The following is a 144,179-nucleotide window of genomic DNA, read 5'->3' as shown; positions in this document are numbered from 1 at the left end:
CCACATAGCCTTCCATGTCATGGTTCCCAATGGCAAGGGAACGTAAGAAACATATAAGTAACGAACGAGCTCTCGGGTGATGGAAACTCGAGTTGACCGTGAGCTAAATCTACCACACAACTAACAGTAGCCAGGGAGCATACCTACGGCTTCCTATATGCCACGCGCCAGCCGGAGGACTAACTACGCCTGGTAGAGGAAGAAACAGACCTGGCTTACCTCTAGGGAAATACCCCAAAAGATGATAGCAGCCCCCCACATGTAATAACGGTGAATTAAGAGGAAAAGACATACACAGTATGAAAGTAGATTTAGCAAAGAGAGGTCCACTTACTAGATAGCAGAAGGATACAAAAGAGGACTTCACGGTCAACTGAAAACCCTTTCAAAAACCATCCTGAAATTACTTTAAGACTCCTGTGTCAACTCATGACACAGGAGTGGCAATTTCAGCCCGCAAGAGCTTCCAGCTACAGAGAATTACAAAAACTGCAAACTGGACAAAAGGTACAAAACAAAAGGACAATGTCCACTTAGCTGATCAGCAGACTAGTAGCAGGAACATGCAACCGAAGGCTCTGGTTACAATGATGACCGGCAAGGAAATGACTGGAGAGCAAGGCTAAATAGGAAACTCCCAAACACTGATGGAAGCAGGTGAACAGAAGAAGCAAAGTGCAAACAAGTCACCAGCAACCACCAGGGGAGCCCAAAAAGCGGATACACAACAGTACCCTCCCCTTAAGGAGGGGGCACCGAACCCTCACAAGAACCGCCAGGGCGATCTGGATGAGCCCTATGAAAGGCACGAACCAAATCCGAGGCATGAACATCAGAGGCAGTTACCCAAGAATTATCTTCCTGACCATAGCCTTTCCATTTAACCAGATATTGAAGTCTCCGTCTGGAAATACGGGAGTCCAAGATCTTCTCTACGACGTACTCCAATTCACCCTCCACCAGCACAGGAGCAGGAGGTTCAGTAGAAGGAACCACAGGTACCTCATATCTCCGCAACAACGACCGATGGAACACATTATGGATAGCGAAAGATGCCGGGAGGTCCAAACGAAAGGAAACAGGGTTAAGAATCTCCAAAATCCTATAAGGACCGATGAACCGAGGCTTAAATTTGGGAGAAGAAACCCTCATAGGGACAAAACGGGAAGACAACCACACCAAGTCCCCAACGCGAAGGTGGGGACCAACACGACGACGACGGTTAGCAAACTGCTGAGTCCTCTCCTGGGACAATTCCAAATTATCCACCACTTGTCCCCAAATCCGATGCAACCGATCCACCACCGCATCCACTCCAGGACAATCCGAAGATTCAACCTGACCAGATGAAAAACGCGGATGAAACCCTGAATTGCAAAAGAAAGGAGAAACCAAAGTGGCAGAACTAGCCCGATTATTAAGAGCAAACTCCGCCAACGGCAGAAAGGCAACCCAATCATCCTGATCCGCAGACACAAAACACCTCAAATAAGTCTCCAAAGTTTGATTAGTTCGCTCCGTCTGGCCATTGGTCTGAGGATGGAATGCAGACGAAAAGGACAAATCAATGCCCAACCTGGCACAGACTGCCCGCCAAAATCTAGACACGAACTGGGTACCCCTGTCAGAAACGATGTTTTCCGGAATACCATGCAAGCGAACCACATTTTGAAAAAACAGAGGGACCAACTCAGATGAGGAAGGCAACTTAGGCAATGGCACCAAATGAACCATTTTAGAAAAACGGTCAAACACCACCCAGATGACAGACATCTTCTGAGAAACAGGGAGATCCGAGATAAAGTCCATAGAGATGTGCGTCCAAGGCCTCTTCGGAATAGGCAAGGGCAACAACAACCCACTAGCCCTAGAACAACAAGGCTTGGCCCGAGCACACACATCACAAGACTGCACAAAAACACGCACATCTCGAGACAGGGAAGGCCACCAGAAGGATCTAGCCACCAAATCTCTGGTGCCAAAAATTCCCGGATGACCTGCCAGAGTAGAAGAATGAACTTCCGAGATGACTCTAGTGGTCCACTCGTCAGGAACAAACAGTCTACCAGACGGACAACGATCAGGTCTATCCGCCTGAAATTCTTGCAAAGCACGTCGCAAATCTGGAGAGACAGCAGACAAAACCACTCCATCCTTAAGGACACCAGCAGGTTCAGAATTCCCAGGAGAGTCAGGCTCAAAACTCCTAGAAAGAGCATCTGCTTTCACATTCCTAGAACCCGGTAAGTACGAGACCACAAAATTAAACCGGGAAAAGAACAACGACCAACGTGCCTGTCTAGGATTCAGGCGCCTGGCAGACTCCAAATAAATTAAATTCTTGTGATCAGTCAAAACTACCACCTGATGTCTGGCACCCTCAAGCCAATGACGCCACTCCTCAAATGCCCACTTCATGGCCAAAAGCTCCCGATTACCAACATCATAGTTTCGCTCGGCGGCCGAAAATTTTCGCGAAAAGAACGCACAAGGTCTCATCACTGAGCAGTCGGAACTTTTCTGCGACAAAACCGCCCCCGCTCCGATCTCGGAAGCATCGACCTCAACCTGAAAGGGAAGAGAAACATCAGGCTGGCGCAACACAGGGGCAGACAAAAAGCGGCGCTTAAGCTCCCGAAAGGCCTCCACGGCAGCAGGGGACCAATTGGCAACATCAGCACCCTTTTTAGTCAAATCCGTCAGAGGTTTAGCAACGCCAGAAAAACCAGCTACTGTATAAATCGACAATAAAAATTAGCAAAGCCCAAGAATTTCTGGAGACTCTTCAGAGAAGTAGGCTGCGTCCAGTCGTAAATAGCCCGAACCTTGACAGGGTCCATCTCAATAGAAGAAGGGGAAAAAATATACCCCAAAAATGAAATTTTTTGAACCCCAAAAACACACTTTGAACCCTTTACACACAAAGAATTCTCCCGCAAAACCTGAAAAACCCTCCTGACCTGCTGAACATGAGACTCCCAGTCATCAGAAAAAATCAAAATATCATCCAAGTACACAATCATAAATTTATCCAAATATTCACGGAAAATATCATACATTAAGGACTGAAAGACAGAAGGTGCATTAGAAAGGCCGAAAGGCATTACCAAATACTCAAAATGGCCCTCAGGCGTATTAAATGCGGTCTTCCACTCATCCCCCTGCTTAATTCGCACCAAATTATACGCCCCACGAAGATCAATCTTAGAGAACCACTTAGCCCCCCTTATGCGAGCAAACAAATCAGTCAGCAAAGGCAACGGATACTGATATTTGACTGTAATTTTATTCAGGAGACGATAATCAATACAAGGCCTCAGAGAGCCATCCTTTTTAGAGACAAAGAAAAAACCGGCTCCTAAAGGTGATGAAGAAGGACGAATATGTCCCTTTTCCAGGGACTCCTTAATATACTCGCGCATAGCAGCATGTTCAGGTACAGATAGGTTAAACAAACGACCCTTTGGAAATTTACTGCCAGGAATCAGATCTATGGCGCAATCACAATCCCTGTGAGGAGGGAGTGAACCAATCTTAGGCTCTTCAAAAATATCACGATAATCAGACAAAAATGCCGGAATCTCAGATGGAATAGATGACGAAATGGACACCATAGGAGTGTCCCCATGAGCCCCCCGACATCCCCAGCTTAACACAGACATAGCCTTCCAGTCAAGGACTGGGTTATGAGACTGTAACCATGGTAATCCAAACACCAAAACATCATGTAAATTGTACAACACAAGGAAGCGAATCACCTCCTGATGGTCTGGAGTCATACGCATAGTCACTTGCGTCCAGAACTGTGGTTTATTACAAGCCAAAGGTGTAGAATCAATACCCTTCAGAGGTATAGGGACTTCCAGAGGCTCTAAATCAAACCCACAGCGCCTGGCAAAGGACCAGTCCATAAGACTCAGAGCGGCGCCAGAGTCCACATAGGCATCCGCGGTAATAACTGATAATGAACAAATCAAGGTTACAGACAAAATAAATTTGGACTGTAAAGTGCCAATTGAAATGGACTTGTCAACCTTCCTAGTACGCTTAGAGCATGCCGATATAACATGAGCAGAATCACCACAATAGAAGCATAACCCATTTTTACGCCTATAATTCTGCCGCTCGCTTCTGGACATAACTCTGTCACATTGCATTTTCTCTGGCGTCTCTTCAGAAGATACCGCCAAATGGTGCACGGGTTTGCGCTCCCGCAAACGCCGATCAATCTGAATTGCCATTGTCATGGACTCATTCAGACCTGTAGGCGCAGGGAACCCGACCATAACATCTTTAACGGCATCAGAAAGGCCCTCTCTGAAATTTGCCGCTAAGGCGCACTCATTCCACTGAGTAAGCACAGACCACCTACGAAATTTTTGGCAGTATATCTCCGCTTCATCTTGCCCTTGAGATAGGGCTATCAAAGCTTTTTCAGCTTGAATCTCCAAATTAGGTTCCTCATAAAGCAACCCTAACGCCAGAAAAAACGCATCCACATTGAGCAACGCAGGATCCCCTGGTGCCAATGAAAATGCCCAATTTTGAGGGTCACCTCGCAGCAAAGAGATTACAATCTTAACCTGCTGGACAGGATCTCCTGAGGAGTGAGGTCTGAGAGAAAGGAATAATTTACAATTATATTTGAAATTCAAAAACCGAGATCTATCTCCGGAAAACACCTCTGGTGTAGGGATTTTAGGTTCAGAAATAGGAGCATGTATAACAAAATCTTGTAAATTTTGAACCTTCGTAGCAAGATTATTTAAACCTGCAGCCAAACTCTGAGGATCCATCTTTAAACAGGTGAGCTCAGAGCCATTCAAGGATTATAAGGAGAGAATGGCAAAGGCTGTAATTAAAGCTGAAATACAACAGATCCAACTATGGAGCAAGCATAGAGGAAAAAGGGAAAAAAAAAAATTTACAGACTTCTTTTTTCTCTCCTTTCTTCTGCCAATAAGTTTAACACAGGCCGGTCATACTGTCATGGTTCCCAATGGCAAGGGAACGTAAGAAACATATAAGTAACGAACGAGCTCTCGGGTGATGGAAACTCGAGTTGACCGTGAGCTAAATCTACCACACAACTAACAGTAGCCAGGGAGCATACCTACGGCTTCCTATATGCCACGCGCCAGCCGGAGGACTAACTACGCCTGGTAGAGGAAGAAACAGACCTGGCTTACCTCTAGGGAAATACCCCAAAAGATGATAGCAGCCCCCCACATGTAATAACGGTGAATTAAGAGGAAAAGACATACACAGTATGAAAGTAGATTTAGCAAAGAGAGGTCCACTTTCTAGATAGCAGAAGGATACAAAAGAGGACTTCACGGTCAACTGAAAACCCTTTCAAAAACCATCCTGAAATTACTTTAAGACTCCTGTGTCAACTCATGACACAGGAGTGGCAATTTCAGCCCGCAAGAGCTTCCAGCTACAGAGAATTACAAAAACTGCAAACTGGACAAAAGGTACAAAACAAAAGGACAAAGTCCACTTAGCTGATCAGCAGACTAGTAGCAGGAACATGCAACCGAAGGCTCTGGTTACAATGATGACCGGCAAGGAAATGACTGGAGAGCAAGGCTAAATAGGAAACTCCCAAACACTGATGGAAGCAGGTGAACAGAAGAAGCAAAGTGCAAACAAGTCACCAGTACCACCAGCAACCACCAGCAACCACCAGGGGAGCCCAAAAAGCGGATACACAACACTTCCATATAGTATAATGTGCCTCACATTGCCTTCCATACAGTATAATGTGCCCCACAGTATTTGCCATGCAGTACAATGGGCCCCATATAGTCCTCCATACATTATAATTGGCCCATATTGCCTTTCATACAGTATAATGGGCCACCTATAGTTCTTTATATAGTGTAGTGGGCTTTATAAAGTTTGAATGATTAAATTATTTTTATGCTCCCCCATCCTTGTCTATGCTCCTCCTTCTTTGTATATGCTTCTCCTTCCTTGTCTATGCTCCTCCTTCCTTGTATATGCTCCTTCCTTCTATATGCTCCTCATTCCTTGTATACGCTCCCCCATCCTTGTATATCCTCCCCCATACTGGTGTATGTGCCCCCATCCTGGTATATGTCCCCCATACTGCCGGGGCTGCTGTTGTTCAACCCATAGAAAAAAGTCACAATAAACGCTCCTACTCACCTTCCCCTCCCCGGCCAAGACGTACTTTGAAGCCAGCAGCTGATTTCAGCGCCCAAGCGATGGGTGCTCATGAAGTCACTGCCATGTGCCCAATCTCTTGTACGCCAACTTCAGCTGCTGGCCTCTGATTGGCTGGCGTGTTTTGTGGCAAGTTCGTGCACTGCAATACACTTCAGCTGGATGTGTGTCTGAGGACACATATCCAGCTAAAGTAGGGGCTGGCATCACATGTCCACAGGGAGGGCTCTGCCTGCCCTAGGTTCACCACCACTGCCCTAAAGGTTCTCACATGTTGATATCTCTTTAGCAGCTATGTATCTGCTCAACTTTACAAAGTCCTACTGTATCAGGGGAAGTGGGGTTCATACTGCTGTGGTGGTCATCATATGGAATGGGTGGGTTCTGTGGAGGCCATTATACTATGTGAGTACCTGTGGGTTGTCATCATACTGTGTGGTTAGATAAGTTGGTAACTATAGGGGCCTCATTCTGTCTGAATGAATGGAGAGATCTGGGGGACATGATAGAGTATGGGGAGCTGCTGGGATCATATTTGTGGGTGCTATGAAGGCCACTATACTGTGTGCTCGTACCTGTGGGGGTCTACATACTGTGTGTGAGGGGGGACTGTGTAGACCATGATACTGTTAGTTATCTCATACTATGGAAGGGCTGTGAGGGTTGATATTGTGCTGGGGGGCTGTAGGGATCATACGGTGCATGTGGGATTTTGGGGGCCGTGATACTGTTTGGAGGTACTTGTGGGGACCATTATACACTCTGGGTTGGTGTGTGTATAATAGTGGAGTCTACCAAACTATGTGGGTGGGGAGCTCATGATGCCGTGTTACTGTGGGTACCCTGGCCCTGGAAAGGGAAGCTGTAGAGGCTCTCATACTGTATGGGTATGGAATGTGGGGACTATCACACTGTGTGAAGGACTGTCCAGGATCATATTTTGTGAGGATCATCATTCTCAGTGGGAGAAATCATCATACTATGTTGGGAGGGCTTTTGGGAAGTATACTGTTTGTCTCAAGTAATGTGGGGGCAATCATTCTGTGTGTAGGTAACTGTAGGGACCAATATACTTTGTGGGTAGATGGGGAGCTGTAAAGGCCTTTATACTGTGTGAGGGATAATAATGTTTATGGGGATCATACTGTGTCAGTGAGGTACCTGTGGGGGTGCCATCACTTTTTGTGTGGTTACCTGTGGGGGGCCATCATACTCTGTGAATGGATGGGTACAGGGGGGTCATCTTACTGTATACATTTTGGGGGCCATCAAACTATGTGTGGGCCATCATACTTTCTGTGCGGATTATAACATCTGGGAGGCTATGCAGGATCTCACTGTATAGATGCTTTCTGTGGGGGCCATCATACTGTGTTTAGGTACAGGTGCTTCTCTCAAAATTGGAATATCACCAAAAAGTTAATTTATTTCAGTTCTTCAATACAAAAAGTGAAACTCATATATTATATACAGAATGGGCCATTTATATGTATACACCTTGGTAGGCCATGTATATGGATACACATAAATAAAATGGGAATGCTTGGTGATATCAATTTCCTGTTTGTGGCACATTAGTATATGGGAGGGGGAAAACATTTCAAGATGGGTGGTGACTATGGCGGCCATTTTGAAGTCGGACATTTTGGATCCAACTTTATAAATGTCCCACCCAGGTGTATCCATATAAATGGCCCACCCTGTAGAGCCATTTCAAACAGAGTGATCTATTTCAAGTGTTTATTTCTGTTAAATGTTGATGATTATGTGTTATGATCCCAGTGGCTTAGGATCACAAATCTAACCAGCTAAGTGAGAGATAATAGGACGAGCTCTGGGGATGTGGTAACTGGACTGACCGCAAAACCTGATCCTAACCAAACACACTAAAGGTAGCCGTGGAACGTATCCTGAAATCCTAGACGTCTCTTCACGGCCTGAGAAACTGACTACCCCTAAAGAGAAAGTACAGACCTCACTTGCCTCAGAGAAATAACCCCAAAGATATAGAAGCCCCCACAAATAATAACGGTGAGTTAAGAGGAAAAGACAAACGCAGAGATGAAACAGATCAAGCAAATGAGGCCCGCTAACGCTAGATAGCAGAAAATAGCAAGGGATCTGTGCGGTCAGTAAAAAACCCTATGCAAAAATATCCACGCAGAGAATGCGAGAACCCCCACACCAACTAACGATGTGGGGGGAGCAACCCAGCACCCCAGAGCACCAGCAAGCAGGGAAATCACATATTAGCAAGCTGGACTAAACACATCATATACTAGGACACATCTTGAACACAGATGAGCCAAAATAAGCAAACAAAACTTAGCTTCTCTTGGAGAGACTGATAACGGATGTAGACAGGAGCAATCAGAATAGCACTGAATACAACGACAGCAGGCATGAACTGAGAGTCCAAGTGAGCTTAAATAGAAAACCAGACCACGGATAACGAGACAGCTGAAGCCAGTCACAAACCTGCAGAAAGACAGCACTCACACAGTACCACTTGTGACCACAAGAGGGAGCCCAGAAATAGAGTTCACAACATTATGGCTTACAGCCAATGAAACCCAAAAGTCCTTATCTCAGTAACTTAGAATAATTAACAAAAAACACCTGCAAAGGCTTCCTAAGCATTTAAAAAGGCAACTTAGTCTGTTTCAGTAGGCTCCACAATCATGGGGAAGACTGCTGACTTGACAGATGTCCAGAAGGCAGTCATTGACACACTCCACAAGGAGGGTAAGCCACAAAAGGTAATTGCTATAGAAGCTGGCTGTTCACAAAGTGCTGTATCCAAGCGTATTAATGGAAAGTTGAGTGGAGGAAAAAGTGTGGTAGAAAAAGGTGCACAAGCAACCGGGATAACCATAGCCTTGAAAGGATTGTTAAGAAAATGCCATTCTAAAATTTGGAGGAGATTCACAAGGAGTGGACTGCTGCTGGAGTCATTGCTTCAAAAGCCACCACATACAGAAGTAAGCAGGACAAGGGCTACAAGTGTCGCATTCCTTGTGTCAAGCCACTCATGACCAATAGACAATGCCAGAAGCGTCCTACCTGGGCCAAGGAATAAAAGACCTGGACTGTTGCTCATTGGTCCAAGGTGTTGTTTTCAGATGAAAGTAAATTTTGCACTTAATTTGGAAATCAAGGTCCCAGAGTCTGGAGGGAGAGTGGAAAGGCACACAATCCAAGCTGCTTGAGGTCTAGTGTGAAGTTTCCACAATCAGTGATGGTTTGGGGAGCCATGTCATCTGATGGTGTAGGTCCACTGTGTTTTATCAAGACCAAAGCACAGCCCAGCCATCTACCAGGAAATGTTAGAGCACTTCTGTGGCACCCCAGGAGTTCGGGTGCCACAGTAGTGCTGTCTTCCTCACGGGGAGGATAGTGCTATGTCTGGAAACAAGTGAGGTTTCCTTTGGTAGGTTTACACACACTTTCCACTTCCAGGCCAGGAGGGGGAGCTCCAAGCCCTGTTTTAGGGCAGCTTCCCTCAATAAAGATCTTGGTTTGGAGGCGGAGACAGCTCAATTTGTAGTAGAAGTCTGTGTGCGAGGACAGACAGGAGTGGAGCACAGAGGAGAGTGAAAGCTCCAAGAGGCCACGAGCAGGCCTCTGAAGAGTATCAGCACAAGAATCCGGGTACTGGGAGCCCGAGGCTTTTGTGGATTATAAAACACAGAGCAGAACCGGAGGGTATTGTTCTACAAGGACTTTGCCCATAATTACCTGTGGCACAGCAGCACCAAGGAGCCTGGAGTCACCGAGAACAGACCCCAGTTCACACGGCCCAAGCTGCCTGCCATACATGTACCTGTCCTAGGAGAGCAGAACGATTACAGACCTTGTTGAGACACTTAGTGGCAGCAGGGACTTAGAGACAGAAAGTGCAGAGTGGTAGGCTCCCATCTGAGTTACCCAAGGGAACTCGCTTGTCTCTGGACTGCCCGGACTTCTCTGCCTGCCCTGTGATCTGGTGCCCTGGACTGTGGATGCTGAAGTCTTCAGTAAAGGTAAAGAGACTGCAACCTTGTGTCCTCGTTCTTCTCTGTACCTCTCACTATATCACCAGCTACACACCGGGAAGCCCTGGGGATACACTTCACCTGTGGGAAGGTATACCATCTAGCTGCCATAACATCACCCCAGCGGACCCCTTAAAGCAGCGCCGGTCCTGCTGACCGAATACCACAGGTGGCGTCACGAACATAAACTCTATCCCTTTAAAGACCTTTCCCTTTTACATGGGCGCCCTGGGCCACAGACCGGGTCGCAGCCACCGTGACATCCCCTTGTGAACCACAGGACCCGGTACCGAGTAACCCCTGGCTCGTGGGGGAGCCACTTCATACTTCCCTCTGCTGATTTGGCACCTGTCCACAATGCCAAAAGTACCAATACCTGGTATAAAAACAACAGTATTGCTGTGCTTGATTGGCAAGCAAACTCGCCACACCTTAACCCCATAGAGAATCTATGGGATATTGTCAAGAGGAAGATGAGAGACCACAGACCCAACAATGCAGACGAGCTGAAGGCTGCTATCAAAGCAACCTGGGCTTCCATAACCCCTCAGCAGTGCCACAGGCTGATCACCTCCATGCCACGAACATTGATGCAGTAATTGATGCAAAAGGAGCCCCGACCAAGTATTGAGTGCATTTACTGAACATACATTTCAGTAGGCCACCATTTCGGACTTTAAAATCATTTTTCAAGCTGGTGTTATAAAGTATTCTAATTTACTGAGATAATGACTTTTTGGTTTTCATCGGCTATAAGCCATAATCATCAACATTAACAGAAATAAACACTTGAAATAGATCATTCTGTTTGTAATGACTCTACATAATATATGAGATTCACTTTTTGTATTGAAGAACTGAAATAAATTAACTTTTTGATTAAATTCTAATTTTGTGAGAACCACCTGTACCTCTGGGGGGCAATTATACTGTGTTGGTATGTGTGCCTATAAGGGTCGTCATCCTTTGTTGAGGATTGTGGGGCTCTCATACTGTTTGTGATGGGTCACAATACTGTGGGGGAGGGGAGTAGTTGGGTCTATCATACTGTGTGGGAGCTACAGGGACATCAACCTATTTGGAGAGCTGTGGGGCTATAATGGTAGGTGTAGGTGGGTACCGGTTGGGTTCATTATTCTGTGTGGGGGTCATCATACTGTGTGGAGCTGTGGGTGATAATGTCATGTGGAGAGCTTTGTGGGACATCATACTAAATAAAGGGATAATACTAAGTTGGTGGCTGCTGTGGGACCAGAATACTGCATCAAAGGATCATAATAAGTGGGTGGTTACTGGGGGGTTATCATAATGTCTGTGTTGGTCATTATATTGTGTGGGTGCTGTGGGGGCAAGCATAATCTGTGAATTAATGGATACTTGGGGGGCCATCATACTGTGTGTGGGTACCTGTGCAGGACATCATATTGCGTGTGACTACCTGTGAGCAATTTCTAAAGAAACACTCAAGGCAATAAAGAAACACTTATGTCTCGTTCAAGGCCTGTTGGAAAGTTGCGTAACACAACAAGGCCGGAGTCACACTAGAGAAGAATACAGACAAGTGCTATGCAACAAAAAATCACATAGCAATTGGACCAATGTTAATCTATGGGGCAGCTCCCATCATCCGTTTTTTTCTCGTCGGCATTATACGTGCGAGTGAAATTGCAGCATGTGACTCACTCTCAACCTCCTGACACTGCAGGGAGAGAGAAAGGGGGAATGTAGGGGGGTTTGGGATAGATGATCACAGACTTCAGAGGATGCACAGCGTTATTCACTGCAAGGTACGTAAGTTTTACAACGCATCCGCTGCCCATTGTGATGAGCAGGGAGGAGGGGGCGGAGTTTCGGCCACAGATGCGCAGTCGAAAATGGCAGACACATCGCACAAAAAAACGTAAGGCTACTTTCACACTAGCGTCGTGCACTGCGTCGCTATGCGTCGTTTTGTAGAAAAAAGCGCATCCTGCAAAAGTGCTTGCAGGATGCGTTTTTTGTCCATAGACTTGCATTAGCGACGCATTGCCACACGTCGCAACCGAACTCCGCCCCCGCCTCCCCGCACCTCACAATGGGGCAGCGGATGCGTTGAAAAACAGCATCCGCTGCCCCCGTTGTGCGGCGCTTTCACTGCTTGCGTCGGTACGTCGCAACGACACAATTCATCGTGCGTCGTACGACACTAGTGTGAAAGTAGCCTTACATTGAACTTTTTTTGTGTGTCGCGTCCGCCGAAACACGACTGATCCGTCGCATGACGGATGCGACGTGTGCCCATCCGTCACGATCTGTCTGCAATACAAGTCTGTGGGCAAAAAACGCATCCTGCAAGCACATTTGCAGGATCCGTTTTTTGCCCATAACGACGGATTGCGATGGAGGACAAAAGACGGAAGTGTGAAAGTAGCCTAACAGTGCTGCTCTGAGCAGGCGCTTGGTAAGCCACCTCCCTGCAGGACCCGGATGCAGCCCCGTGGCCATTTTGGATCCGGGGCCTGCAGGGAGAAGAAGGTAGGAGACCCTCGGAGCAACGCGATCACATCCGTTGATTTTTGAGAATGCAGGATCCTGCATTTTCCCATAGACTTGAATTAGCGACGGATTGTGACAGATGGCCATCCGTTTTATCCGTCGTGCACTGGATCCGTCGTAAAATAGCGGTCCGTCGTGCAGAGAAAACGTTCACTGTAACGTTTTTTGTGCACGTCGGAAAATCGTCGCTGACCGTCATACGCATGAATCCAGCGACGGATCCAGTTTTTCCCTTCTGAGCATGCCCGGAAGGATTTTCAAGTCCGGGAAAAAGTCTCTCTCTCTCTCGTGAAAGTAGCCTAAAGGTGACATTTTTGCCCCTTCTTCTTTGCACACTCGCTCTCGCTCAGTGAAATTGGAGGGAGACGTCCGTGATCAGCAATTTTCAAGTCTTGCCACAGATTCTCAATGGGATTTCAGTCTGGACTGTGACTCAGCCATTCATACACATGAATATGCTTTGTTCTAAACCATCTGCAGCGCCCCAGAGTCCTGGTCGTTGCAGTATCATGGCTCAGCCACTAAGGGGGGCCATGGTGCGTTCGATGGCACTGAAGGAGTTCTCTGAGCAGGTATCACAGTCACCAATACATTTCACAGCTGGGCCTCCGGGGGGAGCTAAGGGTGCTATTCATTAGGCCACTCCCCACCATAGTGGGTAAACTGGGGGTCAGGCAGGAAGTTAGGGAGTACGCTGACGGGATTGAACGGAGCAACACCCTGTGGCAGGGGGTGTTGTGAAGGGAGAGACTGTAGGGTCTCTGCCAGGGGTGGGATCCTGGCAGAGGCTTGGCATTGAAAGAAGGTAACGGGTCCGCGCAGGCTCCTGGAAGCGGCGGGACTCAAGAAAGGACTAAGAAGCGAGATAGATTGTGCTGAGTGAGAAACGAAATCAAGCGAAAGGAGATACCAGTGAGGGTTGTGCTGAAAGAGGCAGCACCTTACTGAGGCGCACTACCGGTGGCCGGAACGCCGAGGAGGTAAAGAGTTTCAAGCCATACCTCAGACCTACGGCAGGGCAGTTAGCTTTAGGCGGACTGTCTCACGCATCACCCAGGAAGGCAAAGGGGGGTACCAACAGGAGAGGGGCGCAGATAGAGTCCCGGAAGATCTCCGAGCCTCCCCGTCATACGGGTGCGTTCCTACCATAGTATCTGGAGGGACGAGGAAGATCATTGCGAATTAAGTTGTTGTGAGGGAACACGAGAAACAGACACAACAGTTGTGGGGTACTTTCCGTAAGCACAGCAGGGAAGGACTGCAACACATAGCGCTAGAAGGAAGGCACCGATTTCCACCTGCAAGGAGAGCTCTGGAAGTGCCATTGGACCGGCCGGACTTGCGCAGCCTGGTGAGCCGTATTCTGGACTGAGGACCCAGAGAGCTTCAGTAAAGAGGTAAAGAGACTGCAACCTGGTGTCCTCGTTATTTACCGCGACCTGCACCCCACAACTGCACCGCTACACCGTTACTACACCACTTATTGCACCGGACGTCCCCCACTGACAGACAGGGCCACGGACCGGGTCTAGCCACCGTGACAACCCCAGGACTGAGACCTAGAGGCCCGGCTCCGGGTACCCCTCGGCCCTGCGGCGGTGTGGGGGCGCTCCAAACTTGGCGTCACGAACAGGATCTACTTAAGCCTGAAGAATCAGGTCATGTGTGCCTAGAGACTGTGATTTACTGTGCTTGGACTGTACTTTATTGCAAGACTGTGTGCTGTGCTATTTGCCGCCAAAATCCGCCGCCATTGCAGCGCTGAGGAAAGCGCAGGAAGAGAAGGGGGGCGTGGAGTGGGCGTAGACGAGCTGGAGAGCGCGAACAGTAATGGCCGCCCAGTCTAAGTATTTCTGTGTCCTGAGGACGTGCCCGTCAACAGCTGAGGTACGCCTCCTGATCTTGGTCGGAGGGTGGCGACCATGGGGACGGGGCCGCCCACGGAAGAGACCGCGGGAAGAAGACGCGGGAGAGGAGAAAAAGATGGCGGCACCCGAAGCACCACGCGGAGCTGAGTCGGCTCAGTCTGAGGCCGCGGCGTCCGAGATAGGCTCCGAGGCACCGCTGCTGGGAGGTCTGACCCTTACCGAGTCCCCGATGGGCCGACCTCCGACGCCGTTATCGGAGGAACGTGTGGCTGCGGCCGAGGCCCGCCAGCTGACCCGCCGACTGAGGGCCGATGCCCGAGTGCTCACCCGGGTGGGCCAACCCACCGAGATTAGGCTGTCTCCCATTGCTCCTTACCCGGACCCGGCTGAAGGCGCCCTACCTGCACCGGGTCTGAAGATCATGCCGGATGCGGAGCACTTACGGCGCCTTATGGCAGAGTGGCGGAGCCGGCCCCAGCCTGCAGAACAAGTGGACTTGGTTAGTGTCCCCGAGATTTCGCCCTCACACTGGGGTGTTGTGGTGGCCTACCATCCCCAGCAAGGGAGAGGGGTCATACAGGAGATCGGGGAGCCGATCCAGGTCCGGGTGGACCGAGAAGAGGTGGAACCTTCTGGCAGGCGGTCTGATTGCAATCTGGAGCCGGGGGACGCCGTCACCTATACGAGGTGGAGAAAGAACACCAGTGAGACGGGCTGGTTTGCCCGGGGGGTCCAACGATGTGTCGCCCTCCAGGCTGCTGCTGGGACACCAGAAGAGGATAGTCCTGGAGGAAAGGCAGCGGGACCTGACCCCGCGGAACCAGGGGAAGTTCGACCTCACCGCGCCCCGGAGAGGCGGGTACGCCTACCGACGAGAAGGACCTCCCGGAGAGGGATTCTATCCTTACTGGGACCAGAACGGCGTCCTGGCTCACCGGGCCGATCTGTGAGTCTGGTGAAGCCAGAAAGAAGGTCACCTTCCGTAGAACCTCAGTAAGACATAGCTTCCAATGTTATGAAAATGTACATAGTTGCTACGTTATTGTTTTAACTGTTCCTGTTGCTGCTAAACCCGCCCAGGGTTAATGGATCCCTCTGTTAACCCGGGATCCTCTTTGTTTGTTTTCCTTGTCTGAAGATGTTGCACAAAAGTTTAAAGAACTGCAGAAATCATGGACTGTGCATGATTCGAACTTCCCTTGTAAATAGTTTGCACCTTCTTAAGGGTGCTCCCTACTGGTTTTAGCCAAAGACACTTTGCGAAGATATTTGCCCTATTGGTTTGAGCCAAAAGACACTTTGCGAAGATTCCTTCTCCACTGGTTTTAGTTAAAGACACTTTGCGAAGAAACCTTTCCTACTAGTCCTAGTTAAAGACACTTTGTGAAGATCCCGGGCTGGAACTTTGCATAAGACTGGTAGGCTGAGAAGACGAGCTACCTCAGAAAGACTTGGTCCCCTCTTAAAGGGGATGTGAAGGATTGCACTTGAAAGTGATACTGTTGCAGAACAGTAATGTGATAATGATGCCTTGAAAAAGAAAATGTAACTGTTTTACATGCCGAGTTATATGTGTTGAAGTTGTTGAAATGTGAAATCTGAATAATGTTTTGTAGAAAGGAAAGATGCAGAGAGCCCGTAGGGGTAGATGTAGAAGCCTGCATAGTTGAAAGTAAAAGAAGTAATAATGAAGGTGAGGATAGAAGGTAAACCCCGCGTCCCCATTGAAAAGTTACTTTGTTACTAAGGACAGAGAGTGAACCCGTAGGGGTTAGAGAGTGAGTCCTTAAAGGAGCCGAGTAGAGCGGGCTCAGAGTTCTTTAAATGAAAGGAATGTTATGTCTATACTGTGTATAGTAGCGAAAGGCAGTAGGCCCTGGCTGAACAGGGCGGTCCTGTAAAAGAAAGGAGAGGCAGTAGGTCTGGTGCCGTAGGGACAGGCGGTCCTGCAGGTTCACAAGAAGGAGAATGTAAAGTTGAAATGCCTTATAATGTGATTATAGGAAGGCCTTTGATAGACTAAGAGTGTGAGTTTCTTAAAGGCAATGTTAAGTTATTGTTCCAAAAATTGCACTAAGTAGAATACCCGGTTGGGTAACAGAAGTTATTTATGCTCTGTAATTTATAATGTTGATTATGTTTGTAACGTTAAAAGTGTCCTCACCTCCCATAAAGGGAAGCCTACTTAAGTATACTTACTGTTATTTGCACTCAACAAAATTGTATGTCTTTTTGCTAACCTGTATTGTTGTTTTTCTTCCCAGTCCTGGAGTACTGTGTTTAACCAGGGGGGAGTGCAGCGCCCCAGAGTCCTGGTCGTTGCAGTATCATCCACTCAGCCACTAAGGGGGGCCATGGTGCGTTCGATGGCACTGAAGGAGTTCTCTGAGCAGGTATCACAGTCACCAATACATTTCACAGCTGGGCCTCTGGGGGGAGCTAAGGGTGCTATTCATTAGGCCACTCCCCACCATAGTGGGTAAACTGGGGGTCAGGCAGGAAGTTAGGGAGTACGCTGACGGGATTGAACGGAGCAACACCCTGTGGCAGGGGGTGTTGTGAAGGGAGAGACTGTAGGGTCTCCGCCAGGGGTGGGATCCTGGCAGAGGCTTGGCATTGAAAGAAGGTAACGGGTCCGCGCAGGCTCCTGGAAGCGGCGGGACTCAAGAAAGGACTAAGAAGCGAGATAGATTGTGCTGAGTGAGAAACGAAATCAAGCGAAAGGAGATACCAGTGAGGGTTGTGCTGAAAGAGGCAGCACCTTACTGAGGCGCACTACCGGTGGCCGGAACGCCGAGGAGGTAAAGAGTTTCAAGCCATACCTCAGACCTACGGCAGGGCAGTTAGCTTTAGGCGGACTGTCTCACGCATCACCCAGGAAGGCAAAGGGGGGTACCAACAGGAGAGGGGCGCAGATAGAGTCCCGGAAGATCTCCGAGCCTCCCCGTCATACGGGTGCGTTCCTACCATAGTATCTGGAGGGACGAGGAAGATCATTGCGAATTAAGTTGTTGTGAGGGAACACGAGAAACAGACACAACAGTTGTGGGGTACTTTCCGTAAGCACAGCAGGGAAGGACTGCAACACATAGCGCTAGAAGGAAGGCACCGATTTCCACCTGCAAGGAGAGCTCTGGAAGTGCCATTGGACCGGCCGGACTTGCGCAGCCTGGTGAGCCGTATTCTGGACTGAGGACCCAGAGAGCTTCAGTAAAGAGGTAAAGAGACTGCAACCTGGTGTCCTTGTTATTTACCGCGACCTGCACCCCACAACTGCACCGCTACACCGTTACTACACCACTTATTGCACCGGACGTCCCCCACTGACAGACAGGGCCACGGACCGGGTCTAGCCACCGTGACAACCCCAGGACTGAGACCTAGAGGCCCGGCTCCGGGTACCCCTCGGCCCTGCGGCGGTGTGGGGGCGCTCCACATCCATTGTATCTCTGGCAGGATGTGTAGGGTTGTTGTCTGCTGGAAGGTGAACCTACGCCCCACTCAAGTGTTTTGCAGCCTCTAACAGGTTTTCATCTAGGATTTCCATGTATTTAACTCTATCCATCTTTCCATCAACTAACTATTTTCCCTGTCACTGCTGAAGAAAAGCCTCCCACAGCAGGATGTTGCCACTACTATGTATAATGATGGGGATGGTGTTTTCAGGGTGATTTGCAGTGTTCGTTTTCTGCCACACAGCGTTTTGCACTTAGCCCAAAAATTACTCCTTTGGCCTCATCTAACCAGAGAGCCTTTTTCCACATGCTCTCTGTGTCCTCTACATGTCTTTTAGCAAACTAGTAACTGGACTTCTTATGGCTTGCTCTCAAAAATGACTTTCTTATTGCCACTCTTCTGGAAAGTCCAGATTTTTGCAGCACATCTACTATATAATTGTCTAAGGGGTACTTCCGTCTGTCTGTCTGTCTCTCTGTCCCGGAAATCCTGCGTCGCTGATTGGTCTCGCCAGCTGCCTGTCCTGGCTGCCGCGACCAATCAGTGACGGTCACAGCCTGGCCGAGAATTAGTCCCTCCCTACTTCCGCCCAGTCAGTGCCCGGCGCCCGCTCCATACTCCCCTCCAGTCAGCGCTCACACAGGGTTAATGCCAGCGTTAACGGACCGTGTTAAAAATAATAAAAAACCTGCTATTCTCACCTTCCGTAGTCCGCCCAGGCGCGCGCGGCTGCCGCCATCTTCCGTTCCCAGAGATGCATAACGCGGTGTAACATAGTCCGTTAACGCCGCCATTTAGTCCAATGTCGGACGCATCATTGAGTGATGGACCCTGGGACGCGGGCTGAAGCGTTTCCAGGTCCATCACTGCTAGTGCAGATAGAGCATCTGCTAGCTCTATCTGCACTAGCATGACGACATATCGACACTTGCGTTAACAGCAGCCCGTTAACGCATGTGCTGAACAGGCGCAATGTGAACCTAGCCTTAGTCCACTGCCCCCAGTCATATACTCACCCTCCAGCGTCTTCACCGTTTTTGCCGCAGGTCCGATCCCGCAGCACCAACTTGTGATAGCATCTGACATCCGCCCATTCAGAAGAAGCGGAAGAGGCTCTCATAGACTTACATTGATTAGTGACCTCCGCGCAGTGGCGTATCCAGGGGGGGGCAGCCGGGGCATGTGCCCTGGGCGCAGCCGACAGGGGGGCGCCAGCGGGCCGCCTGATGATGCGGCGGTCCAAGGAGGGGGTTGGCAGGGCCAGGGAGCGGGGGCTGTATAATTATACTCACCTACTCCTGGCGCAGTCCCTGCATGTCCCTGGCTTCCCGGCGCCCCGGCTTCTTCCTGTACTGAGCGGTAACATGGTACCGCTCATTACAGTAATGAATATGCGGCTCCACCTCCCATAGGGGTGGAGCCGCATATTCATTACTGTAATGAGCGATAACGGTGACCGCTCAGTACAGGAAAAAGCAGCAGCGCCGGGGAAGCAGGGACTGCACCGCGCCAGGAGCAGGTGAGTATACGGAGAGGGGAGCGCTGCGCGATATTCACCTGCTCCTCGTTCCAGCCGCCGGTCCATCTTCTGCAGTGACGCTGAGGACAGAGGGCGCGATGTCGTAGTTAGTGCGCGCCCTCTGCCTAAGCGTCAGTGCAGAGGAGGCGGAAGATGGAGCGGCGGTTGGAACGAAGTCAGGTGAATATTGAAAGTGAGGGGGCCTGAGCGACGGAGAGGTGAGTATGTGATTTTTTTTTTTATCGCAGTAACAGCAAATGGGGCAAATATCTTGGGCATCTTATGGGACCATAACATTTGTGCAGCACTATATGGGGGCCATAACATTTGTGCAGCACTATATGGGGGCCATAACGTTTGTGCAGCACTATATGGGGGCCATAACCTTTGTGCAGCACTATATGGGGCCATAATGTTTGTGCAGCACTATATGGGGGCCATAATGTTTGTGCAGCACTATATGGGGGCCATAATGTTTGTGCAGCACTATATGGGGCTATAACGTTTGTGCAGCACTATATGGGGGCCATAACGTTTGTGCAGCACTATATGGGGGCCATAACCTTTGTGCAGCACTATAACGGGGCAAGTGTCTGTATGGAGCATCTTATGGGGCCATAACGTTTGTGCAGCATTATAAGGGGCAAGTGTCTGTATAGAGCATCTTATGGGGCCATAACGTTTGTGCAGCACTATAATGGGGCAAGCATCTGTATAGAGCATCTTATGGGGCCATAACGTTTGTGCAGCACTATTTGGGGCAAATGTCTCCATGAAGCATCTTATGGGGCCATAATCAACGTTTCTGCAGCAATATATTGGGCAAATGTGTCTATGGAGCATATTATGGGGCCATTATTAACCTTTATGCAGGATTATATGGGGCTCCTGATTCAATATGGATATTCAAAAACACTTAACCTACTGATGTCTCAATTAATTTTACTTTTATTGGTATCTATTATAACATTATGGGGATTCAGGAATGTACCTTGGCTTGGTCATACAGTTTCAATACAGTTAAGGTTTAAATGGGGGAGGGTTTGGGGGGGGGGGGGGCGCCAAACTGATCCTTTGCCCCGGGTGCTGGAAAGGCTAGATACACCTCTGCCTCCGCGCCGCTCCACGAAACACTGGAGCAGGAGACAGATTGGAGTGAAAACTGATGAAAGTGTTGGAAGGTGAGTAGCAGACAGGGACAGGGTTGTTTCATTAATTGTGCAACAGGTTATAAACATTGTAATGACAAAGGGTATCCTTATATTGTGTAGCACTTTTATACAGTGCGGTTTATGGTGTTTTTATGTACAATTAGTTGTCTCCGTGTGCCACCTAGTGGACATTCAGTATATTGCAACCTTTATATTACGATTAGCCATTGGGTAAATATTATATGTGCTTACAATTTTAATATATTTTTTAATTATTTATTCTACTCACTTTTATAGCACCACTAATTCCACAGCGCTTTACAGAATTGTGCAAAATCTTTAGGCAGGTGTGCAAAAACAAAATGCTGCAAAATAAGAATGCTTTAAAATATAGAAGTGTTAATGGTTTATTTTTATTTAGTAGCAAAGTGACTAAGGAGAAGAGAAATCTAAAACAAATTAATATTTGGTGTGATATCACTTTATTTTCAAAAGAGCATAAATTCTTCTCGGTACACTTGCAAATAATTAAAGAAGGAACTCAGCAGCAAGGTTGACCCAAACATCTTGGAGAAATAACCGCAGACCTTCTGTGGATGCAGGCTCTGTGGGGCCGGATCATCACTTCTAGGACTCCTTGTTCTACCTTACAATGAAGATATTTTTGTTGACATTGGCTGGATGTTTGGGAACATTGTCCGACTGCAAAATAAATTTGGAAGCAATCAGACTCCTCCCTTACGGTATTACATGATGGGTAAGTATCTGCCTGTATTTCTCAGCATTGAGGTCACCATTAATGCCAACTCGATTTATTAAAATGGAGCCCCAAACTTATAAGGAATCCTCCACCATGCTACACTGTTCTTTCAACCACTTGTTATTGTGCCGCCTTCCTACATACAACATGCTTTCTGTTACAGCCCAATATTTCACATTTTGACTCATCAGTCCTGAGCATCTGCTAAGGCTTTTTTGTGCCCCAGTTCCTATGTTCTCATGCATAGCTGAATCAATTGGACTTGTTTCCATATGTAACATCAGTTTTTTTGCCTGCAATTCTTCAATAAGGACCACATCTGGCCAGACTTCTCTGAATAGTAGATAGATGCAGCTGGGAACCATTGGTTGCTACCAGTTTCTAACTGATGAAACTGCTGGACATTTTCTGATTTGAAAAAGCAAGTAAGCATGATGTCTTTCAGCTACTGCACTTATTTTCCTTGGCTGACCACTATGTCTATAATCGTCAATGTTGCTCATTTCTTGGTGTCATCAATGTTGACAAACACAGGCAGATACTTCTCCATCATGTAATACCATCAGGGAGGTGTCCGATTTGCTCCAAATTTATTCTGAAGCAGAACAATGTCCCCAAACATCCATCCAATATCATTCTAAACTATCTTCAGCGTGAAGAAGAACAAGAAGTCCTGGAAGTGATGATACGGCCCTCCCGCCAGAGCCCTGATCTCAGCGTCGAGTGCCTGTCTGGGATTACATGAAGACACAGAAAGATTTGCACAAGCCTCATGGACAGGAAATCAGTGGTTAGTTCTCCAAGATGTTTGGAATAAGCTCCTGCCGAATTTTTTCATAAACTGTGTGCAACTGACAAGTGTACGGAGAAGAACTGATGCTCTTTTGAAGGCAAAGGGCGGTCACGTCAAATATTGATTTGTGCAGATCTCTGTTCTGTTCATTCACTTTGAAAGGTGACTGCTCGAGAGAGATAGAGATAGAATTTTCAGATGTTGGCTTGCACTAATCTTTTATCTGTATTTCCAGACCTGTGTCTCCAATGTAAGTCAAAGCAAGCCATCCAGGTACACAGATCCTGCATTCATTTTCTATTGCAAAGTTTATTCTAGATGTGTTGGGTGATCAAAAACAATGTTGCGAATGGATAAAGTCTTTATACCATAGAGTTTAGTTAATAAAAGGAAAAGTTTTGGTTCCCGCTGAAAATTGTCAACCATCATAGGAAAGGAGATAAATATCCTAATCCCAGGGAGACTTTTTCTCTGTGGTTGAAGGTCATATATTGCAGTCATAGCAGTCAAATGAGCTATTAAAGAAGTTGTCTTGGACAAACATAATGATGACCTATGCTTATGTCTCGGTCCGGATGCTCAGCTGTTGACAGATGACATTGGTGCAACCATGTGGACAGGCTGGAGAAATAGAGGCTGTAACTGATTGATGACAAGTAGAGGAGTAGAGTAGTAGACTACAGTGAGGCCAGTGATTCGGTGAAGGAAAACTGATGAAGCAGAGTCAAAAGACCAGCACAGTAGACCCATTAATGTAATAGGGCTGAGTAGCTCCGGAGGCTTATAGTAGCGATGTAGCAGAGCCTAATGGCATAAACAGCTGTTAGTTGTGTCAGAGCTTAGCATGGATGGTGTCTTATTTGTAGTGCTGTAGCAGTGCTCAGAAATGTAGCAGACCTTAGTGTTGTAGCAGAGCCCGGGAATGTAGCAGACATCAGTGCTGTAGCAGAGCCCAGGCATGTAGCATGTAATAACAGACCCCAGTGCTGTAGCAGAGCCCAGGGATGTAGCAGACCTTAGAGTTGTAGCAGAGACCAGGAATGTAGTAGACTTCAGTGCTGTAGCAGAGCCCAGGAATGTAGCAGACCTCAGTGCTGTAGCAGAGCCCAGGAATGTAGCATGTAACAGACCTCAGTGCTGTAGCAGAGCCCAGGAATGTAGCAGACCTCAGAGTTGTAGCAGAGGCCAGGAATGTAGCAGACCTCACTGCTGTAGCAGAGCCCAGGAATGTAGCAGACCTCAGTGTTGTAGCAGAGCCCAGGAATGTAGCAGACCTCAGTGCTGTAGCAGAGCCCAGGAATGTAGCAAACCTCATTGCTGTAGCAGAACCCAGGAATGTAGCAGACCTCAGTGCTGTTGCAGAGTCCAGGAACGTAGCATGTAGCAGACCTCAGTGCTGTAGCAGAGACCAGGAATGTAGCAGACCTCAGTTTTGTAGGAAAGCAATGTAGCTGACCTCAGTGCTGCAGCAGAGCCCAGGAATGTAGCAGACCTCAGTGCTGTAGCAGAGCCCAGGAATGTAGCATGTAGCAGACCTCAGTGCTGTAGCAGACCTCAGTGCTGTAGCAGAGCCCAGGAATGTAGCATGTAGCAGAGCCTAAGAATGTAGCAGACCTCAGTGCTGTAGCAGAGCCCAGGAATGTAGCATGTAGCAGACCTCAGTGCTGTAGCAGAGCCAAGGAATGTAGCAGACCTCAGTGCTGTAGCAGAGCCCAGGAATGTAGCAGACCTCAGTGCTGTAGCACAGACCAGGAACGTAGCATGTAGGAGACCTCAGTGCTACAGCAGAGCCCAGGAATGTAGCAGACCTCAGTGTTGTAGCAGAGCCCAGGAATGTAGCAGACCTCAGTGCTGTAGAAAAGCCCAGGAATGTAGCAGACCTTAGTGCTGTATCAGAGCCCAGGAATGTAGCAGACCTCAGTGCTGTAGCAGAGCCCAGTAATGTAGCAGACCTGTGTTGTAGCAGAGCCCAAGAATGTAGGAGACCTCAGTGTTGTAGCAAAAGCAATGTAGCTGACCACAGTGCTGTAGCAGAGCCAAGGAATGTAGCAGACCTCAGTGCTGTAGCAGAGCCCAGGAATGTAGCAGACCTCAGTGCTGTAGCACAGACCAGGAATGTAGCAGACCTCAGTGTTGTAGCAAAAGCAATGTAGCTGACCTCAGTGCTGTATGAGTTTGTCATCCACCCATACACCTAGGTCTTTTTCATTGACGGTTTTGCCCAGAGTTTTAGAATTAAGCACATAGTTATACATCTTATTACTTCTACCCAAGTGCATGACCTTACATTTATCCCCATTAAAGCTCATTTGCCATTTATCAGCCCAAGCTTCTAGTTTATATAAATCAGCCTGTAATATAAAATTGTCCTCCTCTGTATTGATTACCCTGCAGAGTTTAGTGTCATCTGCAAATATTGAAATTCTACTCTGAATGCCCCCTACAAGGTCATTAACCCCTTCATGACCGTGGGATTTTCCGTTTTTCCGTTTTCGTTTTTCACTCCCCTCGTTCCCAGAGTTCCGTCAATTTGGCCATGTGATGGCTTATTTTTTGCGGGACAAGTTGTACTTTTGAACGACATCATTGGTTTTACCATGTCGTGTACTAGAAAACGGGAAAAAAAATTCCAAGTGCGGTGAAACTGCAAAAAAAGTGCAATCCCACGCTTGTTTTTTGCTTGGCTTTTTTGCTAGGTTCACTAAATGCATTATGATTCTCCAGGTCATTACGAGTTCATAGACACCTAACATGACTAGGTTATTTTTTACCTAAGTGGTGAAAAAAAATTCCAACCTTTGCTAAAAAAAAAAAAAAAATTGCGCCATTTTCCGATACTCGTAGCGTCTCCATTTTTCATGATCTGGGGTCGGTTGAGGGCTTATTTTTTGCGTGCCGAGCTGGCGTTTTTAATGATAGCATTTTGGTGCAGATACGTTCTTTTGATCGCCCGTTATTGCATTTTAATGCAATGTCGCGGTGACCAAAAAAACGTAATTCTGGCGTTTCTAATTTTTTTTCTCGTTACGCCATTTAGCGATCAGGTTAATGCTTTTTTTTTATTGATAGATCGGGCGATTCTGAACGCGGCGATACCAAATATGTGTAGGTTTAATTTTTTTTTTATTGATTTATTTTGATTGGGGCGAAAGGGGGGTGATTTAAACTTTTATGTTTTTTTTATTTTTTTCACATTTTTTTAACTTTTTTTTTCACTTTTGCCATGCTTCAATAGCCTCCATGGGTGGCTAGAAGCAGGCACAGCGCGATCGGCTCTGCTATGTAGCAGCGATCATAAGATCGCTGCTACACAGCAGAAATGCAGGTGTGCTGTGAGCGCCGACCACAGGGTGGCGCTCACAGCTGCCGAGGATCAGTAACCATAGAGGTCTCAAGGACCTCTATGGTTACCATTCAGAAGCATCGCCGACCTCCGATCATGTGACGGGGGTCGGCGATGACGTCATATCCGGCCGCCCGGCCGGATGCGGTAGTTAAATGCCGCTGTCTGTGTTTGACAGCGGCATTTAACTAGTTAATAGGCGCGGGCAGATCGCGATTCTGCCCGCGCCTATTGCGGGTACATGTCAGCTGTTCAAAACAGCTGTCAATAAAGATTTTTTAAGTGGGCACCATCATATAATATCAAATAGATATCGTGGGTTCACTACCAAGCATGTAAAACATATGCTCAAAATTTAGAAAAGAAAGATACATGCAAATAAAGGTTGGAACACCACAAATATATAATCAACAAGTATCAAAGTTTATTTCCACACAACGATACTACACACAATTTTAAAAACATTTAAAAACAATCCATAAAATGGAATACATCTTGCTCCAATACATCCAATATTTGTTCAAAAATATAAATACATATATAGAATGCCTGGTTCAGAAACATATAAGGCACCAAAACCAGTTAGGTAACATAGTGGCTGCATATGGTTTAAACAGATCCAACAGGTGGCAATTGTATTGCTGGTATATACTGCACATACAAATGTATAAAACACCCATGCATGGTATGATAAAGTCAATATATGAGACCCATTCAGGTAGTAACACTTATCAAGACAAAATATAAATGCAATGAATTAATAGAGAACCTTCCAAATTTGATCTACAAGAATGCTCATGCTGGGATAAGTAGCCTTGTATGTCATCACTACATGTGCCAGAATAGAGCCTGCAAGATCTGCAGTCATCCAGCAATACCGACAGGTGCTAAATACTTCACCCTATCCAGTCCACTATGGTCGCCCCCTGGTCCCATATGCAGCGGTGCAGCCAGGATGTAGAGGAGTACGTAACCCACGCGTTCCGACACACTAGGTGTCTTTCTCAAGGTGAGTGTATCAAGTGCGGACAAATCGTAACTTTTTAAAGTGTCTAAATTAACTTACTATTCAAAGCAGCTGCAGGAAGCGGTCTATGATGATACCATGAACAGTATGCGGCCCTGACCCGGAAATGAAGTAATAGGGTTGTGGTTGCGCAGAGCTCCTGCACATGTCCAATCATATTGTCCCTGTAAATTCAAACATGGACAGGGAGACTCCAGTATACACACGTGTCTCCAAATATTTATGCATGTTTGTAGGCCTTTTGTCTTGTGTGTTTTTTCATCCCTAGTTTCCCTCATCTTTCCTTTTTTCCTTTTTTCTTTCTTTCCCTTACCACCAGTGTGGAAACCAAGAGAACAAGAATACGGCCAAAGAAGATGAAACTCTTACTGTCCCTAAAAATATAGGTGCCTTAAAACAGCAGTTTAATCCATGTTCACGGACTACAGTGCGTCCATAACCAAAAAGAAGGATCCTCATAACTATTCTTCCCTCCTTTTTTTTTTTTTTTTCTTACCCGCCAAGTGAGATAACATAGGCGGGTTCATACATACATACCACACCCAAAGGTATGTCTGAGGCATGTGAATACCCAAATTGGGCAGCTAAGAAAAATGTGCCCTAGGTAAATATGGGTGCTAAAAACAGCTAATAGGTATAATGTGGTATCTGGAGCTGTTTCTGGTTTGGTCCAGATGGACCTATTGACTATATGATATATACACAGACACCCACTGCACCCAAAGGTATGTCTGAGGCATGTGAATACGTAAATTTGGCAGCTTAGAAAAATGTGCCCTAGGTAAAAATGGGTGCTAAAAACAGTTAGTAGGTATAAGGCTAGGTTCACATTGCGTTAGGGCAATCCGTTTAGCGCTAGCGCTAGCGGATTGCGCTAACGCAATGTTTATTTAGGGGCCGCGTTCAGGGGTCGCATTAACGTCCCCGCTCTCGCAGATCCCCGATCTGCGAGAGCGGGGAACGGACCTCGGGCGCGCCGCGGACGCTGCAAGCAGCGTCCGAGGCGCGTCACAGAAGAACGGCACATCACTAGCGCATGCCGAAAAAGGCACGCGCTAGTGATGCGCTGCAGGCAAAATTTACATTGCTGTCAATGGGTGCGCTAACGGACCCGTTGCACGGCGTTAATTGCGACATTTTCGCCGTGCAACGCTGTCCGTTAGCGATCACCCACTAACGCAATGTGAACCTAGCCTTAGGGTATGTTTCCACGTTCAGTTTTGCTTCAGGCTTTGGTCAGGATTTTATGCAGGTAAAATCCTGACCAAAACTGCACCTGAGGTCACTGGCAGGTCACCTGCGGTGTTCCTGCGTGTTTTGCTCATAGTAGCAACATGCTGCGTTTCGAAAAAACGCACCACGCATGCGTTTTCGCGGCAAAAACGCATGCGTTTTTTAACGCATAGTGGAGTCTGGATTTCATGAAATCCCATCCACTATGCTGTAACATCTGGACGCTGCGTTTTTGACGCTGCGGAAAAACGCAGCGTCAAAAACGCAGCGTTTCCTGAACGTGGAAACATACCCTAATGTGGTATTCGGAGCTGTTTCTGGTTTGGTCCAGATGGACCTATTGACTATATGATACATACACAGACATAGGGTCACATTTGGTGTATGGAGAGTGTATATGGTGAGTGTCACTCACTTGGAGTTATCTTGAGTCAAGATGGGTATCGTACATTTTCAAATCTTAATGCTGCCAGTATGGCAGACACACCTATTGTGTACCATGATTAAACACATATAGAATATTGGACCCATAACCTGGATTCATACTTACGCAGAAACTGTATTCAAACGCTCACAGAGTAATGGGAGATATATAAACAGGCAACAATCTTGATCTAAAACATCTAATTGCTTTTTTATATAGATGGAATAAGTATCTTGCGGTATAATACACAGAGCGCCTGCGCATAACTGGAGACTGAAGAGATTAGGTCCAGTCTGCCTACTGCGCAAGCGCATACAAAGCGGGATTTTCTATCCCTGATGCGCAAGCGCATATGAGTTGGAATACAGGGACAACATGATTGGACATGTGCAGGAGCTCTGCGCAAACACGACCCTATTACTTCATTTCCGGGTCAGGGCCGCATACTGTTCATGGTATCATCATAGACCGCTTCCTGCAGCTGCTTTGAATAGTAAGTTAATTTAGACACTTTAAAAAGTTACGATTTGTCCGCACTTGATACACTCACCTTGAGAAAGACACCTAGCGGGTCGGAACGCGTGGGTTACGTACTCCTCTACATCCTGGCTGCACCGCTGCATATGGGACCAGGGGGCGACCATAGTGGACTGGATAGGGTGAAGTATTTAGCACCTGTCGGTATTGCTGGATGACTGCAGATCTTGCAGACTCTATTCTGGCACATGTAGTGATGACATACAAGGCTACTTATCCCAGCATGAGCATTCTTGTAGATCAAATTTGGAAGGTTCTCTATTAATTCATTGCATTTATATTTTGTCTTGATAAGTGTTACTACCTGAATGGGTCTCATATATTGACTTTATCATACCATGCATGGGTGTTTTATACATTTGTATGTGCAGTATATACCAGCAATACAATTGCCACCTGTTGGATCTGTTTAAACCATATGCAGCCACTATGTTACCTAACTGGTTTTGGTGCCTTATATGTTTCTGAACCAGGCATTCTATATATGTATTTATATTTTTTAACAAATATTGGATGTATTGGAGCAAGATGTATTCCATTTTATGGATTGTTTTTAAATGTTTTTAAAATTGTGTGTAGTATCGTTGTGTGGAAATAAACTTTGGTACTTGTTGATTATATATTTGTGGTGTTCCAACCTTTATTTGCATGTATCTTTCTTTTCTAAATTCTGCTCAAAATAGCTGACATGTCCCGGCTTTGATGCGGGCTCACCGCGGAGCCCTGCATCAAAGCAGGGGACCTGACGTCGGACGTACTATCCCGTCCGACGTCAGGAAGGGGTTAATAAATGTTAAAAAGAAGAGGGCCTAATACTGACCCCTGTGGTACCCCACTGCTAACCGAGACCCAGTCCGAGTGTGCTCCATTAATAACCACCCTTTGTTTCCTATCCCTGAGCCAGCTCTCAACCCACTTGCACATATTTTCCCCTATCCCCATTATTCTAATTTTATGTATCAACCTTTTGTATGGCACCGTATCAAAAGCTTTTGAAAAGTCCATATACACTACATCCACTGGGTTCCCTTGGTCCAGACCGGAACTTACCTCTTCATAGAAGCTGATCAAATTAGTCTGACATGAACGGTCCCTAGTAAACCCGTGCCGATACTGGGTAATGAGGTTATTCCTCTTCAGATACTCCAGTATAGCATCCCTTAGAATGCCCTCCAGGATTTTACCCACAGTAGAGGTTAAGCTTACTGGCCTATAATTTCCGAGTTCAGTTTTTGTCCCCTTTTTGAATATTGGCACCACATTTGCTATACGCCAGTCCTGTGGTACAGACCCTGTTATTATGGACTCTTTAAAGATTAAAAATAATGGTCTATCAATGACTGTACTTAGTTCCTGCAGTACTCGGGGGTGTATCCCATCCGGGCCCGGAGATTTGTCAATTTTTGTGATTTTTAGACGCCGCCGTACTTCCTGCTGGGTTAAGCAGGTGACATTTAATTGGGAATTTTTATCACTAGTCATTTTGTCTGCCATGGGATTTTCTTTTGTAAATACTGATGAAAAAAAGTCATTTAGCAGATTGGCTTTTTCCTCATCCTCATCCACCATTTCACCCAGACTATTGTTAAGGGGGCCAACACTATCATTTTTTAGTTTCTTACTATTTATGTAGTTAAAGAATATTTTGGGGTTATTTTTGCTCTCTCTGGCAATGAGTCTCTCTGCCTCAATTTTTGCTGCCTTGACTTGCTTTTTACAGAATTTATTTAATTTTCTGTATTTATTTAATGCCTCCTCACTACCTACTTCCTTTAATTCTCTAAATGCTTTCTTTTTGTCACTTATTGCGCCCCTTACAGCTCTATTTAGCCATATTGTTTCCTCCTATTTCCAGTATGTTTATTCCCATACGGTATATACTGTGCACAGGTCCTATCCAGGATGCTAATAAACGTCTCCCATTTTTTTTGTGTACTTTTATGTCTCAGGATATCGTCCCAGACCAAATGTAGCAGACCTCAGTGCTGTAGCAGAGCCCAGGAATGTAGCAGACCTCAGTGTTGTAGCAAAGCAGTGTAGCTGACCTCAGTGCTACAGCAGAGCCCAGGAATGTAGCAGACCTTAGTGCTGTATCAGAGCCCAGGAATGTAGCATGTAGCAAACCTCAGTGTTGTAGCAGACCTCAGTGTTGTAGCAAAGCAATGCAGCTGACCTCAGTACTGTAGCAGAGCCCAGGAATGTAGCATGTACCAAACCTCAGTGTTGTAGTAGAGCCCAGGAATGTAGCAGACCTCAATGCTGTAGCAGAGCCCAGGAATGTAGCAGACCTCAGTGCTGTAGCAGAGCCCAGGAATGTAGCAGACCTCAGTGCTGTAGCAGAGCCCAGGAATGTAACATGTAGCCAACCTCAGTGTTGTAGCAGAGGCCAGGAATGTAGCAGACCTCAGTGTTGTAGCAAATCAATGTAGCGGACCTCAGTGTTGTAGCAGAGGCCAGGAATGTAGCAGACCTCAGTGTTGTAGCAAATCAATGTAGCGGACCTCAGCATTGTAGCAAAGCCCAGGAATGTAGCAGACCTCAATGTTGTAGCAGAGCCTAGGAATGTAGGAGACCTCAGTGCTGTAGCAGACCTCAATGTTGTAGCAGAGCCCAAGAATGTAGGAGACCTCAGTGCTGTAGCAGACCTCAATGTTGTAGCAGAGCCCAAGAATGTAGGAGACCTCAGTGCTGTAGCAGAGCCCAGGAATTTAGCAGACCTCAGTGCTGTAGCAGACCTGTGTTGTAGCAGAGCCCAAGAATGTAGCAGACCTCAGTGTTATAGCAGAGCCCAGGAATGTAACAGACAGGGTTTGTAGCAGAGCACAGCTGTATAGCAGAGCTGGGTATATCAGGTAGCTAATTTTTAGAGTTGTACAGCAAGTGGAACATATAGGGTATATTTATATTTAAAGAAATGTCTAGTACGGCAGTTACTGGAACACACAAGCAGCTGCCTTAGCAGTCATGTGAGTCTGGGGCGTATCATCTACGAGATGCATGTTGGATTCTTACTATAACCTGAGATGTCGAGAAACGAAAGGAGCAGGAGCCAGAAATGGAGCACAAATAGGTAACAGCTTTCAGTGTTAGGCAGTCAACACCTTTAGAATTGATTCTGGAGAATATCTTGTAAATACAATGATCAGAAATAACAAACCATGTCAGACCATCACTGCTTTTAATAAAACAGGTTTGTAGAAAGTGCTCGGTGTTTGTACACACATTACATCGGATAGCAGCAGTGCAGCAGACTTTTCATTTATGCTCTCTGGATGGCTCCAGGAGTGGATTACTGGATACGTGTATTAACTAACACTTTTTAAACAAACAAAAAAAAAATACAAAACTGTAATAATTTGGCACAAGATAAAACACATTGTGTAAACTTACAAACTATATAAATGCAGCTTATCTGAAGACGTCCACCAGTAACTCACAAGTAAGTGGGCTGGGGTAGGATTGTACCCATCACCGCGTCTCAAGATCAAGCATTTAATTTCAGCTTTTTTGTGACGAAATGGTCAGATCTCATTTTTTCATAGTATATACTTAGAACACTTTTTATTTTTTATATTATGATGCTGTTTGTGTGACCTGACTTTCTGACATTAGTCGTGAATAGAGTCATCAGTGGCCATAACCATAGTATAAGTTTTCATCAAGGCTTCACTTCCATCCAGTTTGGTCCCTCATTCATTCCTAGAAATGGAATATGCTCCGAGAGGACTTTGGGACAAAATCTGAACCCTGCATCAATCAAAGGCCTCAATAAGGTATATAGCACCTATATAGCACCATGCAGCTCACCTTAACTTTTTTTTTTTTTTTTAATCGTGCAACACTATATTAAGTAGCAAGCGTTAATTCTTAGGGTTGATGTGTTGGAACAAGGAAAAATGGGCAAGGGAACTGAGCTATTTTAATCGAAGATCACATTATCATGGCTAGACGATTCAACCATTTCCAAAATGGCAGGACACCTTCAGAGCTGTTGTGGAGTTCATGCCTCAACTGGTCAGAGCTGTTTCAATTGCACAAGGGGGATCTACATTGTTAGTAAGTTGGGACAAATGTTGGGACTGATCGTTTCACGGTGATGACGTCTCTTTAGAAGTTCAGCTTTAAATAGATGGCTCTGCCTTAAGCCGCAAGTCCTACATTTGATACAAACTGTCACGCAGTTGAGGTTGTCCCAGCCTTAAGGCCTTCTCACACATTAGCACTCGGTTCAGCTGATATTAGTCTAAATCGATGGGTTCGGTTAACAGACTAATATGTGTGGGGTCACCAGCCAACTGATCCTCAGGGGAGATGTCAATCTGACATGTCCAATTTTTGGACTGCTGATCACTTTGTTCTCCTGCAGATAAGATATGCCACCGCTAGACACGTGCAAAGACGGCTGTCTCATAGAGAACAAAGGAGTGCTTGGCCGAACAAGTTCTGCTTGGTATGGGAGAGCCGGCAGAGATGGCTGTCAGCCGAACAAAGCCATCTAACATGTATGGTGGCTTTAGGTCATCAGTATCAGATTGTTGGTGTCCCAACCCACAGAATAAGCAGTTTTCTACTCTGGTGTTCAGAACTGGAAGAGAGCAGTAAAGGACATTTTTAGGAGCTGGTCTTTTATCCTGTACTACTAAACAATATTAGGAGCCACACTGTTCCAGCTCCATAATAGTTAACAACTGATGGATGTGGGTGTCAGACCTTCACCGATTGCTGCGGACAATGTTGCCTGTGGATAAGTCATCACTAGGTTAGACCTGGGCTCTCTTTTGAGATATATTTTGTAAAGAGTTGTGATCAGGATGTGAATTTTGTATAATATGGACGATAAAAATAAAAAACTACTATTACTGTTAATAGTATTATACAGTATAATATAATACACAGCTATAATTATGTGCACATTCTGATGGGTGAACATCAGTCCAATGAAGGGGTATGAACAACTTATCCTTAGGTTTCCCCCAGATGAGACCAGGCATGTGCAATCTGTCCATAAAATCCTGTGTCCTTTGAGGTGGTCCCAAATGTTGAAACTCCGTCATATAGTGTCCCTCATGTCTTATCCTTTTAACATGTTCTTAAATAAATTTGGTGGTTGCCCTTTAAAGAGTCTGTCACCCCCAAAATTCAAATTAAACCACTTACACATTCATATAGATGACTTAGTGCTCAAATAAAAATCATAGCTGAGATACAGATTTCCCGAATCTAGTTTTACATAAGAGTCACTTTATTATACAAGTATGATAATTATGTGTCCTTGGTGCGGCCTTAGGACTGCTTCAGTAACCATCTTATGTTGATGGAGAGCATTCCCTTTGGAAATCTGCCCGATTTGAATCTCCAGACCTGCACATAACAGCAGAAGCTGAGACTACACAGCGTGCCCGGATTTCTCTCTCCTGTCTGCAGCGGCCGATGGCTGCACACAGGATCGCACAGCAGCAGGCAGACAATGCCGACAGGAGAGTGAAAGGAGAGTGCATGCACACTGAGACTTCAGAGGCAAAGCACACTTGCATTCACCGTGTCAGTGAGGGCGTGCTCTCATCTCCGTCCTGTCAGCATCGGCTACTTGCTCCGGTGTACATCCATTTGCCACTCCACGCAGGAGAGGTGGATGAGAGTACCTGTACACACTGTCACTGTGCTGTCGGCTCTACATGAGTAGAGTCCCCTACGTGAGGGTGCAAGTGGTTTAATTTGAGCTTGGGGGATGGCCAAATCCCTTTAAAACAAGTTTTGAAGGTAGAGTTAGCTGATGTGTGATTATGGGTAAAGTTGAGCGAATTTTTCAAAATTTGGTTCTGATTATGATCGGCGGCGAATATTGTTTTTGCAACACTACCGAATGTCATTGGAGTCAATCTCAGTAGAAATGAATGAATATGTTCGGAACTAATCATCAAACATAAATTTGGCACGAATAGGGTACCAATATGGCACGATTATGAAAAATTCAGTTTCGGCGACTGATTCTGAACATTTTCGCTCAATTCTAATTATGAGCTGAAGCACCAGGCACAACCTAAAATATGAATTTGTCACTGTGTCTACAACAGTTGCAGGCCCTTTTTGTTCTACCGATTGGAGAAGGATTTTGGTGGTGTATGCAAATGATAGGCTATCAATTGAGAAGTATAGAAAACCAGCTTAGTACCAGAGTTGTAGAGAACTACTACATTTCACAACTTTCTTCTTAGAGTAGAGCTCTGATGGCCCATTGTTGCTACTGAGAAAACATGTCCTGATCTCTAAAGTTGTCCATACATGTTAGATAGTTTGGCTGACGGCCATCTTTCCCAACTCCCCCATGCTCTGCTTCAGCATTCGCTACAAGAAAGCCACTACCAGAGTCTCACCGCTATGAAGAGGAACAGAGCATGAATTCCAACCATCTCATCCTAATGATCTGTTAGAGGACAGTCCAGAGGCCCACATAAACATTAGATGGTCATTTGAGATGTCAAGTTCAGGCAACTTTTATCTAACATATAAGGAGATCCTTAGATCCATATTTAAAAATGGCCGCCTCCTTACACAAGTTCTATCGGAAACTATTCCTTTATGCCAGCATGTTCAGTGTGATACATTAATAGTTTTCTTAACACTTTTGTTGGCACTGGGATGTAAAATCTACTTCTAAAGTAAGATCAGTTGGAGTCACATGGGCGCGCTGCGAACTAAGACACCACTAAGCACTGCTAATTCTAAACCCAACACATAAGAGCAGACGGACTGGAGACCAGACACACGTATATGCGCGGTGAGCGACACGAGCAAACATTTTATCAGAAGCCTGCAAAAGTTTCACAAGTTTATATTTTACTTTCAGGATATTATTTTCTAACTTTGTGATCTACAGTAGTCGGATGTCATCTGTGCAAAACGATCCACACCCATGAATTAGCATTTGTCACAAAACATCCAAAGAATCTGCTAGCTTTCCATCCGTGCAATATATTTTTTTTTTTATCTAAACAACAACCTATAGCTTTTTGTTAAATGTCCCACACAAGACCATAGCAAGGCCAAAAAACACTTTGCAAATAAATGGTGTTACAATTTTCATAGTTTTACAGACGGGTCTGGGACTTGGGTAAAAGATTTAAGGTGCTGTCCTTGTCTGATTTTATGAATTTTTTCTATCCAGTGTAAAAAATAATTTATTAACCGCTCGGCTGCCTGCACCGCCAGCGTAGAGTTTACTGTACTTTCCAGCAGTGAAATGGTTAATAACTACTGTAAACAAATCACATTTAACCCCTTTGAAAGATTGGGAGTCCAAGGAGCTCGGAGTCCGCGATCTCTTGTCCTATACCTGCGGCGGTTTGAGCTTGGAGGGAGGTGTGCATGCCTTCATGGTGCAATGCCATATCTACAAATCAACAGGCAAGAAGGTCCGTGAAAAATGACTCCAAGAAAGCATCTAGTACTTAGGTTTTCCCCAGAATTAGCAGGTAGAGTTCCTCTTTTGATATTGCTGGATCAGGGGAACCAAGCATTCCGGTAGGCCGGCCTGGAGTAGGAAAAAGTGGTCGAGAAGCTCCTGGGCTGTGGCTCTTTCTGCTGCTTCACGGGTCAACATTCGGTCCAAGAAATCTCGCAGAATTGGGGATGCCTAGGAGAAGGGTTAAGATCATTAGGATATCTGCTCTGTTCGTAAATGGGGAGAATATGAATTTTTCATTAAATTATTGACCGTTCCCTTCTAGTAAAAATCCTCCCATCCATTTCTTTCGGGTCTTCTGGATCTCTTCAGACCCCAATGAAATAAACATTTAGCACCTTTCACTGAAAAGGAACAGATTCCCAGTTGAAATAACCAAGGTATCATTGGACGTGTTAAAATGTGCTGTGATCTAAAAAATGCACATCCTGCATGTTTTATTCACGCAGGAAATATTCACTGCATGGGCATGAGATTTATGAGACATTTGCCTGGTACAGTAATCCAGCTCTGACTTGGCAGGTTTGGATTGTTCCTAAAAGGTTACATTTGGTGGAATTAGGTCATTTGCAGCCCACTAAGGAAAGTCATGTTCAGGACCAGACTATTTTTCCTTATTAGACATTCTTCACAATAGATAGGGCCTAATTATTATTATTATTATACATTTTTATAGCGCCATTTATTCCATGGCGCTTAACATGTGAACGGGGCAAATATAGAAAAGTACAATAAACAGGAGTAAAACAAGGCACACACAAGTACAGGAGGAGAGAGGACCCTGCCCGCGAGGGCTCACAGTCTACAGGGGATGGGTGAGGATACACTAGGAGAGGGTAGAGCTGGTCATGCGGCGGTTCAGTAGACTGGGGATCACTGCAGGTTGTAGGCTTGTCGGAAGAGGTGGGTCTTCAGGTTCCTTTTGAAGGTTTCCGTGGTAGGCGAGAGTCTAATGTGTTGAGGTAGAGAGTTCCAGAGTATAGGGGAAGCACGGGAGAAGTCTTGGATGCGGTTGTGGGAGGAAGAGATGAGAGAGGAGTAGAGCAGGAGATCATGAGATGATCGAAGGTTGCGTGTAGGTAGGTAATGGGAGACCATATCACAGATGTATGGAGGAGTCAGGTTGTGAATGGCTTTGTATGTCATTGTTAGTGTTTTGAACTGTAGCCTCTGGGCAATAGGAAGCCAGTAAAGGGCCTGGCAGAGAGGAGAGGCTGGGGAGTAACGGGGAGACAGGTTAATTAGTCGGGCAGCAAAGTGTAGGATGGATTGGAGTGGTGCCAGAGTGTTAGAGAGGAGGCCAGAGAGTAGGAGGTTGCAGTAGTCGAGGCGGGAGATGATAAGGGCATGTACTAGTGTTGTGGTTTCATGGTCAAGGAATGCATGGATCAGGGAAATGTTTCTGAGTTGGAATCGGCAAGAGGAGGCAAGGGCTTGGATATGTGGCTTGAAAGAGAGGGTAGAGTCAAGGATCACCCCGACGCACCGAGCTTGTGGGACCGGGGAAAGTGAGCAGCCATTGACATTGATGGATAGGTCGGGTGGAGGGGTAGAGTGAGGTGGGGGAAAGATGATGAATTGTGTTTTTTCCATGTTCAGTTTTAGAAAACGAGCAGAAAAGAAGGATTAAATAGCAGACAGACATTGTGGGATTTTGGCCAGTAAGGAAGTGAGGTTGGGTCCAGATAGGTAGATCTGCGTGTCATCAGTGTAGAGATGATATTGTAAACCGTGGGATTCTATGAGCTGTCCCAGGCCGAAGGTGTAGATGGAGAAGAGTAGGAGTCCTAGAACTGAGCCTTGGGGAACACCGACAGACAGGGGGCGACATGAGGAGGTGGTGTGGGAGAGGGAGACACTGAATGTCCGGTCTGTTAGATATGATGAGATCCATGTTATGTTATGTTATGTTATTTTGCATACGTTTACATTTTCCTTCCCTACCCTCACCCCACAACTGTTCCACACTCCTCCGATATTAGCAAAAAATAAAAATAGGAAACAAAATGCCATTTTTTGTTCACAGACCTAATATCATCCTCACTAGCATTGCCAGATCCCAATGAGCAATTTAAGATCTATTTCACAATCCGGAAATCGAGAAAATAATTACAATATCTTATAAAATATATGTGCTTGTTACTTACTTTGTGAGAGTTCCTCAGTTTAGGAGGAGGGCTATCTCGCAACCTTTTCATGGCCTGCACAGGGGAGTCACTGAAATATGGAGGTTCACCGTCCACCATTTCAATCACCATAATCCCCAGAGACCAGATATCCACCTAAGGAATAATAAAAGTATTACCAAGACAAAGAAAACAAGTAATTAAGTTAGTAATGATTAGGAATCTTCAGAGACTAGTGATGGAATCTAAGGTCATAGAGAAACCTCCTTTGTATCTCAGGGTGCCAAACCCCTAAACACACAGTAACCACATACTGTAAAGTTCACCAAAGTCTCGGCAGTAAACTTGCCTTTAATCAGCAAATAATAGTATGAGCTGTCCGAGCAAGTAAAAGTAACCACAGACTAAATGGCATTTTGGATCTTTAGACAGAGGAAATTCCCCGTTGAACAATGGCATTTGAGGAAACCTTGCAATAAGATGGAATAATTGAAATATGGAAACTGTCATATATACACATTTGCAGTAAATTGTGGCCATTCGAATTGATTGCTCTCCAAGCCATGGATGAGCTGAGGTCACCATCATTCTGGCTCACAGAGGACTGTCCAGTGGCACAGCCCATTTGATACCATTGTTGCATGGTATAGAGTCACATTTTCGTGCATTGTGTAAATTGCTTTATCAGTTATTGTACTGACAAATTCCATTTTATTATATTATCACTTAAATTACCTCTGTGCCATATGACGCCCTCATAATGACCTCTGGTGCCATCCAGTATGGAGTACCCACTAAGGATTTTCTCTTTGGAACATCTTTGCTAATTTGAGCACAAAACCCAAAGTCGGAAAGTTTCACCTATAAAACAAAAAAAAGTCCACACATGTATATTATGAGATAGGAACGCCGTGCGCCCATGTTACCAGTGTCACTTTTGTCTCATTTTAGATTGGGAGTGTTGTATTGTTTTGTAGTGCATTTTGCAGATTTGCAGTCCGCCCTACACCATTTTCTGACCTTTTATTAATGTTAGGGAGCCTCCTTAAAATTTTAACGCTTTTCTACACTGGCACACACAGTGTCGGACTGGGGTGACAAGGGCCTACCAATAACATTGACTTTGGGGGGGCCCACTTTTCACCTGCATGCAAATATTACCTGCCCTCATTCACAAATTTACCTATATCTCTATATGATAATGAACTGGATAGTTTGGTTAATGAATGATGAGATGCTGCTTTTTTCTGTACAGAGTGAATCAAATGAATTATGCCAAGTACTGCCCATACAGTGGGGTTGGGGGCTCAGATCTGCACAGGGGCCCACCGGGAGATTCCCCTGTTACCCTATGGGCCAGTCCGAGCCTGCTGGCACATGTTTGACCATTATTAATCCACATGAGGCATGTACCATTAAAATAACACAGTGGGTAGTAAACCATCTTGCACATGTTGGTAGTCTGCATATTGGCAGAGATTAAGAAATGTAAGAACCATGCCACCTTTTCCTGAAACAAAACTGTAGAAAAAAAAAGTCACAGCCTTGTTAGGAAATTCTATTTTGGGATTTTTGTCCATGGATGTTTACAGGAGGCATCCATATCAATCAACTGGAAGACAAGAGACTACAGCAGTCCAACAAAAACTTGAGCATGAAGTTCTTGGTCACATCGTTGTCCTTTTACTTCTCTATCAAATAAAATAGAAGTATCCCTGTTATTAAAGACGAGCAAATAGATTCGCATGACCTTTTCAGTAATCCATGGCCAGTGGACGGGAGCCCCGCGAGTCAAAACCTACCTCCTTTGATTAGCAAGCATCATTCATGCATGAATGATGTCACACCAGGCAAGCTCATCAAAAGAGGTGCCGTGGTCGTTAGCAGGTAGGAGGCGGTTTGCATGGATCATCATATCCAGTGGCCACAGAATGCTGACTAGGCCGCTGGACAAGGGTCCTTAGAATCGATTCACTCATCTCTTCTTGATATTTTTCCACTTCTACTCTCACAGGTCAATGTCAAAAGCACCAAGTTACAGTTTCTCCACTTCCTCATCTATGTCTGACCTATTAGATTACCTATCTTCGACGCTCCACCACTTGACAGCTCTATAAACATGCCATACACTTTGTCATAACCAATAAAATGGCATGAGAAAAAAGGCGCAATGGCCAAGGTCTGTGAGGAAGCTAGTCATGATGAGTGACCTACTGCTTTACAGCCTTCATCAGCACACTGATGGAAATACGACAGGCTACCAGACAGACGGCAGTGCCACAAACAGAAAAATGTAGCACAGTTCTGCAAAATGCCTTCTAAGCGAGCAAACTTTATCTGCGGTTGACAATGATCTGTTATTCCTACAACCAGCCATATATTATTCTGTAGGACATTATGAGAAAAAAAACTGTCTCTAGGAAAATTGACTCTTTCTGCATCACGCTGGTGAAAAGGTAAAAATATGTAGCAACAGCATGGTTTTAATTGATGTGAAGTGGCTTGGGATGATTTATTGAAGCCCGATATCTCAGTTATCTCTGAACACTACATGTTGCATTCATTTAATTTGTACCCAGGTTCACTTAAAGGGTTAATCCCATTTTAATATATTGTCGGATAGAGATTTCAAAAATAATCCCTTTTTGCAATTTTCTACTTATTAAAATGTGCAGCAGTTCTTGAGATATTTACACTTTTGTTTACACCTTGTTGCCTGGGAAACAGACCATCACTGCGGCCTAGGTTGCAAGCACAGGCTGAAGCTGGCCAATAAAAGTAGTAACAAGGCAGTCTTGCAATCCTGGAAAGCTTCAAAACTGCTTACAAGGTCAATAGATATGCTCTTGTAAGCAGATGTACATAAGTGTTACTATCTTAAGAATGGCTGAAAATTTTAATAAACGGTATATACAAGCACTATATTTAGGATTAACGCTTTGAATGGAGCAAACAGACTCATCCACTGGATGGATGATGTTATTTTTGTACACTGGAGTATCCCTGTAAAGTATAAAGAACTGTCTAAAATGGCAGAGCATGCACATGTGGCTGCTTCATGCACTCCATCCTGCAGTTATGCGAGAAGGAGAGAACAGGGGGCATACGCAGTGGGACTGTCACTAATCGAAACAGGTTCATTTTTGCCATGCGATGATATCCTCTTACTGCGTGTATAAGGAAATCAGCGGCTGGATGCAGAGCTGGACGTGCACGCCAAAGTCTAAGATGGAAGTTCACAATAACCTCTGCACATGAGACGTAGACTCCTGAAAACTTGCATCTTAAATGCTCAGAGGACAGGTTCCCTTTCAGTATGAATTCAGACCGCAAATTATATATAACTAAAGTGACAACATGTACAATATTATATTTGTGTATGTTAAACCCAATATTAGTCAAGTCCTGTCGAAAATTTGATTCCTGCGTCATGGTAAGTTTACAGTGCAGGATGAAAGCTCCTGCAATCTACCAGAAGCAGGTCGGTTCCCCCGACTAGCAGAGACAGGAACATACATGTACAACAATTGGGAAAAATGTCATCAAAAGACTAAAACAAACAAAAAAAAAAATCATAGAAAATACATTTTCTGACATTTAAAGCACAAGCAAAAACGAATAGTATATATATTGGGTATCCACACAACTGTAGCAATCTGAAGAAATGTATGGTTGTTTAGTATATAAGATGTGAACAGTTTATAAATAAAAAAATCCCCTACACCTGAAATAAATTATCCAATATATATTCTATATACATTACATATAAACATTTATAATACACTAGATGGTGGCCCGATTCTAACGCATCGGGTATTCTAGAATATGTATGTATGTATGTATGTATGTATGTATGTATGTATGTATGTATATAGCAGCCACATAGTATATAGCACAGGCCACGTAGTATATAGGAGGCATGTAGTATATAGCAGACAAATAGTATGTGGCCTGTGCTATATACTATGTGGCTGCTATATACATACATACATAGTCTAGAATACCCGATGCATTAATACAGGCCACGCAGTACATAACACAGCCCACGTACTATATAACACAGCCCACGCAGTATATAGCAGCCACGCAGTATATAACACAGGCGACGTAGTATATAATACAGGCCACGCAGTATATAACACAAGGCACGTAGTATATAGCACAGCCCACACAGTATATAACACTGCCCATGTAGTATATAGCACAGCCCCCGCAGTATATCACACAGCCCACGCAGTATATAACACAGCCCACGTAGTATATAACACTGCCCATGTAGTACATAGCACAGCCCCCACAGTATATCACGCAGCCCACGTAGTATATAACACAGCCCACGTAGTATATAACACTGCCCATGTAGTATATAGCACAGACCCCGCAGTATATCACACAGCCCACACAGTATATCACACTGCCCATGTTGTATATAGCACAGCCCTTGCAGTATATCACACAGCCCATGCAGTATATAGCACAGCCCTCACAGTATATCACACAGCCCACGCAGTATATAGCACAGCCCTCGCAGTATATCACACAGCCCATGCAGTATATAGCACAGCCCTCACAGTATATCACATAGCCCACGCAGTATATCACACTGCCCATGTAGTATATAGCACAGCCCCCGCAGTATATCACACAGCCCCCGCAGTATATCACACTGCCCATGTAGTATATAGCACAGCCCCCGCAGTATATCACACAGCCCTCGCAGTATATCACACAGCCCACGCAGTATATCACACAGCCCACGCAGTATATCACACAGCCCACGCAGTATATCACACAGCCCACGCAGTATATCACACTGCCTATGTAGTATATAGCACAGCCCACACAGTATATCACACAGCCCACGCAGTATATCACACAGCCCCCGCAGTATATCACACTGCCCATGTAGTATATAGCACAGCCCCCGCAATATATCACACAGCCCTCGCAGTATATCACACAGCCCACGCAGTATATCACACAGCCCACGCAGTATATCACACAGCCCACGCAGTATATCACACTGCCTATGTAGTATATAGCACAGCCCACACAGTATATCACACAGCCCCCGCAGTATATCACACAGCCCCCGCAGTGTGGGCACCATATCCCTGTTAAAAAAAAATAATTAAAAAATAGTGATATACTCACCCACCGGGATCCACCGAAGCTCTGGCGATGGCGCACGGCTGCCGCCATCTTCCGTTTCCAGGATGCATTGCGAAATTACCCAGAAGACTTAGCGGTCTCGTGAGACCGCTAAGTCTTCTGGGTAATTTCACAATGCATCTCTGGGAATGGAAGATGGAGGCAGCCGCGTTCGGCTCGGCGGACTACGGAGGATGAGAATAGCAGGTTTTTTGTTTTTTTTATTATTTTTAACATAACTTTTTTTTCTATTGATGCTGGATAGGCAGCATCAATAGTAAAAAGTTGGGGACACACAGGGTTAATAGCAGCGGTAACGGAGTGCGTTACCCGCGGCATAACGCGGTCTGTTACCGCTGCCATTAACCCTGTGTGAGCGCTGACTGGAGGGGAGTAGGGAGCGGGCGCCGGGCACTGATTGCGGGGAGTAAGGAGCGGCCATTTTGCCGCCGGACTGTGCCCGTCGCTGATTGGTCATGGCCGTTTTGCCACGGCCAATCAGCGACTTAGATATCCATGACAGACAGAGGCTGCGACCAATGAATATCCGTGACAGACAGGCAGAAGGACAGACAGACAGACGGAAGTGACCCTTAGACAATTATATAGTAGATACATTTTCTTGAATCTGCCTTTATATCACCAGCTACAATTTGTTCATCTTCTACAGCTCTATCTATCTGTATATCTATGTATATATAGATATCTATCCATCAAGAGAGAGAGAGAGAGAGCTATATCTATCTATGTATATTTAAAAAAAAAAAAAACGAACAAAAGTTATAGCTGCTGAAATGTATTTACTACCTGTAATAGGAAAAAAAGAAATGTACAGATATGGGGACTGCAATTCCTTACCCGACCATCTAGTGTGAAAAGTATAGAGTCACTCTTGATGTCCCGGTGGATCACCCCTTGGGAGTGCAGGTATACCAGAGCTTGTAACACAGACTTGCAGACAGTAGCAATTTGCTCCTCATTCAGCCTGAAACAAAGAATACCAATGATTACATCTTGAGAAGTCACATACATCCTTAAAGAGTGAAAATTATTCTAATTTTTCTTTCATAAATCAACAGTACATATGAAAATAAGCAACTTTCTCTTATCAGAGAAATCTGCTTCTTTCCGCTCACTCAAGTAATGTTTAAAAGCTTGGCAGTGATAACAGATGATTCTATTACTTTGATAGGAGATGACAGTTGGTGCTCAGAAGATTCTATGGAGAAGGGAGGAGCTAGAAGCACAGAGACATTCTACAGCAAGGTCTCCTGAAATGACAGCTACAGTTCGCTATAGACAACTCTCCTGAGTTTACATCCAAGTAATACTAATTAGATTTCACTTCTTATAAATACTAGAAATACACCCTCTTTATAGTAATGCTATAAATTACTGTATCACTCCAGTGGGGCTTCAGTGCAATCATGGTGTAAAAGGATCAAGTGGATAACACGGTGGTCCTTCATGTAACATGCCAGTTCATTTATTTCAACCTGGTCCCTCCATAGGTGTATGACATTCCAATTATATGGAGGCGGTGTGTTATTGGACGGAGAAGATGATTGCCAAATAGAGGCCACCTTCTGCAACACTTTTCAATACTGTGCAGCTTTTGACTTAAGCTGCACAGCACAGCCTCCCTGCTATTCAGCAAATGGCCAAAGCTGCCCAGCCTCCCTGCTCTGCAGCTATTGGCTAAAGCTGCACAGCCCAGCCTGTTGGCAGATATGCAACAGATACAGACTTATTTGTGTGCAGGAGGAGTTTATACTTTTCTGACAGTAGATGGCGATGTTGTTACTGTTATATGCTTAGTTGAATGTAATGCATTTACTTGTTGTACTTTGGTTTCACTTTCTCTCTGGTAAAAGGTCCTTCTGACTTCCTGTTATGCTGTATTAAGAAGCTGATGCATGTACCTCATGTTCTGTGTAGATAAAAGTTGAATTACCTCATTTAATCTACGCTCACAAGTTTCTTCTGCGACCAAACTATGCAACACGTTCTGGGCCCAGCATAGAAGACAAAAAGAACTTGGAGAATGCAAAAGAATACTTCAGAGCAATTATCTCCAAATAATTAAGACAAATAAGTTAAAGATGATCAGCAGTTTAGAGCTGAGACCCACAGTAGCTAAGCTGAACAATGAGAACTATCAGTTATGGAAGTTCAAAGTGGAGATGTTATTGTCTAAAGTTGATTCATGGAAGGTAATCACTACAGACAGACCCAATGATAATAATCAGACATGGGATAAGAAAAACAGACAAGCCCTACTATCAGCTTATTAGTTGAGGATGATTAGTTAATCCACATAAGGAATGAGAATACAGCAACGGGAATGTGGGAAGCACTGAGAACGCTACATGAAAGATCCAGCTTAAATCACAATCTATTCCTGCTAAGAAAACCTTACACGATTAAATTAAGTGCAAAGACAGACATGCAGGAGCATATAAAGTCCATGATGGAGGTAGTAACACAGCTGAGATCAGTCGGTGAAAACATTAAGGAACAACAGAAATTACACCAAAAGGAGAATAAGAGTAAAAAGTACAATTTCTAACCCACATGCAGATCAATGGAATGGTACATTTAAAGTATCTGATAAAGAGTCATCGTCAGGCTGGTTTATTGACTCAGGAGCAACAAGTCACATGACTAGTGATAAAAGCTTCTTTACTGAAATTGAAAATAAGAAGGAAGCAATTTATCTTGCAGATGGGAGTAACATAACTGCAGAAGGTATTGGACAAGGAATGCTAATCTGTCCTGATACATTTGGGCATAATTCAAAATTACTAGTAAAGGATGTGTTACATGTTTCAGGACTAGAAAGAGGATTGTTATCCATAAAGCGTCTGACAGCCAAAGGACTTACTGTAAAATTCAAAGATGATAATTGTACAATCCTAGCGGGTGATGAGGTAATAATTAAAGTCAAAGCAGGTGAACAATTATATCATCTAGACACATTAAAGGAACACATGATGTTATGTACACATGATCACAAGAACTGTATTCACATGTGGCATAGACGTCTAGGAGAGTATATTGGTGTTACAAAAGAAGAATTTGACAAAAGACCTATTGATAACGGATTGCTCAATTACCGAATGTTGTATAAAATATAAAGCTACAAGAGTATCTATACCTAAAGAGAGTGAGACAAAAAGCACAAGACCACTTGACTTGGTACACACTGATGTATGTGGACCCATGAAAGTGACCACATCAGGAGGTAATAGATATATGGTGACCTTCATAGATGACTACTCAAGATACACAGTCATGTACTTGATAAACAGCAAACGTGAAGTTTTTGAAAACTTAGAAGACTATGTGACAAAGTCAAATAAGTTTCAGAGGAAGCCAATTATCATCAGAAGTGATAATGGAGGTGAATTTGTAACACCCCAGGAATTCAGTTATTACAGTGGTATTGCCTTCCTCATGGGGAGGAGGGTGATGTCATGCCTGGAAGCGAGGAAGATCCCCTTAACAGGTAGCACGTACATACTACACTGTAGGCCAGAAGGGGGAGCTCGGGACAAAGTTTGAGGGTAGCTTCCCTATATATTCTGTCTGAAAGAGGAGTTAGTGAGAGTCTGCGAGGAGAGCTGGAGCTGAAGCAGACATGCGGCTCTGCAGCTCCTGACAGGAGAGTCAGGCAGATTGTAAGAGACGGTGAGGGGAGAAGGAGCAAAGGAGGAGAGAGAGCAACTGGAGTGGAGCTGTGAGTGGGCTCACTCCAGGATCAAGCGCAGAAACCGGAGGTCGGAATTCTGAGGTTGTGGGGGTAACTGTATGCCCCACAGCAGAAACTGGCAGGCAGGATATTCCAAGTCTCCTGGCCACCATTACGCCCGAAGGCACAGCAGCAGATAGAGCCCAGAGTCACCACGAAAAGGGACACCTGTAAAAAGGCTCAAGTTACCTGCCATGCGGGTAGTGTCCACCTAAAAGGAAAGAGAGAAAGGACCTTGTACAGAGCCTCAGGCAGCAAGGAAAGCTTCCACCCAACCTGGCTAAGGGGATTCCGAATCACTTCTAGGCTGCCCGGATTCCAAAGGTCACCTGTAACCTGTACATGAACGCGTCATCAGTAAAAGGTAAAGTGACTGCAAACTTGTGTACTCCAATTCTTTCCTGCACTTCACCATCTACCATCCTTATCAACTGCATCAGGAGCCCTGGGAACTAAGCTCTACCTGTGGGGAGCTATACCACCTCTGCTGCAATACCATCATCCCCAGTGGACCCCTTTAAGCAGCGTCGGCCATCCCTGGCTGAGAACCACAGGTGGCATCATGAACACTACTACATTAAACTCTATTCCCATTTCCATTAAACCCCTTTTAACTGGACGCCTAGGGCCTTGGTGGCAGTGACGACTCCTTTAAGAACAGAACCTGCCCGGTACCAAGTACCCCATGGTCCTAGCAGGCACTCCAAATTTAGAGGACACCAAATAGAAAACTACTTAAGACGGAATGGAATAGAGCATCAAATGATTTTTCCATACACACATGAACAGAACGGGGTAGCAGAAAGGAAAACCAGAACTCTGACTGAAATGATAAGATGTATACTAACAGAGTCCAAACTACCAGAGAAATACTGGGGTGAAGCAGCAATGACCGCTACTTATATGCAAAACAGACTTTTTTCAAGAAAAGTGAAAAAAAAAACATATGAACTGTGGCAAGGTAAGGAACCAAGTATGACTCATTTAAGAGTTTTTGGTTGCAAAGTTTTTGTGTTTATTCCAGAAGAAAAAATGCTCAAACTTCAAAACAGAGCCATTGAAGGAGTATTTGTCAGATATAGTGACAATTGCAAAGGCTATAGAATCCTAGATCCTAAGACAGACAGAATCACAGCGAGTACCGTAAGTGTAACATTCATTGAAGATCTAAATGATGACAGTGACATCACTGGAAATGAAAAATGAGAGAAATGATAGTGATATAACTTGCAGGAACATCTGAAGTGGAAACCGATGAAAATCAAAAAACTGAAAGTCAAGAGATACAGCTCCATACAAGCACAGAACCAGAACGCTCAATAAGAGAAAACAAGGGAAGACCACCTCAACGTCTTTCATACAAGGTAAGTACAAATAAAATTTATGAATCTACATCTTGGGAGGACATATCTCAACTTTCAGGAGAAGAGGCCAACAAATGGATAAAGGCTACAGAAATAAAATCCATGCATGATTTAATGACATGGACACTGAGAACTACCAAAAGAAAAAAAGGCTATAGGGTGTAAATGGGTTTTTAAAGTAAAATACCAAGCAGATAGCACAGCAGATCAATACCGAGCAAGACTCGTAGCTAAAGGCTATTCTCAGAAATATGGAGAAGACTATGATGAGACATTTGCTCCAGTTGTCAAACACACCACAATCAGAACTTTGCAGTTGCAGAAACGAAACAAATGCAGTTGAAACATCTGGATGTAAAGGTAGCATTTCTGAATGGAGACATAACAGAAGACATTTACATGGGACAACCCCCAGGATTCAAGGATAAAAGGAAACCAAGCATGGTTTGTAAGCTATGGAAAAGTATATATGGTTTAAAACAAGCCGCTAAAGCATGGAATTATAAAATCACAGAAGTACCCATAAATGAACATTGTCAAAGAAGTAAAGCGGATCCTTGTGTATATACAAAAAGACTGACAGACAGATGGATCTATGTGCTGATATATGTGAACGATATTTTAGTTTGTTTTGAAAAAGAAAGGGATGAAGCGGAGATAGTGAAAACTTTGGATCAACACTTCGAGATCAAAGATCTGGGAAATGTGAAACAGTACCTAGGAATACAGATAGAAAGAGAAGAAGACAGGAGTTTTCCATCTTAATCAAAATCACATGATTCAATCAAGACATAATCGAAACATTTGGATTGAAAGATGCAAAGCCAGTAAAGTCTCCAATGGAAACCAACTATCTGAACTAAATAAATAGTGAACAGAATCTGTTACTGAATAATGAACAATACAGAAAAGCAATGGGAAAATTATTATATCTTGTGACTGTTACAAGGCCAGACATTGAAACCTTCCTGCTCAAAATTTCTACTGCTGCTGCAAAGCCAAACAAAATGGATTGGAATGCAGTGAAGAGAGTAATCCGTTATTTGAAAGGGACTAGCAGTGTTAAACTATCTGGAAGTGAGAAATGCATTTTAACCAGATACTTTGATGCAGACTGGGCTGGAGATCCAATTGACACGAAATCTACCAGTGGCTATCTTTTCTTGCTCTCAGGCGGACCAATTAGTTGGACTAGTAAGAAACAATCTATAGTAACACTGTCGTCCGCAGAAGCAGAATATGTCGACGCAGCACATGCCAGTTAAGAAGTTATATGGTTAAGACAACTGCTAACAGACTTAGGACAACAACAATTGGGACCAACAAAGATGTACGAGGAAAATCAAGGATGTCTAGTTCTTGCTCAGATGGAAAGAGTTAATCCAAGAACTAAACACATTGAGAGATCACCAGGAACAAGGAATCCTAAATTTAGAGTACTGCCCAACTGAAGATATGACAGCGGATATTTTCACAAAGGCATTCAATGCTGAAAGACATCAGAGACTGATGAAGAAATTAGGCTTAACTGAATTAACTGATGTCCCTGCCATGCGCTGATTACAAGCATTAAGCAGCTGCTGGCACCAAAGCAGGACGCTGTGGCTGCGAAGAAGCGAAGGAAGGTAAGAGTAAAGGTTTGTTTTTTTTAAATCATTTCTGATGGGGTCATGGATACCAGGACTGGGATGGGGCCAATCAATCATACCAGGAACTGGATGGGGACAATCAATCATATCAGGAACTGGCTGGGGCCAATTAATCATACCAAGAACTGGCTGGAGCCAAATCAATCATATCAGGAACTGGATGGGGCCATGTACAGAACAGACCAAAAGTTTGGACACACCTTCTCATTTAAAGATTTTTCTGTATTTTCATGACTATGAAAATTGTACATTCACACTGAAGGCATCAAAACTATGAATTAACACATGTGGAATTATATACTTAACAAAAAAGTGTAAAACAACTGAAATTATGTCTTATATTCTAGGTTCTTCAAAGTAGCCACCTTTTGCTTCGATGACTGCTTTGCACACTCTTGGCATTCTCTTGATGGGCTTCAAGAGGTAGTCACCGGGAATGGTTTAATGGTTTTCAATTCACAGGTGTGCCCTGTCAGGTTTAATAAGTGGGATTTATTGCCTTATAAATGGGGTTGGGACCATCAGTTATGTTGTACAGAAGTCTGGTGGATACACAGCTGATAGTCCTACTGAATAGACTGTTAGAATTTGTATTATGGCAAGAAAAAAGCAGCTAAGTAAAGAAAAACGAGTGGCCATCATTACTTTAAGAAATGAAGGTCAGTCAGTCCGAAAAATTGGGAACATTTTGAAAGTGTCCCCAAGTGCAGTGGCAAAAATCATCAAGTGCTACAAAGAAACTGGCTGACGTGAGGACCGCCCCAGGAAAGGAAGACCAAGAGTTACCTCTGCTTCTGAGGATAAGTTTATCCGAGTCACCAGCCTCAGAAATCGCAGGTTAACAGCAGCTCAGATTAGAGACCAGGTCAATGCCACACAGAGTTCTAGCAGCAGACACATCTCTACAACAACTGTTAAGAGGAGACTTTGTGCAGCAGGCCTTCATGGTAAAATAGCTGCTAGGAAACCACTGCTAAGGACAGGCAACAAGAAGAAGAGACTTGTTTGGGCTAAAGAACACAAGTAATGGACATTAGACCAGTGGAAATCTGTGCTTTGGTCTGATGAGTCCAAATTTGAGATCGTTGGTTCCAACCACCGTGTCTTTGTGCGATGTAGAAAAGGTGAATGGATGGACTCTACATGCCTGGTTCCCCCGTGAAGCATGGAGGAGGAGGTGTGATGGTGTGGGGGTGCTTTGCTGGTGACACTGTTGGGGATTTATTCAAAATTGAAGGCATACTGAACCAGCATGGCTACCACAGCATCTTGCAGCGGCATGCTATTCCATCCGGTTTGCGTTTAGTTGGACCATTATTTATTTTTCAACAGGACAATGACCCCAAACACACCTTCAGGCTGTGTAAGGGCTATTTGACCAAGAAGGAGAGTGATGGGGTGCTACGCCAGATGACCTGGCCTCCACAGTCACCAGACCTGAACCCAATCAAGATGGTTTGGGGTGAGCTGGACCGCAGAGTGATGGCAAAAGGGCCAACAAGTGCTAAGCATCTCTGGGAACTCCTTCAAGATTTTTGGAAGACCATTCCTGGTGACTACCTCTTGAAGCTCATCAAGAGAAAGCCAAGAGTGTGCAAAGCAGTCATCAAAGCAAAAAGGTGGCTACTTTGAAGAACCTAGAATACAAGACATAATTTCAGTTGTTTCACACTTTCTTGTTAAGTATATAATTCCACATGTGTTAATTTATAGTTTTGATGCCTTCAGTGTGAATGTACAATTTTCATAGTCATGAAAAGACAGAAAAATCTTTAAATGAGAAGGTGTGTCCAAACTTTTGGTCTGTACTGTATACCAGGAACGGGATGGGGCCAATCAATCATACCAGGAACTGGATGGGGCCAGTCAATCATACCAGGAACGGGATGGGGCCAATCAATCATACCAGAATAAGGATGGGGCCAATCATACCAGAATAAGGATGGGGCCATGCATACCAGAAAAAGGATGGAGATGAGGGCCATGCATACCAGAATAGAGATGAGGGGACCATATTTACCATTATAGGGGATCTTAAGTACAGAATTGACCACATTTTTTGCTTCAGTTTTTTTTTTCTAATTTCCTCTTATAGTCCGAAAAATATAGCATTTGTGTGCAGGAGGAGCTTACACTTTTCTGACAGTATATGGCGATGTTGTTACTGTTATATGCTTAGTTGAAAGTAATGCATATGCAGCGCCCCCACTGCCGCAGGGCCGAGGCGTACCCGGTACCGGACCTCTGGGTCTCTGCTCTGGGGTTGTCACGGTGGCTAGACCCGGTCCGTGACCCTGCTGAGGGGCGCCCAATGAAAGGTGTGGATGGTGGTGGTAATGCGGTGCAGTGCTGGTCACAGTAAATAACGAGGACACCAGGTTGCAGTCTCTTTACCTCTTTACTGAAGGCTTCAGGATCCTCAGTCCGGAATATGGTTAACCAGGCTGCGCAAGTCCGGCCGGTCCGATGGCACCTCCAGAGTTCCCTTTGCAGGTGGAAATCTGTGCCTACCTTCTAGCGCTTGTGTGTTGCGGTCCTCCCCTGCTGTGCTCACGGGATAGTCCCCACAACTGTTGTGTCTGTTTCTCGTGTTCCCTCACAACTCGATTCTGATGTTCTTCTTCGTCCCCCAGATGATTTGGCTAGGACGCACCCGTATGACGGGTAGGCTCGGAGCTCTTCCTGGACCCTAGTGTCGCCCTTCTCCTATTGTTGCCCCCTGTGTCTTCGTAGGTGATTTGTGTGAGACAGCCCGCCTATAGCCGACTGTCCTGCCGTAGGTTTGAAGTATTGCTTGGAGCCTAGTACTTCCTCTGCGTTCCGGCCACCGGCTACGCGCCTCAGTAGGATGTTGCCTCGTCTTACAGCACGACTCCTACTGGTATTTCTCCTTGTTGCATTGATCTCGTTTCTCACTCAGCACAATATACCTCGCTTCTTGTCCTTTCTCAGAGCACCGCCGCTATCTAGTGCAGGCGCGGTCCCGTAACGTTCTCTCTGTTCGCTAGGTCTCTGCCAGGATCCCACCCCTGACAGGGACCCCCCTGAGTCTCTCCCCGCAACACCCTCTGCCACAGGGTGTTGCCTGTTCAATTCCCAGTCAGCTTCTGTCTAACTTCCTATCCAACCCCCAGTTTTACCAGATTGTGAGGAGTGGCCTAATACATAGTACCCTTAGCTCCCCCTGGAGGCCAGACTGTGAAGTGTATTGGTGTCTGTGATACCTGGTCAGGTGAACTCCTTCAGTGCCATCAGACGTACCATAGCCCCCCTTAGCGGCGGAGCATCAGTACTGCAACGACCAGGACTCTGGGGCGCTGCACATATACTTGTACTTTGGTTTCACTTTCTCTCTGGTAAAAGAGTCTTTTAGACTTCCTGTTATGCTGTATTAAGAAGCTGATGCATGTACCTCTTGTTCTGTGTAGATAACAGTTGAATCACCCCATAGAATCTACTCTCACAAGTTTCTTCTGCAACCAAACTATGCAACACAGCCTCCCTGCTTTGCAGCTACTGGCCAAAGCTGCACAGGCCAGCCTCCCTGCATTGCAGCTATTGGCCGATGCTACACAGAACAGCCTCCCTGCTCTGCAGCTACAGGATGTCTGGTAGCGGCTCTCTCATGGGAGCACAGGTGCTCTCCCCGATATGGTGGAGTTGGGAGGCATAGTTGCCATTCGAACAAACAATCGGGCCAATAGTATAAATGGTTTTAGACATATGGATGTTATCGCTGAACTATTAGTTGTCACATTATAGAGGGCTTGGGATTGAGTTGATTTACACCTTTGGTGTCAACCTGCTATATACAGTGGGTACATTAATGAAAATCACTTAATGATCCAGTATTTATTGACATATACTAGTGGGTACAATTGTTTATTTTACTATCGGATTATAATCATGCCGTGGGATTATCTGACATGAGTGTGCACATACCTGGTTTGTGATACAATATCAGTCAGCGCGCCTCCTTGCACATACTCCATCATAACCCACAGCTCTTCTCCCACCAGATAGCTCTTGTACATCTCCACAACATTGGCATGCTGATAATCCCGCATGATAACAACCTACATACCACAAAGGATAAGCTTGTGTCAATAATCACAAAAGCACTGCCAAAGAATCATAAAAGGAAAATGCAACCGCGATGACTAATGGTATCATGCTCTGAAGAGTATATAAAGCTAAACAAGTGAGTCAATCTAACAATATACAATGGAGCCGGAGACAAGGCCGATGAAAGACGCTGCATGAATCATATCCCCGGAACTGCAGCAAGTATGTAAACGGTTATTTTCTTGGAGAAATGGCCGCATCACTGGTTCCACAATTAATCCATGCTGTACTGCAAATGAAATTAGACATTACACAAGGTCGACACAAACCATCAAGAGTTTGGATGAAATCTGGCTACAAGCCAGATGTCCAGCTACAGGTTTGACCATTGACCTCAAGATACCGCCATCATGGTGCAGAGCAAGATGAAAATGGAGGTCTATCCTGTTCAGTGAGGAGTCCCGTTTTAGTCTTGGCAGCAATGATAGCCAGAAATTGGTCTGGAGACTGCATAGGCAATGCCATGAAGAGGTCTTCTCGAGGAAAAAAAAATTCCCTCATCCAAGATTATACTGTGAAGTCAGTGGCATAATGTACAGTAGCAGGACCCCTCTAGTCTTAATTTCAGGTACACCAAAAGCTCAGCGTTACATTGATTTGATGATGGAACCAGTGGGTACGGCCATTTGTCCAAAGTATCCCTGGACACATTTTTTTCAACACATTTGTTCGCACTGCTATGAGCAGCCTGGTGGCCTACATGTGCTACAGTGGCCTACAGAGTGTCTGGACTTGTGTCCAATCGAGAACATCTGGGACGTCTTTACTTGGCAATTGACAGGGTGCAATTGGCAGTGGATCTTGAAGTACATTGAGCGTGACAGAACATTTTTCAGACAACCAATCTTTTCATTGATAGCATGCAAGCCTGGCTAATCAAAAGAGGTGCCAGGAATGCCATCAGGTAAGAGGCGTTTTGAAGGCCTCCCAATCCAGTAGTCATGGAATACTGATCTTAATGCTGTACTTAAAAGTTTTCTTGTGTGAATTGTGGAGTAGAATCGGCTCCAATATCCAGGGGAAAAAAAGCTCTGCGTGATCATACCTTTGGAGGGTGCTTACGGAAATGACCTGGCAGTATTCTTCTATGCTCACTTATCGTGAGGAGGTCTAACACTCCCGACTTACTTCTATTACATTCACATGTCCTAATAGGTCAACACTGACCAACCTTAAACAGTTGGTTATATTGACCTGTAGCACTCACCTCATTAAACAGAAGTTCTCTCCTTTGTTGCTTTCTTAGGTCCATCATTTTTACTGCCACCTGGCGCCCACTGTGCTTCTCTCGAGCAATGCAAACAACTCCAGTGGATCCTTCCCCAATTTTTACATAATCCTCCAAAAGCAGACATGGGTCCCCTTTATCTACAACCATCCGAAGTGCTGTCTTGAACTGTTCATGGGTTACCACCGTCGAGTCCTGGTTGCTCAGTGGAATTTTATTAAATGAGTCCTGGCTTAAATGGAGGTTGGTGGAGCTGGTTTGGATGGGTCGACTACGTGGTGAACCTGCAGGAGAAGGTCTGCATGGCCGGAGAGGTGAAACCCGTTCTGATGGTGTCCCCGAAACTATCCTTGGGAAGTCTGGGGGTAAATGGTCAGGTGGGAGAGAAGCAGCTTTGGCCAAAACGCCCCTTGCAGATAATAAGGGACGCTTATATTCCTCAGTCTATTAAAAAAAACACAAAAACAAATATTCCTATTAGCGAATTATCATCCTGTCAAATTTTACCTACAAAATATAGCACGAGAGCTCACTAGGGGTTATTTGTCTAGACAAAAGTATAAACAGTCTTTCGAGCAACTCATAACGTACCCCCTAAAAAAAGTTTTTTGCCATGAAAGCAAGTTATTACAAATCAATGGGATAGATAACTTGTAGAACACTGGAACCCAAGAATGGGACTTACACCTGCAAACCACCTCTCTATTCATTGTCTATAGAACTGCTGGAGATAGACGAATGTTGTACTTGGGACTGACTCCAGAGCCCCCTTCTCTTGATCAGAGAGTGTCCCAACGGTGGGACCACCAGCAGTCATGCAAGTTATTACTTCTTTAATGCATAGCTGATAAAGGGTTTTTTCTTCAAAAAAAAGCTAAGGACCCATCTTCAGCTTGACAAATATAGAGCAGGTGTCCCCTCCCTTTCATCAAAGTTTGCTTTAAGGGAACCTAATAGGCAATACATGCTGTTCAAACCAGGTGCCACATATATCGGACACTGGCTGTATTTATTCAGCCAGGTATATTTTACTCCTAAATGCTGCAACATTTAAGAGTAAAACAGACTTGGCTGAAATTATACAACTTCTGTCTGATAAATGCTGCCCATGATTCGGGGAGCATGAATCAGTCATTTGAATCATTCCTTTAAATCAATAGTAAATGTGAATATACGAAAGTATGGAATTTTTTTTTATTAAATAAAAATGCATGAGTGGCTTATCCTTGCTCCTTATATCAAATTTATTTAACATCAGTGCTGGATTCACAGCCACAGAGCTCAGTATTTCTGCAAAATCTCCTCCCCTCCATGCCACTACTGCTTCTGTCTCTGCTTTATGGAGAAAAAATATCCCTCTCTCTTTCCCTTTTCAGTCTGGGTATACTGTGTATAGGAGATATGACTGAAGAATCCACTCACTAGCTCAGAGCTAACAAACAGAGGGGAAAACTGGTGAAAAATGCAAAATACAAAGTCAGGTAATGGCCAGACATCGTGTTATTTCTCATGTACACGGAACCACTTTTCCACTTTAATTATTCCATTCCCTTGTACAAAAAATGGAAATATTAAATCAGGATTTGCTGCCCTGAGCTCTGATTAGCAGTTCCAGAGATTTACCTGAAATCAGACACCTAGCCATATAGCTTGCTTCCTGTTAGTGGCTTCATAAGTGGAGGCACGCTCTGACTGAAAATGTTTGCAACAATCGGTTACCTGGGGTGTTGCACAGTGATGTTGCCTTCCTTTCGGGGAGGGTGATGTCACGCTTGGAGGCAAGGGAGATTCTCTCTATCAGGTAAGACACTCATATTCAACACATATGAATCTAGGCCAGGAGGGGGACCCCAGGACCCGGATTTAGGGGAGCTTCCTTACACTTTATGTATCCTGGTCTGGAGGAGGAGCCAGTCAGTCTGAGGGAGTCTAAGAGAGGAGAGAAGAGCAGAAGGACATCTGGAGCAGACGTAGGGGCCGAGCAGCCACGAGGGAGCGGCTACCCCTGGAAAGAGGGAGAATCTGAAGGAGAGTTGAATAGTGGAGGAGCTTAGAGGTAAGAAGCACAGAGGAGGAAGAGGCTCAGCAGGAGAAGGACACCCTACGAGCTGTAGCGCAGAGGCCGGGTACCGGGAGCCCAAGGTTTGTTGTTCTCCAGGACACGCGGCAGAACCGAAGGGCAAAGGACTGTATGTCAATTGCCTGCATCAAGTCGGAGGTGAAGCAGTAACCTTAGAGCCCAGGTCATGATAGAGACCCTGTGAACAGGCTCGAACTGCCTATCGTACGGACATCTGTTTTAGGACAGGAAAGAGGGGACTTGCAATAAGCTTCAAGCGGCAGGGACCTAATCAACTAAATAGCACAAGTGGGAAAGGCTTGCGGACCTCACCTGGGAGAGGGATCTCCTATTGCCTCCAAGCCGGCCGGACCACAGCTACCCTGCACTTAGTACCCTGGACTGGGGACTGCTACTATCAATAAACCAGGTAAAGACTGCAAACCTGTGTCTTCGTTCTTTCCTATACCATCCTCCACATCATCGGTGCCATACACGTGGGAAGCCCTGGGGACCTCGCTTCACCTGTGGGAAGAGTCACCATCTGGCCGCCATACCATCACCCCAGAGGACCCCTTTAAGCAACGTTGATCCCTACTGACCGAGAACCACAGGTGGCGTCACGATCAATAGACTTTATTCATAATATCCCTTAAAGACGTTCCCCTTTGGTTGGGCGCCCAGGGCCACGGACCGGGTCGCAGCCACGGTGACATCCCCGTTAAGACCGGACCCGGTACCAAGTACCTCGCTGCCCTGGTGGGGCGCTCCATTTGCCCTGGGACAGTCCAGTTAGAGACTCCTTAAAGCAGACTGCAACATTTGAGATCACCTGTGGCAAGGTAGTGTGACTTTACAAAGGAATGAAGGCTGTGGCCTGTGTGTGAATTGGCGCTGTGGCCTGTGGTGAGTGGCACAGTGACCCGAGACTTTGTTTAAGTCTGAACTGTGACCTGCACCAGGTGACCTGCACCAGGTGACCTTGCAATGTGCATATGTAAATACCTATTACAAACTGTCCCGGTGAAATCTGAGGTGTACAGATCCCATTGTGATATTTTTATAGTATTCTGTGATAGCTGCCTTGTACCTAAGGATGTTGGGTATCTAAAGGTAGCAACTACCTTCTATATAAGTGGTAAAGAGACTGTTTCTGTGGATTCCGTTAACCGCCAGACTGTACCTGGAAGAAGTGCTACCACTGAATTTAGAAACTGATGGTAGTATAGTGTAACTTCCAAGCGGAGTACCTCAACACTTGCTGTAACCATAAAGCGGAACTTTGATCTACATAAATTAGTCACCTGTCCACAGAATAGGTGGTAATTGTTCGGAGTTAAGATCGCCATATGGATTAGATAGCCGTCAGCCAAGCGATCACTCGATTGACTGTTCTCTCTCCAGATTCGGCTCAGCCAAGCATTCCTGTGTTTTCTGGAGAGTACTGCTCTCAAAATCCTTGTCAAGCGAAAAGGATCTGCTGGTCGAATTCCAACCGATTGATCCTTATGTCCCCTGACATAATCCATCTTGGGACACCCTCGTTTACTTTAGCTGGTTGCCAATTCTGTAGATATCAATGAGTAGACAACTTGTATGGGGCCTTTAAATGTTTGTCCCCTTTTCTGCTCTTGGCCACAAGATTGTGGCCAGGAGAAGTTGGATGAAAAGGCTGGTCGCGCATGCACCTCTCCATTCCTGATGATATGCGTCAGGACCCTCTTTCCAAGATGCACGCAAGACCCGAACTTATCAAACCTTTACAGCATGTCCTGCAAATGTTCCAGAAGAGACAACACCTATACTACACCGGGCATGTGTCCCTCACTGTGCTATCCTCCAGCTGAGAGCTAATTTTTGGGTTAATAGGGCCACACCTACATTGTGACCTGCTTACATGCACCGTTTAGGACACGAGTGTTGTCACAATGATTTACCTAGCAATTACACCTATTTATTTTAAGAAATGGTGTAATTACTGAACGTTGTTGCTAATGAGTGATCTTAACCTAATGGTATTTAGATTAAAAATTCACCATCGTTTGTGAGATTATGTGCCAGAACACATTTTGCACCTATTACATGAATGAGACCTCGAAAGCCTCGAGGTGTTATCTGTCCGTAGTGAATGTAAATCAGAACACAGCTGCAGATAAGCAAGAATTCACCGTACAAGTCGGTATATATCCCAAGTGACAGAATCTAATCACAGCCCTGTTCCTGATGCAATTTTTTAGATTTCTGACGCATCCTTAAATATTTTTTTTTTTTTATTAAGATGGAGACTACCTGTCTGAACTGGAAAGACACCATAGACACCTGCTTGGCTTGCCTGTTCATACTGGAAAAAACAAACATAGAATGTCTTCCCTGAGGACAGGCAACACGGTGCAATGAAAACACTGCATACTTTCAGCGAGTTCATGAAAAGTGACTTTTCTTGACTCACTGTGGGTTGTGCCACGTACAAAAGTGCATTTTAATCACTAGATATTTAATAATAACTTCCACAATTGGATGTGTATTAAAAAAAATGTTCTTGTGCTGAGATAATCTTATAAATGTGTCCCTGCTGTGTACTGTGTAATGGCTGCGTCTGACCGTACAGGGACATGGACTGATCATACCACAGCTCCTGGCCATGGGAGTATACAGACCGCTCGGCACGGGATCACAGCCAATTCCTTTTGTGAGTAAACATTTCCCTGCCTGTTTTTAAACATTGTTTTACCTCAAAGAAAGAATTGGCTGTAATCTCATTCTGTAATGTCTGTATACTCTCTTTTGCTTCGTCCCCTGCCCAGGACCTGTGATCCCATGCTGTAATGTCTGTATACTCTCTTTTGCATCCTCACCTGCCCAGGATCTGTGATCTCATGCTGTAATGTCTGTATACCCTTTTGCTTCCTCCCCTGCCCAGGAGCTGTGATCCCATGCTGTAATGTCTGTATACTCTCTTTTGCACCCTCACCTGCCCAGGAGCTGTGATCTCATGCTGTAATGTCAGTATACTCTCTTTTGTATCCTCACCTGCCCAGGAGGTGTGATCTCATGCTGTAATGTCAGTATACTCTCTTTTGCTTCCTCCCCTGCTCAGGAGCTGTGATCTCATGCTGTAATGTCAGTATACTCTCTGTTGCTTCTTCCCCTGCCCAGGAGCTGTGATCTCATGCTGTAATGTCTGTATACTCTCTTTTGCTTCTTCCCTTGCCCAGGAGGTGTGATTTCATGCTGTAATGTCTGTATACTCTCTTTTGCTTCCTCCCTTGCCCAGGAACTGTGGTATGATCAGACCATGTTTTTGTACAGTCACACACAGCCATTATACAGTACACAGCAGGGGCACAATTATAAGATTATCTCAGCACGGGAACATTTTAACTGAACACATACAAGTGTGGAGTTCATTTTGATTCCAAGATATGTTGATTAAAATATACATTTGTTCGTGGCACAACCCCTTTAAGTGCTTTTTCACAAGTTCACTTTTTATGGACATTGTATGTGGTCTTTAATATTAACATTGAATTGCTTGTATTCTTATTAGCCAACTTTCATAGATGTCCTTTGAAAAATCTAGGGTTTGGGTTTTTTTTTACCCAAGTCTCCTCTACCATCATCAGACAGAGCATCTTGCCGTCATTTTATAGGAACCATTCGGTTTGCCAACTTTTACAGGCGTTGACTTTCAGGAGCTGTCCCCTTTTTCCGGAAACTTCCAGAGCATTTCAAGATAGTTGGCATATATACAGTGGGGAAAAAAAGTATTTAGTCAGCCCCCAATTGTGCAAGTTGTCCCACTTAAAAAGATGAGAGAGGCCTGTAATTGACATCGTAGGTAGACCACAACTATGAGAGTCAAAATGAGAAAACAAATCCAGAAAATCACCTTGTCTGATTTGGCAAGATTTGTTTTGCAAATTATGGTGGAAAATAAGTATTTGATCATTAACAAATGTTCATCTCAATATTTTGTTATATATCCTTTGTTGGCAATGACAAAGGTCAAACGTTTCCTGTAAGTCTTCACAAGGTTGGCACACACTGTTGGTGGTATGTTGGCCCATTCCTCCATACAGATCTCCTCCAGAGCAGTGATGTTTTGGGCCTGTTGCTGGGCAACATGGACTATTGCTCCCTCCAAAGGTTTTCTATTGGGTTGAGGTCTGGAGACTGGCTAGGCCACTCCAGGACCTTCATATGCTTCTTACGAAGCCACTCCTTCGTTGCCCTGGCAGTTTGCTTGGGATCGTTATCATGCTGAATGACCCATCCACATTTCATCTTCAATGCCCGTGCCGATGGAAGGAGGTTTGCACTCAAAATCTCACGATACATGGCCCCATTAATTCTTTCATGTACACGAATCAATCGTTCTGTCCCTTTGCAGAGAAACAGCCCCAAAGCATGATGTTGCCACCCCCATGCTTCACAGTAGGTATGGTGTTCTTTGGATGCATCTCAGCATTCTGTCTCCTCCAAATACGACGAGTTTTGTTTCTACTAAACAGTTCTACTTTGGTTTTATCAGACCATATGACATTCTCCCGATACTCTTCTGGATAATCTAAATGATCTTTAGCAAACTTTAGACGGGCCTGGAAATGTACTGGCTTAAACAGGGGGACACGTCTGGCACTGCAGGATCTGAGTCCCTGGTGGCATAGTGTGTTACTGGTGGTAGCCTTTTGTTACTGGTGGTAGCCTTTGTTACGGTGGTCCCAGCTCTATGCAGGTCATTCACTAGGTCCCCCCATGTGGTTCTGGGTTTTTTGCTCATCATTCTTGTGATCATTTTGACCCCATGGGGTGAGATCTTGCGTGGAACCCCACATCGAGGGAGATTATCAGTGGTCTTGTATGACTTCCATTTTCTTATTATTGCTCCCACAGTTCATTTAATCACACTAAGCTGCTTGCCTATTGCAGATTCAGTCTTCCGAGCCTGGTGCAGGGCTATAATTTTGTTTCTGGTGTCCTTCGACAGCTCTTTGGTCTTCACCATAGCGGAGTTTGGAGTGTGACTGTTTGAGGTTGTGGACAGGTGTCTTTTATATGGATAACAAGTTCAAACAGGTGCCATTACCACAGGTAATGAGTGGAGGACAGAGGAATCTCTTAAAGAAGAAGTTACAGGTCTGTGGGAGCCAGAAATCTTGTATGTTTTTAGGTGACCAAATACTTATTTTCTACCACAATTTGCAAAATAAATCTTGCCAAATCAGGCAAGGTGATTTTCTGGATTTGTTTTCTCAATTTTGACTCTCATAGTTGTGGTCTACCTATGACGTCAATTACAGGCCTCTCTCATCTTTTTAAGTGGGAGAACTTGCACAATTGGTGGCTGACTAAATACTTTTTTTCCCCACTGTACGTATATTCCTGGTGGTATCCTCACGGTGTATAGGTTATTGCTGGAGAAGAGTTTATCTGACATTTTTCTATAGATAATATTGAACCGCCCACGTGTTCCTAGGGGACCCTTTTTATTATTTTGCTAGGACTTAAAGAGTAACTTCCAATTCTTATTTAATCAATCAATGGTACACATTAAAATCAATTTAGTAATATAGTTCACTCATTTCATAGGTAAAATCTGTATTTAGTGAATAAAGATTTCCCTTTACTGAGAGACTACAGTTGGTGCTTATAAGATTCTATGGAGGTGAGGCGCGAGAGGAAGATGCAGACATTCTAGTGCGAATTCTCCTGAAATTACAGTTACAGTTCTCCATAAAAGCTTATGAGCTGAGCACCAACCGCCATCTCCCATCTCAGTAATGGCATAAATCAGTATTCACTGAGGACAGATTTTACCAATGAATTGAGAATTTTGAGAGTGAATGATTAACCCAGGAGTTAAAAGAATCAGAGTATATTACAAGTATCATTATTCTTACTGTTAATTTATTTTAAAAAATGCTGGTTACGCTTTACGATAATGTTTGATAATTCGAAGCGGTGCACCATCTTTTGGAAAAGGAAAGTATATTGTGGCTTACAGTCATGATGGTACTATGGGTACTGCAGTAAGGCTAGAACTACTTTGGACTGAGGACTGCAATGAGATTTTTACTATGAAAAATATTGCAATGACCCAATTTAGATCAGCCAGTCAGTTAACAAGTGATATGAGGACTGTTCGTTTGTTCCCAAATATCAGGCAACCTAATGAATGAACAAATCTGTCATTTGTTGGGTATGACGAGTTTTAAACTAGCTTAAAAATCATAGTTATCAGCAGCACATTCCTACTTGTGATTGTGCTGCAGATATTGACGATCTTCCATGGGCATAGAATGATCTTATTAACTTGCCATAAGGTTGAAAGTGCGGAGATTAAAGGGAACCTAACATTTGGATTTACCCCTAAAAAGTATTTAGGAGCATTTTATGAGCCTTCTAAGGGTATGTGTCCACGTTCAGGAAACGCTGCGTTTTTGATGCAGCGCTGAGCCGCAGCATCAAAAATGCAGCGTCCAGATGTTACAGTATAGTGGAGGGGATTTAAAGAAATTCCGTCTCCACTGTGCATTAAAAAACGCATGCGTTTTTCCCGCGAAAACGCACATGCGGTGCGTTTTTTCAGAATGCAGCATGTTGCTACAATGAGCAAAACACGCAGGAACACCGCAGGTGACCTGCCAGTGACCTCAGGTGCATTTTTGGTCAGGATTTTACCTGCATAAAATCCTGACCAAAGCCTGAAGCAAACCTGACCGTGGACACATACCCTAATACTGTTTTTTATGATCTCAGCTCTCCCTTGCTGTGAGTAGCAGACCAATCCAGGACCACAGTAAAGACAAACCAAATAGAAAAAAGAGTCCGCACTAACAGCTGGTTAAATTAGAAGCATAGGGTGAAAATAGCTTGCTCTGCGTCAATCACGCCAATTCTGAGGATTCGGGTACTCCATAAGAAATAGTCAGAGTTCAATACAAAATGCAGTAAGCAGAAAAGAGCACTCACCAACCGGGGAAAACTTCAGTCTTTATTGTGGTTTTAAAAATAGCAAGGTCTCATGGGAGAACGGAGGTGTCAGGACCACAGTAAATCACCGATACAATGTGCTGGGATCACGGCCACAATGATTTCTCCTCCTCCTCTCTGCATATGTGTAAGGAGGAGAACCGGGCCACGGGTACCTGTCCTATGCCGGGTCTGGAACTGTTGGGGCTGTCTCCTCTGTTGTCCGGGGAAAGGAGTAAGAGACCGGACAGACCTTCGCACTCGGAAATAGGGGGTGTGCTAAGTGGCAATAGCCACAGCGTGCGCGGAAGCAGTCAGTCTTGGTGGGAACAGGCAGCGCGCAGCAGAGAGAGAGAAGTGCCCTGGTGCTTGAGCACTGGGGCTGCGCCGGCCCGCGTTCGTGTATTCCTGCCGTGACCAGCGGGGATAGCAGAGAGAAGTGCAGTGCGCCCGGTAGCTGGCAGTGAGTGAGGTGCAGTGCGCTTCATGACCGTGAGTGTAGCGCAAGTGCCGCAGAGAGGGAATCAGTCAGTTACTGGACAGACATTTGCAGCCCACCTTACCACCATATACCTTCCTGCCCACAGGGGGCTCTGATCGTGCTGCAGCCCTTTTCCCTCTGGCCACATATGTTCATGGACTAGGGGCTCAGCGAAAGGAACCGGAGACCGACCGCTGCCGCCAGAAAACGGACCGCTATTACCAGCTAATCTCCTTGGACAGTCACTACGCCAGCTGTTGACGGCACTACGAAACCCCAAGTGGTACCTGCATTCTGAAGAACTTCTGGCACAATAAGTACATCACAGAACTACTGTCACTTTGTTTATTTACCCTGCATATTTCCTGCAATTGGACTGCTATTCCCCTCTTTAACCCTTCATCTCCCTGCGAGGAGTTACCCCCCTGTTAAATTAAAACTTTTATATTTGGTTAACCCTTGCTCTGCCTTCTGTCTGTCACTGCATCCTGCTTACATATGTTGGGATGTCAATCAAACTGCTGTAGTCGTAATCCCAGCAAGCAGTAGTAATCATTGACAGCGGTCCCGAACTAGTCCACTACCCTACTGTGAGCAGGATCATTAAAAACAGTACTAGGAGGTTGTTAAAGTGCTCCTAATGCTTCTAAGGAGTAAATCCTGCTGTCAGGTTTCCTTTCGGGGATGCATGCTCAGCGTATTTGAGGTGAGCCAAAGTCACTGCATGTATCCATCTATCATTTCTATTTTTTTAAAAAATCACTACTTCCCTCAAGCCGCAAAAAGATATAGGAGAGATATTACACTGAAAACTCTACCACTGGACAGATTGTGGAATGAGCTGCCTGAAAAGATCCAGAACATCCATCTTGGCAGTTGTCCTATTAAAATGTGCCAGCATCAGAGGCGGGAAGCTAAGACAGGCATTGTCCCTCTAGGAGGCTACCAATAAAATGATGGCCCATATCCAAATGAGAACACAAATTTACAGCAATAGTAAGAGCCAATAGAGCTGCTAGAAACCACCGGATTACCAGACTGACACGGACCACCAAAGAAGAAATGTGAAAAGTCCTATTTAACACCAGGAACAGAATTGTTGAGTGATCACCTGGGACAAAGCAATTATGGCATGTCACACTTGAGCCTTAATCATGATTTTGTTGGAGTAAGGTACATGCCTGTTTTGGACGGTCTTCAAGCCAGAAAGTTAATGGGAACCTGTTGATCGATTCTTACTGACCAAGCCTCATGTGGCATCAATCAGGGTCTGGCTCTGAGATATGTTCTTTTCTGAAATTCTCCAGTTTTTCAACGAAAACGCAGCTTAAAGATCCATCTGGGGACCATAGGCGGAGATTAAACTAGTACAGCGTCACCTGCGGCTATCTTCTCTCTGCATTTCTCCAGATGATTTGCCAAGTCTATTGCTATGTACAGGCATGTCTAGGCCTCAGCTGCATATTTAAACTATGTTTCTCTGAAACACTAGAGCATTTAGGAGAAAACTATGCCTGGCTGAAGTATTGCAGCCTAACTCTGATGCCCTCCAGAAGGAATCAACTGACAGGTTTGCTTTAAACCTACTCCAGCTATGATCAGGAGTGGAATTACTCTACTTTTCCATCCATTTTCTAAAAGTGATTGATTTGCAAGCCTGATGTTGACCAAGCCAAACCAAGTAAGCCCTACTCCCTTTTCCCTGCTTATTACAAAAAGCCAAAATCAATGAACTTCTATTGGCATAAAATGGAATAATAGATGAGGGAGGACCTTACAAACCTGATTCTTAGGCTTCTTTCACACTTCCGTCGGTACGGGGCCGTCGCTAAGCGTCGGTGCAACGTACCGATGAATGTTGTGCAAATTCTGCACAATGTGGGCAGCTGACGCAGTGTTTCAACGCGTCCGCTGCCCACTGTAAAGTCCCAGGGAGGAGGGGTTGGAGTTCCGGCCGCGCATGCGCGGTAGGAAATGCAGGACACAACGTACGAAAAAAACGTTCCCTTGAAAGTTTTTTCGATATGACGGCCCGCCAAATACCGAAGCATCCAGTGCACGACGTATGGAACGTGTGTCCATACGTCGCGATGCATCGGAAATACAAGTCTATGTGCAAAAAACGCATCCTGCGGGCAACTTTGCATTGCGACGGCCCCTAAACGACGGAAGTGTGAAAGAAGCCGTGTGGAGAAAAGATTGTTGGGCATCTTCACCAAATAGTACCCCTATATATTCAATGTTCTAAAATGTGCAGGCTTCCACGTTTGCAGTCATGCATTAAGCTAAGGAGATCCTTAAAACATACTGGAGACTGCATAACAAGGCTTCTTGTACTGTTGTGCATTCTTCTACATCCACCACAAACCATAAACATGCAACCTTGGATAACAAGCTTATATAAACAGCTTAGTTCTGCCATTCTAGAAAACAATCATACCTTTCTCTGTTGTGCTGGGACAGGCTTCTCTAAGCATTTCTCATTGCCCAAAGGCTCAAAACCACTCCTTAGCGGTCCCTGTTTTGTAAGACTCTCAGCAGATCTGGAGACAGGACCCTCTTCTAGAAGAGTCTCGTGGGATAACTGTCTTTTTGTAGCACGTGTATCTTGCTCAAAGCTAGAGCCTCCATTAATGTTCTTGCATAGACCGCTGGGAGATCTCGATTGACTCACACGATCTACTGTGTCCTGAAAGTCCCCCGGGTCTAAGGATTTTGCTTTACAAACCGAACCGTTGGGTTTGGATGGGCTGTCGTCGGTAGGCTTGTAGTCTGGCCACATGGTCTGCCTCCTGTTGGTCTTAGAAGTACCATTGCAATTGATATAGTTGGAACACTTGTCAGGTAGATTTGGCTCTGGTATAATATATGGTCCATTGTTAGGCCTCTCATCACCAAGCACTCCCAAAGACTGAGCTCGCCTCCGCGTCTGGGGACTTCGACCCCGCAGGGTGTTAGAGCTGGTTACAGAAAGTTTTTGAATGTCAAGCAGAATCCCTGAGATGTATCCTTCCAATCCAATGGTGCTGCCACGAACAACAGTCTACGAAGAACATGATAAATAATTAGATTTACAAGTTAATGAAGGGTGAGTGTATTATGATATGTTATTGTACAGCATATGGGCTTGGAATAATTTTCCATATTGGGAAGCATATAAAAAAATGCTACAAGATACAATGAAACTGCTTTGAGACTATCACTGAAAACTCTGGTCTTCATGGGGGTGGTAATTTGGTAAAGTTGCACTGCATGTGTACTTAAGCCAAGTGCCCATCCCTGCTCATTTCTGGCTTAATTCAGTGGGCGGACCTAATCATTAATTGACAGCCATCGCCATGTACATACTTATACAGGGAAGTCTGTCAATCACCAATTAGGACCACCCACTGGACTCCTAAGCCCCGAATGAGCAGGGATGTCAATGAAAAAAATACAAGTCACAATTTTTTCCAAGCTGAAGGGCTCCCTTTTAAGGACTGGTAATTTAGCATTACTCTAGCCAGACACGCAGTGTTACATAATACAGTATATAGTACTCACTTTCATAGGCTTTAGCTGCATTGGAGTGATCCTGGAAGGGTCCACTACAGGTTTTGGACGTCGCAACGTGTCCAGGACATTTTGCCATTGTGGGGGAAGGCCAATAAATCTGCCTTCTTTGGCATCAAAGGAGGTATGTACACGGTGCTGAAAATTCAGCGGAGCGGAGATCTCGGGTCGTTTCTTTTTCTTTTTTCGAAACATGATGTTAAGCTGAAGGGAGGGAAAAGAAAAAAAAATCTATTACATTAAAATAATATAAAGATAATATATCTGGCCTTCTATTGGTAGGGTGAAAATGTGTTCAATGGTTTATATGAGCTACTCAAACCACGAAGACCGGAGCAAGTGTGTCAACATGATTGATGGTTTTGATGTTGAGCAAGTTATGATATGAAGACATATTTTCTGGAGTTGCAGAGATTGCAGCCGCATCCAAGTTCTGAAGCCCGAGGGAGTCGTCCTGCCCTGTATTAGGAGAGCAGTACTACGAAAGACGTGATATTTATAGGGCCGTTATTAATTTAAAACCTAAGATAAAAACAAAATGAGCAAATATCCTGTAATAAGTAAACAGTACATGTAAATAACATAGGATACGTTGATTACATTGTTTTGATTTAAAAAAAAAAAAAAAGAACCATCCCACCGCGACAAGATGTACCCAGTCAGGATAGTACCTAACTCTTATAGTTCACCTTGCAATGTCAGCAGACGTCCTACTCTGCCCTTATCTATTTTGAGGTCTGCTGACACATGGTGAAGTGAACTGCAACATTTAGGTACCCTAATGTATTAATTGTCATAATTTAGGTACCGTCCAGATTGGGTACACCTTGTTGCGGTGGGATGACTTACTTTTTTCATCAAAACAATGTTAACTAAGTACCCCATGTAGTATTTTTTATGTTTGGTTCTGCTTGTTAAATGCCCACGGTGTGAATGCACACCTAAGCATTTCACTTATACCAACATATGCTCTGGATCAATTTTGGGGGTTTTGGTGTAGCTATTTATTTAGTATCAAGGCCCAGTAGTCTCATATAACACCTCTATATGGCATAATTAAAGGGGTATTTTAATTTCTGTATATAATAACATACAGCTAGGAAATGTGATCAGTGGGGGTTAAACATCTGAGACCACCAATGAACCAGAATGAGTTACCATGATGCCCCTTCACAGTTTTTGTCTTCAGAAAAATGTTCCCAGCCACCAGCTACACTCAAAATGGTGACAAACGTAGTTCCTTGCACAACCGGGTGGCCAGGAAAGACTATGAAGGGGACTTTGCATTTAATCAGCGTTGTAACCTCTTCATTTTTAACATCAGTCAGACTTCCAGAGTGATCGCATATCCTAGCCATATGCCATAACCTACCAAAATTGGAATTCACCTATAAGATGTCAACTTAAGTTGTCAGGCCTGGAAGCCCCCCTTATTATTAGGAATAGTGATGAGCGGATCACTTTGTACAACCCCAGTGCAGGTCAGTGCTCTCTGACAGTGGACAGAAGCTGAGCGAATTTCCTGAGTTTTTGAGTTCCCTGGGGTGATGCTTGGTTTGCCGGCTTGGCATAACGTCATCTGTGCGGCATGCAGGTAACGTCTTGTCAGCTTGGCTAATCATAAGCCAAGCTTCGGATCTTGTAGAGTAAGGAAATTCCTGCTGCTCCTGTCCACGCACATAGAGCGCTGACCTGAACCATGGATATACAAAGTGAATGGCTCATCTTTAATTAGAAATCTGTAGATCTATAGCCTGACTTGAGATCCAACACACAAGAGGTAGTTGTCAGCCAAACCATGGTTCAGGCTGACAACTAACTCTCCTGACTCGCCAATACACAGGAGCTCTGGTTCGCACTGCTTCGTGCTCCTGTGTGGTGTACAAGAGAGCAGCTGTCAGACTCCTCTGGTGGTGGTGGCTAATCTCATCAAGAACAAAAGAATTGACACTCCAAATCGGACATGACAGATCCTGATCTCTGTCGGCATACCAAGAAGTCTGTTGGTCAAGCATGTCAATATCAGTGGGTTTGCCCAAAATTAGAATTGGCTTCTGTAGAATTAAGATCCCGTACAGCGTATATGAACATGGTCAAACCTGTCGATATTGATGGGGTCAACCGACAGTATAATGAGTATGGGTTTCAACCAACTCACCACCGACAGATTAAGTCCAAGGAGATAAGGATCTGTGGGGTCTGATTTAGTACTGCAGATACCTTCGCTTTCTAAGAGATCATTGTCGACCAGAGATGCCAGGCATGGTGTTCCTCATAGACAACACAGGAGAGCTCGGTAGAGGTGGGATAGCTGTCGGAAAAACAATTGGCGATCAGTCATATAAAGCAGTGGTCCCCAACCTGTCATGCTTTAAGAGACCTACTCTGAGAAATGGACATGAGCATCTTTCAAGAATAATGAAAGCCAAAGCTTTTGGGCAGATATTATAAAGAGACCTTGTACTGCTCGGTCTTAAAGGCAGTATACTTACATCTAGGGGATCCCACCTTGCCCCATTCAATATCCTTCCATCCAGCTTCCAGCAATCCTCTAATTTCTAGTATCATCCTATGTCCAGTTGAAAATAGTACCCTACTATCTCCATGGCCAGCATGTGCACCTCCAGATCTGCTCTTCTGTGTCAGACTATCTACAAAAGTCACTTTCTGGAGACCTACTCGATAGCCGTTTGCTAGACCGGATACACCAAGATGGCAAACAGCCGTGAGCCACACAAAGAATCCACAAGAAACGTAGCTCCCGAGCCACAGATTGGGGACTCCTGATCTAAAGTGTATGGGTTACGTTAGCCTCAATTAGTAGACACATAAAATCAATTTTGACATTGCTGCTGCTGTAAACATCAGCTAAGGCAAAATCCGTACCAATCTGTGAATTGAGCATCAATCGATAGACAGCCAAAACTGCAGCTCAATTTACACCACAGAAATTTTGTAAAATCTCATCCACATACCTGGCACTGAAATACGCAGAGGAGGTTTATCATAGGAGAGGTCTTAGCTCAATAGTCAAGGATGAATCTTGTAAACCCGTCCTACAATCCTTTCCTACAGATCTACACAAGTTCTCAGATAATGATATAATGTTTGGGAGGTTTTTTTTTCTTTTTTTTGTCCAAGGCAAAACCGGTCCTCCAGAAAATTGCAGTTTTCGTAATAGGGAAGAAAGTAATTGCTCAAATTTCAGCTGACAAGCAATAATTGTGGATTACATGACTAATTCACCAAAACAGGTGATGCTGCAGGAGAAGAAACAATCAGAGAACACAAAAGGACAGAATAAGTGACTTTCTTGGTCCTTAATGAGTCGAGCATGTGATTACCTAATGCCTTGTAAGGATTACTCCAGTAGTGATGTTTAGAGACAAAGACATGAGAATGGGAAAAATGGCATCCATGTAGCCATGCAGACATTGCCAGTTACAGAATGGGATTATTCAGCCAATATTTTACATCAGGACACTTCAAACTTTTAGAAGAAGAGAGACCATCATCTGTGCCGTCAATATATCTTATAGGACAAACCTTCACAGATATCTAATGAAGAGCAAAAGAAAACATGGCATCGTGTGAGCCAGAAAAAGCTAAAATATATTTTATATGTACACAAAAAAAAAACCCTATATAAAAAATGTATTTGATGAACAAACAAAAGTTTACAAGTCTATTCAGGGGATTCTCTTCCTTTAAAGAATTTCTCATGATGACTTCGTACGGCCAAAGAACGACTCAGGCCCCCATACACATTACAGTAAAGAAGCTCATCGCCTCCTCTCAAAGTTTTTATCCTTTTACTATATTGCAGTCATCATATTATACAGCACTATGTACTTATAATTGCTCATTCCCTTCTACCCAGATAATTTTTCTCTTTTCCATTAGGTCTCTGATATCACATGATTAATAACTGACGAGCTGAATCCTTGTAAGCTCTATGTAGAAACAGGAGAACGATTTTCTCTGTACAAGTCATAAGTCACTGCAAAAGTCCCTGGCAGAGGGAGGAGTGTGCAGCTGGGTCAGGATCTGAAGAGGGGAATGATAAATGTGGGGATAAGAGACTTCCTGTTTCTACATAGAGCAAAGAAAAGAGAATAATTAACTGGGTAGAAAGGAAAAATGAGCAATTGTAAGTACACAGTGCTGTATAATATGATTGCAATATATTAAGAGGATAAAAACTGATGGGAGTGTTTAAATGGATTAATCTAATTTTAAAAAAGGATCATCAATTCACAGCATAGATGGTAGCAGGTTAATCGTCAGAAACTCCACTGATCCCAGTAATGAGGGTCTGAAGTGGCCCTTTGAAGTGGTGAAGTGACTGCTTGGCTATTTGATCATCCCAGAGACAATGAATGAAGTGGTGGTCCACATGCTTGACCACCAATTCTGTCAATGGGACCCTTCAGAGCCCTGTTACTAGGGCAGTGACAGCTAGCTTATTAAAGAGGATCTTTAATTTAAACTGAATACCTCCTCTAACTTGCAACTCTTCTGATTCTGGGACAGTTTTTCCTTTGTTTTTTTCTGTGCCCCTCTGTTTCAGTGTTTTGTAAAAGACCACGTGATGTGCAAATAATCCCATTCAACCAACTGGGTGTCTACAACCTCTGTGGGACTTTGCTTTTTCTCTACTATGATGCTTGCCAATCAAAACACATCCACATCACAGAGAGGGGGGAAAGCAAATGCCCGCAAGGAAAGTCACAGCTACAGCCTGGTTCAGCCTGTCCTCTTAAGAGGAGATTTGGCTCACTTGCACACGTTGAATACTCAGTACTCTACACGTCTCTCCCGCTATTAGATCGAGGAATCACAAGAGAGCAACAGTGTTAGAGAGCTGGCGTGACAAACCCGATTGTTTTACAAGTAATGTATGGTTTTGGAGCGCCCGCTAGGACCTTGGGGTACTCAGGCCAGGTCCGGTGGTCATTAGAGAGGTAGTCACGATGGCGGTGACCCCGTCCGTGGCCCTGGGTGTCCAAGTTAAAGGGAAAGTCTTTAAAAGGGGATGTTTTGTGAGAAATAAAGAATGTTCGTGACGACAATTGTGGTATTCAGTCAGGGATGACCGACGCTGCTTAGAAGAGGGGCCTACGGGGGGCTGATGGAATTGCAGCAGAGATGGAATGGCCTCCCACGGGTGAAGCTTAGTCCCCAGGGCTCCCGGTGTAGTTGGTAAAGGATGATGGGTGTTAGGGTGCAGGATGGAATTGCAAGACATAGGTTTTGCAGTCTCTTTACCTTTTCCTGATGCATTCACGGTCCAAGACAAAGGTTACCTTGTCTTGGGATCTGGGCAGCCTGGAAGCGATTTGGAGTCCCCTTATCCAGGTGGGGTTGGAAGCCTTCCTTACTGCGCTGAAGTGTGAGTCCCTTGCTGCCTGAGGCTTCTCACAAGGTCCTCTCTCTCTCTCTCTGTCCTAAAAGTAGGACAGTACCCACATGGCAGGCAATGCAAGCCTTTTTACAGGTGTCCCTACTTGCGGTGACTCCGGGCTCTATATGCTGATGTGCCTTCGGGTGTAGTTGAGGACATGAAACTTGAAATCTCCTGCCCCCTGGTGTCTGCAGTGAGGCACACATTCCCTCACAGCCTCGGACTCCCGGTGTCTGGTTCCTGCGCTTCAGCATGGAGAGAGTTCAGTCGCAGCTCCCCTCCAGCTCCTCACTTCTTCATTCCTCCTCCCCTCACACTCTTTACAGACTAACTACTGACTGACTGACTCTTCCCTCAGCCAGAATATATATATAGGGAAGCTCCCCTGAAACCGGGTGTAGAGCTCCCCCTTCTGGCCTGGAGTCAGAAAGTGTTGAATGTACATGTTACCTGTTAAAGGGATGCTCCTCACTTCCAGGCATGGCATCACCCTCCCCTGGAGGCAGGCAATACCACTGTGGTACCCGGACTGTGTATAGATGTACTTACGTTGTATATTTGTTTTTCAATGTGGTTTTGACAAAGACCAGCCTTGGTCGAAAACGTTAACCCTAACTTAAAGTATCCGTCATTATTTCTAAACGCTAATAAGCACTCGGTGATGCCTGTACTAATAAAGAGTATAAGGCTATGTGCACACTTTGCGGGGTCCTCTGCGGGTTCTCCCGCAGCGGATTTGATAAATCTGCAGGGCAAAACCACTGCGGTTATCCCTGCAGATTTATCGCGGTTTGTTTTGCAGTTTCCGCTGCGGGTTTACGCCTATACTATTGATGCTGCATATGCAGCAATATGCAGCATCAATAGTAATGTTAAAAATAATAAAAAATGGTTTATACTCACCCTCTGACGTCCCGATCTTCTCGGCGCTGCACGCGGTGGTCCGGTTCCAAAGATGCTGTGCGAGAAGGACCTTCGTGACGTCACGGTCATGTGACTGCGACGTCATCGCAGGCCCTGCTCGCACAGCAACCCTGAGACCGGACGGCCGCGTGCAGCGCTGAGAGGTGAGTATATCATTATTTTTTATTTTAATTCTTTTTTTTTTTACACTAATATGGTTCCCAGGGCCTGGAGGAGAGTCTCCTCTCCTCCACCCCGGGCACCATCTGCACATTATCCGCTTACTTCCTGCATCGTGGGCACAGCCCCATGCGGGAAGTTAGCGGATCAATGCATTCCTATGTGTGCAGAATCGCAGCGATTCTGCACAAAGAAGTGACATGCTGCGGAATGTAAACCGCTGCGTTTCTGCGCGGTTTTTCCCGCAGCATGTGCACAGCGGATTGCAGTTTCCATAGGGTTTACATGTAAATGTAAACGCTATGGAAACTGCTGCGGACCCGCAGCATCAAAATCGCCGCGGATCCGCGGTAAAACCCGCAAAGTGTGAACATGGCCTAATTTTCACATAAAACCTTCAAGCTTTGAGTGTGCGGCTGTTTTTCCATAAGACATTGTGATTTCTGTTCAGCCTGCACCTTTTTTCTATGCAGAGTGCACCACATTTCCTGTAGTACCCGGACTCCTGGCGTGCCACAGTTTCTTTTTCACTGTACTCCGGTGTTCCAATGCTGCCATGCTCTGGTACTTCTATAGCAGAAGAGAACATGGCAGCTGCAAAGTTCTCAACCTGATCACATGAGACAAATCTGAGCCAGGCTGCAGCTGCAAGCTTCTCTCTGGGCTTTTGCCCCTCTAAAAGGAGCGACCTTTAATGGCCAACCTCATAAGGAAAAGAAGGGAAAATGTCCACAAAAAAGTAATGTGATAGGCCCCTATTTGGCTGAATATTTGCATATTGGGCACACTTTATTAATGATGCGCATAACTTTGGAATGGAGGGGCACAGAAAAAAAAAGAAAAACTGTTCTAGAGTCAGTGGAGCATTTCAATGATTATTCTGATCTTAAAGAGGACCTAGAACTCAGTATCTCCTCCAAAGTCATCCTCACTTAGCCAGTTTCAGCCAGGAGTTTTCTTAAATGAGGCCCCTCATCATCCTTTACTTCTGGAGATGTCCTTCCTTTAGGAACATTCACCTGGAGAGTTCACCTTTATGAAGTAAATGGAAGAGATAGACATCAGCTATCTAAGATGTATGGGTTTTACTCCCCCGGCAGTGGAATCATGCAACTAAGCATTCACCTGTTAATTCTACTGACAATGTACTGAAAAGAATAGTCTGCTCCTTATCTCCTTCCCATAGATGTCCATCAAGAAAAGCCTGCTTTGTTAATCACTGATTTCTTCTCCTCTAGTATTTGTATTAGTGCTTTGTGGTTAACTGCACTCAGACTTAACAATCCCATCCGTATTTGATTTTTGACTGTCCCTGCCATGTACCCTCAGGGATGTACTTAAGGATATTTAGTGGACAAATGATGTAATTCAACCCAAAGACCTAACAGTAGTATGGAACAAAGAGTGGTATGGTGGTCGGCCCCTTATCCAGTCAGGAGTGTCAAATGGTCGTGGAAGAACGGTTCTTTATTTCAGGTATAAAAACAACCCGTTTCGAGGGCAAATCGCCCCTTTCATCAGGTATACAATACCAATAATGCAATGAGGATGATGTATGATAGTTACATAGTAGTACAAAAATACTGCCTTATTTTAGATCAGGGGTCAACGGTCAATCACATTCAGATGACAGTCGAAAAAATACTGACAACAGTGTCAGTCTTCGGTGCAAAGATGTAGGATACAAAACATTCACTCCAATATTGCACTGTTATCCTTGTCGTTTACATTGGAAATTTAGGGCTAACCAACAACATTGACTGGAGGATGACTCTGCTGATGTTGACAAATGGGCTTGTGCCTAGCATCGGTAAAGGTACCTTCACACGAAGCGACGCTGCAGCGATAGCGACAACGATGTCGATCGCTGCAGCGTCGCTGTTTGGTCGCTGGAGAGCTGTCACACAGACCGCTCTCCAGCGATCAACTATGCCGAGGTCCCCTGGTAACCAGGGTAAACATCGGGTAACTAAGCGCAGGGCCGCGCTTAGTAACCCGATGTTTACCCTGGTTACCAGCGTAAAATCTAAAAAAAACAAACAGCACATACTTACATTCACGTCCCCCTGCGTCCACTTCCTGACTGACTGAGCGCCGTACAGTGAGAGCAGAGCGGTGACGTCACCGCTGTGCTGCTTTCACTTTCACTTTGCGGCGCTGAGTCAGAGGAGGAAGCAGACTGCAGGGGACGCAATGTGAGTATGTGCTGTTTGTTTTTTTTACATTTTACGCTAGTAACCAGGGTAAACATCGGGTAACTAAGCGCGGCCCTGCGCTTAGTAACCCGATGTTTACCCTGGTTACCAGTGTAAAATATCGCTGGTATCGTTGCTTTTGCTTTCAAACACAACGATACACAGCGATCGGACGACCAACTGTTAAATGGTGATTGTGTCTGCTTGTATTATTACACTAGGAGTTTTAGATTTATTGTATTTAGCTGGTAAAATGGTGCTAAAACATGTACTGCCCTTCCATTTTTGCTCTTGAACCTCTTTATCTCATAGTTCTTTCAAAGTCAAAATTTGTAGGTCTTACACATTGTAAGAAGAGAATTAGTACACCTGCATCATCCTCAAACCCCTCCATACACAGCGTACATCACACGTTTCATAGGAGCACTTTACCTCATTTTGTAGTATCTTCAGCTAACTCTAAAAAAGAATATAGTCAAAAATGGCCAGTTTGTAATCTTATTTTATCCCCACTGTTCCTCTGAATATTATTTTTTTTAATGCCCTATACAGTTCTAGATATACAGTACAAATAATATATATATATATATATATATATATATATATATATATATATATATATATATATATATATATATATATATATATATATATATATATATCTACACAGATAGTGTCATTTTTTTTAAGTGCTGATTTTTATCATCTTTACTGTGGAGTCAGTGCTCATATGGTAAGACAGCAGCATAAAGATACGCCCCCGAGGATCCTGTGAGCACCAGTCCCTTTGTAGATAGAATTAGCACGGAATAAAAAGGCCCATATCTCTGGAACCATATGGCAGATTTTGTAAAAGAAAAAGGCTGAATTATCAGGGGAACAACAAACTAAGAGGAACAGTTGGACACTTTTGACCTGCTGACAAGTCCTTTTTAAAGTTAGTTGAAGATACAACAAAATAAGGTAAAGTGTTCCTATAAAACTCGTGACATATCCTATGACTGGAAGGGTATGAGTGAGACCTGGTGACTGGTCATCTATTATATATATCACCTTGGGAAACTGCAAATTATTTATCATTTACAGCTCTAATATATACTTATTGGATAGCCATCAGCCCAATGATTGTACATGTAGAGGGCATGAAACGTCCCATGACAGTACAGAAGTACCAGCCTCATTCAAGGTGAAAGAATATGCCAAAGTGACATAAATATCCCAAATTTGATGGTTACTGAGACCAAGTATGAGAACTCAGGGTTACAAATTAGAAACTAAGAGATATAACACTTCTTTGCAAAATTGCAAAGAACTCTACAATGGAAAGAAAAAAAAATATTTTGCAACCGACAGGCGAGACAGACAAGAATGTTGAGTAACCGGTACCAATCTATCATGAACGTTAACCTCTTCTGGCACTTATAGTACTAATTAAACGCGAAGGGAAATCATTATGAGCTGGTTATCTAGCAGGAATAGTCAATCAGCTGACTGCAATCCAATATCCAAATATCTCAGTTGACACTTCACAGCCAAGGTTTAGAATATTTCCGACAATGACCCATCCAGGATCATGAAATCCTCACTGCTTCCAGTAACAATGTGGACACTGCACATCTGTATGATGTGGACTTGGAAACACAATTATGTCCCTATTAACAAGATGAGTGACAACAAATTCTGTCATAGTGCAGCGCCCCAGAGTCCTGGTCGTTGCAGTACTGTGGCTCCGCCACTAAGGGGGGCTATGGTGCGTCTGATGGCACTGAAGGAGTTCATCGGATCAGGTATCACAGACACCAATACATTTCACAGCCGGGCCTCCGGGGGGAGCTAAGGGTGCTATTCATTAGGCCACTCCCCACCATAGTGGGTAAACTGGGGGTCAGGCAGGAAGTTAGATCAGAAAGCTGACTGGGTTGGAACCAGGCAACACCTTGTGGCAGAGGGTGTTGTAGGGGAAGATACAGTAGGGTCTCTGTCAGGGGTGGGATCCTGACAGAGGCTTGGCAACAAGAACGAACGTAACGGGACCGTGCCTGCTCCGGGTAGCGGCGGTGCCCAAGAAAGGATTAGAAGAGAGATAGATTGTGCTGAGTGAGAAACGAGATCAAAGCAACAAGGAGAAATACCAGTAGGAGTCGTGCTGTAAGACCGAAGCAACATCCTACTGAGGCGCACTACCGGTGGCCGGAACGCCGAGGGAGTATCATAACATTCAGCTTCAAGCAGCGGCAGGACAGCCAGTCTAAGGCGGGCTGTCTAACCTTAAATCACCTATGCAGTCTTGGGGGGCAACTTGTGGAGAGGGGCGACTCTAGGGTCCCGGAAGAGCTCCGAGCCTACCCGTCAAACGGGTACCGTCCCAACCAGAACATCAGGGAGGGACGGAGGATTAGCAGAACATCATCTAATCGAGTTGTGAGGGAATTTAAGAAACACCAAGGTTACTTACGGGTAGCCGGTTTTTCCGGAGCCCATGACGGCACACCTGAGAGAGGGGATCCGCCCAGTCAGGACAGGAAACCCTACTGAAAATAAAAGGGCGGTACCTCTCCCTCGCTTCAGTTGGTTTTCAGAGCATGAGAGGCCCCCCTGGTTAGTACACATGGCAAATCCATCACCACATTATATTAACTAAACACACCCAAAACAATAGTGCACACCGAAGGGTGATAAAAAGGGGGGGAATATACGGGTGCCGTCATGGGCTCCGGAAAAACCGGCTACCCGTAAGTAACCTTGGTGTTTTCCCTTCCCCCATGACGGCACACCTGAGAGAATTTTGTAGAATGAAACCTTTAGGGAGGGACCACCGCTTGGAGCACCCTTCTACCAAAGGTTAGGTCAGCAGAGGAGGAAAGGTCTAGCCGGTAGTGTTTGAAAAAAGTTGAGGGTGAGGACCAGGTAGCGGCCTTGCAAATTTGGTCAATTGATACCTCAGCGTTCTCTGCCCAGGAGGTAGCCACAGCTCTGGTGGAGTGAGCCTTGATGCCGTCAGGAACCGGAGTGCCACTTGCAGAGTAGGATAAACTAATGGCCTCCCTGATCCATCTAGCAATAGTACTTTTAGCTACCCCGCACCCTCTTTTGCTACCCTGAAAGGCTACGAATAGGGTTTGGTCTTTCCTCCACTGACTAGTCATAGACATGTAATGTAACATAGATCTTCTCACATCTAACATGTGGAACTTTTGTTCCCCTGGATTTTTAGGATTACTACAGAATGATGGTAAAGTAATCTCTTGACTTCTATGGAACTTTTGAACCACCTTGGGGAGATAAGCCGGGTCTGGTCTTAGAACAATTCTGTCATCAAAAACCTGAGTATAAGGAGGGCATATTGACAGGGCCTGTAAATCACTTACCCTACGTGCCGATGTTAAGGCTACTAGTAAAACTGTTTTAAGGGTAAGTAACTTAGGTGATAACTCCTGCAAAGGCTCAAAGGGCTGTTTAGTCAGGGCTTCTAAGACCAAATTTAGATCCCAAGGAGGGATTTTTGGGATAATGACCGGCCGAGATCTACTGCAAGATTTTATGAATCGTGAGACCCATCTATTTGAGGCAAGATTACAATTATATAGGGCCCCCAGGGCAGAAACCTGAACTTTAAGGGTGCTGGTTGCCAACCCAAGATGTAACCCTGCTTGCAGAAACTCTAAGATAGGACCTATAGGAGCCACCTCCCCCAATGGTTCACCCAGGAAGTCGAGGAATTTTTTCCATGTCCTACCATAGATCCTGGAGGTTATGGGTTTTCTGCTTTTCAACAGGGTGGAGATTAACCCTGGAGAGAATCCTTGGCGACTTAGTAACGCCCTCTCAAATTCCAGGCTGCGAGATGGAAGCCCTTCACCTGAGAGTGGGTCACTGGGCCCTGGGTTAGCAGGTCCGGAACCTCTGGCAGGATCCATGGGTCTGTTACCGACATCTGCCTTAGAAGGGAGAACCAAGGTCTCCTTGGCCAAAAAGGAGCTATGAAGATGATATTCGCCTGATCCTCTCTGATCTTCCGGATCACAGCTGGAATCATCACTATCGGGGGGAATGCGTAGGCCAGAGAAAACTTCCAAGGTATCAGTAGGGCATCTACTGCGAAGGGATGTTCTCTCGGATTCAAGGAGCAGAACCTCCTGACTTTTCTGTTGTGGGAGTTGGCGAACAAGTCTATCTCTGGTGTGCCCCAGGCTTGGACTATTTGTTGAAATATCTGGGGGTTTAATGACCATTCCCCCTGCTTTAAGCCTCTGCGACTCAGGAAGTCCGCTTGAGTGTTTTCTGTGCCTTTGATGTGCAATGCCGACAGAGATGACAGGTGTTGTTCTGCTAGTTGAAAGAGTATGTTTGATGCCTGCATGAGGCCTTTGGACCTCGTTCCCCCCTGATGATTGACATACGCCACCACTGCTCGATTGTCCGTCAGGATTCGAGTATGGCGACCCCGGAGTAAAGGAAGAAAATGTCTTAGGGATTTCTCCACTGCCCACAGCTCTTTTTCGTTTGATCCATAGTTCTTTTCTCGTATGGACCAGGTCCCTTGTACAGAGTGAGACCTCAGGTGAGCCCCCCAACCTGTACCACTTGCGTCGGTCGTGATAATGTCTATGACCGGATTTTGCCACCGGACCCCCATTGTCAGGTGGTTTCTCACAGTCCACCAAACTAGGGAATCCCTTACGCCCAGGGAGAGACATAGATTTCCTTCTAAATGCCCTTTTAGTAGTCTTTGAGCTGAGAGAACTTCCCACTGTAGTTGTCTTAGGTGGAATTGTGCCCATTCTACTGCCGGAATACACGATGTTAACGAGCCTAGAAGGGACATTGCCTTTCTCAGAGTCATTGTCGGCTGGCGTATTGCTGTACTGGTCAGATTTATTATTTTGTCTACCTTGTTTTCTGGAAGAAGGCAGAGCTGACGTTCGGAGTCCAGTATTAACCCCAGGAAAGATTGTAATTTTACTGGCAGCAGTCTGGACTTGGGGATATTTATTATCCAACCCAGCTCCCTTAGAGTTGATGTTACCACTGATACTTGATGAGTGCAGTGGGACTCTGATCTTCCTATTACCAGGAAATCGTCCAGATATGGGACAATGACTACATCCCGGGACCGGAGGTATGACATAACCTCCACCATCACCTTGGTGAAAACCCTGGGAGCTGTAGACAGACCGAACGGAAGGGCTGTGTATTGATAATGTTTTATCTGGTTCTGGACATAGAGAGCTACTCTCAAATATTTCTGATATTCCGGATGTATTGGTATATGATAATACGCGTCTTTCAAGTCGATTACTGCCATGAAGCAGTGTTGGAAAAGGAGTTTTATGGTCGTATTTATAGACTCCATCTTGAAAGAGTAGTTCTCTATGGATTGGTTGAGTTTTCTCAAATTTATAATAGTTCTCCAAGAACCATCCGGTTTTTGGATCAAGAAGAGGGGGGAGTAAAATCCCTCTCTCTCCTCCCGAGCAGGAACCTCCTGAAGAACCCTTTTTTGGATGAGTCCCAAGACTTCGGTTTCTAGGGCAGATTGTTCCTGCAGAGACTTTCTTCGGGGAGTTATGATAAAGTTTCGTCTGGGTGGACAGGTGAATTTTATTTTGAGGCCGTCTCTGATGATATTTATGACCCAGGTACTGGGGGAGATGTTTACCCAGGCCGGAAAGAAGAGGGAGAGTCTTCCTCCCACTTCTGGCGTAATGTCATTGGGGGGATTTTTTGGCTGAAGTAGAGGGCCCTTTAAACATATAGCCTGAGCCTCTTTTATCCCTAAAGTCCCAGTTTTTCCTCTCCCCTGGGGGGCGACCTCTATTAAATCTTCTCCTCCGAAAAAAGGGTTTTTTGGACTCTTTAGGGATATTGGGAAAGCCTTTCTTTTTATCTCCTGCATGTTCCAGGATTTCTTCAAGCTTCTTCCCAAAGAGAAGTTGACCATCACATGGGATGGAGCACAGCTTGTGTTTAGATGGTAAATCCCCCGGACAACCTTTGAGCCAGAGGGCTCTTCTTGCCGCATTAGACAAGCTCGCTGCTCTGGCCGTTAGTCTTGCGGAATCTGCAGAAGAGTCTGCTAAAAAGGCTGCTGCTCCTTGCACTAAGGATATATTGGCAAGGATGTCGGTTCTGGGTACCTTGTCCCTTAGCTGATCCTCTATCTGCTGTAGCCAGACCATCAGAGCGCGGGCCGTACATGTTCCAGCGATTGCTGGCTTCAGGCCCCCCGCTGAGGCTTCCCAGATATGTCTGAGAAACCCATCTGCTTTTTTGTCAAGCGGGTCTTTAAGAACACCCGAGTCTTCTAATGGGAGGGATGATTTTTTTAAGCATTTGGCTACCGCTCCATCAATTTTTGGGATCTTTTCCCAGGGTTCAGAGTCTTTATTCTCAAAGGGATATCTCCTTTTGGATGAAGAGGGCAAAGAACCCATTTTTTCAGGTCTTTTCCACTCTTTCTCGATTAATGCTTTTATTTTTGCATTAACTGGAAACGTGCGTTTCCTCCTCTCTTCTAAGCCACCAAACATGACATCCTCTAGTGACCTAGGTGTCTTCTCTTCTTTAAGGCCCATTGCAGACCTAACTGCTTTGACTAATTTGTCCACGTCCTCAGTGGGAAAGCATGGACGACCCCTGAATCACTGTCCGAGGAGGAATCTGAAGAGTGGACCGAGGCTGGAGAAGTAGAGGGAGATCGGGATGTTTTATGACTCCCCTGTCTCTGAGAGGTATCCGACTCTGTAGATGCCTTACGGCTTCTCCCTCTTGGCTCGCTAAGGGCCAATTTCAAGGAGTCTTTAATTTCAGCCTGTATTATGGTTTTAAGGCTAGTGGCGAAATTAGGGGTTTCTTCTTGAATAGTCTTATTAATGCAGTCAGCACAGAGATCCTTCTGATACTGCACTGCAAGCGGGTTTTTACAAAGGGCACACTCTCGGTTCTTTGTTTTACCGGTAGCTTTCCTGGACCCCTAGTGATCAAAACAGAAAAATGGACCCTGTTACCATAAGGGATACATTCACGTAGATCACTCACCACCGCCGACAATCAAGGGTACCGATTTTGGAGGCTGGACAGATGCACGTGAAGCGTCCCTCCTGGACGCCGACGAATCTTGCCGGACGGAACGACCACTGTTTCTACCACTTGAGCGGCTGCTCCTGGTATGCTGGTGGCTCGGCAAGGCATCTGGTGAGAGCTCCTGCTGCTGTTGTGAAAGCGGCTGCTGCAGCTGCTCTTGTTGTCCTACTTCCATGGTGAAGTTTTTGGACATGAGCGCGTCTTCTGTGGTCTACCACCCTTTTATGGGGGGACCACTGCACTCCCCGCCTCTCCGGTGCCCAGTAATGGCCCCTCCCCCTCTCTGCCATGCCGCCGGAGTCTTCATTCACCGGCCGGCGTTTTCTTCATGGGCGCCGCCATCTTGGATCCGGCGCCTGCCTCCGACGCCACACGGGCACGCCCATTCCCAGCGTGCCTGGCGTGTGACGTCAGAAGAGCGACCCGGAAGCGGCCGCCGCGCCTGGACGCCGGCAGAGAGGGGAGGGCGGCGTGGCAGCCATGGAAGGAACCCGGTCCTCCAACCATGCTGCGCAACGCCCGCACGGACGCAGTGACCCGGGGGGACCTGCGGACGGCGCCTCCAGGACCCGAACCTCCGACGCACAGGCGCTGCCTGTTCTTCCACGCCGGGACGGGACCTGGGTAAGTTGAACCGCCGTGTTCAGTACAAGGGTCCCTGTCAGGACAGGAAACCCAACTGAAGCGAGGGAGAGGTACCGCCCTTTTATTTTCAGTAGGGTTTCCTGTCCTGACTGGGCGGATCCCCTCTCTCAGGTGTGCCGTCATGGGGGAAGGGAAAACAGACACAACAGTTGTGGGGGACTTTCCGTAAGCACAGCAGGGAAGGACCACAACACATAGCGCTAGTAGGAAGGCACCGATTTCCACCTGTGAAGAGAACTCTGGAGGTGCCATTGGACCGGCCGGACTTGCGCAGCCTGGTGAACCGTATTCCGGACTGAGGACCCAGAGATCTTCAGTAAAGAGGTAAAGAGACTGCAACCTGGTGTCCTCGTTATTTACTGCACTGCACCACCGCACCACCACCACCACCACTACGGCCTCATCCTCATCATCTGTTGTACCTATTTCACTGTGCGCCCCACGGCAGGGTCACGGACCAGGGCCTAGCCTCCGTGACAACCCCCCAAAGCAGAGACTAAGAGGCCCGGTACCGGGTACCCCTCGGCCCTGCGGCAGTGGGGGCGCTACAATTACCATGTAACACAGTGTCGGAGGAGGCCCGAAGGCTCTTCTAAGTGAGATGACTGTTATAGATGGCATTTTATAGTTGGGCGGCATAGTTACAAACTTATAATGCGGTACCGGGATTTTCAAGTTACACCTTAAAAGCCCCCCATACACAGTAGGAAACTGTCAGCTGAATGAGGGCTTGGCTGATCGTTTGATCTGCGACTATCTTAGGCTACGTTGACATTTGCGTTGTGCGCCGCAGCGTCGGCGCCGCAACGCACAACGCAAACAAAAACGCAGCGAAATGCATGCACAACGCTGTGTTTTGCGCCGCATGCGTCCTTTTTTTGATTGATTTTGGACGCAGCAAAAATGCAACTTGCTGCGTCCTCTGCGCCGGGACGCGGGCGCCGCAGGGATGCATGCGGCGCAAAACGCAAGTGCGACGCATGTCCATGCGCCCCCATGTTAAATATAGGGGCGCATGACGCATGCAGCGACGCTGCGGCGCCGACCGCAAATGTGAACGTAGACTTAGCTGGCTCTCCCATAGACAGAGAAGCTCTCTACCAAGCGTTCCTGTTTCCTGTACAAGAGAGCTGCTGTCAAACATCTCCAGGAGCGGCTCATATCAGGGAGGAATAAAAGGATCTGCGGTCCGAAAGTGGTTGTCTCACTTATCCTGTGAACAGTTAATAAATGTATTGACTGCTGGGGATCCTACCACTGCTCCATTCACTTTTATGGAATAGCGGTCTCTACCAGTCTCACACACTGTGGTTTCATCCAGATAAGGGGCTTAAAAAAATAAAATAAAAAATAAAGACTTTTATTCTAGTCTAGGATCAAACTCGCCAATGCAAGCCTATGGGTTCTTGGACAAATATCGGACAGCACAAGAATATCATGTTAGTTGCTTCCTAGTGCTGTCAGATAGGAAAAGCTTGGAAAACCTTGTATGTAAAAAAATAAATAAACTGATGGTTAAAATTAACATTCTGACCAAAAACTAATGGAAATCTGATCCAAAACACAGATGGAAACTGGTTTTCATTATTCTGCCTACAAAAAAATAATAAAAAATCACTGACTTCTGAATGGTCCCTAAACATTGGTAACGGGTGGTTTGATAGTGGTGCCCCCGTACATTCACACCTATGGCAAAAAAAACCTCACAAGAAGTAAACAACAACAAAAACTTTTGAAAGATTTTTCTGTATTCTGATCTTGCGAGTGACACTAAACCGATACATTTTATCATTCTTCAGTAACCAGGTGATTGTACTCATAGCAAATGAAAGAACACACAGCAATAAAATATACTACTATGAATGCAATCTTTGTACTGAGCAGATAATGCAAACTGAAATTCAAGGAAAAAGTTATAAATAGAGTTTATCATAAAAAAATATATACTGAACAAAAGCTTTCTCAGGGCTCATACTCATCTGCAAGGAAAATGGACGAGTGCAATCCGATAAAAAAACAAAAATCAGATTGCACTCTGACCAATGTTAATCTGTGATTTCCTGCTCATCTGAAGGTTTTTTCTCAGCTCAGATCGGGATAAGAAAAAAAAAAACATTTGCAGCATGCTGTGATTGTCCTCGTATCTTGGACGAGACTCGTCAATGCAAGTCAATGGATGTTATTAAAAATAAATAAATAATACACAGAACTCAGACAACGCGAGTGCTGCCCAATGTTTACACACCCATGTCCTTTGAAAAGCCGGAAATTCAGCAGCCACGTACAGTAAAATCACAGCGTGACACGACAAAATAGAATAGATATATACATGTAGAATAGATAGATATAAATATGTCAATCACATATATAATTAGTACAGTGCTTATGTAGCTTACAGTACATGCATTTAAAAAAAAAATGGCACAGGCTCTCCCGACATTTTATTAACCAGCAAAGGGAAAGCGGACAGCAGCAGATGTTTATAGTCTGGGAAGGGGGTAATACCCATGGAGCTTCCCTGGCTATTAATATCAGTTCACAGTTGTGTACTTAGCCTTTACTGGTTATTAAAATGTGACCCCCCCCCCCCAAAAAAAAAAAAAAATGACATAGGGTCCCACCCTATAATTAATAACCAGTAAAGGCTAGGCAGACGGCTGCGGGTGATATTACTAGCCTAGGAAGGGGCCATGGATACTGGCCCCTCCAGAACTAAAATCAGCTCTCTGCCGCCCCAGAAATGGCGCATTCATAATATGTGCCAATTCTGCCGCTTAGCCTCTGCACTTCCCACTTGCCCTGGTGCGGTGGCAAGTGGGGTGATAGTTGGGGAGGTTAATGTCACTTTTGGGAAGTTGCACCTAAATGTTTAGCCACACCACACCAAGGATGTACCAAGTGCCTGTGCTTGGTTTAAACAGTCATTCTGTGCTGATAAACTCCCTTTAAACAGTAGCCTCCTTAGTATATCCTACAGGACAGATCAGGAACCCTAGGTATAGCACGGTTTCCCCAACTAATGGTGAAGGACTCCTACAAAGGACACATTTGTCCAGTGATCACCATATCTCATTCATGGAAGAGAGAGGCTGTCGGGTGAGAGTTATACCATAGTCCAAGTGTTAATTTACAACAGAGGTTGAAAGAGGAGCAGGAATCTCGGTGCACACAGGCAGGTATGTGCAAGGCAAAATCCTCAGAATTCACAAGACCACCATAAAAAGTCAATGTTTTAGGGTAGACTATGGTTTCCAATTTCATTGGTGTCCAGACTACAGATGAAAAAATTTAACTCGTCCACCTTAGGCTCGTACCCTGTAGAAGCTGCTTGGCCTACTACAGCTGAGGTTACACCCATGGGTGTATGATCTATGGCCACCACCCAAAAAGGACCTGTCCCTTGCCATAAATCTGTAAGTTCTTTACCTAGTGTAAATATTCTTCCGAATCTGGCATTGTTTTCCTACACCTCTCACGTTCCCTAGATATGGCCCCTACTTCCATGTATATAAAGTATTTTTTTTAGCCAAGTGGGTGTGGTCCTCCTGCAATCTCACAAAGAAGAGTTGAGGACCACAGCCAGCTGACTAAGATGTCTAGTGCGGGGCACTAGCAGTCCGGGGCACAACAAACTGTAACCGAGCTCAGCCTGCCTCAGTTCCCGCTCTTTGGAGGAAGGAGTTTTTGAGCTGAGCCTATGATTCGCTCACTAAGCTTCCTCTTAGCTCCAAGCTTGTCTGGCCTGCCTGCTGGGAGCTGGAGGGGCATATGGGATACAGCAGCGGCTGGGGGGCATGTAAGGAGGTTGCTTTCCCTGTTCTTTGCCTGGAACCACTTAGTCAGACAGCTGGGTTGTTGGGGGGAAGACTTTCTGCCCTGGACAGAGGGGACGTGGTGACTGCTGGGAAAAGAGAGGGGAGTGGTCAGAAAAGTGCGGGAGAGAGAGCGCGCCAGAGAGGGGACAGCGTGCCAAAGAGAAAGCAGGCTGCAGCGCCGCGCTCCCCATGACAGAGTGCTCCCCGTGAGGGCACTAAGGCTGGGGTGAGAGTGGGGACTTGGAAGCCTCCATAATCTGAGAAGACTCTTCCCCTGACAGTGCAGAGACAGTGACTCAGTGCAGCCCTGGTGACCGCAGTCACAAGCAAAGACCCCTGAGTGTGATAAGTAACTGCCCAGTGTGTGTGTGACAATCGTTATTACAGAGAAGCTGCCAGGCTTACGGAGACTCCTGCAGCAGTGACGGAGAGACTGTTATTTCCTGGTTCCAGTTTCACTATGAGAAGAGCAGGCTGCAGAGACTTAACCCCGGACTTTCCAGGAGACACAGAAAAGACCAGGATCTCAAGCCCTGCTGGTGACTGTATCCATGTTGGTAAAAGGACCCTCCAGTCAGGATCTCCCTGGGCTGATAAGTTACAAGAACACTCGTTAACCCTTTTGATTCCGCTTAACTGTTTACTGTTTTACTTGACTCTATTAACCCCGTTTACTCCCTGCGAGGAGAATTCTACCCCTGTTAATAAATCCCCTTCAACAGTTGGTCTGTCTGTTCCGTGGTGACATACTCTACCCTGCACTCTATTACAGGCACACATGGAGGGGGGATGCCTGTGTGGAGGAGACGGCTTGTAACCACTATGTGGGTAGGGGATGGTATTGGCAACTGTGTCACTGGAAAAAGAAACTGCACTTAGTGAGTGTGGATACTGTGGGTAGGGGGCTGCTGGGACTATGTAAAACAGACTTTCGAAATATTTAAATATTCAGAGACAGTCGGTGCTTTTACATTTATATCGAGTGCGGAGGAGCCAGAGGCAGATACAGACATTCTGCTGCAAGTTGGGCAGTTACAGTTCTCCACAAAACTATACGAGCACCAACTGTCATCTCCTATCTCAGGAATGGGAAAGTCACTGAATACAGATTTTACCCTTGAATTGAAAATGAAAGATCAGTCCAGGAGAAAAAAGATTTCTATACCAAGATATATTACAAAATATATTCTTTTCATGTGTATTGTTAATTTATGGGAGGGAAAAAAACTCGTTTTAAGACGTTGTCTGGGATTACAAACAGCTCCTCTCTTCTTAGTGGCCATAGTTGGTATTACATTGCTCAGTCCCACTCAAATACCGTATTTTCTGGTGTATAAGACGACCCCCAACTTTTCCATATAAAATATGGAGTTTGGGACATACTCGCCGTATAAGACGGGGGTCATCTTATACGCCCAGTCATCTTATACGGCGTGTGCGGTGCGGATGGTTCCCAGGATCTGGAGGAGAGGAGATTCTCCTTTAGGCCCTGGGATCCATATCCATGTAAAAGAAAAGAATAAAAATAAAAAATTTGGGATATACTCACCCTCTGACGGCCCGCAGCTCTCAGCGGTGCAAGCGGCAGCCTCCGTTCCTAAGAATGCATTGAGCGAATGACCTTCGATGACGTCACGGTCACACGACCAGTCACGCGACTGCGACGTCATCGAAGGTCCTTCGCTCATTGCATCCTTAGGAACGGAGGCCGCCGCTTGTACCGCTGAGAGCCGGAGGCCATCGGAGGGTGAGTATATCCAATATTTTTTATTTGTATTCTTTTTTTTTAACATGAATATGGATCCCAGGGCCTAAAGGAGAATCTCCTCTCCTCCAGATCCTGGGAGCCATACAGGACCGCTCCCTGCACACGCCGTACCCGGCGTATAAGACGACCCCCGACTTTTGAGACGACTTTCAGAGGTTAAAAAGTTGTCTTATACGCCGTAAAATACGGTAAATAAAGCTGCTGCAACCCATGTACAAAAGTGGCTCTAATTTCTGGCAAAAAAAAAATAGAAATCCTATTTTTTATTTATTTTTTTAAATCCTTGATTATCCTCATTAAGGGAACATTCATATTGCCAGATTTCATTTGTACATGTGTTGCTAAAGTCTTGGATGGAAAGGTTTTCCAACTATGGTCACAAGATGATCCATAAGCCAAGTTGCAAAATATTTGTCCCCATATCAGGTTACTTGTAGCTGTCAACACAACATTGTAGACAATGGCGGCTTAGCAACAAAGAATGACATGAATACAATCAGAACTGCCGTGAGATATTTTGTAAATGCACATATACTACACTATACAAAAAGATAACACACACACACATATATATATATATATATAGCATCGTGATTACTCGCTAATCCAGCCCCCTGCACAGGAGCTCCGCCCCCCCCCACATTACCACACATAATCCCGCCCTCCCACCACATTACCACACATAATCCCGCCCCCCCACCACATTACCACACATAATCCCGCCCCCCCACATTACCACACGAGGCTCCGTCCCCACACATTACCACATGAGGCTCCGTCCCCACACTACCACACGAGGCTCCGTCCCCACACATTACCACACGAGGCTCCGTCCCCACACATAACCACACGAATCCAGTTTGCTTTTGATTTTACACTGTGAATAAAATGTGCTAGTATTATTCTGAGTTTTAATTATTATTATTAACTTCATTTTAAATTAATTTACCACCTGCATAAGCGCTATTGAATGTTGTCATTATTTACTTTAGTTTAATCACTAGCAGCGTTAATTAGATAGCAATGAGCATGCCGAGCGTTAGCTGGCCGGAAACAGCTAGTATATATTATATATATACATATATTATACACATACATACACACACACAATGCATCCTACTATATGCCATGGTTGTATACACAACACTTGTTACATACCAAATATCCCCAGGTGTGTCACTTCTTCAGAATCAAACACATGATGAAATGTGGGTCACTGAGAAAGTTGCTTCCACCATTGTTCTCCAGTCACATTGAGGTTTTTATCTTTAAGAACACGTTCAGTATTTTACGTCAGTATTTGTAAGCTAAAACCAGAAGAGGAACTTACAGAGAAAGTATAATAGAAACACGTCACCAATTCTACATTACTCACCCACGGCTGGTTTGGGCCTATAAATACTGAGCGTGTGACCTTAAAGGGAACCTGTCACCTGAATTTGGCGGGTCCTTTTTTGGGTCATATGGGCGGTGTTTTCGGGTCTTTTATTAACCCCTTTTTTCCCACTGGCCGCACGCTGGTCACGAAATTGACTTGACGTTGATTCGCTTTCCTCCCTAGTTAACGCGTGCGCAAAGCAATCTTGCCTTGCGCACGCACAGTATTCTTTGCCCAACTGCGGGCAAAGCCGAAAACCATTAGTGCGCATGCGCCGGCACACTATGTCCCGGAAGTATTTCGCTGTGTTCCGGACATAGTGCGCCGGCGCATGCGCACTAATGGTTTTGTGACACAAAACGCCGGCACTCAATCCACGCCGGCTTCTCCGCCTTTGGACTAATGGAACATGAGAGGAAGTGCGGGCTGCACCTGATCCCTGACTTCCTCTTCATTCTCAATTCGACAGGAGGCAAGGACAGTGATTGGGCCTCGAGGAGTGCCGACACCGAGGAAACAGGGAAGGGAGCCGAGTATAGACTTTCTTATTTTATCAGTGCCAAGCGTAGGGTATGAGAAGTTGTCCGAGTATTGGGCAACTTCTTTAGCCCTGCTGTGGAACCATGGGGTCATGTAGACCCCAGCGCTGAATAAATTGAAATATCTCATTTTATTGACCTTCTATGTATTTTCAAGCAACATATTTCGGCTTATGTTGATGATATTTTCAATTTGTTTTTCAATTTTGTTTCTTAGTTATTTTCAATTTTCTGTGTTTGGGACTCTCCTGACCCCATAGTACCTTTATTGTCTGACTTTTTTTTTTTTTTTTTTTTTATATTTTTTGTTTATTCACAGGTTGTGTAATATAATTGTAAATAAACAATGGGAAGTTGAACTGTGATGATTCCTTTAGAATTATTGGCATGCTTCTAGTGATGTCTATACTGATAATGAAGGTAATTTGGAAGATAATTTGAGCTGGGTCGAAAGTGACGCAGATCTCGATGCCGCATCGGATTCAGAGAGCGATCAAAGTGCTATTCTGTCTGACAAAACTAATTCCTCCGATGACGAGGACAACAACGATGATACTTCAGGTGAAATTCTTGGCAAAGATGGCTATAAGTGGTTGCTACAGCCAAAGACTATTCGACAAACTCCAATCCGAAACATTGTCAAGGCCAAACCAGGACCAAAGGGTGATGGACGTCTTGTGGATATGCCTTTGAAATCATTCAAACTTTTTTTCAACAATGCTTTGATTGAAGAAGTCGTCAAATGGACGAACCAAAAAATTCAAGGGGCTAAAGTGAAATACAAGACCCAGTCTGGATATTTGTATGACAAGCATTGACGAGATTCGTGCTCTACTTGGAATTCTGCTCTTCTTGGGTGCTACGAAAATTGGAAAAGAAAGCACAGCAAGTGTTTGGAAGAAAGATGGCACTGGAAGGCCAATTTGCCTTGCAAATCCACACAGTTGCAGTTATTGTGCATTTTTTTTATTGAATTTAAATGCTTTTAGTTATTAGTAAAGCATTTTGATATAAATTTCTTTCAGTTTGTGTTTGATGACGACAAATAAATCGCTTCAAAGTTACGTTTGATGTCATAACCGTGTTCTGAAATTATGACAGAATAAAACTTGATTATTCTGAATAGCCAGCATGTTAATTTTAATGAAATATGACGATTTTGAGCCTGGGGTCATATAGACCCCATGGTACCAAAGCAGTGATTTATTTCATGGTTCCACACCAGGGTTAACTCTTAAAACCCACCCAATTGACCCTGCATTGTATGTCCATTGTAGATCACACTTGTGCAGGTGCGTCCACATGGAAACATATCTGTTATGAATCTTCTGTCCACAGTGATAAAATTCAAATGGATTTTGGAGGAATTGTTCATTGAAAAAAGTTTAATATGTGTCAAACCAACAACAGTCGTTTGGATAAGATTCCGGAAAATCTTTACTATGTTGACACCGGAATTTGAAGAGCATTTTCCACCCAGAGAAATATGGCGCATTTGGTGCAGATTTCAAGCGCTGATTTCTAAATTGAAATCTGCATCTAAAATCCAGACATATTTTCTGCACTTTTTGGTAATTTTTTTTTCTCCATCAATTTAACTTGTGGATTTTGGGTCTCCTTTCAAAAGAATGGGTGAAATCTGTACTAAAAAAAAGGTGCATGCTGTGGCCAAAAAAAACCCCAAAAAACTACAGCATGTACAGGTTTTCCCCATAGTCGTACATTAGATGTGGAAAATCCACAGGTAAAATCCGCACATGTATTTCTGCTAACATACAAGGAAGTATCAAAACCAAAGCAGCTTTATTTATAACATCACACACCAAAAAAGGGAAAAAAAACAACTGCAGCACAATAAAACACATTAAAAAACAAAAACACAAGTAATTTACCTAATGGATGCAAAAAATCTGCAGCATCAAATACTCCTTGTATGAACGTAGCCTAAAGGTGAGTTTACTTCTTTTTTTTTTGCTTAACTACGTAGTCAGAACTATGTTGGAAAAAAATAACTAAAACAGTATATTAGTGATGAGTGAGCGTGCTGGGATAAGGTGTTATCTGAGTGTCTTCGGTGTGCTCGAGTACTATATTCGAGTCCCAGCGGCTGCTTGTCTCGTCTTTGACTTGTGGACGACAGTGTTAAAAATTTGAAAAAAAACCCTGTGAAAGCGTAACCGCCGAGGTCAGATCTCCGCTGACAAGGTGCGTTTAACCCTTTCCAGAGTGCACAGATAAATCGGTTTTATGAGTAGCGAGAAAGCCAGGAAAATTCATTTAAAAAAGAAAGACTAAACCCTCTATGGGGTCACGTACCTGCACAGAACAGGAGCCACCAAATCTCCGACATAAAATAATCCGCTCACTCGGGGAATGTGAAAAAGGAGAAGGAAGGAGCGAGCATGAGAGCGCGGGGAGGAGAGAGGAAACCTGACATGTTTGCACTTTTTCCTCTCTTACCTTACTGGGAGTCTGATTACAGGGTGGGGCGTATCTGACACAGGTAGAGGAGGCTCGCAGAGGTCTCAGGCTGACATGCAATCTGCACGCTTCCCAAGATGTCTACGGTCCCCAGAAGTAACAGGAAAGGGGCTGCGCAATGCCAAATAATCTCTAGCTGGATGAGAAATTGCCCAGATTATCCGATAATCGGGGAGTGAAAATCTGGATTTTGTTTTAGTTGCAAAAATATCCAGCTTTTTTTTTCCCCCTCTAGGATATTGTCACTTTTGAACTGGTCGTACACACAATGATATAAGGGTCCGGACTCGACCACGAGTGGGGCAAATCAGCTCAGGAGTTTGTAAGGCAACACCTCGGTGATAGGTCTCATTCAGACATTCCTTAACAAAAAAAATAAATTAAAGGGCTGTTTTTCATCAGTGTTTTAGATCTAATTTTGGTCAGTGTGCCCACTTTGCCAACAATTTAGTATTTGTTTTTCACCTATTGATTAGTTTCCTCTAATCTTCTTCTTCAGGAGAACATGTCTCCTCTGTTTTCCAGCCTCCTGGTTCTCTGGGGTCTCAAAACTGATCTGAACTGGGCGCACTGCATGCCTAGGAAACTAGCCACCTCTAAGGGCATGTTCATACATAGCTGTGTTGATGGGGGTTTTTCTGCATGAAAAACGCAGGTTAAAAATTATCTGTCAGCAGGTTTCTGCTATGTAATCTGATAGCAGCCCGGGGTAGGGGCAGAGACCCCGATTCCAGAGATGTGTTACTTACTGGGCTGCTTGGTGCAGTTTTGATACAATTCCTGTTTTTTCTCCTGTACATATAACAGTGGTCAGAAAGCTGAGCTGTGTATAACCCCGCCCACACCACTGATTCGTAGTGTCCTGTGTACACTGTACATTGTCAGCAAGAGGTGGTGTTGTTACACAGACTGTCTGGAATGTGACACCTAGTCCTGCAGTGATAATCTCTTCCCAATAAAACACTCATTGCATTGAAATTACAGCAAGCAGCTAAGTAAGTGACACATCCCTGGAATCAGGGTCTCTGCCCCACCATCATGCTGCTCTCATATTACATAGCAAAATCCTCCTGACTAATTCCATTTAATCACCAGGAAACTGCAGAGGGAATTACATGCATTTTATGGGGTTTTCTTTGGTTAATCCATTTGGTGGGGAGGGGAGGTTGTGAGGAGGAAGGCAAAAAAACGTGCGTTGGGGTTGCAGGCACGAGATTTAACACAGGGATATGGGAAAGCTATGGGCCTCCATTTTATCATAACTGTCTAGGATGCTTTATATTCTGCATGTCTTGGATGCCGCCTCTTTTTGGCGATTTTGTACCTGACATGTTGAAATGCATTTTATGATTAAAGCTTATTCTAGGTCTACACATTTAATATTGAGATTGTTCCATTCTGCCCCTCCTTACCTTATGTAGCTAGACTCTAACCTTTGCTTACCTGAGTCTTCACCTGGAATATTGTAATCTTATGTATGTATTTTGTGGTTAACATTATTTTCAATAAAATTTCATTAATAAATAGATGATGGATGAAGGACTCCATACTTCAGTAGGATTTATTGTTGCATAGTTTGGTCGCAAAAGAAACTTGTGAGAGTAGATAATATGGGGTAATTCAACTTTTATCTTCACTGTTATGGTCTGGTGATTTAGGAGCTCTAGTCAAAATCCTATCACATTGCATGGGCTCAGGACTCTGCTCCGAGGACGCTGCCATATGGTGCACCACTTTGCGTTCGCGCAGGCGCCGATCAATCTGAATGGCCAGAGACATAGATTCGCTCAAACCAACAAGCGTGGGGAACCCCCCCATAACATCTTTAAGGGCTTCAGAAAGACCCTTTCTGAAAATTGCTGCCAGAGCGTCCTCATTCCATTTAGTGAGCACAGACCATTTTCTAAATTTCTGGCAGTATAATTCTGCCGCTTCCTGACCCTGACACAGGGCCAACAGTGTTTTCTCAGCATGCTCTACAGAGTTAGGTTCGTCATACAATAATCCAAGCGATTGAAAAAATGCATCTACATTAAGCAATGCCGGATCCCCTGACTCAAGGGAGAATGCCCAGTCCTGAGGGTCACCACGCAGCAGAGAAATAACTATTTTAACTTGCTGAATGGGGTCACCAGAGGAACGGGGTTTCAGAGCAAAAAACAATTTGCAGTTATTTTTAAAGTTCAAAAACTTAGATCTATCCCCGTAAAACAAATCTGGAGTAGGAATTCTAGGTTCTAAGGCCGGAGTCTGAACAACATAATCTTGAATACTCTGTACTCTTGCAGCAAGCTGATCCACACGAGAAAACAACCCCTGAACATCCATGCCCACATCCAAATCCTGAATCACCCAGAGATTAAGAGGAAGGAAAAAGACAAAACAGACTAAAGAAAAAAAAAATGGCTCAGAACTCTTTTTCTTTTCCTTCTTTTGAGATGCATTCAGCTCATTTTTGGCCAGTTGTACTGTTATGGTCTGGTGATTTAGGAGCGACATGCGACTAGCTCTGGGCAGGTGGTAACTATACCGACCGCAGTTCCTGATCTTAACACAGACACTAGCAGTAGCCGTGGGATGTTCCTGTCACTCCCTGGACACCTCGTCACAGCCGGAGATCTAGCTACCCCTAAAGGTAGAAGCAGGAAAGCTATCTTGCCTCAGAGAAAATCCCCAAAGGATAGGACAGCCCCCCACAAATAATGACTGTGAGAGGAGAAGGAAATGACATACGTAGTATGAAACAAGATTTAGCAAAGGAGGCCACTACTAGCTAGAAAGAAAACAGAAAACAGAAACACAAGCAGCCATATGGTCCCATAAAATACATACTTTATTGAGTACAAAAGATATAAAATCACCAAACAAGAACAGGTGGACAGAGGGGAAATCACAGTACGCACCAATGTTAATGACAAAAAACAGGCCTGAGGACGGTCCATGAACCACAATGCTGAACTAACAATATGCTAGAAGGAAGCTTTCCAATATGGGAGATAGCAATATATTCAATATATATAGGGCAAGTGCCCTCACGTAGGAAACACTAACATCTAAGCACAGTGCAGCGATGTACTTACAGCAAACAAAGGTGGTCCAGGGAACGAACCGACAGGCCTGACCCCAACGCGCGTTTCGGAGCGCACCGCTCCTTCGTCAGGGGGTAGAGATAATACATAAAATGCAAGTATTTAAGCATTGCCGACCGGAACCCGGAAGTATGTAAAATGACGCCTACAACCTTTGGAAAGCTGCGGTCAGCGTATGCCACCTCCAACATGGCCGCCGGCACCGGAAGTACGTGGGGCCCCACGTAACCAGTGACGGACGGCAAGCCGCAGGTGGGACGCTCCCCAACAGCCCAAGCGCATGTGCATAAAAGGCCACCAGCACAGCGCCGCTATATACATAAATATGAAAAAGATGAGAGAAAAAGCAAAACGCAACTGAACAATAAATGCTTATTATGCGGGCACACCTATACACATCTACATATATATATATATATATATATATGTCCATATATCTCACCATATAAGTGGAAGAGTAATCAAAAGGAACATCATAAGGACATATGTGCACATATAAAACCATAACATAAATAAATTAAACAACATAAACCAATGAAAAAATAAACAAAACACAAATATATGTATAAACTTAGGTACATCAATCATACAACCTAGCAAATAACAAAACAAATTAAACCAAAAAAAATAATAATAAATAAAAAATTAAATAACAAATAATAAATACTCCCACTCACATAACTAGGTGTATACATAGTGTATCCACATGCAACCCTCTCTATATAGACCAAAAGAAAAAGAAAAAACAACCCAACTACACAAACATAACAATATACAAATAATGATAATGTAACAAATAATGATAATATAACAGGCTCCAGGTGTTGACACGAAGCACTCAATCAGCAGCATCATATAGACACATGATAGCAGCAAATAGTGTTAGTGTAGCACCAGGCTCACAATATTGACACGGAGCACTCGGTCAGCAACATCGTATAGGCACATAATAACAGCAGATCGCCATATACGTAAGCTAGAAAAGAATAAAAACAAGTTAAAAAACAAAAAATAAAAGAAACATCAACATAAGGGGCGCACCTAGTATAGTGATGCACAGACATGTGCAAATCACAAAAATGGGGCAAACGAGATGTTCTCATTTAAACCATCAGGGGAGACAGTACGTAGTGTCCAAATCCACCTTGACTCGAGTTGAGCAAGGCGTTTGGACAAACCACCGCCACGAATATTAATGTTGAGCAGATCTATACCGCGCACCCTCAGCGACGCTGCGTCACAGGAGTGGAAGTCTCTGAAATGTCTTGGCAGTGTTTTAAGAATAGTACCATCAGTACATGTAGCTGCCGCCTCAATGCCGAGAACATGTTCCCTGACCCTGACTTTGAGCTGTCTTGTGGTTAAACCAATATATATAAGGCCACAAGGACAAGTAGCATAATAAATAACGTATCTCGATGTACATGTTATACGTTTTCTTATACTAAAGTCCCTGCTGCCGTCAGAGCTAGAGAATGATGAACAACGCTCGACATTGGGGCACGCAACACACTTGCCACAAGGAGTACAACCACCCCGTGCGGCAGCGCCACTGAAGAACGTCGGTACGGTCTGCCCAACATAGTGGCTATGGGTGAGCCGATCTCTTAGATTTCTCGCACGCCGGAATGTCAAAAGCGGATATTTAGGAAGAAATTTCTTGAGGATGGGGTCGGCCTGTAAAATAGGCCAGGCCCTCTTCATCGCCACACGCATATCGGCGTGCTGAGAACTAAAAGAGGTTATAAATCTAATTTGGTCACCCCCGCTAGCTTTCCCAAAATCACTCCAGTATCTTTGAGGAACGAGGGCAGCAAGGACACCAGTGGCTGCAGGTAAAAATCAATCCATCCGTTCACGCGCTCGAGAAAGTTCCCTCTCCCTGACACAATCGGTCGGCCGGGTGGCACCGATGCATCCTTATGTATTTTCGGCAGGAGATACAGGGTAGGGATTGTAGGTTCCTTGACGACAAGTGAACATGATTTTAACATCCGTGCAGGTGAACTTATGTCACGGTTCCTGGCAAGGGGGTACAGTAGACGTGTCCTAAAAAAGGCCTACCATCGGGCCAAACATGCTGACCGTGACGGTCTCCTCTATAGGAGTGATTTTGGGAAAGCTAGCGGGGGTGACCAAATTAGATTTATAACCTCTTTTAGTTCTCAGCACGCCGATATGCGTGTGGCGATGAAGAGGGCCTGGCCTATTTTACAGGCCGACCCCATCCTCAAGAAATTTCTTCCTAAATATCCGCTTTTGACATTCCGGCGTGCGAGAAATCTAAGAGATCGGCTCACCCATAGCCACTATGTTGGGCAGACCGTACCGACGTTCTTCAGTGGCGCTGCCGCACGGGGTGGTTGTACTCCTTGTGGCAAGTGTGTTGCGTGCCCCAATGTCGAGCGTTGTTCATCATTCTCTAGCTCTGACGGCAGCAGGGACTTTAGTATAAGAAAACGTATAACATGTACATCGAGATACGTTATTTATTATGCTACTTGTCCTTGTGGCCTTATATATATTGGTTTAACCACAAGACAGCTCAAAGTCAGGGTCAGGGAACATGTTCTCGGCATTGAGGCGGCAGCTACATGTACTGATGGTACTATTCTTAAAACACTGCCAAGACATTTCAGAGACTTCCACTCCTGTGACGCAGCGTCGCTGAGGGTGCGCGGTATAGATCTGCTCAACATTAATATTCGTGGCGGTGGTTTGTCCAAACGCCTTGCTCAACTCGAGTCAAGGTGGATTTGGACACTACGTACTGTCTCCCCTGATGGTTTAAATGAGAACATCTCGTTTGCCCCATTTTTGTGATTTGCACATGTCTGTGCATCACTATACTAGGTGCGCCCCTTATGTTGATGTTTCTTTTATTTTTTGTTTTTTAACTTGTTTTTATTCTTTTCTAGCTTACGTATATGGCGATCTGCTGTTATTATGTGCCTATACGATGTTGCTGACCGAGTGCTCCGTGTCAATATTGTGAGCCTGGTGCTACACTAACACTATTTGCTGCTATCATGTGTCTATATGATGCTGCTGATTGAGTGCTTCGTGTCAACACCTGGAGCCTGTTATATTATCATTATTTGTTACATTATCATTATTTGTATATTGTTATGTTTGTGTAGTTGGGTTGTTTTTTCTTTTTCTTTTGGTCTATATAGAGAGGGTTGCATGTGGATACACTATGTATACACCTAGTTATGTGAGTGGGAGTATTTATTATTTGTTATTTAATTTTTTATTTATTATTATTTTTTTTGGTTTAATTTGTTTTGTTATTTGCTAGGTTGTATGATTGATGTACCTAAGTTTATACATATATTTGTGTTTTGTTTATTTTTTCATTGGTTTATGTTGTTTAATTTATTTATGTTATGGTTTTATATGTGCACATATGTCCTTATGATGTTCCTTTTGATTACTCTTCCACTTATATGGTGAGATATATGGACATATATATATATATATATATGTAGATGTGTATAGGTGTGCCCGCATAATAAGCATTTATTGTTCAGTTGCGTTTTGCTTTTTCTCTCATCTTTTTCATATTTATGTATATAGCGGCGCTGTGCTGGTGGCCTTTTATGCACATGCGCTTGGGCTGTTGGGGAGCGTCCCACCTGCGGCTTGCCGTCCGTCACTGGTTACGTGGGGCCCCACGTACTTCCGGTGCCGGCGGCCATGTTGGAGGTGGCATACGCTGACCGCAGCTTTCCAAAGGTTGTAGGCGTCATTTTACATACTTCCGGGTTCCGGTCGGCAATGCTTAAATACTTGCATTTTATGTATTATCTCTACCCCCTGACGAAGGAGCGGTGCGCTCCGAAACGCGCGTTGGGGTCAGGCCTGTCGGTTCGTTCCCTGGACCACCTTTGTTTGCTGTAAGTACATCGCTGCACTGTGCTTAGATGTTAGTGTTTCCTACGTGAGGGCACTTGCCCTATATATATTGAATATATTGCTATCTCCCATATTGGAAAGCTTCCTTCTAGCATATTGTTAGTTCAGCATTGTGGTTCATGGACCGTCCTCAGGCCTGTTTTTTGTCATTAACATTGGTGCGTACTGTGATTTCCCCTCTGTCCACCTGTTCTTGTTTGGTGATTTTATATCTTTTGTACTCAATAAAGTATGTATTTTATGGGACCATATGGCTGCTTGTGTTTCTGTTTTCTGTTTTCCTATATTGATTGGCAGCTGGTCCCCATTATCCATATAAAGCATATATTTATTTAGAGAATGTGCTGTGATATTGTAAGACTTTTCTAAATATGCTGGCTTTAATATCTTTATGTAGCTAGAAAGAATTAGTACAGGACAGAACACTGTGCGGTCAGTAATAAAAACTAGAAAAAGTCCACCGCAGAGAAATGCAAAAATCTCCACGCCTGACTAAAGGTGTGGAGGGCAAACTCTGCTGCCCAGAGCTTCCAGCTTAGCTGACTAGATACATACTGATAAGCTGGACAAATGAGCAAAACATAGAAAGTGCTAAACAACAAAGTCCACAACAAGTGAACAGCAAAAAGACAAGCAAGGACTTAGCTTTGCTGAAATGGTCAAAGTGACAGGGAAATCCTCAGAGAGCCATGACTCCAAGCTCAACAATTGACAACTGGCATTGAATTAGGGAAAAGGCCAGACTAATATAGCAGAGCCAGAAAGACAATCAGTGAAAACAGCTGCTGATGCTAAATCCAAGAAGCAGCCATACCACTCAAAACCACAGGAGGGAGCCCAAGAGCAGAACTCACAAAAATGCTACTTATAACCACCGGAGGGAGCCCAAGAGCGGAATTCACAACACTTCACAGAATGTGAGGTACATGCATCAGCTTCTTAATGCAGCATAACAGGAAGTCTGAAGGACCTTTTACCACAGAGAAAATTAAACCAAAGTACTACAAGTATATGCATTACATTCAACTAAGCATATAACAGTAACAACATCACCATCTACTGCCAGAAAAGTGTAAATTCCTCCTGCACGCAAATAAGTCTGTATATGTTGCATATCTGTCAACATTTATATGTATAATAAACCTGTGCTGGCTGCCCTGACCTTGGATTCTCTGACCACATCTTTGCCTTTGTCCTCCTGTACCTCCTACCCATGTCTCTGACCTTCCAGTGGGGACTGCCCTGGAGTGGTGGCTACTGGCAGCCTGGCCTTTCCTCACCATCAAAGGCTCTAGTGAATACCTGGTAGTCACTTAGTTATGCCCCTGTAGGGTAAGCCCGGCCTGTGGCCAGTGGGTCCACACCCACCAGGGCTACTTCAATCTCTCTTCTGACAAAACTGAGACCCAGAAGAAGCGAGAACTGCTGCTGCTCTCCGAGAAGGAGAAGCTGACTAAGTTCTATGTAGAAACAGGAGGTCAATTTTATCTGCATGACTTATGAGTCATTGCAAAAGTCCTTGGCAGGGGGAAAGAGGGAGCAGCTGGGTCAGGAGTTGAAGAGGGGAATGATAAATGCAGGGACACGAGACTTCCTGTTTCTACATAGGGCAGAGAAAAGAGAAGAATAATCTGGCTAGAAAGGCAAAATGAGCAATTGTAACTGCACAGTTCTGTATAATATGGTGACTGCAATAGATTAAGAGGATAAAAACTAAGCTGGAAAGAGGGTTTCTTTAAACTTTTACTACAAAAATGTCTATCAATGTGAGCAGCTCCTCCTGCCCTATATCATCCTGATACCATTTTCAACATGACAGGTTCCCCTAAAATGTAGTGTTTATAGCAATTTTATGTTTAAGGGTTGCCCAATAACCAACATGTCACCTATCCTCTGGGTAGATGATAAAGGTATAATCATTGGGGTCCGACCACTAGAATCTCTAGTGATCACAAGACCAGGTCGAAAGGTCCGTTGTGTGCATGGAGCTGTAGTGAGCATGTGCAACATCCGCTCTATTTACAGTCTATGGGTGTGCATGGAGCTGTAGTGAACATGTGCAACATCCGCTCTATTTACAGTCTATGGGTGTGCATGGAGCTGTAGTGAACATGTGCAACATCTGCTCCATTTACAGTCTATGGGTGTGCATGGAGCTGTAGTGAGCATGTGCAACATCTCCTCTATTTACAGTCTATGGGTGTGCATGTAGCTGTAGTGAACTGCTCTATTTGCAGTCTATGGGTGTGCATGGAGCTGTAGTGAGCATGTGCAACATCTGCTCCATTTACAGTCTACAGGTGTGCATGGAGCTGTAGTGAGCATGTGCAACATCTCCATTTACAGTCTATGGGTGTGCATGGAGCTGTAGTGAGCATGTGCAACATCTGCTCCATTTACAGTCTACAGGTGTGCATGGAGCTGTAGTGAGCATGTGCAACATCTGCTCCATTTACAGCCTATGGGTGTGCATGGAGCTGTAGTGAGCATGTGTAACATCTGCTCTATTTGCAGTCTATGGGTGTGCATGGAGCTGTAGTGAGCATGTGTAACATCTGCTCTATTTGCAGTCTATGGGTGTGCATGGAGCTATAGTGAGCATGTGCAACATCTGCTCCATTTACAGTCTATAGGTGTGCATGGAGCTGTAGTGAGCATGTGCAACATCTGATCCATTTACAGTCTATGGGTATGCATGGAGCTGTAGTGAGCATGTGCAACATCTGATCCATTTACAGTCTATGGGTATGCATGGAGCTGTAGTGAGCATGTGCAACATCTGATCCATTTACAGTCTATGGGTGTGCATGGAGCTGTTACACATGCTCACTACAGCTCCATGCACACTCCTAGACTATAAATGGAGCAGATGTTGCACATGCTCATTACAGCTCCATGCACACCCATACACTGCAAATAGAGTAGCTCACTACAGCTCCATGCACACCCATTAACTGTAAATAGCAGATGTTGCACATGCTCACTACAGCTCCATGCACACCCATAGACTGTTAGGGTATGTGTCCACGTTCAGGAAACGCTGCGTTTCTGACGCAGCGCTGAGCCGCAGCGTCAAAACGCAACGTCCAGATGTTACAGCATAGTGGAGGGGATTTAATGAAATCCCGTCTCCACTGTGCATTAAAAAACGCATGCGTTTTTCCCGCAAAAACGCACATGCGTTGCGTTTTTTCGGAACGCAGCATGTTGCTACAATGAGCAAAACACGCAGGAACACCGCAGGTGACCTGCCAGTGACCTCAGGTGCATTTTTGATCAGGATTTTACCTGCATAAAATCCTGACCAAAGCCTGAAGCAAACCTGACCGTGGACACATACTCTAAATGAAGCAAATGTTGCACATGCTCACTACTGCTCCATGCACACCCATAGACTGTAAATGGAGTATATGTTGCACATGCTCACTACTGCTCCATGCACACCCATAGACTGTAAATGGAGTATATGTTGCACATGCTCACTACAGCTCCATGCACGCCCATAGACTGTAAATGGAGCAGATTTGCCACTGTAGTAGCAGCAGTGCACACTCAGCTATACTGAGCCATTACATTATACATGCGCCATTACTCTACTTCCTTTGTGGCATTACCATTTTTTTTTTTTTTTGCCAAATTGTGAAAACATGCAATTTAGAGTGTACATAAAGTTCCGACTTTAGGTCCTGGAATATGGATGCCACATGTTTAAATATAGATGCAGAAAACTCTGACCATGTTAATAGCTTCAGTGACTAACATTACAGTAACAGCGTAGTTAGGAGTTATTAAATGCCCAATTAGTTTGGGCGAAAATTACAGATAGAATCTAACTGCAAAGCAATTATGAAAATAATTTTTCTTATGACTCCATTATATTCCTATTGATTATTAAAGGGATCATTCCAACTTGAAAACAGGACTCTGAAATGGCAGGATAGAATGGGAGAGATGGCCGCATGGACGAGCCACCACTTCATTCCTTATTTATGGGACGGCTCCAAATAACAGCGCAACGCTTGGATTTCATTGGATGTCCCGTAGACCAAGAATGGAGCGCCCACCTCCAGAAATTTCTTAGACCATTCTTGGGAACAGTGAGTGTCTCAGCTTCCAGCGAGTTATCATCAATCACGTGGATATTTGACACAGTAAAAAAATAATCCATCCTATATATTTCTTTTCATAGGGGATTCTGCCTTAATCTGGCTGCTAGTCTGACTGTATTTCTAGTTGTCAAATCCTACTGCTTTCTACTATCAGATTGCATTTTTAGCTGCTCATCTCACTTTTCTTCTTGCGGTGGGTGTGGAGTGGGGGGATTAAAGCAGGCACTGAATAGTGTGTTGCTAAACCTGGAAGACAGTACTACTGCCATAACGCTCTGGATGCCGTGGCAATTGCCAATGTTGCATCTAGGCGGTTAGACAGAAGAAGATGTCTCCTTCTGTCACCCTATCCCAGCAGTCATAAATGCCAAAAAAAGGATTGGTAATGGAGTAGTTTAACGTTGGGTCGCAAAGTCATCCTGGTAAGTGGGTCAGCAGCGATTACATATATTTGTGAATACAGCATGTGATTTCGACAGGTCTCAGATTCTCAAGTTTGAGTTTTTAACATCGCACTGTAATAATCCACTGTGAATGTTTAGCGGCTCCGCAGATCCCACGTCATCCCTCCTGCTGGATGCTCTGCCTCTGCATCACTGCCGGGTGACTCACATGAACACAATCCAATTTAGAGCCAACGATTGATCCGGATGACCCAGTTTGGTGACTGGATGAATTGCTGACTCCTCATAGAATAAACTTTTGGATCAAATGTGACTCAGGATTTTATACTTTACAAGGATAATGAAGGAGCTGGGAATTGGTATTAACTTGTTGTACCTGTTCCATCTGACTCCGCTTCACGTGCCTAATCCTGAAATCTAATAAAGTCTGAAGAGAAAGCTAAACGTATTATTCAGGATTATGCTACTGCGGGCCAGTCTTCGTGGGAGAAAACATTTGGCACAACATGGTCCTGAAATATCCAGAGAGAAATGAAAACTGATACATGTTACCAATAATCTTGGTAGGCCTGGCCCACCGAAGGGCCAAAGAAGAGTTTCGATGGCCAAAATTTTGGTTATCATGGCAGCAAGCCAATGAGATAAAGCAAAAGACTCCATCTGAAGTGGTCATTGTAGTATAATACGATTTTCTAGGGTCACAAATGGCCTTTAAAGGGGACTGTTCAAACCAAGGACAGGTGCCATGTGCACCATCGGTGTGACTGAGCAGCTCAGTGCACCTCCCCACCTACTTGTTTTCCCTATATCTCCGTTCCCCTCTATTTTGATTGACAGCACTGGTTTTATAGAGAAGGGAGGAGAGCAGAGATAAATGGAAAACAGGTATGTGGGAAGGTGCACCGAACTGTTTGGCCACACCGAGGGTGCACTGAGCGCCTGTTCTTGGTTTGAACAGTCATTCTTTGCTGACAGTCCCTTTAAATGGGCTGTCTAATATCATATGGGTGGGATCCCAACAGCTGGCACCCCACCGATCAGTTGATCAGCTCTGAGGGTTCCTGGATTGAAACAGTTCATGGAGGAAAATAGTGCAGAATCTGGTTTGCCACTGGAGCCAATGACAGCTCAAAATGACATTGGGTGTGTACTGGAATCGCTGAGCGTCCGACCCCCAGTACACCCACTGATTCACCAAACTCAGAACTTAAAAATATGGAGCCACCAATTAAGCTGGGCATCTGTAAAGTGTCATCTGCTCGTTGAGCGCAGTCTAACATATCCGCTCATCTAATGAAAGTGGTATCATGTCTAGGGGGAAAATGGCCCAATTGGCAAGATTTAATCTTTTTCTGTGTCACTTCGTTTCTTGTGATGGTTGTGACAAATGTATTATTGACTTTCACAATCCAGAGTGAGTAGCAACACATAATTTAGCGTGCGTGCAATTCTTAACAAATGACGCCGTTCTATTTAGCTTGTATGTTATTATTCTTCCTCCATTGTGCACATTTTACTGTATATTTGTTTTCACACAGTCGTGTAAAAAAAATGTTTTACGTTGGCAAGCTGCCATTTACTTCCACATTACTCAGGTTAACTTGAAACAATATTATTTCAATACTGGGAAAGCATTCATAGGCATTTAGGCCTCTGATGTTCAATTATTTTTTATGTACGTGAAAATAAATAAATAAAAAAAAAATATATATATATATATATATATATATATATGTGTGTGTGTGTATATATATAGTTTTTTTTTAATTAGTGTTTTGGAGATTTTTTTTTCATACACTAAAAAAACCTTGAAAAAATCCAAAGTTTCTTCTGCCCAAGCTCAGACTGGACCACAGGAGAACAGGAGAATTCCCAGGTAGGCCTCTTCGCAGGAGTAAGCCCCTATTAATCTATAAGAGCAGCAGTTGGCACAATATACATGATTCAATGTCTACAGATAATGGCAGCATCATTAATTTAAGAAATTACCTTATTTATTATTATATAGAAGTATAAATACATCTGTGAATGAGGGTAAATGTAATATTTGCACATAGTGGAACAGTAGCCCCCAGAGTTGATGATACAGGTGGGACCTTGAGATCCCACTTCAACACTGGTTCTGCCATTTAGGATAGCTTCAGATGAGCGTGTAAAAAATTGTTTTATTCAGTAAACTTGGATGATTTTTTTCTCACTTGTCATCCGTGTGCAGTCCCCTATTTACAGTAGCAGCGTATAATTTTTTACAGTTTCCTAACAAAAAATGGCAATGTATCCGTAAAAACGGATGCTATATTGTGGTTCTGTATTGGATCCGATTTTTTTAACTTTTTTTTTATTGCGCACCCATAGACTTGACCTGGCAAGTCTCATCCAATTTATGGAAGAAACTAGCGCCTGCTTCGATTTTTATTTTTTACACGCAGATTGGGTCAGTGATTAAAAATCGCTCATCTGCACTGCCCCATTGAGTAACTTTGGTCCAAGTGCGATCCGTTTTATTCCCAAGCAGCAAATACGGCCGTGTGAACAAGCTCTTATCCTGTTGATTGTGGACAGCACACGTGGCTGTGATTTTCACAGAACTATAGACTTGTGTAGCGCCCCCGTAGGGCAATGGGGTACTCGGTACCGGGTCCTTCGGTTCTCTCTCAGCGGGGATGTCACGGTGGCTGACCCGGTCCGTGGGCCTAGGGGAACGTCCGTTGTAAAATAAGGGGAAAGGTCTTTAAAGGGATAATGTTCGTGACGCCACCTGTGGTATTCGGTCAGGGTGACCGACGCTGCTTAGGGGTCTGCTGGGGTGATGCAATGGCAGCTAGATGGTATACCTTCCCACAGGTGAAGTGTATCCCCAGGGCTTCCCAGAGTGTAGATGGTGAATGGTGTGAGACGCAGTGAAGAACGAGGACACAAGATTGCAGTCTCTTTACCTTTACTGATGGCTTCAGCATCCACAGTCCAGGGTACGGACCACAGGGCAGGCAGAGTCCGGCTGGTCTGAAGGCAAATCCAGAATCTCCTTATCCAGGTGGAAATCAGTAGCCTTCCTCTAGCGCCTGGGTGTTGTAGTACCTCCCTGCTGAGCTTCTCGGTAAGGTCCTCACAACTATTGGAGATGTTAGTCTCTTTCCCTCTGTCCCCCTGATGGATAGGATAGGACAAAACCCGTATGACTGGTGGCCTGAGGCTTTTTACAGGGACCCTACGACGCCCCGGCCTCCACAAGTTGCCACCGTGCCTCCTGGGTATAAGGTCGGGCAGCTAACGTGGAATTAACTGTCCTGCCAGTCTCTGAAGTAAAGCATAGAGATCCTTACTCCCTCGGTGTTCTGGCCACCGGGATTCCTGCGCCTCAGAAGGAAGCAGCCTTTCACAGGGCAGAACTCCTTCTGGTTTCCTCTCCTTTTTGCTATGACTTCGTTTCTCACTCACTGCAATACACTTCTCTTCTAATGTCTCTTTCCTAGGATGCTGCCGCACGTGAGGCAGGTGCAACTCCGTGGACCCTCGTCCTCCTCAGACCACAGTCTGGATCTGGCTGGAACTCGCTCCAGACAGCTTCTGCCAAACTCTGTCGGGTTCTGACTGGGTGAAGCCCAGCCAGCTTCTGTCTAACTTTCTAACCAAACCACCAGTTTTACCCTTCTGTGAGGAGTGCCCTAATAGATAGAAGCATAGCTCCCACTGGCGGCCTGGTGTGTGAAGTGTGTTGTGTGGATTGTGATACCTGGTAAAGAGATCCCCTTTATTGCCTTCAGACGTAATATCACTCCCCCTGGTGGAAGAATGACATTACTGCAACGACCAGGACTCTGGGGCGCTGCACTTGTATTGGTGTTTTTGTTTCATGACTTGAATAAATGTTGACATCTTTTTGATTTTTTTTTGCAGACACACGGTCCTCGGGAAAAAAAAAAGGACATGTGAATAGCCACAAACTATAATAAATATACTGTATATATTAAAAACAGAACAATGACGTGAAAAATTGATATTTGAATGAGGCCAAAGGACAGTTTTTGATAAGCACAAAAATGTGCCGTAATCGGGGCATGCGCAAGGTGCCGTTGGGGAGTCTTAATATTAGTAATCCAAAAACTAGGAAACACTTTGGTGAATGTAGTTGATTCGTGGTTTCTGCCAGTACTGTGATATAATATACCGAACATAGATGTATTACAAGGCACGAGTGCCAGGTGTGATCACATGAACATACTTTCACAAACCTAAGGTGTTTTCTCAGTCCACCAAGTGCTTACACACCACGTTCACCTGCCTAAGGGTAAATGAAATATTGAACAGGCGTCACGCAGGAATCATATTTCAGCCTCTCAGCAAGACTAAGGACGCAAATGATTTTCAGTAGAAGCAGAATTTGCCGGATTCGGATACATTGCACTTTAATCTACCTGGTTTTGTATTAATCAGCAATACATTTAATTCTATTTTTTTGTGGTTTTATTTCTGAATATTTTATTTGTCCCCTTCAGGATGATTTGACGTCACTTTGTCATCCTACAAGTCACTGTGACTCTCATGAGATGGGATTACGATATTCACTGTGGACATATCCAGTGTGAATCTATATGTGTGGCCGTGGAGTAGTGTGGGTGGGCTGCCGGGGCAAGGCGAGTGTTTTGTGTCCTCCAGCCTGGGATCCATAGTACCTTCCACCAGCCCACACTTGCACGTGTATTGTCATATAATTACAGATTGCATTTTGACCTTTTTTTTTTCTGCTTAGATCAGGCATGGAATTTTATAAATAAAGATTTGTTTTTTGTTTTTTTATTACTTTATATAACAATTTTATTGCCCAAGTTCCATCTCTAACCCTAGTCTTATGCTTAACCCTAGACCTTACCGTAAGCCTAACCCTAGTTAGGATGATGAAAAGTGTGAAAAAAACCCATAAAGGTTTTAGATACCCCAGCTAAAAGCAGCATGATGTAGGGGCAAAGACCCTGATTCCAGTGATGTGTCACCTACTGCGCTACTTTCTGTAGTTTTGATAAAATCACAGTTTTCTCTGCTGCAGATCCAGCAGTTCTCTTAATGCTGAGCTCAGAATAACTCCGCCCACACCACTGATTGGAAGCTTTCTGCTTATGCACAGTGTACACACAAAGCAGCCAATCAGTGGTAGAGGCGGGGTTATATGAGTATGGAGGGCTACATGGCAGCAGATTTACTAGTCCTCTAGTGACACTAGAATCAGTGTCTCTGCCCCTGCATAATTTTGCAATCACATTTGGTAGCAAAAACCTGGTGACATTCAGTTTTACAAAAGGGTAAAATTCCCCCTTACTACTGGAGCCACTGGGACTCGAACATATTATCAGAGCATGCCAAAGTCACTCGGTTAGCATCCAAGCATGCTCAGATAACACCTTATCCAAGCACGTTCGAGGGGGGGGAATTCTTATCTGGCCTGAAAGCAAAGTAGGTCTGGTCTAGGATCTGTCTGGTACAGGTGGGCCGCTCTAGGATGAGGTCTTGAGCTATAATTAAGGGGTCCGTATTTGTTTAGGGGGTTCGGGCTAGCCTCTGTATAGGAAATATCCAGGCATGGGGGTCTATATCTGCTGAGGGGGGTCATAGGTTAGGTGGTAAATATGACTTATCTGCACAGGGTGTGGAGACGCTATAGTCAATAGAGAGCAGGAGCTAATGATAAATGATAGGTTTTAGTATGTAGACACTGTCAATATTCTTATCAGTGACATGAATGGTTTATCTCAGACAGCAGAAATGACATGTAATGCTCTATGGTAGGGAGAAATTAGAAGGCAAATGTGAACTGGGCCTCAAAAATCAATAGCAATACTAGCAATCAATTATGTATCATAACGGAAGTGACCACCAAATATAATATAATATATAAATAATAATATACATTGTTGCATGCATTATTATTATATATATATTTTTTTTTAATCTCTTAGACCTGATGAGGCTGGTGTAGTTACTTTGCAAATCAGGTTCTAAATGGCAGCATAATTCATTTTTAAAAAATAATAATAATTTTTGTCCTGATATTAAAATTAGCTGAACTAAAGAAAAGTTAATTTTAATATCATGAAAAAATAAACTTTCAAAAAAGATTATACAGCTATATACAAAAAAAAGCACCATAGTCCTTAGTGAGCTCTGAAGTGACTCTCCTCAGTACCTCCCAATACCCCTGTCTTTGGTGCGCCCCTTCATTCTGGTGGGTGCATTATGGTGATGACCTTTGAGGAGCCCAACATGGCGAAGTTGGATGCTTTTCTTCTTTCAGATCTTTTAGCCGAAGGGTACGTACACAGTGATTTTTGCAGAGTTTTTGGAGCAAAAAATTAGCAAAAACATAAGAGCTTTGAGGTTTTTTTTTTTTGGGGGGGGGGGCAGGAATCTGGAGAGTTTCTACTCCAAAAACGCCACAAAGGGACTCAATGTTGCACACACCCTAATTCATCACTTGCGACTCTTCTAATTTTTGCACAGTTGCATTCTGGTGCCATACTGGAGGGCAAAATCTACAAAATATTATTGCACATTTGAAGAGTAGCATGCAGCATTTTAAAGGATGGTGCTCTAAACAGGTGCAAAGAAAGATTAAAAAACACTTTAATTTTGTGCAAAATTCATCAACCCACTGGGCCATTTTGAACAATAACGCACAAAAAGTAGCAACAAATGCCACAAGATAAAAAGGAAAAGTCACTAAAAAGAAAAGAAAAACAAATAACTAAGTAACCATGATGAGTTTTTATGCTGCGTATTTTCGAAAAAAAGCAAGTAACCTATTTTACTTAACATGCGCAGAAATAGTGCAGAAAATTGCCAATATAAAAAACTTGCCAAAAGCTCAGTGTGGGAACATAGCGTTACATAGCCACATGCATCACCAATAGTGATGAGCGAGCGTGCTGCGATAAGGTGTTATCTGAGCATGCTTGGGTGCTAACCGAGTGTCTGCGGCCTGCTTGAATTCTATGTTACAGTCCCCGCGGTTGCATGTCTCGCAACTGTTCGACAGCAGCAACACATGCAGGGATTGTCTAACAAACAGGCAATACTAGCATGTGTTGCGGCTGTCGAACAGTCGCGAGACATGCAACCGCGGGAACTGGAACATAGTTTCCGAGTACGCCGCAGACACTCGGTTAGCAAGCGAGCATGCTCAGATAACACCTTCGCTTGCTCATCACTAATCAATACCATTACAGCACACTGAAGGTGACTGTGATCCTACCTTGCGTCAATCACAGAAATCTTCTCCCCATAATGGGTTAAACCCAACACATGACGTTTCTGCCGAAACAGGTTAATCCGTCCAATATACTGTACGTGTAGACGTTACATCTCCCATGGTCGACCGTTCCGAATACAAGCCGTGTTGGCTCTAGGCTGAAACACCAAGAGGCCGGTGTGACAAAAATTCCTAAAAAGTGAAGAAGACGCTCCTCCCTGTCCTCTGATTTGTTCCTATTAACCCTCTCCTTCTGCTACCTGATCAGTGAGGTCTCCACCGGCGGAGTCTCACCTGTACATTGTGAACTTGACTCGCACGCTGCAGCTTGCCCGACACAGGGAGGGACGTGGCGTAACTTTATACCTGCAGGGGACAAACTGATACACTTTCTTAAAGGAAATGAAACATAAAACCATTCCAAGGCATGACTTTTACCACCACGTATGAAACAATAGTGTCGAAAATAAATGAATTACTCATATTTGTTCGAAAATGGGTAGAACAGGTTTAAGCTAAAGTATGATATTGGGGCTCAGCTAGAACAATGGGGCAATACACCTATAAGGCTTCCATCACACGATCAGTATTTTACATCAGTATGTGTAAGCCAAAACCAGGAGTGGAACAATTAGAGGAAAAGTATAATAGTATAATAGAAACATATGCACCACTTCTGCATTTATCACCCACTCCTGGTTTTGGCTTACAAATACTGAGGTAAAATACTGACCAAATACTGCTAGTGTGACGGCAGCCTAAAGCTCTTAGCTGTCAGTGATTAGTGTGAGGCCTTGTGCATGTAGTAGCCGTGTCGGACTGGGGTTACAAGGGTAATATTGAATCTGGGGGCCCACTTTTCAGCCACATGCAAATATTACATTACCCTCATTCACAAATAAGTAACCTGTTAGATGATTGATGAGATATATATAGTCTGTCAAGTGTAATGTGCCAATTTAGTGGTTGGGGGGCCCACCAGGGAATTCACCGGTTCCCCTATTGTCCAGTTGAGCCTGCATGACATTATTATCTTTTGTATGAGCCATCCTTCTATATTATTTCAAAACACTCTTTTTCTGTGATTCCTTTGTATCTCCGTTCATACTGCACCCACACACACACACAAATGATACACCATTTGAAAGGTAAACTTGCCCCCTTCAGCAAGAAAATAGCCAAACAAACCACACATCCACGATGTTATCACAAAATACACTTTAAACATTAATTTTCATAAAACTGCAGTAAGGAAAAATGACCTGCAGGTGGCACCACACTACCCCAAAGCATACTAATACAAAGCTGAAACAAATCCTAATATTTGTCTTGGGGGCTTTCCAGCTTGCCGAACTCTTTGCCCAGCTGATTTCTGACAGGTACATATAAAATATTTGCTACACATGTGGAAGTAGAATAAAAGTAAAACTTTACCTGTTTAAGACTTCAGCTTTAAAACTGAAGATATAAATGAATGCAGCCTAAAAGAGACCGTACAGGTTCTGAAAAATCAGATTTTCCGTATTATTGGACAGTCATTGAAAAGTCTATCTTCCTTCTAAGGGTATGTTTCCACGTTCAGGAAACGCTGCGTGTTTGACGCTGCGCAGAGCCGCAGCGTCAAACACGCAGCGTCCAGATGTTCCAGCATAGTGAGGGGATTTTATCAAATCCCGTCTCCACTATGCATGGTAACACACACCCGGCGGCCCTGCGATTCCGGAAATGCGGCACGTCTTTTAAGATCACAGCATGTCCGTTTACCTTGCGGTGACGCTGCGCCTCCGCATGGTAAATCACAGGGCCCTATGTGTGGGGTGAGATGATGCCGGATGTGTGCAATGAACACATTCAGAATCATCGCATCACAGAAGGGGGTGGAGCGGGTTTGCCACTCCGTCCAAACCGCCGACCATCCTGAAGGCGGACACATACCCTAAAGGTTGCAGCTTATTGGTGACCTGGAGTCACCTCTGGTTCCAAGTAAAAAACTGCAGCATTTACATAACTCAGACTGTACATTGTTTCCCGATGGGAGAGATTGGTGGAAACAACCTTGCAAAACTTGAAGAAAATAAAAAATCCAACCATAGGGAAAAAAATTGTAAAATAATCTGCAGATATTACTTTTTTTTTTTTTAAAGGGATATTCCCAATTATTATACAATGGTGTAAATACGCTCAGTTATGGGGTCAATTCTCCATCATTTTTACTGTGTTTTTCTGGCATGTAAGCATCCGTGTGACATCCGTGTGACATCCGTATGGCGAGATTTTCTCTCCGGCTTGTAAAATGGACATAGAATGGATCCATGGGCTCAAATATTCGTGAGAACATATATATGTCAGTGACACACATTGCCTGCCCCCCGACAACCAATGTGCGAACATTTCACATGGGCCAACTAGTAATGCCATATTGATAGATTCATGTGGGTCCCTACAGTACAGGCTCGTAGTGTCTCCATTTTCATACACAGAGATTTTTTTCTGTTGAATTCATTTAGGAAAATATCATGGCATGCGATACCAAATCATATCTGACAGATTAATACATGGCCTCATGCGACTAGGCTTTTTTCATGATGCCTATATATTAGTCACATTCCCTGTTCATTTTCTGAACCGATCTTAAATCACTGTAGACCAATGTTAATTTCTCCCCAAACCAGTAGAAGCATGGTCTCACTGCCCTAACCCCACAGTTGAAAATCGGTTTTTGGTGAACCTACTAGTTTAATACAGTTCCAATTCTTATACTTTGTGTAACTTGTCATCCACTTTGTTTGGGTAAGGGATTTCTCTTCATCATTCTGCCAGCACTATAGATCCTGGAACTTTCACTCACCATTATGCATTGCTTCAGCCACTGTACAATAGCTTACAGGAATTGGAGCTGGATTACAGGAAGTCTCTGTGCTCCTGCTTCCCTGTGTGTCAAACCGCAGATAGACATAACAGAGCGATGGCGGCAAGTGAGACAAAGGTAAAACTAAGGAAAAATGCCGTACGTAACACATTGTTCCAAAAAACAGACCCTTATTTGCAAATTCTTGGCCAATCCCTTTAACGTCATTCCGAGCTATGGCATATCCTAGCCATATGTGATCATTTCTAATGGCAGGAAAAGTCCTTTAATTGCTTTTAAAATTAGTGTTTTACAATGTTGTTTGATTTTTTTTTATTGATTTTTTTAAATTTAAGTTTATCTTATCCTTAATAGACTGCTTGCTGTCAATGGATGGCAGCATAATATTTTAGTCTGGAATTTGTACAGACTGAGGTTAAATTTAGCCAGTGTTATTTCATGTTCCGTATACAGACCACAATGTCTGGACTGGCAGCACGTATTCTAACCCGGACTTACAACCTGTAAACTCAGGTCAAAAGACCCGCGACCAGTGCGGGAATTAAGGTCTATGCATAGGTCATCAATATTAGATAGGTGGAGGTTTGACAACCAGGAACCCTAGTGATCAGCTGAAATTTGGTCTGGCGGCCACAGATTGCAAAGGGCACATTGAATGTGTAGGGGCCGCTGCCGGGTATAGGAGCTGTTCTGCGGTACATGGCAGTGGCTACTGCACATTTGATAGAACGGCGCCATTCAAGTGATTAGATCCAGCCACTATCAGAGCTAATCAGTGAGGGTGCCGGGTGTTGAGCCCCCACTGATCTGATACTGATAACTTATGGATAGGTCATCAATATGTTATGGCTAGAGATGGGAGAACCGATTCGCAGGATTCCGGTCCATCGTCCAGGTCCTTAATCTGTTACTGCTGGACAGGAGACTTGCAAATTTCTACTTGCCTCCCGTTATTCCTGGCATTTTTTGATTAGCCGGGCAGGCATGCTGTCATTTGTTTGCGTCACACCGCAATGATGACGTCACTCCAGCCAATCAAAAGAAGAGCCTGGCGGTAAGGAGATTCACAGGCCTCCTGTCCAGCAGTCACGGGTTATTCACCAGGTCGATGAACCGTAGTCTTGTGAATCGATTCTTCCATCCCTTGTTATGACTGGACAAAATAGTAAAAAAAATTAAACTCAACATTTATAAGGAAGTAGTTAAACTTTTAGAATACAATGATTAACCTTCATTTGCATAAAACCGGAAACCCCGTGTTAAGAGTCACAGGATGCGTAAGGCTAAGCTCAGCATGTCTGTCTCTTACTCACATGCCAAACCTAGGTACAGGTCCTAAAGAAGGATGGATAAAGGATAATGGTGAGATCAGGAAGGGTTAAAAGGAGTTGTCCCATTGCAGAAAGCTTTTCCTTATACATACACTGTTTAGCTGCAGCGGTGATTTCACATTGGCATTGCTGCAGCCAGTCATTGAGCTCAGCAGCTCATGCCGTCTACATTGTACATAGAGCCACGGCAAGGCGATCTTCAATGCTGGGAACCTAATCTAATGTGACTCCTCTCATGGGCTGATACCTACATTTCTATGGGTAGATAGGATCCTGCTGTGATTAAAATGACCATAGGCTGAGGGGTGGAGTGCTCGATCATAGGGCCTACGTATACAAATATCAAAGACTGACTGTCACTTCCCAACTGGTGTGCACAAGTGAAATCTAAGAGTCGCCATCTCCATACATAACTTTGAGGAGCTGGCCTTGTTCTAAAAACTATTGGAATCCACAGCTCTAAGGGATGCAGACTTTTTTCCAGCACAGTGCACCAGTTACGTCCATGTTATTATTGTGATGTATTAGCTGTGTGCTTGCTTGTCAGTTCAGCCTCAGGAATTGATGTTTCCATTCAGTGATAGTAAGCAGAAGAAGACCTACAGGCTGGATCTTATGCATACATAAGGCCAGATCTAAGGTTGCTAATCAAGAAAAGCAATCATTCCATGACTCTCGTAAGGGTACCGTCACACAGTGGCATTTTCATCGCTACGACGGCACGATTCGTGACGTTCTAGCGATATAGTTACGATCTCGCAGTGTCTGACACGCAGCAGCGATCAGGGACCCTGCTGAGAATCGTACGTCGTAGCAGATCGTTTGAAACTTTCTTTCGTCGCTGGATCTCCCGCTGTCATCGCTGGATCGTTGTGTGTGACAGCGATCCAGCGATGCGTTCGCTGGTAACCAGGGTAAACATCGGGTTACTAAGCGCAGGGCCGCGCTTAGTAACCCGATGTTTACCGTGGTTACCAGCGTAAAAGTAAAAAAAAAAAAACGTACATACTCACCATCTGATGTCCGTCAGGTCCCTTGCCGTCTGCTTCCCGCTCTGACTGACTGCCGGCCGGAAAGTGAGAGCAGATCACAGCGGTGACGTCACCGCTGCACTCTGCTCTCACTGTACGGCGGCACTCAGTCAGAGCGGGAAGCAGACGGCAAGGGACCTGACGGACATCAGATGGTGAGTATGTACGGTTTGTTTGTTTTTACTTTTACGCTGGTAACCACGATAAACATCGGGTTACTAAGCGCGGCCCTGCGCTTAGTAACCCGATGTTTACCCTGGTTACCAGCGAACCTCGGCATCGTTGGTCGCTGGAGAGCGGTCTGTGTGACAGTTCCCCAGCGACCACACAACGACTTACCAATGATCACGGCCAGGTCGTATCGCAGGTCGTGATCGTTGGTAAATCGTATAGTGAGACGGTACCCTTAGTGTCTAAGGGGCCTCAAGCCATTGTTCTCCCAGTCATTAGTTCCATTGTGTGGATGGGGATAGTAGACACAGCAGAGCCGTCACCACAGAGGGTCTCACATGCAGTCCCAGGTAATGGGTTCAGCCTTAGCAAAATACCTCCAGCAATGCACAGTTACAGTCATGGCCGAAAGTATTGACACCCCTACAATTCTGTCAGATAATACTCAGTTTCTTCCTGAAAATGGTTGCAATCACAAATTCTTTGCTATTATTATCTTCATTTAATTTGTCTTAAATGAAAAAACACAAAAAGAATTGTGCTAAAGCCAAATTGGATATAATTCCACACCAAACATAAAAAAGGGGGTGGACAAAAGTATTGGCACTGTTCGAAAAATCATGTGATGCTTCTCTAATTTGTGTAATTAACAGCACCTGTAACTTACCTTTGGCACCTAACAGGTGTTGGCAATAACTAAATCAAACTTGCAGCCAGTTGACATGGATTAAAGTTGACTCAACCTCTGTCCTGTGTCCTTGTGTGTACCACATTGAGCAGGGAGAAAAGAAAGAAGACCAAAGAACTGTCTGAGGACTTGAGAAACCAAATTGTGAGGAATCATGAGCAATCTCAAGGCTACAAGTCTATCTCCAAAGACCTAAATGTTCCTGTGTCTACCGTGCGCAGTGTCATCAAGAAGTTTAAAGCCCATGGAACTGTGGCTAACCTCCCTAGATGTGGCCGGAAAAGAAAAATTGACAAGAGATTTCAACGCAAGATTGTGCGGATGTTGGATAAAGAACCTCGACTAACATCCAAACAAGTTCAAGCTGCCCTGCAGTCCGAGGGTACAACAGTGTCAACCCGTACTATCCGTCGGCGTCTGAATGAAAAGGGACTGTATTGTAGGAGACCCAGGAAGACCCCACTTCTTACCCCGAAACATAAAAAAGCCAGGCTGGAGTTTGCCAAAACTTACCTGAAAAAGCCTAAAGCGTTTTGGAAGAATGTTCTCTGGTCAGATGAGACAAAAGTAGAGCTTTTTGGGCAAAGGCATCAACATAGAGTTTACAGGAGAAAAAAAGAGGCATTCAAAGAAAAGAACACGGTCCCTGCAGTCAAACATGGCGGAGGTTCCCTGATGTTTTGGGGTTGCTTTGCTGCCTCTGGCACTGGACTGCTTGACCGTGTGCATGGCATAATGAAATCTGAAGACTACCAACAAATTTTGCAGCATAATGTAGGGCCCAGTGTGAGAAAGCTGGGTCTCCCTCAGAGGTCATGGGTCTTCTCCGGCACCCCAGAGTCCTGGTCGTTGCAGTACTGTTGCTCCGCCGCTAAGGGGGGCTATGGTACGTCTGATGGCACTGAAGGAGTTCATCTGACCAGGTATCACAGACACCAATACATTTCACAGTCTGGCCTCCAGGGGGAGCTAAGGGTTCTATTTATTAGGCCACTCCTCACAATCTGGTAAAACTGGGGGTTAGGCAGGAAGTTAGAGGAGAAAGCTGACTGGGTTGGAACCAGGCAACACCTTGTGGCAGAGGGTGTTGTAGGGGAAGATTCGGAGGGGTCCCTGTCAGGGGTGGGATCCTGACAGAGGCCTAGCAACCAGAGAGAACGTTACGGGACCGCGCCTGCACGATATAGCGGCGGTACCCCAAGAAAGGACAAGAAGCGAGGTATATTGTGCTGAGTGAGAAACGAGATCAACGCAACAAGGAGAATACCAGTAGGAGTCGTGCTGTAAGACGAGGCAACATCCTATTGAGGCGCATAACCGGTGGCCGGAAGGCCGAGGAAGTATAGAGCTCCAGGCCAAACTTCAAACCTACGGCAGGACAGTCAGTTATAGGTGGGCTGTCTCACCCAATTGACCTAGGAAGACACAGGGGGGTAACAACAGGAGTGGGGCGACGCTAGAGTCCCGGAAGAGCTCCGAGCCTCCCCGTCATACGGGTGCGTCCTATCCATAAGATCTGGGGGACGTGGAAGAACATCAGAATCGAGTTGTGAGGGAACACGAGAAACAGACACAACAGTTGTGAGGACTATCCCGTGGTGCTTAGCAGGGAAGGACTACAACACACAAGCGCTAGAAGGTAGGCACAGATTTCCACCTGCAAAGGGAGCTCTGGATGTGCCATCGGACCGGCCAGGCTTGCGCAGCCCGGTTAACCGTATTCCGGATTGAGGACCCTGAAGCCTTCAGTAAAGAGGTAAAGAGACTGCAACCTGGTGTCCTCGTTATTTACTGCACCGCACTACCACCACCATCCACACCCTATTATTTGGGTGCCCCTCAGCAGGGTCACGGACCGGGCCTAGCCACCGTGACAATCCCAGAGCAGAGACTCAGAGGCCCGGTACCGGGTACCCCTCGGCCCTGCGGCAGTGGGGGCGCTGCACTTCCATCAGGATAATGACCCAAAACACACTTCAAAAAGCACTAGAAAATGGTTTGAGAGAAAGCACTGGAGACTTCTAAGGTGGCCAGCAATGAGTCCAGACCTGAATCCCATAGAACACCTGTGGAGAGATCTAAAATTGGCAGTTTGGAGAAGGCACCCTTCAAATATCAGGGACCTGGAGGAGTTTGCCAAAGAAGAATGGTCTAAAATTCCAGCAGAGCATTGTAAGAAACTCATTGATGGTTACCGGTAGTGGTTGGTCGTAGTTATTTTGGCTAAAGGTTGTGCAACCAAGTATTAGGCTGAGGGTGCCAATACTTTTGTCTGGCCCATTTTTGGAGTTTTGTGTGAAATGATCAATGTTTTGCTTTTTGCTTCATTCTCTTTTGTGTTTTTTCATTTAAGACAAATTAAATGAAGATAATAATACCAAAGAATTTATGATTGCAATCATTTTCAGGAAGAAACTGAGTATTATCTGACAGAATTGCAGATTCATCACCAAGGAGACGGACTCAGTGCTACAGGACCCTTGCAGACTCCGCCCACTCCGGACTGCCTCTGTACCTTTTCTACCCTCCATTAAAAGTGTGGTTTTGACAAAGACCAGCCTTGGTCGAAACGTTAACCGTAACTTAAAGTATCCGTCATTTTCTCTGAACACTAATAAGCATTTGGTGATGCCTGTACTAAAAATAAAAAATACAACTTTCACGTAAAAACCTGCAAGTCTTGAGTGTGCGGCTGTTTTTTCTATAGACATTGTGACTTTGTGTTCAGCCTGCACCTTTTTTTTTTTTTTTTCCCATGCGGAGTGCACCACATCTCTTGTACTACCAGAATTGCAGGGGTGTCAATACTTTTGGCCATGACTGTAGCTTTGGGGGGAGCGTGCGAACACTTTTCCTCATTCAGGGGGCTGATCCCATTGAGGGAGAACATTAAGCCACATGTTTAGTGAGGAAGTTGATGCAGTGATGCCAAGGGGCAAGGATATATTGGTGAGGTTGTAACAAGGTGGCACGGGGTGGTAGTCATAGCCGAGTCCACTAGGTCACAGTCAGTGAGCACCCCGGCCCCTTGCACATGAAATGACAGTTCTAGTCCCAGCCCCGGGTTACAGTGGGTTACCTCAGACATCTGGCTCCTCTCCATGCTGGAACGAATGCACTACGCGTCACACGTTGTAGGGCCAAACAGTGGTAACTTGTATTTAATAAAGGTGATGAAGAAAGGAAAGTACAATTCCTGAGCTATCCCTATCTCCAGCAACAGCTGCAGCTGCAGAGGCAGTAGCTCCAGACAAATTCCAGGAGCTGCAAGTCTCATGGGTAACTCCCAGGCAGATCCCAGGAGCTGCAAATCTCTTTTGGGGCACACACGCAGTCCCTGTGCCCGCTGCCCGACAGTCTTCTGCCAGCTCTGTTCCCCTCCAGGGGTATGGCCAGCTCCAAGCAGGGGAGCACACCCGGCCACAGGCAAGCCTGCCTGGGCACTGAGCTGCAGACAGGGACTTCCTCTCTGCTTGGAAGCTGCTAGCCCAGCCTCCTGGGTTAACCCCTCTCTCCCTGCCTCCAACATGTGCATGGCAAACACAGCACACTACAGTACACGTTAATAACTAAGCAAAACACAAGGAACATCACAGCACATACATTACAATGATAAAGCATAAAGACATCACAAAGACAGTACATCACATGAATATAGCATTAATGCATTAATAAACAGGTACACTGTTTAGGTACCATATAAGGGGCACGGGCCCAGCACACGGGAGAGAGAGAGCAGACGAGGGTCCCCGCTACCTCCTTACAAGGTCCTGGTGCCCCTGTATTCATGGCCTATGGAAATTAGAAATCGGTTGCCGGCTGGAGCTTGATACACATGCTACAGTCGCAATATCTGTCATCTGGATGTGAGGAACTATTTTAAGGACTGTTGTTGCCAGCAGGAGACATGTGCTACGGCTGTGGAATGGAGCCTGGATTGTGACTGTAGGCTATACTTGTGGGAGATACAAAAGCTCTGGGCCCACCAAAAGTTGAGAAACAGTGGGTATCGCCTGGCACAGGACAGTGGAGCTATCAGCCCCAGGATGGGATCTTGGGGACTGGGGACATTGCATTGTAACCATCTACCCAGAATTGCTGTAGGCCCATGGATCTAAGGAATACAAAATCGTTGCATTGTTAGCCTGCCTAGGTGATTATTTTACAACCGACAACCTCAGATCTTCACAATAACTAACAAATAAAGTTACATTCTGTGTCGCTATAGCATGCAAACATGAAATATATGAAATTGGAATTGCATTACTGCTCTAGAAAATAGGAAAAAACTAAGATACTTGGCACATAAATTGGCCGATTCATGTATGCCCAGCAGCCGTGGCCAGGCGATCTTCATTGCTGGGAACCTAATGTGACTCCTCTCATGGACTATCTGCAATGAAGATCGCCTTACCGTGGCTACTACCGCGGCATACATGAATTGGCCAATTTATAGTATGTGCTAAGTATCTTAGTTTTTTCCTATTTTCTAGAGCAATTCAAATTTCATATATTTTATATTTGCATACTCTGCCATTACAGATTTGTTAGTTATGTATGGAGATGGCTACTCTTAGTATGTACCTATCCACACCAGTTTTCTGTTAGGAAGTGACAGTCAGTCTTTGATATTTCTGTACATTGTATGTAGGACATTTGTGAAACAAGCATAAACATTTAGGCAGAAAATAATATTTTAAAGATACTTCTTCAGAAGGGAAATTGAAGGGTCCAGGCAAGTGGAGAGAGGATATACCAGGGTTTGAAATGGAAGACTTTCTAAAAGCCTGTCACGCTCACGCCCTGACTGGTAGGCGTGAGCTCGGGGGGTTTGTGGCCCCACTGTGCCACAAACCAGACTACCCTGGAAGGGGCGTGACTATGACAGCTGCCTGGGTTTTCACTGGAGCCTCTGATGGTGAGGTCAGGCTTGTGCAGCAGGCAGCTGCCAGGTGCTACTCCAGGGCGGTGTCTGGCTGTGGCTGCTGATCCCACTTGGGAGACAGGGATACCAGGATTGGTGCGGGGGATCGGCAGGAACACGGGATCGGCAGGAACACGGGATCGGCAGGAACACGGGATCGGCAGGAACACGGGATCGGCAGGAACACGGGATCGGCAGGAACACAGGACTGGTTGATGTGGTGTAAGAAGGAACAGGTAGGGACCTGTTCACACTAGAGGTGCAGGTACGGATATGTAGTTAGGAGGAACAGGTAGGGACCTGTACACACAGGTGGTGTAGGTATGAAAATAAACCAGAAGGAAGGGAGAATGAAGGAACAGGTTGAGACCTGTTCACACAGGAAGAGAACCGCAAGGCTGCGGATAGGAAAGGTAGAGCAGCAAGAGATAGCGCAGCAATAAAAGCAAAGCAGAGCAGAACCACAAGGAATGTGGAGAAGAGTTGCAGCAAGAGATTCTTACAGCAACGGGAGCGGAGCAGAGATGAACGGAGCAGAACCGCAAGGAATGCGGAGAGGAGCTGCAGAAAGATTCTTACAGCAACGGGAGCGGAGCAGAGATGAATGGAGCAGAACCGCAAGGAATGCGGAGAGGAGCTGCAGAAAGAGATTCTTACAGCAACGGGAGCGGAGCAGAGATGAATGGAGCAGAACCGCAAGGAATGCGGAGAGGAGCTGCAGAAAGAGATTCTTACAGCAACGGGAGCGGAGCAGAGAAGAACGGAGTAGAACCGCAGGAGTGCGGATCAGAGGTAAAAGCCACAAAGGTACAGAGCAGGCAGAGCTGCAAGAGTGCAGAGTGTAAGCAGACTGAGAACACAAGGAAAGACACAGCAGGGAAGGAAGCCACAGACAAGGAGACAGAGATAAGACTAAGTACAGACAAGGCAATGGAACAAGACACAAGGACAAAGACACAGGGACCAGGATATTCTGCCTCCTGGAGGGCAGACAACATGACCAAGGCAAAAATACAGAGAAAAGCCTCCAGAGAGGGAGTAACTCACAGCAAGGCCTGGCAAACTCAGAAGCTAAACACTAACTGAGCTAACACATTGCACAGGCCCAGACCACTGGGTGGAGCTGCACTAAATACTGGAGGCCTCTTGGTAATTGGTCAGGAACAGATTAGACAGTTGCACCTGATAGCTATAAGAACCAGAGAGTTCAGGCGCCGCTCCCCTATACACAAAGCCATGAAGCATGCAGAGAGCAGAGACACAGAACATGGAGCTGGCATAAAACAGAAACCACATCATGGCCTGGAGCAGTGGGTAAGATAGTGTGAGAGATGTGAGGCCATGCCGTGATGCCAGCAGAGTTGTTACAAAGCCACACTGACTCAAAACAACACAATCCCTTATAATAGCGACACTGACATGGATTTGCTGATATTCTACAGGGCATATACACTCACCGGCCACTTTATTAGGTACACCTGTCCAACTTCTTGTTAACACTTAATTTCTAATCAGCCAATCACATGGCGGCAACTCAGTGCATTTAGGCATGTAGACATGGTCAAGACAATCTCCTGCAGTTCAAACCGAGCATCAGTATGGGGAAGAAAGGTGATTTGAGTGCCTTTGAACGTGGCATGGTTGTTGGTTCCAGAAGGGCTGGTCTGAGTATTTCAGAAACTGCTGATCTACTGGGATTTTCACGCACAACCATCTCTAGGGTTTACAGAGAATGGTCCGAAAAAGAAAAAAAATCCAGTGAGCGGCAGTTCTGTGGGCGGAAATGCCTTGTTGATGCCAGAGGTCAGAGGAGAATGGGCAGACTGGTTCGAGCTGATAGAAAGGCAACAGTGACTCAAATCGCCACCCGTTACAACCAAGGTAGGCCTAAGAGCATCTCTGAACGCACAGTGCGTCGAACTTTGAGGCAGATGGGCTACAGCAGCAGAAGACCACACCGGGTACCACTCCTTTCAGCTAAGAACAGGAAACTGAGGCTACAATTTGTACAAGCTCATCGAAATTGGACAGTAGAAGATTGGAAAAACGTTGCTTGGTCTGATGAGTCTCGATTTCTGCTGCGACATTCGGATGGTAGGGTCAGAATTTGGCGTAAACAACATGAAAGCATGGATCCATCCTGCCTTGTATGGAGCATCTTTGGGATGTGCAGCCGACAAATCTGCGGCAACTGTGTGATGCCATCATGTCAATATGGACCAAAATCTCTGAGGAATGCTTCCAGCACCTTGTTGAATCTATGCCACGAAGAATTGAGGCAGTTCTGAAGGCAAAAGGGGGTCCAACCCGTTACTAGCATGGTGTACCTAATAAAGTGGCCGGTGAGTGTATAATCCCTTACATACAATCAAAGATGTCTCCTGGGACTACCTATTCATGCTTCAAATGTGGTTCAGCTAATACTGATATACTCCATCACTTGTGGGGATGCATGCATATCCAGAAATTATGGAAAAACATTCATTCATATTTCCAAAATACATAATGCATTACTTTTCCGTTAACACCACAATGGGCGGTTTTCCACATCCTGGCAGATAGTCATCAAAATATATCGAGACATATTAGATCATCACTAATTATTTGGGCCTCGGCTACGAGGAAGAGTATCCTCCATCATTGGATAAACCCAGTGCCGCCACCACTAACACTTATTCAATCCATAATTTTTATTTGTTTAAAATGCATTGGCTGGACACACTGACAAACAAAGAAAAAATGACCGGGAAACTCTTCGAAATATGGACGTCGTTCATTCCCTCATTACCAGAGAACACAAAAGATATATTGAGGAAACAATTTGAACACACCTCATGGTACTTACTTGAGACACTTCATAACCGGGTTCCAGTACCATAGTCATTGACGTTATGTGAGAGTTTAGTTCGCACACGGTGGGGATGGGAAGAAGGGGGTGTTTTTTCCTTCTTTTTTTTTTTTGGGGGGGGGGTTAAGTGTTAAATTCATGGTATTTGTTGGATATCATTGCCTGTATGTACTACTATGCATTTAATAAACAGTTTAAAAAAAAAAAAGATACTTATGTAGCCAACAAGGGAAAGAGGAAGTGTCCACATTGTTTCAATTTTTGCTCTGAGGAATTCAGGAGGGGATCTAGATTGATTTGGAGATATTGGGAAATTTCTGCGCTTAAGTGAACTGAGAGATACTTGAATTCTGTAACATATGTGACTTAGACAAGATTTTTTTCCTACTTCTAAGTACAGTGGAGAACGAGTTTTGGTGTTATCATTCATATTCTCTGAAAAAAGGCCAAGAAAGCAAAAATTCTGCCGGGGTATGTAAACTTTTGAGCACAACTATATATATAAAAGAGTAATATCTATGCAAGTAATAGGTCATCTGAGGCGATTGGTGAGAAGGAACAACCATACGACTTTTATGGTGGTTTATCATTTTACATTTTTTCTAGGAGACGAGGGAATCAGGGATTTGGTGCTAGGCTGTGGGCACAGACGCCGGCTGATAAGATTATGTCTCCCAACAGCGGCACCTGCTGTCACTGTCATCAGCCCACGTCTCATCAGCCCACGTCTGCTGACCTGCGGTAAGCTTTTTACCACAGGTCACAGCTGTGGGTCACAGTTACAGCTGCGGGGTCACGCTGACATCTGACAGCATGACCCTGCAGCACTCTGACCAACAGTCTTACCGGCGGTAGCGTTACCGTGGGTCACAGTCACAGCTGCAGGGTGACACTGACATCTGACAGCCTTATCGGCGATAGCATTACCGCAGGTCCCAGCTGCGGGGTCACACTGACATCTGACAGCATTACCCCGCAGCGTTCTGACCGACGGTCTTACCAGCGGTAGCGTTACTGCCGATAAAAACCTCCGCGCCGGTGTTTCCCACACTGTCATACAGATGACAGCATGAGAAACACCATAGGAAGCTGGTAAAAACGCAAACAAAAACTCAGCAAATCCACGAACATTTTTATACCTGCGTTTTTGCTGCGGATTTGACTGACTCAATTGAAGTCAATGGGTGAAAAATACAGCAGAAACGCACAAAGAATTGACATGCTGCAGGAAAAAATGCATTGCAAATACTCAAAGGAAATTTACTGATCATGTGCACAACACTTCAGGATTGTCATTGAATTAGCTTGCATAAGGATTCCATAGCATTTTGAGGCCATTTTTGCTTGGAAAAAAACGTCGTAAAAACGCACTGTGTGCACACAGCCTTAACCATAGATTCCCCAAAGTATCCTCTTCTGTTTGACGCTGATGACAGCTTTACATCCAACTTGGCATTCTCTCGTGCAGCTCGTCACCTGGGATGGCTTCCGATTTACAGGCATGCCTTGTTAAGAGTTCATTTTTGGAATCACCGGTCTTCAGAATTTGCTCCAGGGACAGTTGTAGAGACAGTGTTTGGTACACAGTTCCAGGGCTGAGCCCTATTCCACAACTGTTGTAAGCCAGAATATGGCAAGAACCACTCAGCTAAGTAAAGAGGAGTGACAGTATCATTATTTCAAGACATGAAGATCTGTCAATCCATAAAATTGCTATGGCCTTAAAGGTATCCTCAAGTGAAGTCATGAAAACCATCAATCACTAGCATGAAATTTGCTCTGTTGGTAACCTCCCCAGGAAAGTAAGACCATGAATTTCCTCTCCTGCAGAGGATAAGTGCATCAGCGTTGCCAGTGTCAGAAATCACAAATTGTCAGTGCCACAGACATCAAGTAGCAAACACATCTCAACATCAACAGTTCAGATGAGACAGAAAGAATCAAGCCTTTATGGTAGAATTTCTGCAAAGAAGCCTCTACCAAGGACCGCAAACAAGAAAAAAAAACTTTTTTGGCCAAGAAACACAAGAACTGTACATTAGATAAGTGAAAATCTGTACTGGGCTCTGTGTAAAAAATTTAGATTTTTTTGTACCAACTGGCATATCTTTGTGAGTTGCAGAAAAGGTGAGCGGTTCGTTTCCACATGCATTGTGCCCACCATGAAGCATGGAGGTGTGATGGTGTGGGAGGCTTTGCTGGTGATATTGGTGATTTGTTGCATATTCAAAGCACAGTTACTGTCTGCTTTTCGCTTAGAGGAACCATAATTTGTGATGCATCAGGACAATTGCTCCAATCACATCTCCAGACAATGCAGAGGCTACGTCAGGGGTGTCAAATTGCATTCCTCGAGGGCCTCAAACCATGCGTGTTTTAAAGATTTCCTTCTCATTGCACAAGGTGCTGGAATCATTCTGTGCAGGTGATTAAATGATCACCTGTGCAATACAAGGAAATCCTGAAAACATGACCTGTTTGCAGCCCTTGAGGAATGCAGTTTGACACCCCTGGGCTACGTTACTAAGGTGAAAAAGAATGGAGCTCTGCATCAGATGGCATGTCCTACACAATTTCCCAACTTCAAACCAACTGAGATGGTTTGGAATGAGTAAAGGGAAAGCAGCAAATAAGTGCTCATCACCCATGAGACCTCTTGAAGACTGTTCAATGCCATTTCAGGTGATGACCTGATGAAGCTGCTTGAGAGAATGGTAAGGGGTCTATAAAGTGGTCACCAGAGGACAAAAGGGTTCATCTTGAAGACTGTTCAATGCCATTTCAGGTGATGACCTGATGAAGCTGCTTGAGAGAATGGTAAGGGGTCTATAAAGTGGTCACCAGAGGACAAAAGGTTTACTTTGAGGAACTTGGAGGCTAACACATGTTCTGGTTTGTTTCACAATTGTTTCTTTACTCCTTAGTTCCATATGTTCTTCATCGTGGTTTTGCTACCTTCAGTCTGAAACTATAATGTGCAGATTTGAATAAGAAAAATAAAAAGCATTGCATAAACAGATGTGTCCAAACTTTTGACCAGTACTGTACATGTCACAGGGGTCCTGGATCAATAAGGTTCCTCACATGAAATGGCTCAATGCATGTAGGTATACTCCTCAAAATAGCATGACAAGCATACTGGGAAACTAATATACAGAAGGAAGTGTCTGACAGTCGTTTGTATGCCATGACTGCCAATTTTCATGGCATACGCTGCCACAATGAATACACGCCAATGAATACAGTGTATATATATCTACTGTATATATACACATGACGAGGGGTGGACAATAACAGCAAAGGACCCCTGTGCAGTACCTCGCCCCCAACACATACACCACAAAGCCCCACCTACGTATACATATGCATGTTTACATTAGACACATATATAGAAAATATGCACATTCATTTACAAATTATGCATGCATATACATATTGCACACATGCACTCCAGCATATATAAAATATGCACATAAACAAAAAGCATCCATAAACAAATGGAGATTTTTGCGATGCACTTGTCCAGGCCACATTATTGTCACGCTGCTGCTATGCAGGTAGAAGCAGCTCCACTAGATGGCAATAGAGTGGAGGGAGTACTGCACACAGCAGGAGCAGACCTGCAGCGCAGCAGCGAGGCCACCACCAGGTGGCAGCGGAAGAGTAAAACAAGCAGGGTCGTTATTAGGCTGTAGCGCAATACAAAAGGAATAACCAAGAACAGAGTCAGAAACAAACCAAAGGGGTCAATACCGGTCAGGAGCAGATATGCCTAAAACAAGAAACGAAACAGCAGGTCAGAGTCCAAGTCAGTTACCAGAGAATCCAAACACGAGAGGGGAACACAGAAACGGGACGGGAAGAGGGGAATAAACAGACACGGCTTCAGTCAGCAAAAGCAGCAGGACGAACCAGGGAACACAGAGTCAGCTACACATGTCGTAGGCAGAAACTATAACTGACACGGCCTGCAGGATACAGCAGAGCTAAATAGCAAACCTGAACCGAGAATGAGGCAGAGCAAAGTTAATCCTTGACATGATCAGCCCAGGAAAAGGGGAGATAGGACTCAAAACCCAGACTGGATCATGACAATTATTTTCTTTTTTTGTTTTCACTGTCCCATTTTTGTACCCATTACTAGCCACAGAAAATGTAATGCAACTGCTTCTTAAGATTGCAGAGATTTTTATTTTTAAAAAATTGTATGAGAAAAATATGGTTACTGGAATTGTTTTTGCACCATTATTTTTAGTAACCTTATTCCTCCCCCTCCACCCTGGGAAGCTGCAATTTTTACTTTATATACTGTATATATACATATAATTTACTATAACAGTATAATATGTCTGTAAAATGAATGCCATTTAGATCTTTAGGCAGAGAAAATTATCATTTTCCTAAATGTACCTACTGAGCACAGAGAGATGCCCCAAGACACAAAATACAGTGAAACCTGTCTAAGAGCTGGAACTAGGGATGAGCTAACTTACTGTAGTAAAATTTAATTCTTCTTGAATTTTACTAAAATCTGCCTTCTCTAGATCACAGATTTTTGGCAATTCATTCTGTGCAAATTCAGCAAAATGGCGGACAGCTGTAACCTGTTCAAAAAAATTAATAAATAATACTCACCACTCTGCTCACCTGTCCTGCTGTCTCCATAGCCCAATACTTGTCACCTCTTCTCATCTCCTACCCCTATCTTGCGCGTTCTCTTCGGCCTTCTTCACTCCATGCTTCTGACTTCACAACATTAAGACACACGTCACCCAAATAACCATGCGGCTTGCATCTGAGGCCTAGTGGAGCTGCAAGCTGTGGTCTGGTTTGAAGAGGCCGAAGAGAATACATGCGACTGGGAACGGGGAAAAGAAGAGGAGCTGAGGACCGGGCGGTGAAACAGGCAAGGTAAGTATATGGCTTTTTTTTATATCCTGTACATCCTGTGTTTATAATGTTCAATTATGAGAGACCCCAGGACACAATGGGGGGCAATCAATTTGCAGAGAACAACTTTGCTGAAAATTGAATTTTTCATGATTTCAAATCTCTGCAGATCGGCTCATCTCTAATCACGGAAGATTGGCCTCCGGCCACACAAGTGCTATGGCAATGCATACAATAAGCCCCGTCTTCCTGTAACAATGATTATATTTATACCAGTCCTTCTCTTTTTAGACCATGCTTTGTGTTTCAGGTATATCAGCCTTTACTAATTCAATGAAATCATGCTGCAAAATTTACGAAAAAGTGTTATCGGGATGCACGATACCTGTGTCCCGGGAGGCTGCGACCTATGAAGTCCTGGATCCACTATAGTGGATGTAGAATCGCCATTCCCATAATAACACAAGGAAATGTTCTCCAAACAGAGCGCAGGAGTGAAAACTGGAGATGATTCCTCATTCTGAGCCAGAACACCTGCTGAGTTACTTCTCTGTAGACTGTCACCGAGAAGCGAAGGTCAACACCTTCTCTCCGTGGAGGAACAAAGCAGATGCAGTCCCCGATAAGGGACAAATCCTCGGCGTTGTCCCGAAAAAAATATCACATAAGCTCGTGCAATATGTCCGTCTTTCCAAAGGTGCGCCCCTCGCTGTACAATCCCAGTCTTCCCTTTAATGACTCCGTATCCAACCTGTTCTTTTTTGGCACCTTCTGACTCAAATGTTGCCTGGGAATTTTTTACTACAGCCTTTAGTTGCCATGGGGAGGCGGCTGATGTCATTGGCATGAATGAGACTCTGCAAATTCACAACTCCCGACAGGAATAGAAGCGTTCGGCCTCCACTTAACCCCCTCATCCCCTACAATGGGGGGCGTTCAAAGCCTTTATGTTAAGCGAGTCAGTAATTTTCTGCACAGTGAAAGAGTTAATCGCCGCTGACCGGGTGTAATGGCCCTATTATCATTACATCCGCGACTGAAACGCTTTGTATGGCAGCCTCAGATAAGTCAAATATTGCATCTCCCTGGCTCTCAGCGCTGCGAAATCATCAAATATTCCATATTTTGAATATTTATAAAGGGATAATATCGGAGGAGAGGAGTCACCATCTCTACTTAAGCCTATAATTACATTACGGTAAAAAATCCACTTGACACAGTTTCTCGGCTGTTTCTATAGTAACCACTGGCAGATACGGTATATAAAATCAGCAGCAGACTGTATAACACACAGATGTATCTGGCTGCATATGGCACATGATACCTTCAGTGGGTCATAGGTTTCATGGCTAATATGGGTTAATTTGGGTAGGAATTATAGATTTATTATGGATTTTGTGCCCCATAGAAACAGCTGAGAACAACAGAGGTAGCAACCAATCACAGCACACCTTACATTTCTTAACGTGCTCTTGAAACATGAAAGCTGCAGAAGGTAACTGTATCGGCGCGCTGCCCCCTCTGAGCACCAGGCCCATGGTGCCCGCACCCCTTGCCCCCCCCCCTTCCCCCGTTGCTACGCTACTGATGCAGTTGCATTATATTCCATAAGTGTATGTTTACACAGGACGATTTTAGACTTTCCTATGTTTTAATTCCACAATTTTTTTTAAAATGATTTATGAATATACCCTTAGGCTGGTTTCACCCATCCACAATCCGTATATAGATGGTGATTTACAGATCAGCCGCATGTCTACTGAACCTATGGAGTTTTGAGGCCAGTCTGGATATCGCCGTCCGTACACAGACCCTGTAATTTAGCAGTGTTCACCTGGCCTTATGCCGCATTCACACATCCGTTTCTCCCGGATGGGACACGTACCCATTACAGTCTATAGGCATGTCCACCCGTCAATGTTTTTTTGCCGACCAGGTGTCCGCAAAAGAAAAACCTGAGACATGTCTGGTTTATTACACAGATCGTATTCGAAAATAAAAATACAGTAAATTAATGCAATCCGTGTTTCATTTATGTGCCATCGGTTTATTACTGTTCAAAAGGAACCTAGCGAGAGATTCATGCTGCCCAAATCGCGGCTTTTAAAGTATGTTTTATCTCTAAAATACCGCAGCGTTTCAGTGTCAGATATACATATCTGAATATGTAAGACAATATCAGGGACAATCATGCTCTTTTTTTCCTCTCTAGGAGAACTGCTGCGCTTCTGTGTATTAACAATGCATTTCAAGTTCATAGAATATCACGGGCACTAATGTGAATGAATTTATGTTGGTTATGAGTGGTGTAATGTGAACAATTTTATAAAATGTTTTAAATATTAATGTTGTGGAACTCATAAGGTGTTAATGTATGAATTATATCGAAAGTATTAATTAGGGTAAGAAATTAGGACATAGGTATGGGAATAGGATAAAGCTGTAGATATAGAAATAAAATGGGACTGTTGAGCTTTGGGCACAATAGATTCAGGAAGTAGTTTAAGAACAGTTAAGTGGTTGAGACCAGTCCAGCCAATGGGAGGGGATTAGGTTATAAAAAGGTGAACACTTCCTATTTAAGATTAGGTAGAAGATGTGATAAGTATAGTCCAAGGCCAGAGGCTGAAAAAAAGAAGAGAGTAAGAACTTTGGGCAACATGCAGGCAGTCACCATTAAATTTAGCAGACCTTCCCGGGATATTCGGGGCCCTACATCCTAAGTAGGTACAGAGGAGCATGCCTTGATCACTGTCTAGAAGGGACTGTAGGACGGTGAACCATATCATAAAGGCAGGTCAGAACCCATGAGAGCTGCAGAGTCAGACAGAGTCCCTCAGAGGCCAGGGGTGCCAGACAAGTAAGGGACAACTCAGGCTTAACCCCTTAATGACCGCCGATACGCCTTTTAACGCCGGCAGTTAAGGGTACTTAAACCACAGCACCGTTAATTAACGGCGCTGTAGAAAAAGTGTATAGCACCCCCCAGAGTCGGAATTTCTCTGGGGTCTTGGTTGCTGAGGGTAGCCAAGACTCCAGAGAACATGATTCGGGTCGGTTTTTACCGACCCCCGGGTTGCAATCGCCGGTAAATAACTGTTTACCGGCGGCCGCAAAAAAAAGCAAAATGCGATTTCCCATTTAATTTCTCTGTCCTCCGATGTGATTGCACATTAGAGGACAGAGAAATGGGGTCCCCGATACTCAGCGGTCTCCCCCGATGCTCCTCGTGGCTCCCGATGGGTGCCATCTTTTTCCGGGGAAAAAATGGTGGGCGCATGCGCAGTGTGCCCGCCGGCCGGCACCCAGCAAATCTACCCCCCCGCAGCCGAGACCCCAAAAACATGATTGGGGTCAGTTTTCACCAACCCCTGTTTTGTGATACAAAAAGGAAAAAAAAAGAAAAAAGGCATGTCATTCTCTGTCCTCTGATGTGATCGCACATCAGAAGACAGAGAAATAGAGGGATTCGGGGACCCTATCATACTTACCGGTGTCCCTGGGTCCTCCTCCATCCTATCCTGGCCGCCAGCTTCTTCCTCCGGGAAGAAAATGGCGGCCGCATGCGCAGTGCGCCCGCCGTGATGTGCCGGCCAGCAGAAGAGTCTTCCTCTTTTTTTATTTTTGTCACTGTGAGATCCTATCACAGTGATCAAAATGAAAAAAATAGTAAATAACCCCCCCTTATCACCCCCTTAGTTAGGAAAAAATGATGAAATAAAAAAAATGAATGTATTTCTATTTTCCAATTAGGGTTAGGGTTAGGGCTAGGGCTATTGTTAGGGTTAGGGCTAGGGTTAGGGCTAGGGGCTAAAGTTAGGGTTAGGGTTGGGGATAAAGTTAGGGTTAGGGCTAGGTTTCGGGTTGGTGCTAAAGTTAGGGTTAGGGTTGGGGCTAAAGTTACGGCTAGGGTTGGGGCTAAAGTTAGGGTTGGGGCTAAAGTTAGGGTTGGGATTAGGGTTAGGGTTGGGATTAGGGTTTGGATTAGGGTTAGGGTTGGTATTAGGGTTAAGGTTGGCATTAGGGTTACGTTTGGGATTAGGGTTAGGTTTGGGATTAGGGTTAAGGTTAGGGTTGGGGTTAGGTTTGAGGTTAGGGTTGAGATTATGATTAGGGGTGTGTTGGGCTTAGGGATTTGATTAGGGTTAGGGTTGGGATTAGGGTTAGGGGTGTTTTGGCATTAGGGTTGTGATTAGGGTTATGGTTAGGGTTGGGATTAGGGGTGTTTTGGGGTTAGGGTTTTGATTAGGGTAATGGATTGGGTTGGGATTAGCGTTAGGGGTGTGTTGGGGTTACAGTTGGAGTTAGAATTGGGGGTTTCCACTGTTTAGGTACATCAGGGGGTCTCCAAACGCGACAGCCAATTTTGCATTCAAAAAGTCAATTGGTGCTCCCTCCCTTCTGAGCTCTGCCGTGCACCCAAACAGTGGTCTACCCTGTTGTGATATTGGATTCTGGGCTCCCCCGGTGGCCACTTGTGGAATTGTACTTGTGTTCATCATCCCCTCTGTTCACCTGCTCCTATCAGGATGTGGGAGTCGCTATATAACCTTGCTCCTCTGTCAGTTTCATGCCGGTCAACAATGTAATCAGAAGCCTGCTGTGCATGTTCCTGCTACTAGACAACTCCTAGCTAAGTTGGACTTTTGTCCTTGTGTGTTTTTGCATTTTGTTCCTGTTCACAGCTGCTGTTTCGTTACTGTGTCTGGAAAGCTCTTGTGAGCGGAAATTGCCACTCTGGTGTTATGAGTTAATGCTAGAGTCTTAAAGTAATTTCTGGATGGTGTTTTGATAGAGTTTTCTGCTGACCATGAAAGTGCCCTTTCTGTCTTCATGCTATCTAGTAAGCGGACCTCGATTTTGCTAAACCTATTTTCATACTACGTTTGTCATTTCATCTAAAATCACCGCCAATATATGTGGGGGCCTCTGTCTGCCTTTTGGGAAAATTTCTCTAGAGGTGAGCCAGGACTGTCTTTTCCTCTGCTAGGATTAGGTAGTTCTCCGGCTGGCGCTGGGCATCTAGGGATAAAAAACGTAGGCATGCTACCCGGCCACTTCTAGTTGTGCGGCAGGTTTAGTTCATGGTCAGTATAGTTTCCATCTTCCAAGAGCTAGTTCTCATATATGCTGGGCTATGTTCTCTCGCCATTGAGAATAATGACACTACCCCCACATATAGGGTATCAGCGTACTCAGGACTGATTGGACAACAACTTTTGGGGTCCAGTTTCTCCTGTTACCCTTTTGAAAATAAAAAAAAATTGGGGGCTAAAAAATCATTTTTGTGGGGAAAAAATTATTTTTTATTTTCATGGCTCTGCGTCAAACTTCTGTGAAGCACATGGGAGTTCAAAATGCTCACCACATATCTAGATAAGTTCCTTGGGGGATCTAGTTTCCAAAATAGGGTCACTTGTGAGGGGTTTCTACTGTTTAGGTACATCAGGGGCTCTGAAAATGCAACATGACGCCCGCAGACCATTCCATCAAAGTCTGCATTTTAAAACGTCACTACTTCCCTTCTGAGCCCTGATGTGTGCCCAAACAGTGGTTTCCCCCCACATATGGGGTATCAGCGTACTCAGAACAAATTGGACAACACATTTTGAGGTCCAATTTCTCCTATTACCCTTGGGAAAATGAAAAATTGGGGGCTAAAAAAAATCATTTCTGTGGAAAAAAAAATATATATTTTCACGACTCTGCATTATAAACTTCTGTGAAGCACTTGGACATTCAAAGTGCTCACCACACATCTAGATAAGTTCTTTGGGGGGTCTAGTTTCCAAAATGGGGTCACTTGTGGGGGGTTTCTACTGTTTAGGTACATCAGGGGCTCTGCAAAAGCAACATAACGCCCGCAGACCATTCTATCAAAGTCTGCATTCCAAAACGGAACTCCTTCTCTTCCAAGCTCTGCCGTGAGCCCAAACTGTGGTTTACCCCCGCATATGGGGTATTGGCTTGCTCAGGACAAATTGCACAACAACTTTTGGGGTCTAATTTCTCCTGTTACCCTTGTGAAAATAAAAATTTGGGGGAGAAAATATCATTTTTGTAGAAAAAATGCGATTTTTTTATTTTCACAGCTCTACGTTATAAACTTCTGTGAAGCACCTGGGTGTTTAAAGTGCTCACCACACATCTAGACAAGTTCCTTAAAGGGTCTAGTTTCCAAAATGGTGTAACTTGTGTTTTTTTTTACTGTTTAGGCACATCAGGGGCTCTCCAAACACGACATAGCGTCCGATCTCAATTCCAGCCAATTCTGCATTGAAAAAGTCAAACGGTGCTCCTTCTCTCGCAAAAGCAACATAACGCCCGCAGACCATTCTATCAAAGTCTGCATTCCAAAACGGAACTCCTTCTCTTCCAAGCTCTGCCGTGCGCCAAAACAGTGGTTTACCCCCACATATGGGGTATCGACTTACTCAGGACAAATTGCACAACAACTTTTGGGGTCTAATTTCTGCTGTTACCCTCGTGAAAATAAGAATTTGTGGGCAAAAAGATCATTTTTGTGTAAAAAATGCGATTTTTCTATTTTCACGGCTCTACGTTATAAACTTCTGTGAAGCACTTGGGGGTTCAAAGTGCTCACCACACATCTGCGTTTCGGTGCGGCTTTTTCCGCAGCATGTGCACAACAAGTCTGCAGCTCCCATAGACTTACATTGGTTGTGCACTACACTGCGGATTTGATGCAATTCCGTGCGGCAAAAAATGCTGCGGATCTGCAATCAAATCCGCAACGTGTGCACACAGCCTTAGCATTTAGTGAACCTAGCAAAAAAAGTCAAGCAAAAAACAAGTGTGGGATTGCACTTTTTTGCAATTTTATCGCACTTTGAATTTTTTTCACATTTTCTGTTACACGACATGGTAAAACCAATGGTGTCGTTCAAAAGTAGAACTTGTCCCGCAAAAGACAAGCCCTCACATGGCCATATTGATGGAAAAATTATGGCTCTGGAAAGAAGGGGAGCTATAAACAAAAAAAGCTCCAGGGGTGAAGGCGTTTTGAAACATAGATATGGACATATCTATGGAAATACATATAGATATATAGATCTATCTCTGTATCTATCCATCTTATATATATATTATCTATCTATCTACCTATCTATCTGTGTGTAATGGAGTGTGGGTTGGACAAATGTAAAAGAGGAGGTTGGACAGAAATGACATCACAAATCTTTTTGAAGATAGAGTTGGGAGAGGAGGGAGGGGTTTGGGTGTGTTTTGGAGTGGGTGTGCTAGGTTCGGGCTTAGAGGCCAGTGCAATGCATCATGGAACTTGTAGTATTAGCGCACAATAAGTCAGGAGAAAGGAAGTTGTCGATTAACCCCATGAGAGCTGGATCCATCACTGAAGATGTGCTGCTACAGTATGATAAAAGGTAATATTGCTAAAATAAACAAAGTGGATGTTTTCAGTGGCACATAATAGCAAGATTTATGAAAAAAAAAAGTTATAGTAGTGGACAACTTCTTTAAATCATGTATTTTCTTTACAGGTACCTGACATTACCAACCAACTCGTCACAAAATATATATACTTAATGGCACTTCAAATGACTCTCTCAACAGAACGCGGATTTAGATTAAGTAACCGCAAGAAGAGAACCATAATATAAAAACAAGATATCTTTATTAATTAAATTAACAAAACAACAACTTCATAATCAAAATAAGACTTGATATAGTAAAAGAGTGTCCTGAGGAATAAAAAGACCTGCACACTATTACCAAAATATAACTGCTAATGTTAATATAACAATCTGATGTGCCAAACAAAAGCGCTACAAGGGTTGCTATAATGTATACTAATATAAATGCCGTGGAGATATGGGAAAAAGTAGTTATCCTAACAATTCAGGTCATTCCCCCCAACCACATCCATCATATTATGAGCAAATGCCCCAGCACCACATTAGTTTGTTTAGGCATATTAAGGTATAGCTTATATTATGTACAGACCTAGTTGGCATATAGGTAACGCAGGTCCCTTCCTCCTCGTGCGCCCCAGGCCTGGGGAGGAAGTCGGCACGCAGAACGTCACACAATGCATGGCAGGTGTCTTCAACAATCCCAGAAAGGGTGGACAGTCCAATTCGAAACTGAAAATGTAGAGATCTTAAGGTCTCTCTGGTAGCCAGGAATCTACGGAACAGACAAAGAAACAAATAAATCAGTACATGGATTTTCTAAGAATAATAGTAATGACAGGTGTTTGTTGTTCAAAATTACGTACCTTATGGTCACCAACAGACGTTCCTCAGCAGGAATAGCGGTATGTAGTTGGGTGTCCTGCCTGCTGATGTATCCTCGGACACGTTGCAGCAAATCATCGAAGCTGTGTTGCGACATCCTGGTGTAGTCCAAAAACTTTGCCGGGTTTTCACGAAACTCTGTGTACAATGAGTGGTAGGCTCCATGGCTCTTTCGGAATTCCACAATGGGATTGTTGCCAAAAGCGACGATGACATCGTCTCCATCTTTCTCTTCTCCTTTCTTCCTCACAAGCCACAGCGAAAGCAAAATCCAATTTCAAAGATAAATCCAGATTCAGATTAAAGCTCTCCACGCTCTCCATCTTGCAGCAGCAGCATCCAGGATCCAAAGGAGCGTATTTCTTTGTGCAATGTCTCTATATATATAAAAAACCCATAAGCCACACCCATTGGGAAATATCATACGCATGTGCATAAACAACGCAAATGCATGCAAAAACGCATATAAATGCATGCAATCGCAGCATTTCTTTCACATCATGTGTAAGAGCATGCGGATAAAAAATGCTGAGTACACATGCGTTTGTGCATGCAGACGATACGCTGCGGACACATACGCAAAAGGGCAGATACATTTTCCCACAAATAGGATATTTCTATTAGATTGATTACACATAATTGCCATTATAACCAATTACTGTAGAAGTAGGTGTAATGGCTCATGTGCTGCAGGATGGGCCATACATTTAGTGCAATGGATGAGGATTGGCTTGGAAAAAAACCCTCTAGTATGAGAAATATATGGAACAGACTCAAATATTTTCCTGGCGTATGAGACAAGGCCCTATCTGTGAGAATTATACGCTTTTGTATCACAGACCTTTGTTACATAGCTAAAATGTCAACTATATGTGAACATGTTCTCAAAGGGATTGTCCACTACTAGGACAACCCGTTCTTGATCTAAATGTTTTGACCTGATAAAATAAGAAAGCCTATACTCAGCTCCTATGCCGGAGCAGTTTCTGCAATGTCGGCACTCTTGGTCCCTGGGAACTTGAGCGGTTGCATGACACGTAACCCCATCGCCCAATCAGTGCTGGTGTCAGTCTCCGCTTTGAACATGAAGAGTAAGTCCGGGCTGCAGCTAATTTCTGACTTCCTCTTTATGTTCACTTCGTATGTAGGAAGGGACAGTGATGCCAGCGCTGATTGGGTGCCAGGCATCATGTGTCATGCTGCTGGCAGATATGCAATACAGACTTATTTGTGTGCAGGCGGTGTTTACACTTTTCTGACAGTAGATGGCGGTGTTGTTACTATTATATGCTTAGTTGAATGTAATGCATATACTTGTACTTTTTATTCACTTTCTCTCTGGTAAAAGGTCCTTCAGACTTCCTGTTATGCTGCATTAAGAAGCTGATGCATGTACCTCATGTTCTGTGTAGATAAAAGATTAATTACCCCATATAATCTACTCTCAAAAGTTTCTTCTGCGACCAAACTATGCAACACATGCAACTGCACAAGAGCCTTGTGACCGCGAGTGCCGACACTGCTGGAACCACGCCGACACGGGAGGTAAGTATAAGCTTTTTTATTTTATCAGGGCCGAACATTTAGATCGAGAAGTATTATGTCTAAGACCATTTTAAGGAGTACTTGTCACCAGATCAAGATGGCCACTTTTTGCTTTTATATTATTCTAAGTTCTAATTTATTTTTTTTACATCCACCATGTAGTTCCGTAGGTATGTTCCTTTTTACATACTGTTCATTTTCATTGTTTTTACAAGGGCGTGGAAAGATGCAAGCTTGACCTGCAAGCCCGCTTCTAAGGCAGGGACATGACATATGACATAAGTTTACATCATATGCCATGAAAGGGATAAATGCATGTAGATGAGATGGGGGCAGTGTTCTGGATCACTGCATTGAGAAACACGTGATGGTGTCTCCGCAGTGTTGGATGTTTTGATCTCCCCGAGGTCATTCATCCTTATGTTTATATATGAAAGGGATAAAGACATGGCCACTATTGTAAAGACAATATACAGTGGGTACAGAAAGTATTCATACTCCTTTAAAATTTTCATTCTTTGTTTCATTGCAGCCATTTGGTAAATTCAAAAAAGTTCATTTTTTTCACATTAATGTACACTCTGCACACCATCTTGACTGCAAAAAATCAGAAATGTAGACATTTTTGCAAATTTAATAAAAAAGAAAAACTGAAATATCACATGGTCATAAGTATTCAGATCCTTTGCTCAGACACTCATATTTAAGTCACATGCTGTCCATTTCCTTGTGATCCTCCTTGATATGGTTCTACTCCTTCATTGGAGTCCAGCTGTGTTTAATTAAACTGATAGGACTTGATTTGGAAAGGCACACTCCTGTCTATATAAGACCTCACAGCTCACAGTGCATGTCAGACCAAATAAGAATCATGAGGTCAAAGGAACTGGCCAAAGAGCTCAGAGACAGAATTGCGGCAAGGCACAGATCTGGCCAAGGTTACAACATAATTTCTGCAGTACTCAAGGTTCCAAAGAGCACAGTGGCATCCATAATCCTTAAATGTAAAAAGTTTGGGACCACCAGAAGTCTTCCTAGACCTTGCTGTCCAGCTAAACTGAGCAATTGTGGGACAAGAGCCTTGGTGAGAGAGGTAAAGAAGAACCCTAAGATCACCGTGGCTGACCTCCAGAGATGCAGTAGGGAGATGGGAGAAAGTTCCACAAAGTCAACTATCTGTCATGTCGGACGCTGTTCAGACCAGGTCGTCCGACAGACAGCGGTAATTCCGCTTTTGACCACTATTTGCTCATTGGCGTCTGCTAGATTTTATCTAGCTGTTCCGGGGTTAATTTACCTAATCCTCGGATTGGAAGCTGGGCCATTTCCATGGCCTTTAAATAGTTCTCCTGATCATTGGGCGTCGCCGATTATAGCTTCTGTCTTTTTGCATTGTTATCTCGGTCTGGAGTGGAGAGCTGGTTGTTGGTGATTCGTTGCTGGTGGTGTATTTTCCTTTGTCTTATTTACTCCTTCCTATATTTGTATTTATTTTGCCCTGCACATTTATAGTGTATTCCTGAGTGACTGCGGCGTGGTGTATATTTTCCTTTATCCTTGTCTGTGCTACTGTGGGTATTGGTGTATTACATCTTCACTGGGTGGTGGGCGGAGGTTTCAGCCTAGGGCTGAGCTCAGGAGACAGGGTGAGGTTCGAGGCCTG

General features: G+C 44.6%; 1 protein-coding gene across 8 annotated transcripts; it reads right to left on the bottom strand.

Moving 5' to 3' along the window:
• Positions 1-35,688: 35,688 nt before the first annotated feature.
• On the bottom strand, positions 35,689-133,798 carry PAK6 (p21 (RAC1) activated kinase 6). 8 transcript variants are annotated; one of them, XM_077260651.1, is made up of 10 exons: positions 113,947-114,162; positions 70,951-71,103; positions 68,784-68,996; positions 67,681-68,283; positions 55,708-56,172; positions 54,318-54,451; positions 44,470-44,596; positions 39,196-39,321; positions 38,482-38,616; positions 35,689-36,505 (listed from the first exon to the last, which is right to left on the bottom strand). In XM_077260651.1, the coding sequence occupies exons 3-10, from the start codon at positions 68,985-68,987 to the stop codon at positions 36,338-36,340; spliced, it is 1,962 nt and encodes a 653-aa protein (XP_077116766.1). In that variant the 5' UTR covers positions 68,988-68,996; positions 70,951-71,103; positions 113,947-114,162; the 3' UTR covers positions 35,689-36,337. The 8 variants fall into 8 exon arrangements, with proteins under 8 accessions (XP_077116766.1, XP_077116762.1, XP_077116765.1 ...); XM_077260647.1 differs by having other exon boundaries at positions 71,013-71,103; positions 113,947-114,161; XM_077260650.1 differs by lacking the exon at positions 113,947-114,162 and adding an exon at positions 95,019-95,155 and having other exon boundaries at positions 71,013-71,103.
• Between the last annotated feature and the right edge of the window lie 10,381 nt (positions 133,799-144,179).

This window comes from Ranitomeya variabilis, chromosome 1 (assembly GCF_051348905.1).
Source record: "Ranitomeya variabilis isolate aRanVar5 chromosome 1, aRanVar5.hap1, whole genome shotgun sequence".
Classification (NCBI taxonomy): Eukaryota; Metazoa; Chordata; class Amphibia; order Anura; family Dendrobatidae; genus Ranitomeya; species Ranitomeya variabilis.
Note: the sequence above shows the minus strand (reverse complement) of the source record. Positions and strands in the feature narration are given on the sequence as shown.

Bases quoted from the DNA above. Each gene is read 5' to 3' on its own strand.
- PAK6 (XM_077260652.1), bottom strand. From the start codon at position 68,987: ATGTTTCGAAAAAAGAAAAAGAAACGACCCGAGATCTCCGCTCCGCTG. The intron at 54,452-55,707 runs GTGAGTGCTACA...TGTGGTATGTAG, and splicing joins GAGAACTTCTGTTTAATGAG to GTTGTTATCATGCGGGATTA. The intron at 44,597-54,317 runs GTATGTGCACAC...TCTTTGTTTCAG, and splicing joins GATATTGTATCACAAACCAG to GCTGAATGAGGAGCAAATTG.